The sequence below is a fragment of the Pyrus communis genome, chromosome 8 (genome assembly GCF_041283825.1).
Source record: "Pyrus communis isolate YQ-2024b chromosome 8, ASM4128382v1, whole genome shotgun sequence".
Lineage (NCBI taxonomy): Eukaryota > Viridiplantae > Streptophyta > Magnoliopsida > Rosales > Rosaceae > Pyrus > Pyrus communis.
The window spans coordinates 12,762,769-12,906,323 of NC_142572.1; the positions used below are offsets into that span (position 1 = coordinate 12,762,769).

At 38.4% G+C, this 143,555-nt stretch overlaps 10 protein-coding genes, 1 non-coding gene and 2 pseudogenes across 14 annotated transcripts in view; 4 read left to right on the forward strand and 9 right to left on the reverse strand.

The window, feature by feature from the left end:
* Window positions 1-1,796: 1,796 nt before the first annotated feature.
* Window positions 1,797-15,153, reverse strand: LOC148695118 (uncharacterized). The gene is made up of 3 exons (XM_088698307.1): window positions 15,129-15,153; window positions 3,222-4,042; window positions 1,797-3,149 (listed from the first exon to the last, which is right to left on the reverse strand). The coding sequence occupies exons 1-3, from the start codon at window positions 15,151-15,153 to the stop codon at window positions 1,797-1,799; spliced, it is 2,199 nt and encodes a 732-aa protein (XP_088554433.1).
* A 15,104-nt stretch (window positions 15,154-30,257) lies between these two features.
* Window positions 30,258-31,973, forward strand: LOC137717908 (putative sugar phosphate/phosphate translocator At5g25400 pseudogene; annotated as a pseudogene). The gene has a single exon (XR_015965707.1). The product of XR_015965707.1 is annotated as a putative sugar phosphate/phosphate translocator At5g25400 pseudogene (transcript).
* An 8,856-nt stretch (window positions 31,974-40,829) lies between these two features.
* On the reverse strand, window positions 40,830-43,121 carry LOC137718679 (pentatricopeptide repeat-containing protein At4g21065). Its single transcript, XM_088698536.1, has 2 exons — window positions 41,115-43,121; window positions 40,830-40,914 (listed from the first exon to the last, which is right to left on the reverse strand). The coding sequence occupies exon 1, from the start codon at window positions 43,013-43,015 to the stop codon at window positions 41,228-41,230; it is 1,788 nt and encodes a 595-aa protein (XP_088554662.1). The 5' UTR covers window positions 43,016-43,121; the 3' UTR covers window positions 40,830-40,914; window positions 41,115-41,227.
* LOC137717949 (AFG1-like ATPase family protein) lies at window positions 43,088-48,119 on the forward strand. 2 transcript variants are annotated; one of them, XM_068457460.2, is made up of 14 exons: window positions 43,088-43,413; window positions 43,504-43,640; window positions 43,739-43,881; window positions 43,983-44,128; window positions 44,215-44,294; window positions 44,449-44,706; window positions 45,098-45,208; window positions 45,473-45,601; window positions 45,922-46,043; window positions 46,121-46,190; window positions 46,303-46,395; window positions 46,799-46,926; window positions 47,460-47,601; window positions 47,799-48,119. In XM_068457460.2, exons 1-14 carry the CDS (start codon window positions 43,278-43,280, stop codon window positions 47,931-47,933), a joined length of 1,830 nt encoding a protein of 609 aa, XP_068313561.2. In that variant the 5' UTR covers window positions 43,088-43,277; the 3' UTR covers window positions 47,934-48,119. The 2 variants fall into 2 exon arrangements, with proteins under 2 accessions (XP_068313561.2, XP_068313559.2); XM_068457458.2 differs by having other exon boundaries at window positions 43,201-43,419.
* A 5,416-nt stretch (window positions 48,120-53,535) lies between these two features.
* LOC137716755 (EG45-like domain containing protein) lies at window positions 53,536-54,441 on the reverse strand. Its single transcript, XM_068456134.2, has 3 exons — window positions 54,281-54,441; window positions 53,832-54,114; window positions 53,536-53,736 (listed from the first exon to the last, which is right to left on the reverse strand). Exons 1-3 carry the CDS (start codon window positions 54,414-54,416, stop codon window positions 53,730-53,732), a joined length of 426 nt encoding a protein of 141 aa, XP_068312235.1. The 5' UTR covers window positions 54,417-54,441; the 3' UTR covers window positions 53,536-53,729.
* A 1,163-nt stretch (window positions 54,442-55,604) lies between these two features.
* LOC148695119 (signal recognition particle RNA) lies at window positions 55,605-55,909 on the reverse strand. Its single transcript, XR_015965820.1, has one exon.
* A 1,214-nt stretch (window positions 55,910-57,123) lies between these two features.
* LOC148695120 (signal recognition particle RNA) lies at window positions 57,124-57,252 on the reverse strand (annotated as a pseudogene).
* Window positions 57,253-62,196: 4,944 nt separating this feature from the next.
* LOC137717818 (adenine nucleotide transporter BT1, chloroplastic/mitochondrial-like) lies at window positions 62,197-65,363 on the forward strand. Its single transcript, XM_068457304.2, has 3 exons — window positions 62,197-63,260; window positions 64,408-64,569; window positions 64,650-65,363. The coding sequence occupies exons 1-3, from the start codon at window positions 62,712-62,714 to the stop codon at window positions 65,118-65,120; spliced, it is 1,182 nt and encodes a 393-aa protein (XP_068313405.2). The 5' UTR covers window positions 62,197-62,711; the 3' UTR covers window positions 65,121-65,363.
* Window positions 65,364-65,700: 337 nt separating this feature from the next.
* LOC137717819 (uncharacterized protein At2g34160) lies at window positions 65,701-67,794 on the reverse strand. The gene is made up of 5 exons (XM_068457305.2): window positions 67,535-67,794; window positions 67,330-67,378; window positions 67,052-67,114; window positions 66,887-66,951; window positions 65,701-66,164 (listed from the first exon to the last, which is right to left on the reverse strand). Exons 1-5 carry the CDS (start codon window positions 67,661-67,663, stop codon window positions 66,066-66,068), a joined length of 405 nt encoding a protein of 134 aa, XP_068313406.1. The 5' UTR covers window positions 67,664-67,794; the 3' UTR covers window positions 65,701-66,065.
* A 1,041-nt stretch (window positions 67,795-68,835) lies between these two features.
* On the reverse strand, window positions 68,836-76,203 carry LOC137717229 (cellulose synthase A catalytic subunit 1 [UDP-forming]). The gene is made up of 14 exons (XM_068456520.2): window positions 75,848-76,203; window positions 74,764-74,959; window positions 74,484-74,665; window positions 74,105-74,186; window positions 73,832-74,018; window positions 73,430-73,696; window positions 72,991-73,336; window positions 72,328-72,465; window positions 72,113-72,238; window positions 71,358-71,570; window positions 70,984-71,248; window positions 70,498-70,694; window positions 70,042-70,392; window positions 68,836-69,807 (listed from the first exon to the last, which is right to left on the reverse strand). Exons 1-14 carry the CDS (start codon window positions 75,926-75,928, stop codon window positions 69,220-69,222), a joined length of 3,219 nt encoding a protein of 1,072 aa, XP_068312621.2. The 5' UTR covers window positions 75,929-76,203; the 3' UTR covers window positions 68,836-69,219.
* A 13,926-nt stretch (window positions 76,204-90,129) lies between these two features.
* LOC137718295 (transcription factor HY5) lies at window positions 90,130-93,088 on the reverse strand. Its single transcript, XM_068457813.2, has 4 exons — window positions 92,815-93,088; window positions 92,123-92,303; window positions 91,866-92,022; window positions 90,130-90,662 (listed from the first exon to the last, which is right to left on the reverse strand). The coding sequence occupies exons 1-4, from the start codon at window positions 92,909-92,911 to the stop codon at window positions 90,603-90,605; spliced, it is 495 nt and encodes a 164-aa protein (XP_068313914.2). The 5' UTR covers window positions 92,912-93,088; the 3' UTR covers window positions 90,130-90,602.
* Window positions 93,089-96,167: 3,079 nt separating this feature from the next.
* Window positions 96,168-97,693, reverse strand: LOC137716823 (protein OVEREXPRESSOR OF CATIONIC PEROXIDASE 3). Its single transcript, XM_068456193.2, has 3 exons — window positions 97,358-97,693; window positions 96,959-97,273; window positions 96,168-96,645 (listed from the first exon to the last, which is right to left on the reverse strand). The coding sequence occupies exons 1-3, from the start codon at window positions 97,553-97,555 to the stop codon at window positions 96,259-96,261; spliced, it is 900 nt and encodes a 299-aa protein (XP_068312294.2). The 5' UTR covers window positions 97,556-97,693; the 3' UTR covers window positions 96,168-96,258.
* A 42,953-nt stretch (window positions 97,694-140,646) lies between these two features.
* The window catches only part of LOC137717046 (UPF0481 protein At3g47200-like), an 8,581-nt gene continuing 5,672 nt past the window's right edge, over window positions 140,647-143,555 (forward strand). Inside the window, exon 1 of one of the 2 annotated variants that reach the window (XM_088698278.1) lies at window positions 140,647-140,874. In XM_088698278.1, coding sequence (XP_088554404.1) covers window positions 140,776-140,874 — 99 coding nt within the window. In that variant the 5' untranslated portion in view covers window positions 140,647-140,775. The remainder of the gene's footprint in view (window positions 140,875-143,555) is intronic. The other variant, XM_088698277.1, reaches the window with a different exon arrangement.

Here is a 143,555-nt window from a genome sequence, read left to right on the forward strand (position 1 = left end):
GGGGTCGCGGGTCGAAAACTGTCGAGGTGGTCACCGCGGTGGCAAGGACGAAGAAGCTGGTGCCCAAGAAGGGGACCCTTGTCACCAAGCGGTCGGTCCCTGCCAAACGCCCCCACCAAGAGACTGAGCCGGCAGAAAAGACCCCTCGCCCTTCTAAACGCGTCAAGAAGTTGGCGAAGAAGGGCGATCGGGAAATTCATGTCGTCCCCAGTGACACTACTGGGACGCCTGCTCCTGCCGGCTCTCCAACTGTGCCGGCTACCCCGGCATCTCCAACCCCGAATCCTACAGCCGTCTCCCCGGCCGATCCAATCGTCGCACCTACTCCAGCTTCGGAGCCGGTCGTGGTACCTGAGGTGGGGAAGTCGACTGCGCCTGCCGAAGCACCCTTGTCTCCAACGGTCGTTTTGGAGGTATAATTCTGCTTCCACTTGCTTCTTTAGGTTTCTGGTCGTAACGCTAAATATTCTCTTTTTGTTCAGGATGTCGAGAGCGAGAGCGACGAGGTCCCGCTGCAGCGCCGTCGTCGACCAGTTAGCTCTCCTCCCGTCCATCCTCCTCCGGTTGTCGAGGTGACTGTTCGACCGCGTTCTCCTGCGGCGGATCGTGGCAAGAGACCGATGGCCGATCCTGAGGCTACGGCCGAATCGCCGATCCATCCGCAGGATGAAGATCCCCCCATTCCTCCACAGGAAGTCTCTTCGGCCTTCGTGAGTCTCGCTTTTTATTGTGCTGATTTTTTTTTGTGTGGCACATGTTTTTAAAAGATTATTAAATGTCAGGTGCCCGAACATTCATATCACCGGCAATTTTATGCGCCGAGGGGCGTTGTCTATATTTCATGGCCGCCATCGTGGCCATCTAATGTAGATGACCTCCATCGGCCGCGTGAATTGCGTAGCGGTCTAAGGCACTGGGCTCGGCCATTAAGTTCCCTGGGTTCGAGCAATGACCCAGAGGGCATGGCCGAAGTCTCCTCTCGGCAGGTCTAAAACACTTTCCTTTTTTTTTTTTTTTATGCATTATATCACGACGTCTTCTTTCTTTCTCAAAGTTTTCCTTTTACGTGCAGCCGTCGTGGGAAGTGGAGCTTGACGCTTTTCTTCAGAGCACGACAGGTGAGGCCGGCTCCTCTGCAGCTCCGGCCGAATCGGCGGGAGCCACGCCAGCCGAAGTCTTCGTGAAGCTGCACGAAGTCTTGTCTCTGACTGCCTCCCAAGCTCTCCGGTGCAAGGGCCTTGATTCTGTTGGAGAGTGTCTCAATGACCTCGCCAGTGGCGGTCACCTGAGCCCGGAGGGTATCTCATTCCTTACCGATCTCCTGGAGCGGACTCGGCAACACTTTCTCATCTTCGAGCGAGCCTTACAAGCCGAGGATGATTTGAAGGTGGCCAAGGTCGCGCATGAGGCTGGTCGAGTAGAGATGGAGGCTTTCAAGGCAAAGAAAGCAAAGCTGACCGAGTTTGATCTCCAGATTTCTGACCTCCAGCGTCAGATTTCTGACCTTCAACGCCAAAGGTCGGCTGCTGCTTCCGAGCTTGAGAAGGATTTTGAGGCTAACAAGGCTCGGTTGACGGCCTTCGCTGCCGGCGCACGGCGTATCCAGCAACTGCAGTGCAACAAGAAGACGCGGCAGGCTGAGATAATTTTGAGCGAGGCGAAGTGGCTGGAGCTGAAAGCTGCCCTTGAGACTTTCCTCCCTTCGACCCCTTAGGAATTTAATCATTGTATTTGTTCTCTTGTAATGAATCTTTTGTTATCAATACAATGGTTATTTTGCTATCAGTACAATGGTCTTACTCTTGCATTTCCCATGTAATTGGGTAGTACTTCTTTAAAAACTTTCCATTAATCGGCAATTTATGAACTGAACCCGTCCGATCTCTTAGATGATATGCCCCCTTGCCGAGCACTTTGTGAACGATGAATGGCCCTTCCCAATTCGGCGACCACTTACCAAACCTGGGATCTTTAATCCCAACGGGCAACACAGTTTGCCAAACCAATTCTCCTTCGCCGAACGTTTTTTGTCTTACACGCTGATTATACGCTCGCTCGGCAATTTTCTTTTGTGCTATTAACAAGTTAACTGCATCGATTCGACTTTCTTCTAAGTCTTCTAACTCTTGTCGCATCGCTTGACTATATTCAATACTGTACAAATCACTCTGCTCGATTATTCGCAACGAACTTATACTCAATTCGACCGGTAACACGGCGTCGTGTCCATAAGTTAACGCGTAAGGAGTGGTTCCAGTGGCCGACCGGGGTGAAGTTCGGTATGCCCATAATGCTTCACTTAACTTCAAATGCCACAAACCAGGTTTCTCTTTTACCATTTTTTCAAGGATGCCGATCAACACTTTGTTGCTTGCCTCGGCCTGTCCGTTTGCCTGTGGGTAGTAAGGCGTAGATTGCTCGAGTCGGATATTCAATCTTGCCGCGTATTCCCTAAACCTATCGGCCGTAAAAATAGTGCCATTATCAGTTATGATCGTTTCTGGCACGCCGAATCTGGTCACAATATTTTCCTCTACGAAGTTGCATACCTCTTTAGCCGTTAATTCGGCGTATGACCTTGCCTCGACCCACTTAGTGAAATAGTCAGTTGCTACAATTATCCATGCGTGTTTCGCTGCCCCCGATGATGGCGTAATTTTGCCAATTACATCCATTGCCCAACCCCTGAACGGCCATGGCTTAGTAACCGAGTGTAGCAATTCGGCCGGGGCTCTCTGAACGGGTCCATGAATCTGGCATGATACGCATCTCCGCGCATATTCGATGCAATCCTTTAATATATTGGGCCAAAAATAACCATGTCGTCGGAGCAACCAACGCATCTTTCGTCCAGATTGGTGCGCTCCGCAAATTCCTTCATGTACCTCGGCCATTACTTGGGCAGCTTCGTGTGGGCCGAGGCACAATAGTAGTAAACCATCTTCGCCCTTGCGATATAATTCATTTTGATACGACACGTAATTCGTCGCGAGCACCTTCGTTCTTCGGTCGTGTTTCCCATTGGGGTTATTGAGGTACCGTAACATCGTCTTTCTCCAATCATCTGGTTCTACTTCGACGGCGCATACTTCTATGGGATCTCCTCGTTCTAACAGGGATGGGAGCGACATCACCCTTGTCCGTACTACGTGCGTGCGTTGGAGAGTTTGCTGATTAATCAAAACGGGGTACGAGCGTTGACCCGTGTTCGCAATTTCCATAATTTGACTTAGTTTGCCCCCCATGAGTTGTGCTCCGGAGGCGATCTGGGCGAGTTCGTCGGCGTCAGTATTGTGGATACGTGAAATGTGTTCAAATGTGATTTGGTCGAACGACTCGGCCAGGTAAGTGGCGACCATGTGATAGGGAGCTAAAGTACAACTCATGCAACGAAACACGCCGTTCAGTTGGTTAATCACAAGTTCAGAATCACCAAGGACGAGAACGCGGGGGGCCCGTAGATCGTGTAAAACATGGAGGCCGATAATGAGGGCTTCATACTCGGCCTGATTATTGGTGCAGCTGAAATCTAACTTGAGAGAAAAACACCATCGGCAGTGGTCAGGCGACTGAATTGCGATGCCGACACCTGCCGAGGTCGAAGTACTGGAACCATCAAAATGCATAGTCCAATGGTTATCGCGTGTGGTGACGAAACCGATGTCGACCTCGCCCCCCTCAAGACCATAAGGGGATGGGTGTTGTGCCAGGAAGTCGGCGAGGGCTTGCCCCTTGACGGCCTTTTGGGGTACATACTGAAGGCTGAACTCGGATAAGGCGAGTGTCCATTTCCCAATTCGGCCTTTGACCATAGGCCGAGTCAGCATGTAACGAATTACGTCGGTTTGTGCGATGACGTGCGTAACTGTGGGGAGCATGTAATGCCGAAGCTTGGATGCGGCGAAAAACAACGCTAAGCAAAGTTTTTCGACAGGGGAATAATTAAGTTCTGGTGAATTCAGGTGGCGGCTAAGGTAAAAGATAGCTTGTTCGCGGCCGACGTTGTTATCTTGTGCGAGTAGGCACCCAATGGATTCAACAGCTGCCGAAATGTACAATTTGAGGGGTTTGTTGTGACAAGGTGGAATGAGCACAGGTGGGGTGGAAAGGGCCACCTTGATTTGCGTAAATGCAGCTTGATGCTCTTCGCGCCATTCAAATCGGTCGGTCTCCTTCAGTTTAAGGAGTGTAGAGAATGCTTTCATTTTACCGGCCGAATTGGCGATGAAACGACGGAGGAAATTGATCTGCCCGAGTAACGACTGAAGCTGCTTCTTTGTCGTCGGCGGTGGGGCGCTAATGATGGCGCGGGCTTTATTTTCGTCGACCTCGATGCCGCGATGGTGCACCAAAAATCCTAAGAAATTACCGGCCGAAACACCGAAAGCACACTTGGCCGGGTTCATCTTGAGGTTGTTTTTGCGCATGCGAAGGAACACTTGCCTCAGGTCGTCAAGGTGTGTTTGACGACGTTTGGATTTTACGACCACATCATCGATATAAACTTCGACGATTGTACCGATTAAGTCATGGAAGATCATATTCATGGCTCGTTGGTATGTGGCGCCGGCATTCTTGAGGCCGAAAGGCATGACTACCCATTCGTAAGTACCAAGTGCCCCCGGGCAACGGAAAGCCGTCTTGTGGACGTCAGCTTCGGCGATGAAAATCTAGTTATAACCCGCATGACCGTCCATAAAAGATAGCAGTTCATGATTAGCTGCGGCATCAATTAATAAATCTGAGATCGGCATTGTATATTCATCCTTGGGAGTAGCCAGATTTAGATTACGGAAATCGATGCAAATGCGAAGGGCACCGTTTTTCTTTAATACGGGGACGATATTGGCCAACCATTCGACATACCGAGCGGTCCGAATAAACCCGGCTTTTAGAAGCCGAACTAATTCTTCCTTAATGCCGAGTTGTACTTCGTTTGAAAATCGACGAGGAGGCTGTCGAAAAGGCTTACACTCCTCCTTGATGCGTAGCTCATGCTCTACAAGGTTTCGGTCGAGGCCTGGCATTTCATGATAACTCCACGCAAAGCAATCTTTAAATTCGTGGAGTAGTTTATGGAGTTCGACCTTCATGGACGGTGGGAGTAACGCACTAATAAACAATGTTCGAGGATCCTCGGCCGTGCCGACGTTCACTTCCTCTAACGGGTCCTTGACTTGAGGTCGATGGTCTTCGAGTTCGGCCGGCGCAGCCTGAACTTTATCGAAAGATAGAACGGGGCCATTATCTGCTTCGGCCAGAAATTCGATTAAATTGACGCCAGAATGTGGTTGCTTGGTAATGGCGTACCAATGGGCCAGCAGACGTTCCATTGTAGATGAAACCGCGGCCTGACGCCGTTCTTGTGTGGTGTGCTCAATCATCGGCATTGATGACCAAGTTCGCCAAGCCAAGTCTCGCCGAATCCTGTTGGACAGTCTCGGCGCCGACCTCAATCACTTTTTGTACTGAAATTCTCGTCGGCCGTCCATCCTCGTTAAGGCCTTGGAGGGTGATGTAGCCGACGTGATCATCATAATAGCGAGCCTGAATCATGTTGGTTTCAAATGGTTGGTTATCGGCTGGGTGAACTATGACCGATTTGCCATCCCAAAAGATGAGGACTTGGTATAATGATGAAGGAATGCAGCTGGTTTGGTGGATCCAGTCGCGGCCAAGTAATGCGTTATAATCCGTCTTGGAATCAATGACAAAGAATGCCGTCATGTGTTGACGACCGGCAATGCTAACTTCCAACGGGAGCACTCCTTTGGTCTGAGATTTGTCACCAACAAAGCTGCTCATAGTGATCCCTGACGGAATGAGTTCATTATCAGAACGGCGTAAAGCCTTCATGACGGATATTGGCATAATGTTGACTGTGGCTCCACAGTCGACAAATACTTTAGAAATGGGAAATCCTTCGATGTGAGCCGTGACATACAACGGTTTTAGGTGTTGGAGATTAACCGAGGAGGAGCGGGGAAATAGCTCGGCCAAAGCTGCTTTGAGGTTATCTCCACTCTGGTTTTCTCGATCGTCGTCATTTGCGACGAAGTCTACTTGTGTGGCTTCCTCGGCAACTACATCCCCGTCCAAGAAGCTTGACTGGTGGGTACGTGGTTGGAATTCAGCTGGTAGAACGTGTACCATACTAATCTCCATATGTTCGAGGACCGAGGGGCCCATGGGGTCATGGTCGTCGTCTTCCGGAGAACTATCCTCTGTAGCAGTCGTTGGAAAATCCTCGATCAAACTTTTGAGTTCCTCGGTAAGAGCCGGTATCCGAGACGTGGGAACCAAATCGAGTGCGGGTGAGCCATTTCCTTCGGCGATGTGGACTGCCGAAGATTTTCGTTGGTCCTTTGTTACACGGGCTCGTTCTTCATATGCAATACGGGCGTTCCTTGTGTCTAAATAGGTATCCAATCGTGCTATCCGTTTTTCCTCGTCGGCCGTGAGGCCGAAGAGCGATACAGCCGAGAAGACTTCGAAATGATAGCGTAAATGCTGAAGGTCTTCGAGCGAAAAGGGTAATTCGGCGGCGTCGATATCTGTATAAGGATCGACCTCAAAACCAAGGACCCGAGCCTCCCGTATATGTTGAAACCTAGCTTTAATGGCTGGATCAGAAGTTTTCTGGATAATTTGCTCGGCATCAGGGCAAGTTAGCGCTAAGTCGAGGGCTTCCTGACATGCCTTGGGGAGGCCGTACAAGTCATTTGCGGAGTATTTCTTATGAAATTCTCGCATGTATTCCAAGGATGCACCGAGGAACGGAGGGTGTAAGTTGCGCCGTATTTTGATAAGCGGCTCGCGCGGTGGTAACGGAGAAAGTTTCCTTTCGGCCTCTTGTGTAAAGTACTCTAGACGAGCTCTCGTTTCCCCAGGCCGGAGAAGGATCTTAATACGTTTCTCAGCCTCCTCAATGGTGGTTTCGAAACCAGCCTCCGCTACTTTCTTCCCTTCGGCTAACTCGGTCATGATAGTCGGGGTTGGCCGTTCGCTACTATCTTCCACGGCCTTTTTTGGTTGCCATTGATTGGCCGGGCTGGCCTGCGCTTCTTGTCGCCGAGCTATGCAATCTATCCGTTGACGACGACGTTTTTGGGATTTGGACAGTGCCGTATACAAACCAGTCAGAGAATTGTAACTGTACCAGCGTTGATCCGATGTCCTTGGTGGTTTGAAAGTTTTGCGATCGGCTGGTGAGGCCGAACTATTAGCATTGCGCGAGTAATAATCCTCATTGTAGAAAGGTGCGTCGAAATCCAGACGCCGCCTGACCGAGGTCTGGTCTTTCGGCCGTACTTGTGGGCCGAGTCGATCAAACACTTGATGTCGTGGACTTAACCCTGTCGACGATGTTGTAGGGGCCGCGGGTGGTGTTGAAGATGTCTTCCTCCCAGGCTCAACTGGTGTTTTACAGTGGTCACATAACACCTTTGATCCATGAGCCTCGTCGGAACTTGACCTTGTCATAGGCTCATCGGCGGGTGGCCTCGATTGTTCCGCTGGTGGTGCATTCGAAAAGATATCGAGCTGTAGTCTTGTGCGACCATTCCGTTTATGGACATGTTGCACCGGTACGTATCCGGCCTTCCCTTTGTTTTTAGGAAGGTGAGCATCCACCATACCAATCGTCGTCGAAGGGAAAGGATTAACATCGACCGCCATCTTTTCCGGAAATTTCAACTTTCCTTTTTCGATCCAGCTTTGAATTGTGTCCCGGAACACAACACAATTATTGGTTGCATGCTTATTAGAATTATGATACTTGCAGTATATCTTTCCTTTTAATTCGTCGGCCTTAGGGATAGTATGTCCTGGCCGAAGCTTGATGATCTTTGCTGCCAATAACTGATCGAAAATTGCATCAGCTTTGGTGATATCAAAAGTGTATACTTTTGATAACTTGCCCGTTTCCTCGGCGGTCAAACGGGTTTTGGCGTCTTTGGTATTTACTTGCGCCAAAGCCTTGCAAACATAAGGTTTGTCTATTATTATCTCGGCCGCGTCCACACTAACATACTGAGGGTCTTCACTTTCGGCCGATGCATAGCTCACCGTGAGGTTCTTATACAACGTCCCCCGGGATGGTGACTTCGATATCTTTTCTTCTCGGAGCAGATAATCATATTGCTCGACATGTTGAGCAAGTTCGTACATATCCCGAATATTTGCCCCCAGAAACTTCTTTTTGTACTCCACGTCTAATCCGTTAAGGGCGATCCTGACGAACTCCACTTCGGGGAGTGGTACTCGGCACCAATTCCTGGCCGACTTAAACCTTGTTAAGTACTCCATTGGAGACTCGTCGGATGCTTGAGCCATCCTGGCCAAGGATGATACGGATATCTCCATCCCTGGCCGATAGAATTGTTCATGGAATTTTTCGACCAACTCTTCCCAACTCTGCACAGAATTGGGTGGAAGATTAATGTACCAGGCGAAAGCTGAACCTGTCAGTGAAAAATTAAACAAACGTAGTTTGTAGAAGTCGCTATTGACGTCTCCACACTGCGCTGTGAACCGAGCCACATGTTCTAATGAGGATAAAGACGACTCCCCGGCAAAGAGGCTGAAATCGGGGATCTTAAATCCTCGTGGGTATTCAAACCTTTCCACATAAGCTGGGTACGGGTGAATGAATTTTGGAAACTTCGGCCCTTTTTTTAGGGCCGAATCAATCATTCTCTGGACTTCGGTCACGTTTATGGAGGCGACTTCTTCTCCCTGGCTTGGTCCCTCAGCTCTATTCCCTGGTCCTCTTCTTTCTAAGGGGACTGGTTGTGGCCGAGCGGACCCTCTCTCGGCTGGTATGGGCACATTCGTCGGGAGCTGCCGCGGTTGGCCGACCTGGCCATCTTCGAAAGCTTTACTGACTAGTAGTTCAAGCATTCTGGTCTGTGTATCGCTATTACTACGTATTGCGTCTAGCAAATCATTCATCTTCTGACCAATCGACTGCTCGACCTGACGATATTGTTCATCCAGTCGTCTCCGAAGGAATGTCCTAGTTGGTGGATCGGAACCTTCTCCACCATCGTCATCACAATCTTCTACAATCCCTTCCATGAACATTCCAGCTGTTTGATTCGGGACTGTGGGGTTGTAAGGTTGTCCGCCGAGACAGACTTCATTCTCCCGGCGTGTTATACTAGTGGCCTCGGGCGGCGCAATTATGATCGGATTTTTTGTAGAATGCAAATCCTGCCCAAGGCCTTGCACTGGCAAGTCAGTTGTTGACTTTCCCATGGTTGTTTTCTGCTTCGTAGACCGTGTCTCAATGGTCATGAACTCCGAAGGTTTAGCACAATGGTCCCACTGGGCGTGCCAAAATGTTGATCCTAAAAATTACAAAACCTACGTGGCGCGCAGGCCGAGTAACTAATAAGCTAACTACGTCCTTCGGTCGAATGCGGGGCGTGCCAACTCGTCGGCCGAGCCTGGCCGAGGAGTAAAATTTGTTGATGTAGCTTTGAGCGCGTTGCTGACTTCTTTAACTTGCGATTGCGACCGAGGAAGGAACACTCTCGGTCTCTGGGTTCTACAGCCTGAAGACAAGGCTGCTAATTCTGCGGAGTTCACAAATCGTCCGAGCCCGATTCGGTCACTGTGATTATATTCGTGAGAGTATAAGCACGTCGAATCGAGACCAAGGTGTATGGGCACAGGTACTCGAACGTGATATATGTCTTGATGGTAAACGTAGTTCGGCCGTCGGAGTGCCGAACCCTGAAACTCACCTGTGAGTATCCAATCATAAAACCACTCGGCGACCAGTACGCCGAGCAATGTAATTCGTAACACCTAACTATGCCGAGAAAGCTTAGTAAGGTGACCTCTGCCAACAAAGGTTCGAAAACCTTTCTCGACCGAGACTTGGATAGATAATCGGTCGACCTCGACGCAGTGCTGTTTATCCAAACTGAAGATGCTTCTTGGTCGGCTGATTCTGCGGCAGCAGTGCTGTTTATCCAAACTGAAGGTGCTCGCCGGTTGCTTCCACAGTGCTGTTTATCCAAACTGAAGGTGTGTCGGCAGGAAAAAGAAAAGGAAAAAATCTCAAGGTGATTGAGAGGTTTTGCGCAGGGCAATTGTATGCTCAGTTGAAGGTCCTTTTCTGTTGCATGATTTCTTGTATTTATAGTGCCCCATTCCCTGAAACCGACTCTGATTTGGATTGGGAGTCCTTGTCCCAATTCGCCTCTTCCTCGAACAAACCTACTCCTACTGGGATTCTGAATTTTCCTTTTTTCGGGACTTCATTCCTTGCTGGTCGAGAATCCTAGTTGCACCAGGACTTCCTCGACCTTTCTATTTATCTGGACTACTTCTGATAGGATTTGGCCGACCCTGCCAGCTGGCCCGGGCCTTATTATTCGGCCCATATTACTTGTCATCACCTTGGGCCGAGCGCATCCTGCTACTCGGCCCAGCAATAATAATTTGGGTCCAAACAGGTACATATCCAACTCTTAATAAAGTTGCTAAGGATGTGTTGGCCCTTCCTAGTAACACCATTGCTAGTGAGAATGTCTTTAGTCTAGGTGGGAGAGTTGTTGATCCTTTTAGAGCTTCCTTAACACCTAAAACGGTTAAGGCTTTAGTGTGTACTAGTGATTGGCTTAGAGGAAATGAATTTTGTTTCTACAAGGAGCCTACACTCGACGAATTCAAATTCTACAAGGAACTTGAACACTTAGAAAAAAGTAAGTAAATGATTTAATTTCCTCTTTTATTTTCTTAGTATTTATTATCTATTTCTATAATTCAATCTAAATGATTTGTCGTTTATTGTTTTAGACACGACTAATTTGGGAGGTGAGGAGAATACAACACAAGGAAATGAAATGCCACCTCCACTTCCTCGACCACCTCAAGTTGAAGTTCAACAACGTCAAAATCAATCACTACCTCCACGAGCACCCATTTTAAGGGGAAGGGCTCAACCATCAACATCAAGGGGAATAATACCAACAAGAAGGGAACCATAACCATCAACAAGATCAAGGGGCCGAAGTGACCAAAGAGGCCAACAATTTTCATAAACTTTAAGCTTTTCTTTTTTTTTTGCTTTTGCATTAGTGGCTCAACATACATTGCACAAACGCACATATAACATATTTGTATGTATGACAAATTGGTATTAACGAAATTGAGCTGACAATTTCAATATAAAAGGCTAAATTTTAGCCCAAAAGCCCAATATGTCAAGTTTCAGCCCAATAGCTCAAAAGCCCAAAATCAAAATTTAATCCCGATTTGTCCCAAAATCCAGAAACTATTTCGGGATTCCTAAAATTTGGGATTCCCAAAAATTTGGTTTGTAATCGATCTTGAAATTAGAATTCTCAAAAATTTTGGTTTAAGAATCGGGATATGGTTTTTGGTTCGGTATCTCATACTGAACCAGCCCTAATAACGTGTCCTTATATTTACCATTACTTTAGTAAACACATGAACGGAAATCATTGCTTATTTCTTACAAATCAATTCCTTGTAAGTAAACATACTGTAACTTCTTACAAATACAATCAAATAAATAATTAAAGAACATAACAATAGAGTCTGGTAATTGATCAGCTTTTAAGTCGTTGTAATACTTTTAACTTTATGATGTAGGACATTTCTTCATATATTCACAATTGCTATTAGCACTCTAAAAAATTCAGTATACAAAGTGTAATTTCTCCTTATGTCTTCACATCTTCACAATTGTTATGAGTCTAAGTTAACTTTTTTTACAGTATCAACAACAACTCCCTATATTTTATTACATATTTAACTTATAACCCAAAATTCTAACCCAAGAATACTACTATTTATTCTCCCTTGCATAACACACATTTCCAAAGTCTAATTAATTAATCTCTGCAACTTTCTTTAGCGTATCTTTTACTTTCATTTGTTCTAACGTACAAAATTTTAGATTTGTTTAAGTGATGGCTGTCTGGTCAGTTCTACGTTAACTTCGACAAGCACTAATTAAGTCTATAAACCATACTTAAGATTCTTAATTAGAAAGCCATTACTAGTACATTCGCGTTGCTTCTTTGAAAATCTCTACCCTAAAAACTCATCAAAGAGCAATAGTTATCATATAATTTTGTAGCAATTGATATTTCACGATCAATAGCCTTATTGACACGCCCCGATCCTGATATTCACCAAACACCAGGGTAGGCACGTACTGGCCGACACCCGAATGTGACGAAGCCATATTAGGATGCATAAGAAATAATAAATATAGACAATACTTATACATTTAAATACAATGATTATGCAATTATGGAACGTGTTCAGAACATACAGCTAATCCAGGACACTAGAAAGGAATAACAAAAAATTGAACGAAGAAAGGGATGGTCTACACCGAGAGGACTCGAATATGCCGATGCGGGAGTACCTTGACACCGAGATTGTATACCTCGATTCTAAGTCCTGAGGGGGCTCAAAACAAAACATGAGTGGACCAAGTTGATAAATAAGTAATACTAACATAATTATTTAACAACGTACTAACCCCCAAAATTTCTGAAAACTCATATCGCATGATAAGTAATAGGTTTTCCAAAATGCCTAACATGCCATAAAACCTTTTAATAAAACATATATCATATATAGTGTGCTAAATAATGGTATCCCAAAGGCAGGTCATTCGCCCGTAGGCAGATCATACGCCCGTAGGCAAAACATATGCCTGTAGGCAGAACATAGTGACCACTAAATAAGCACAAAAATCATTGAACATAATATTTCCAAATATAAGTACATATATCTCAACAGAGCTCAATAGCTCAAACATCATATCTTAAAACATCTTCATGGTATATAGTCATCCATCATATATACCATAAAGATCGTAAATTCGATAAAGCATGAAATATCATAAAGCGTAAAACCAATTTACTCATAAACATTTCATAAAACATAACCATTAAATCATGCTTTTCATGCATGCATTTCTAATAGGAAAATATGCAATTTAGAAGGGGTCCACTCACCTTACTCCGTCGTCCAGAGCCGCGCAAACTAGAGAAGACGGAAACGCCACTGACAAACGCACCTTGCACGACGGCTAATTCGTTTTGGTTTGGTTGGAAAACAACTCGAAAGCCTTAGAGGGTGTCAGAAACTGGGTAAACTTTCTCGACGGCTAACTCGTCGTGGTTTGGTCAAAAAATGGCTCGAAGGCCGTCAGATTTCACGGTGCCCCGTTCTCGGTTTGATCCGGCATTTCGTCTGAGGTTCCTAGCCTCGAGTAGGTGTGGAGAAGGGTGAGGTGATGGTGGTGGTCTCTGTGTGTGTGGGTGTTGCTCAGAGGGAGGGAGAGAATAATAGAGAGAGATGAGAGAGATAGTTGTGAGGTTTTTTTGGGGGGAAAGACACGAGGAGAGGGAGAGGAGAAGAGGGAGTGGGCCAGGGGACCAAAACCAAAAGAGTGGGTCCCATTGGCACACCAAATAAGACCAAAAAACCAAAAAAAAAAAAACCATGACAAAATATCTCCCAACGAAAATGAAATTACATACTTGCCCTCGATGTTTCTTAAAATCCGATACGGGTCATTACTCTTATTAGCTCTGCTATGTTTAAAAGTACTTCTGCATTAAGCACTTTTATTATAACTGTATTAGAAAAATTATTCAGAAAGACACAAATAATTCACACATATTTGCTCGACGATTAATAATCCTAAATTGAGAATAACTTAATAACTAAGAAGCACTAGGGATCGATCCGTATCACAAAATTGGTTAGATGTCAAAATCCAGGTTCGAGTTTTCAAATGAAATAATGGGAGAAAGAATACAAGAGTTTTGGTGGGCAGCTAATCATTAGGAAATTATGGTCAATTAACTAATTGAACAATCTCTGATTTTGTCATGCATCCATGAACATTTCAGTTTCAGCTTCATCTAATACATTCTTAATATTATCTACTTCAAAAAATAATAATAATAATAATAATAATAATAATAATGAACTCTACTTATAATATCTTAACATTTGAAAATGTGATTATTTCAATACTTCAACCCAATGCTACACTATTAGTCAGTTTGGGATTGTTGTGCTTTAAATAAAAATTACTTCTGATGTGCTTTAAGAATAATCAATTGTAAAATAAAGCATGATCATTAGATATTGTAGTTTTGAAAGTGTTCTGAGTATGAAAAGTAGTGTGAAGTTTTTTGTAAATTTGAATGTAAAAGTGATATCGTTATATATAATGACAATAATGGATATGCTAATGAGGTTGTTGGTGAGGATGATAGCAACAGGGTAGTAGTGGTGGTGTTGGTGGCGGATGTGGTGGGGGCATAGCGGTGGTGCTAATAGTTTGTGGTGGTCGGGGTGTAAGGGTAATAATGGTGGTAGAGGTGGTGGGATCAATGGTGGTAGCAGTTGTGGCTATGGTGGTGGTGGTGGCGCCAATGATGGTGGTTGCAGTTGTGGTGTAAAGTTGGTGTTTGTAGTGGTAGGTTGTGGCGTTCACTTTGTTCTCCAAGAGATAGATTGTGTATAGAAGGATAAACAATGTAATTTTCAAAAACTAATGAGGGTATTACAAGAATTGATGATATGCATTAAAGTCTCAACTCCCCCTTTTTTTTTTTTTAACAAACTATAGTAGCTACACTAAAGGGATGGGAGAGTGGGTTTCCCATATGATGTAGTTTAACTTTTCCTTTGACAAGAAACAAACCTAAGACCTCTTACTTACAACTGAAGAAAAATATCATTAAATCGTAGTACTAAGTGGCTCATCTCCTCTTTTTATAAAAGTAGCTTTTAAAAGCAACATACAGTCTAATTTTAAAATCTATCTTCAGAAGGTAATGACTTTAAAATAAGCAGAATATTCCATTTTTACCGAACACTTTTTTATTGAGTAACTTTAAAATGAAGCAGTTTTTTGTGGAAAAAAAATCCAATACCAAATGGGTCCGATATTTCCCTCTAACCACCAAGTCAAATTTTATATATACACAATAAAACAGCCCACATATTGTCTACTTCCACCAAATTATGGCTTTCCGAACATTCATCAACCAAAAATAAGAGGAAACAATGAATTGATTAGTTAGTAAGTTTATGAACATCGTATTTCAACTTACCTGTAAATTGGGCAACTAAAGCCATGTCCGCAATGCATGTACCAATTGTCTTTTGACATGTTTTTTTAAAGTATACTTCCATTACATGCAGCTCCAATGAGCATCAAATTGCTTTAAAGATTATTTGAAAATAGGAACCAATGTCTTGTCTTGTACTTTGAACCAAAATTCCGACTTTCTCCCAACTGCAACAACGATTGTGATAGCTGATACTAAACCCATGCCTTGTACTAAAATATCAATTCCCATTTTCTTGTGTTCTTTTGGGGTATAATTATTGTTGTAGCACCATTATGGTGGGATTATTGTATGCAACTTTTCACCCACACTCAATTCTTCCTAGCATGTATACGATAATTGTTCTAAAAAAATTAATGAGCAAAAGCTAGATAAGACAATGTATATGATGAAAAATACATTTATAGATAATTATATTGTGTTTATCTCTTTCATCAGGTGACATGTAATAAATATGATGAATGAGGCCTTGAAGGGAAAGGACTCCTATATTTTTGTTTTTTTTTAAAAAAAAGGGATTAGTTATAAAACTCATACCACATCGAATTTCAATGGTCCGAATTGTTTATTTTTCAAGTTTCACCTCTTAGATCATCTACAAAATACTAGCCAAATTGAAAATATTTGAGACATCTAATTGAGTTCAAATAAATTAACGAACACTTTATCTATAAGAAAAAGTGAAATTTCATTGTGATAATTCAATAAGCAAATTATTTCAAATTGAATTGAATATTTGTAAGGATGATCTATGAATTGAAAAATTTATGAATCCACTCAAACCTTAACTTTTTACCCTTACATAAAATGACCAAACTAGGTCAAACACTATGTAATCCAAGACCTAGAAAGAAAGGTATGTCTATATATTGTTAAACAGATGCTCATATTTTTTACTTCTAGTGAGCTGAGATTAGAGTTTTTCATCACTGTTACGCTCATCTAATCATTGTATTTGGCCCTTGTTTTATAATTAAAATGCCCACAAAACTCAACTCGGAAGACTCAAAACCGTCTAATATGTTGGACTTAATCTCATAAGTTAAACAACATTATGTATTTATCACTAGTACTATACTTTAGTATTATTTTTCTTCATTTGTAAGCAAGAAGTCTTAACTTTGACTGTAACATCTCACATCGCCCAAGGGAGTGATCCTTAAATGTATATTCACATCCCTACCTAGCACAAGGCTTTTTGGGAGCTCACTGGCTTTGGGTTCCGTAGGAACTCCGAAGTTAAGTGAGAAGGGGGCTAGAGCAATCCCATGATGGGTGACCCACTGGGAAGTTGCTCGTGAGTTCTCAAAAACAAAACCGTGAGGGAATGGTAAGCCCAAAGCGGACAATATCGTGCTACGGTGGTGGAGCAGGCCCGGGAAGTGATCCGCCCCGGGCCGGGATGTGACAATTTGGTATCAGAGCCTAACCCTGGCCACGTGTGTGCCGACGAGGACGTCGAACCCCTAAGGGAGGTGGATTGTAACATCCGACATCGCCCAGGGGAGTGATCCTTAAATGTATATTCTCATCCCTACCTAGCACGAGACCTTTTGGGAGCTCACTGGCTTCGTGTTCCGTAGGAACTCCGAAGTTAAGCAAGAAGGGGGCTAGAGCAATTCCATAATGGGTGACCCACTGGGAAGTTGCTCATGAGTTTCCAAAAATAAAACCGTGAGGGAATGGTAAGGCCAAAGCGGACAATATCGTGCTACGGTGGTGGAGCGGGCTCGGGAAGTGATCCGCCCCAGGCCGGGATGTAACATTGACTCTCAAATACGATGAATTTGATACCAAATTATGACCAAGTCATTGTGTGGTTTATTGTACATAAAAAAACACACTACATTATGCATTCAATTTTGTTAAGAATGTTCTATTGGTTACCAAGTGATCAAAAAATGTATGGTCACTTACTTTTGGATTTGATATTAGAGTAAAAAATAAATTAGTATGCAAATGTTGTAATCACAGCTCATGATATCAATTCAATATGAGTGACCATTCTTAATCACTGGAGTGACCATTCTTAATCACTGGAGTGACCAAAAAATGAAGTTCTCAATTTTGTTGGTTGGCACTTTTTTTCAAAATTTGATAGAAAATACAAATTTTATTTGTCTTTTATTTTATGTGGGGTAGGTAGAAGAATAAAGGGAATTTTAACGAAAAATTTCTAGTACTGTTCATTTTAACAAAAAAATCATATTTTTATACGAAAAAGTCAATCATGGTACTATTCATTTTACCCTTTATTTTATTCTTATCTTTAAAATTCAAAATTTTCAAGTATTTTCCATTAGTTTTCCTCAGAATAAATGCGACAAATCTTCAATGAGGCATATGTCCCCTCCCATTATTTGGGAATTTTCTCATCGACAACCCTGAAAAAAGGAAAATAAAAAAAAATGAAAACGAAGGCCCATTCCAGAAAGCCAACCGACCAAAATTAAAGAAGAACCGAAGCGGCTTGTACATTGAATTGAATACTGAGTTCACGTGGCGTAGATCGTCAACGTGCAGGACCACCTGACGATTCACTCGACTGTACACTACTTGTGCTGCTTCCTTAAATCCGGATCCATGCTCCCTTTGTTAAGTTCAGAATTCATTCCGCAGACTCGGCATCAGTTTGTTTTTCAGTTTTTAGTTTTGGGAGGGCGTTCTTTTTTTGTTTTTGGTTTTGTTTTTTTATTTTTTATTTTATTTTTTATGTCAAATGATAGATTGATAGGTTAAAGAACCAACAAAGTATAAATATACATCATGATACAAAGCAACACTCCTCTCCATTATCGATAGAGAGCCACTTGCTTGGGAGGGCATTTAATTGTGTGCACGGGAAATTTTGATGTGATTTTTTTTTATAATCAAAATATGATTTTAGAAAGAAAAAAAATGATTTTGGCTTTTGAAATTTAAATTTCTTACTTAAACCTAACATGAATTAGTTTTTTTACTAACACTGACACACCCCGACCGGAGTCGAGGTATGTTGGCCGTCATCCGAAGGTGACGTAACAAAAAGTGTAAGTGATATAAGAATGTGAATAAATTAAAACCGTAACAATAACTTAATTAAACTACTAAAGTGAGTGCGCAGTAGTGGGTAGAACCTATAAACTACAAATGTTTAGAGCATAGATAAGATAATGGTAAAGCAATCAAACTAGAGAAGTACTTATTACATAACTGGGATAAGTTCCTAAGTTTAAAAATTGGAGATATGTCAGAATCGCCGGCTAATCCTCGCACGCCACGGAGTAATTCAGCTATCTAGGACTTGAAGGGGCGAAAAATAAAAGGATGAGTGGGCACAAAAATAAAGATTTGTAAAATCCATTTATTTTCTGAAAATACTAACCCCTTACTGTAAAACAAGTATAATTTTCAGAAAATCATACTATGTATAAGTACGAAATCAAATGCATGCCAACAGTAAATCCAGAAGTATGCCACAGCACAATAACTCAACAACAATATAAATATAATCATGTGCTCAACAATCTATACAAGCACGCAAGTCGGAGTCGCCTAATGTGACCTGTACGACTGCACCTATTGCTCATCAATCTATGCTAGCATACAAGTCGGAGTCACCTAATGCGACCTGTACGACGGGACTAAGTGTAATAATATACGCTCTAGTGCTACAATCATGTGAAGACTAGCACTATTTGATGTCACATATGAGTCGGAATTGCCTATTGCAATATGTACAACATGACTAGCACCTACTTGGATCCAAGGCAAGCATGCAGTGCTGATGTGAACAACACGTGAAAGACTAGCTTGGCCCTGGGCTGAGTACTAACACATGGGTGTAGGAATGATGAGCAGACTATATGAATATAAGCATGCCATAATGATTCAACAATTCCAAACATAATAAACTTACCTGAACTTACCTGCGCATCCCATAGGGGTTATTTTAGCATTTCACAACCGTATAACATTGATGAGCAAGTAAAACGTATATGAATATGCCATGACAACATATAAATCTCAACCACATAACAGTATTTTTAGAATTAAATAAATCATGGCATAATATGCATAAACCAACTTAAAAGCATTTGTGGAAACTATACAATATATATATATGAAAACAAAATGCCCACTCATTGATATGTCGATAGATCGTAGCCCCCTAACCTCGCTTGCCCTCGTACGTCCTCAGGGTAAGTCTTCCCTATATGCGAAACAACTAATAATAATAAGTTAATAAGAACATACACTAAAAGCTAGGAATAACTCCTCATAGCTTGCTCAAACAGAAGGTTTGAACATACGAAAATCTTCTACTTGAAGTCATGGACCCGCACATGTCAACCACTAGCCGGCTGGAAGTCGGACGCGCCGTCACGTGCCGCCCAACCAACGGCCACACGTGCAGGCACGCGCCTGGCAAAATCTGATAGAAGACATGAATATTCTGTTAGAGTTGACGAAATATTTCATTAAACAGTTAACGGAACCTGATTATGTTACCTAACACCGTTAGAATATTCCGTCAAGTCTGAGGGAATATTCATCATCTTCTCCGATGGGTCACTGTAGTTCGCCTTCTGGTTTCGCCGAAATTTGGAAATTTTCGTCGATTTTTGGAAAATGTTTAAAACCTTGTAACTTTGTCATTTCTCAACCATTTTCCATGAAATTTATATGGATTTGAAGCTTGTGACAAGGAGAACAAAATAGTAGCTTTCAAAAAGTCCAAAAGGTAGACGGAAGATGACTAAAAAAGCCTCGAAAGTCTCGGCCTAGTTTTCGACTCTTCGAAACCGTGTGTTTTGACTTTGTCACCACTCCAAACTTAGCCTAGGGACTCTAGGGAGTTGTGTGGATGCTTCCATAATCTTCAAAACTTCATAACTTGGCCGGGATCACATCGAAGCTAAGTCGTCCAAGTCGGAACTTCTGAGTCAACGAGTCAAAACTTGTCCATTTGAGAATAGGTTGGTATGGCTAGGTTCGTGGGCTCGAGAGGAGTATGATGGAGATGTTTGCAGCCTCGATTCGTGAAGTTTGATGCGTGTTCTTGAGTGTTGCAAAGATGAAGAAGCTTGGGCGAGGAGAGAGAGAAGGAAGGTGAGTTTTGATTGGTTGCAATAATGAAGGAAGCAAAATAATTGGTGGTGAGGTGTAAGGCACGGATCCGGTTTTAAAGAAGACAAAGGATAGGATTTTGTATAGATGAAATCATAAGAAATCTACCGTACCTTGTAAAAAACAGTGTTTTTGACACTGAACAATTTAACGCACACTTGTAACGACAAGTACAATTTAATTACGATAATGGGAAAATTAATTTAAAGCTGCATAATTATATCCACGTCACTTTGGCAATAAGGGCATAAATGTCAATTTACACACTCAGGGAGAAATTACATAGAAAATTAGGGACGGGTCGTCACAAACACTTAGTGATTAGGATTCACCTAAGTAAATTTTTTATAAAGTTTGATTTTACACAATTTGTTTTTTTTTTTTTTAACAAACGATATTATCTACACTAAAGGGTGAGGGAGTGAGCTAAACTTCACAATGGGTTAGTAATAATGTGGTTCAAATTTGCCTTTGGCGAGAATCGAACATAAGATCTCTCACTTATAAGTGAAGAGGAATATCATTAGACCATAGTACTAAGTGACAATTGTATTTTTAGATGTCTAATATACTCCTCATTACTTATTTTGTGATCTACTATTAATTATATGAATATTATATAAATAACAGTCATGAAATATTTTTCAAACTATGCAAAGTGAAACAGAGAATTAATGATTTTGAAAAAAATATAGGAAAATGTATAAGAGCAAGTTCAGTGGAGATGTCAAAAAAAAAAAATGTCAAATATAAGTTAGAATGCCAATGTAGTAAAGATAAATTTCCTTTTGCTTCAATCCATATATATTTTTTCTTATTTAATTAATATTTGTAAGACTCACTTGTAAAATAAATAATCAAGCCTAATTCTTCATTATTTATGAGTGGTAACCCACATGGATTCCGATATAGACATTTAGGTATACCAATTTATTACAGTACACTTATGTATTTACATATGTTTCTTATGTTTCACTATTTATTTATTTTTGAAATTTTTTTATTTAGGTACATTTATAAAGTTATAATTGGAGGAATTTAAATAAAGTTAACAAATGAAAATGTGTACTTTAATAAATTTAATTATTTAATGAAAAATATTAAATATTATACACATTAAAGTACAATTATAATAAATACGTAATCTAGCACCATGTTTTAATATGAAAATGTGTATATTAATAAATTTAATTATTTAATATGTTTCTTATGAATATGTGGTAAATGAATATGAATATGAATATGAAATAAAGTACACATCAAAGGATTATAATACATAATCTAACATTATGTTTAGATTAAATTTTTTGTATTTTTAAATGATTAAAGTTCAAAAACTCCTATATATATGTTGCAGTCATATTTAGAATAAAAATGTGATTATGTAAATCCTAGTGCATTTAGGAATATCTTTGAATATTCCATTTAGTAGTTAATATCCTATTAGAGTTGTAATCCTAAAAGGGTAAGGATTTAACATATTCTACTACTATAAATAAATGCACAATGGGGTGATATAACACACAATTCACAATTAAATCTCTCTCTTTTCTCTCTTATTGCCCTCGGCCTCCCTCTCTCTATTTCCTTAGAATAGTTTAATCAAATAGGCCTACAAAAAAAAAATATATATATATATATATATATATATATATATATATATATATTCTTCAAATCTTTTGATTTTGGACATGCTTTCTTTTTAAATAGCAATATAATTACACGAATAGGTGATAAAATAACCAGTATCGAACTCATCATTCAAGAGATTTGAGCCTAAGATTTCTCACTTATAAATGCAGAGGAATATCACTAGATCGTAGTACTAAATGATTTTTTTTAATGAATTTGATAGGTAGGAGAGTAGGCTAACATTCACAATAAGCTAGCCATAATAATTTTATTCAAATTCGTTTTGACGAGAATTAAACTCAAGATATCTGAATCAAAAGTAAGAAAAATGCCACTAACCTGCAATATTAAGTGACAACATTAAATGCCACATAGTATTATGGTCTAGTAGTTTTCATCTTCACTTGCAAGTGAGAAGTCTTAAGTTCGATTATCGCTAAAGGCCAAATTTGAACCACATTATTGCTAGCCCATTGTTAGGGTAATCCCACCCCTCCTCCTTAGTGTAGATAAATAATATCAATTGTTAAAAAAATGACAACATTAAATGATTTTTAGAATGCATTTATTATTATTATTTGATACAATATATTTACATTAAAGTGAGGGAGAATACGTTAGTATTGAATTCGTCATTTATGATATTCGAATTTGATAGATCTCACTTGACACACCCCGACCGAGATCGGAGCGTGCTGGCCGTCACGCAAAGGTGACGTAGCCATGTGCACGTGCGGAAGCTAATAAAGTAGTAATATAAAAGTACGAATAATTAAAAACTAGCATACAAAGTACTAGAATAAGTGCTAGTAAGTGAGATACAATTTCAGAGCAGGTCTATAGCAGTCCAAATAAAACGACAACAGTAGTACGCCCGAAGGCGACCCTACAATGTGGAGTGTCTGTCAGAACACCGGAAAGCCCTCAAGGGAAACCACCGCAACGGCTAAGCAACTAGAACCTGGAGGGGCGCAAAACAAAAGCGTGAGTGGGCAAAAACAAAGCTCTTTGAAAACCATTTAACAAAAATACATTATAACCCCTCGCCGTAAAACCTGTATACTTCCCAGAAAATAAACATAAAAACGTATGTATAAACATGCCAACATGCTCAAGGGTATGCCAACCATGCTCAATATATGCCATGCCAAAACCTCATAATGAATGTAAGTGCCCAGGTATAAATCATATCAATAGCATAACATCTGGCAGCCGGAGTCACCTAACGTGACCTGTACGGCTGCATCTAGAGCTCAAATCTCAACTCTATAACTGAACCTGCCCACGAGTCGGAACCACTCAAGGTGGTCTTTATGACAGGCCTGGGTGTAACATATATATACGCTCTAGTGCTACGATCACGTGAAGGCTGTGCGAATAATCGCGGGTCACCTACGAGTCGGAACCACCTAATGTGGTCTGTACGACAGGCCTATGCACCTAACTTGGATCCAAGCTGAGCGTGTGGTGCGGGAGGTGAACATCACGTGAAGGACTGTGCCCTACTCTGGGCGGGAGCACTAACACCGGGGGTGCAGGTTATGAGCTCTCTAAGTCTCTCAAACTACTGCTGAAAGTAAATATGAATACCACTTACCTGGCACTTACCTGTGCGTCCACAGCACCCAATATGCATATATATGTATGCCACTATTAATGCGTGCAATGATGCATAAACGATAATAATAACATGCATGGCATAAGGCAAATAACCCTTTTTAAATCAATTTCTGGGAATATAAATGTATATAGGTATATACGGAAAACAAAAGCCCACTCACTGGTATGTAGAAGGGTCGTAGCCCCCCTGCCTCGCGTGTGCACGTTCGTCCTCGGGGTACGTGTCACCTAGATGCGAAACAACTATAAAAACGTTAACTTTAAAGCACATAACCAACTTCTCGTAATAACTTCTCATACATTGCTCAAAATGGACAAATGAATATACCAACGTGCTCTACACAACCTCAGGATCACAACCATATTTTTAAAATAATTTTTGGACCCCGCACGCGCCCCCACGCGCCTGAATAGGCACGGACCTACGCGCCCCCCACGCGCGGCCACGTGCCATGCACACTGACGGCGTCAACTGACGCCGTCAGGAATATTCCGTTAAACTGACGGAATATTCCGTTAAACTTAACTGACGCCGTCAACTGCCGTTAGGAATATTCCGTTAAACTTAACGGAATATTCCCCTTTCTTCTCCGGCGAGACTCCGGCGCCGGCGACGGCGCCGGAAAACTGGGAAAATTTCCAACCGTGATTTCTCACTCGTTTCTCAACCGTTTTTCATGATTCAAACGCCAAAATGAAGCTTAGGACTAGTAGAACAACGTTAGACCACTTTTACAAGCTAAAACTCACTAGATCATACCTGCAACAACAATCCAAGTTCGGCCAACTTTGGACAGGACGATCCCGACGTCCAAACTCGTCCAACGAACCACTCCGAGGTTCCTTGGAACCTCACAAACACATCTACAAGCTTAGAAATTCCAAAAACAAGCTAGATTAAATTTGCATGAACAGTACTCAAAACGGACATCGTCGAATCGACGTGAAAACGATGTGTTTCTCACCTGAAAATGATATGGTTGTGTTCCTCTCGACCTCACGAGCTCAAATGTGTCCTTGGTTTCCTCGATCTGCTACTGTTTGAGGGGTATGTGTGTTGGTCCGTACGTTTTAGGAAGAAGAAGAAGGATAGAGGACTCGGGGGAGAGGGAGAAGACAGAAGGAGAGAGAGAAGGATAGTGTCTGTGTGTGTGTGGGAGTGTGTGAGGTTCCAAACACATGCCACAACACACCAAACAACCAAAACGTGACGAAAGCACACTAGGGGTAAAATTGTAATTTCATACGTACGTTTCGATATTTCCGGAACGGGATGTCACATCACTTACAAGTGAAAATTTATATGACAAAACCATAGTTTGGATCACATTAATTTTAAGTGTAATTAAAACATTCAACAATTGAAACGTGCTGTTGAAAAGTCGTTTGATATTCTTTTACAAAACTGCTTTTCTTTTTATTTTTTTTGTTTTGGAAAAGAGATCCTCTCTTTTTGGATCAAGTGATCCGACCCTTAAAAATTTGATTCAACGGCTAAAAACAAGGACCCCTGTAAAAGTTATAATAACTTTAGCCGTTTCATCAAATTTCAAGGGTTCGGATCACTTGATCCGGTGGCTTTGGTGGAAGAGATCCGGAAAGAATCCCTTTCCTTTGTTTTGGACATTTGATTTTCATTAGATATTTTTCTAATCGAATATTAAATCATTTGTTTAAACAATCGATAATATTTACCCTAACAGGATGGGGGAATTGACTAACTCTCGCAATGGGCTAACAATAATGTAGTTCAAATTCATCTTTGACGAGAATCGAACCTAAGACCTCTCACTTACAAGTGAAGAAGATTATCACTAGATTATAGTACTAAATGACGAATATTAAATAATTACTTATGTCAAAGTAATCCATTTATAATATTTTGTTGGTCCCGTAACTTTTCTTTATTTTCTGTACCATGCTACTCTACCATATACCAAACTTGTTTGGCAATTTTTTAATGTCCAATAGCATTTACTATGAACTTTTTGAAAACTATAAGTGGTGGGTCGCCCAATTAGGTCTTTTTTCTTTTAACTCATGGTGTCTTAAATTAAACCTTTAACCTTTTATTATTGGTGCAGTTTAGGTAGTAATAAAGTTTGCAACAAATAATAAAATTACAAATAAAACCTTTTTCTTACACCATAATGAAAAATATCCTTTTTTCATTGTGATTTATAGTAAAAATGGACCCAGGAGGTGGAGGGCTCACCAATGTTCCTAGTTACCGAGAAAATTAAGATGACGAGGATGAAGCTCAATAACTGGGCTCGTAGTAATGTAAGGGTGAGACCAAAAGCAATTAGAGAGGTGGAGGATATGCTTACGAGTTTGTTGGGACAACCATTCACTAATGAGTCTATTGAGCAGAAAAAGGAGCTAATTGGGAAGTTGAACCGATTGCTTGAACAAGAGGAGCAATTTTGGAGACAACGATTGAAGGAAAATTGGATTAAACTTGGGGATCGCAATACCAAGTATTTTCATCAGAAGGCTAATAGGAGGCAAAAGCGGAACTGTTTATACGGGTTAATGGATGATAATGCTAGTTGGCGTGAGGACCATAAGGGGATGGAGGAGGTTGCGGTGTCTTATTTCACAAAACTTTTTAGTTCAAATGGAGTGGAGAATTTTGACGATATTTTTGTCATATCATGCCTAAGGTGACGGATGAGATGAATTTTTCCTTGACAAGCCCGTTCACAGATGAGGAGATCAAGTGTGTTGTCTTTCAGATGCATCCTACAAAGGCGCTGAGACTGGAGGGTATGTCACCGGGATTCTACCAGAAGCATGAGGGAGTGGTCAACAAAGATGTTTGTAATGGGGTTCGGTCCATGCTCCTATCTAGCCATATTCTATAGAAAATCAATTATACCCATGTTACATTAATTCCCAAAGTCAAAGATGTTACGATGACACAACTTCGCCCTATTAGTTTGTGCAATGTGTTGTACAAAATAGTGGCAAAGGTTCTCACGAATAGGTTGGAGCTTATTCTCCCACAGGTTATTTTTCCTACCCAAAGTGCTTTCGCTCTGGGACGTTTAATCTCGGATAATTATTTGGTAGCTACTGAAGTTGCTTATTATATGCATAACGGTCCTCGGGGTCCAATGGTCTTATGGCATTGAAATGGGACATTAGTAAGGCTTATAATTGTGTGGAATGGAAATTTCTAGAGGCCATGATGCAGAGACTGGGATTTTCTGAAAGGTGGATACATATGGTCATGTGGTGTGTTTCAACGGTGACTTATTCATTTAAATTGAATGGTGACCCGGTGGGTTACGTGTATCCAGAAAGAGGAATACGCCAAAGGATCATCTCTCCCCTTTTTTATTTGCTATGCATGCAGAGGGCCTTTCAGCCCTATTGACAAAGACTAAGTTTGAAGGAGAGTTACAGGGGATCAAAGTTTGTTGAGCTGCTCCTAGTATCCACCACTTGTTTTTTGCCGATGATAGTTTTCTTTTTGCTCGAGGTACCATTAATGAGTGTTAGAGTATTAAATAGGTGTTCGGGACGCATGAGTTGGCCTTTGGACAAGTGGTTAATTTTGAGAAAAGTTGCATTTCCTTATGTATCGTGTGTTCAAGGCTCGGTACTTTCCTACTAAAGATTTCCTTGAAGCTTGGGTAACATTTAATAGTTCACATGTCTAGCGCAGTATTGCTGCCTCGAGACCGGTGCTTCAAAAAGGACTTCAGTAGCAAGTGGGTGATGGGAAGACGGTTCGCATATGGAAAGATAATTGCGTGCCAGGGGAGTCATGCCTTCGGATTTTGACCCTGCCACCCGTACATTGGAATGATGAGGCCACGGTGGAGGGATTGTTGTGGGTGGAACCTAAGCAGTGGAATGTGTGACTGCTAAATGAGATTTTCTCCTAGGAGGAAGTGGAATTAATTCGAGGGATCCCACTTAGCTTACGTAATATTGCCGATAGAAGAGTTTGGCATTATGATCGACATGGGAAGTTTATGGTTCGGAGTGTTTATCATGTTGCTCAGGGGATAATTGCAGTCAGTGGGGAAATGGATGTAGGCTCTCATTCCACTTTTATTAACAATGGGGAGAAGTTATGGAAGAAATTGTGGTCGGCTTGTGTCCCTGGGAAAGTAAAGATTTGTGTATGGCGCGCATGTTTGAATTCTTTGCCTACAAGATTAAATCTTTCTAAGCGGAGAGTGCCAATCAAGGATGGATGTGTAGTGTGTGGATGTCAGGTGGAATCCGTGGACCATGTCCTGCGGGATTGTCAGGCAGCTAGAGCGATGTGGTTTTGAGGCTTGGGCTTACGTGTGGATGATGGGCACGGTGTGAATTTTATGAATTGGTTAGCCAATCTTCATATACAGGGTCATGGATCGGGATTTGATCCATGTTTAATGTTGATCTGGTCACTATGGCAACACTGGAATGAAGTGTTATGGAATGGTAGTCCTCTAAACCCTGTAGAGAATGTGCTTTGAACTGAAGGTTGGTTACAAGAATTCCACAGGTGCCATAATACAGATGCAAAAAAGGGAAGACGTGAGTTATGGAAGTGGAGAAAACCTGAGGAGGGATGGGTCAAGTGCAATTTCGATGGAGCATGGAATCAATGGTAGAACCAGGGTGGGTTTGGAGTGGTGATACATAACTAGTTAGGGGAGTTTCTCAATGTTGTAGCATGTCCCATTGAAAGGACTATGTCTACCTTACATGTGAAGTTTATGGTAGCTAGACAAGCTGTACTGCTGGTCAAAAGGTTATACTCGGGCGAAGTGCAAGTTCAGTTTGAAGGTGATGCGGTTTTGGTATTGATAGCCATGAAGGGCCAAGGAGATGACAACTCTGTTTTTGGTCCCATTATAAATGACTTGCGGTGCCTTCTTATGAAGTGGTCAAGTTCGACGATTAGTCATGCCCAACGAGAAGGAAATTCGGTGGCGCATCGGTTTGCTCGATTAGGGATTACTAGTGACCAGGAGGTGGTATGGTTCGAGGAGCCTCCGGATCTAATTCATGATATTCTTTTTTAGGAAGGATTGTAAGTTTGATTGTTCATTTGAGGATAGGTTTATTGTTGTGCGGGACATTCTTTTCCTTCGATCGGGTTAAAATCCCCAGCAAGATTTTTATCGAGGCCCATTATGCACATTATCCTCAGTTTGTACGAATTCTGATTTGCTTAATGAATATCGTACCTTTGTTTCAAAAAAAGTACACAATTATTTTTATATAAATCATACTGGGGTAGAGAACGAACGTAAGACATGAGCTAAAGTTGGGAATGGGTGAGAGGATTCGAAAGTATTACATGTTATAACCATTGTATTAAAAGTGTGATTGTGTAAATCCGAGATTAGATTTGATATTAGTTATTATTCTCTATTAGGACTTGTATTCTTTAGAGGAGAAGGATTCTTCCCTCCCTTATTACTATTAATAAAGGCATTGTGTAAGAGGAATAATACATCTTCTACACAACCAACATCTCTCACTCTATTCTCTCTTTGATGCCGTGCCTCCCTCTCTCCCTTGTAATAAGCCACAACATTAAATTAATTTAGAGGAGGGGAAGTTGGCATGGTTTGAAACTCAACACCCTATCTACTAGAGTATTGGACACATACTTTTGCAAAGTAATTTTATGTTTGCTGAAAGGATAGCTATAGATAAATACAAAAGGATAAATGTTAAGAATAATAGCAATGATAGAACAAATTTTTTTAATACAACGATATATTTACACTAAGAGGATGTGATAATAAATTGGTTGGGAATTTGCTATTTTCAAAATTCGAACGTAAGACCTCTTACTTACAAGTAAAAGAAAAACCATTAAATCGTATTATTAAGTGGATTTTTTTTTTAAAACAAACGATATTATCTACATTAAAAAAGTGGGAGAGTAGGCTAAGCCTTACAATGAGCTAGTAATAATGTGGTTCAAATTCAATATAAAAGAATATCATTACACCGTAGTACTAAATGGGTTGCAAACTTAAAAACACATCCACATTATGAACAAGAAATATTGACTTTATTATTATAATAACAAGGAGGCTTTTATTTGGGAAAAAGAGACAAGATGCTCAAATTAACAAATCGTAAAGTGTGTAGCATATATATATATATATATATATATATATTTTCGTTTTGTATTTATCATAAGATGCATCACTACAAACAAATAAAACATGTTATGTTAGATTTTATATGACAATATCTTATGTTAGTTTATATATACATGCCACTAATAGATGCAGAAAATCCCATTAGCAGTTGCACTCTATATTATGTTATCTTTAGATTAATGCAACCCTAATAATAATATATATACGTTTCAAAATTTCATATCACCAACCCTCCACCCTCCCAGTCCCACGATAAAAGTACAAATTAAATCCAAATCCCCAAAAATAGTGACTACATCGAATGCATAACTGTACAATAAATAAATAAACATTTTCATATGTATTTTACCATAATGACGAAGAATAATACGTCTATAAACCCTTATGCAATAATTAACAAGTCAACTCAATAACACTCCCGTTTGTAGAAAAAAAAATTGTACATGGATCAAATTAAAAAAATTCTATGTAAGTACAAATAAGTAGATAACAAACAAAAATATAGGATATTTTATTTTTCCCACTTAACAAATCAAAAAATTCGCTACTTAATATTACGAGCCACTAATATTTCTGGTCTTAATATAAATACTCTCGTCTGATACAAATAAAAATCAGGAAATTCAATCTTTTTGAAGGGCCAAATGCCACTTGAACCCCTGGATTCCTTCCCCATCCAACTCCACACCATATAAACCTCGGTATACCCATGAACCCCATCTCATCAAACTGCCACAACAAATACACTCCCAAACTAACATCCAGCTCTCACTCCCTTCTTTTATCACTTTGAATCTGACTTCTTCTTCCTCTTCCTCCTCCTCCTTACCACTCCCCCACCACCCTTCTCTCCCCTTCTTCCCCACCACCACCGGCGCCACCGCAACTTCCCCCACCACCGCCGAAAACCCACCGCAAAAATGGGCAAGGGTGGCTCCCTGAGCGAGAGCGTGATAAAAAAGATCCTCCTCTCCTACACCTATGTCGCCATCTGGATCTTCCTCTCCTTCAGCGTCATCGTCTACAACAAATACATCCTCGACAGGAAGATGTACAACTGGCCCTTCCCCATCTCCCTCACCATGATCCACATGTCCTTCTGCGCCTCCCTCGCCTTTCTCCTCGTCCGCGTCTTCCGCCTCGTCGAGCCCGTCACCATGTCCCGCGACCTCTACCTCTCCTCCGTTGTCCCCATCGGCGCCCTCTACTCCCTCTCCCTCTGGCTTTCCAACTCCGCCTACATTTACCTCTCCGTCTCCTTCATCCAGATGCTCAAGGCCCTCATGCCCGTCGCTGTCTACTCCATCGGCGTCTCCTTCAAAAAAGAGTCCTTCAAGACCGACACCATGGTGAACATGATCTCCATCTCCATCGGCGTCGCCATCGCCGCCTACGGCGAGGCCCGATTCGACACCTGGGGCGTCTTCCTCCAGCTCGGCGCCGTCGCATTCGAGGCCACCCGCCTTGTCTTGATCCAGATCCTCCTCACATCCAAAGGCATTACCCTTAACCCCATCACATCTCTCTACTATGTCGCGCCTTGCTGCTTGGCTTTCCTCTTCGTCCCCTGGATCTTCGTCGAGTACCCGGTTCTGCGTGATTCGTCGAGCTTCCATTTCGATTTCTTGATTTTTGGGACCAATTCTATCTGCGCATTTGCTCTGAATCTCGCCGTGTTCTTGCTCGTCGGAAAGACCTCGGCGCTGACGATGAATGTGGCCGGAGTGGTTAAAGACTGGCTCCTGATCGCCTTTTCGTGGTCCGTGATCAAGGACACCGTGACCCCGATCAATCTGTTCGGCTACGGCCTGGCGTTTTTGGGCGTTGCCTACTACAACCACTCCAAATTGCAGGCTCTGAAGGCCAAGGAGGCGCAGAAGAAGACGGCGCAGCACGACGAGGAGGCCAGCAGGCTCATGGAGGAGAGGGAAGGGGAAGGAATTGGGAAGAGGAACGAATCCCATAATTGATTCTTTCCAATTGCTCGGATTTGATCCAGAGACGCATCTGATTTGAGCTAGATTACGGTAATAAGAACAAAATGGGAATGTAGGTGGTGGAAGAGCTTAAAATGGGTTCGATTCGGAGGCAGACGAAATTCGGTTTCCTTCTCCTTCTTGAAGATGAAGAAAGAATTCGGGTTTTCGGTACGTTGTTCTAGATTTCGGGTTTCTTCTGATTAGCAATATTTAGTAATGTTTAAGGGGTTTGAGATTCTGCAACTGTTGCTTCTACTGCCAAATCATGTATGTTGGTAGACTAAGAATCTCAGATGCCTTGTTTTTTTTATTTAGCTTTAATGCCTATTTTTTCATATTCATTATCTTTTCAGTCTCAATGGGTTGTTGTGGATGAATACCACATCGTAATGTTGATCACATTTTGGTTTCTTGGATGTTGGGATACAGAGTATAGTATACACCGGGGTTTTTGGCCGTTGGATCCTTTATCGCACATCCATCCGTACTTTTATTCGATGCATACCATACGGCAGAGAAAAGAGTTTGTCAGTGCACTTTGAAAATGTCACATTTATCTTGTCACACTAGTTATGGCAATTGGGGTCCTGTGGGTATATGAGTTACTAAGTTAGGTAAGAGCTAGAAAATGTGTCCCAAGCTGCCATCCTCAGTTTGCGCAGTAATTAAACTAAGTCATCTTAAACCTTATTAGTACTTAAACGCCTGACCGGTTTTACGCTCTCAGTGCAATCCGATCCACCAACCCTAGATTGAAATAGACCAGGACAGCGTAGATTCGGGTTATCTTCTTACCAGGCGGGTTTGCTTGTTCTTTGTGTTCTACCTTGCTTGAACACCTGAAGCTTGAATCTTTTCTGTGGAGTCTGAAGAACTTTGTATTAGGGTGTCGTTCAAAAACACCTTGTCGAAATGGTGACTTGAAATCGTGTAAGCGATTATTTTCTGTTGATAGAAACATTGAATGGCAGAAATCACCGAATTTCTGTTTGTAGTTCGTTATGGTTGAAATATCTGTCTCAAAATGTTTGATCTCTATCTTTTAGCATCAGTGAAGTCCTAACTGCAATTAGTGAGGTTAAGTTTTGGATTTGGAAACTTTAGGTGTTTTGATGTTTTCAAACTATTGTTTGATCTCTATCTTTTAGCATGAAATATCTGTCTCAAACTATTGTTTGATGTTTTCAAATTTAACCTTTGAATTTGAATCAATTATTGCAATTGTAGAGATGGACAAAAAAAAGGGCTAAGAGGGGGTGGCCAACCTGATGCCTTTTCAGCCAAATAATAGTCTAATGGTCTCCACAGAATTATAATCTAGTCATCGGTTGGAAATGAGTTTTTGGACAAACCAGACTATTTTTTACTTTTGGACTTTTAGCCACTCCATTCGAGATGACCTATGTAAGATCTCACATCGCCCATGGGAGTGATCCTTATATGTATATTTTCATCCCTACCTAGCACGAGGTTTTTTGGGAGCTCATTGACTTCGGGTTCGCGCGAGAGCAATTCCAGGATGGGTGACCTATTAGATAGTTCTCGTCTGAGTTCTCAGAAACAAAACCGTGAGTGCGTGGTCGGGGCCCAAAACAGACAATATCGTGCTACGGTGGAGTCGAGCTTAGGATGTGGTGGGGACCTGGGTCAGGATGTGACAACCTAAGTGTGATAGTACTAAGAAATTAAAGATGGAAAACAAAAAGAGAAATTATAAGTAGATTTTTTCAAAACTCTTTATAAATTTTTTGTCACCTCATATTTTAACTTTAATTTATGTGTCAATATAATAAAATATTGTGCTACATTTCTTAAACCAAAAAAAATATAGTTTTAAAGACATTAAATATCTTGTTATTTGTGTAAAAACATTTAGTAAGGATCTTGCCGGATTCTCTTTGTGAGGATCCTTGGGATCCTCAAATCACATATGTTCATCGTATATTGTACGGTCAGAAATTATTGTAAATTCTTTTATTTAAAATTGAATATAAACAGTACCTGATGAAAATTGACCGTACAATATACGATGAATGAATGTGATTGAAAAATCCCTAAAATCCACAAAAAAGATCTCTAAAATTCACAAAGAGAATTTGGTTAGGATCCTCACTCCGCGTCATTTGGTGTGAGACGTTGTCAACCAACAATATGTACATGCGGGGCTGTCTGTTTTGTCATCTACCAACTCTGCCAAGTGGGGACAAAGAAATTATAGCATGTATACTTCTACTGGTATTGGATGGTACAACGCTTATTTTTTTCCCTTGCACTTCACTGGATGGAAATTCAACGTGAATAGGTGCATTGTTTGTGCCAATTTAGGGTTTGAAGATGACTTCTACCCATAAGCGATTTTGGTAAAAACGTCACATTTATCTTGTCACACTAGTTATGGCAATTGGGGTCCTGTGGGTATATGAGTTACTAAGTTAGGTAAGAGCTAGAAAATGTGTCCCAAGCTGCCCATCCTCAGTTTGCGCAGTAATTAAACTAAGTCATCTTAAACCTTATTAGTACGTAAACGCCTGACCGGTTCTACGCTCTCAGTGCAATCCGATCCACCAACCCTAGATCGAAATAGACTAGGACAGCGTAGATTCGGGTTATCTTCTTACCAGGCGGGTTTGCTTGTTCTTTGTGTTGTACCTTGCTTAAACACCTGAAGCTTGAATCTTTTCTGTGGAGTCTGAAGAACTTCGTATCAGGGTGTCATTCAAAGACATCTTGTCCAAATGGTGACTTGAAATCGTCGAAGCGATTATTTTTTGTTGATAGAAACATTGAATGGCAGAAATCACCGAATTTCTGTTCATAGTTCGTTATGGTTGAAACATCTGTCGCAAAATGTTTGATCTCTATCTTTTAGCATCAGTGAAGTCCCAACTGCAATTAGTGAGGTTAGTTTTGGATTTGGAAACTTTAGATGTTTTCAGTACAACACTCTTTACCTCCTCTTTCAGACATAGCAATTATTTCTGGTACATTGTCATCTATTGTAGTCCAAAACATCCCACCTTTTTTTGTACGAACAAGTAAAGTTGCTTCCTTGTGGTAAACTAACGCGTAAAAATGCCGTTGCTGAGGTAAAATAATTGGAGCCTCCTATTAAGTCTTAATCCATTAACAATTAGAGCCTCCTACTTCGATCCCAAAAATGGACGCGAACCCCTGAACTTCTGACACGACACGAGGTTGTGCAATGTTGTTATGGTTTAGCAGAAGGGGTTAAGGACTCCACATCCTTTTTCCGGGGATTCTAGGAATATTCACATTTTAGTCGTTCATCGTACATCGTATGATCAGTTTTCGTCATGTACTATTTGGTTTAATTTTAAATTAAAAAAAATGTCAAATAATTTCTGACTTCACAATGTAAATGACTAAAATGTAAGAATCCGTAGGATTCCCACAATTTGAATCCGAATAGAATCCAAATCCTAGCAGAAGAGTCCTTTTTGGCTTTTAAAGAGTTGATCCATTGCTTATTTATGGAATAGAGCAGTTTTTCGATATCAACATATAGTTAAACAAACAAAAGGAATGCTAGTAACCTTTGCAAGTCTTTTCACATTTTCAAATGACATGTGTTATTTGTTTGCCAAAAAAAAGGGGATCCTTAAGGCTTTTAGCTAGAAATTAACAAAAATGCTATCATTTGTATCATTTCTTTAATAAAGATGAGACCTACATACGTTAGCAATATTTACATCTATTAGAGAGATGGTACAAATAATGGTATAAGTAGATGATAAGGCCATCTCCAACCGAAAGAGTTAAACATAGTTCCGTCCAGAATTATAGTCCTACAAAAAATTATTTTTGTATGAATAGTGTCATGACATGCACATATATCATCTTCAACCGAAGGGGCTAAACATAGCCCCCTCAATAATTCGTTTGTTTTAAGTTTATACTTTAAATTTATTGATTAATTTAGTTAAACTACTGTTTGATGTTTTTAAATATAATTGTTGAATTTGAATCAATTATTGCAACTGTAGAGCTGGACAAAAAAAAAAAAGGGCTAAGAGGGGGCTGCATTTGGCCAACCTGATGCCCCTTCGGCCAAATAATAATCTAGTGGTCTCCATAGAATTATAGTCTAGCCATCGGTTGGAAATGAGTTTTTGGACAAATCAAACCATTTTTTGACTTTTGGACCTTTAGCTATCTTCATTGGAGATGGCCCAAGTGTAATACTACTAAGAAATTAAAGATGGAAAACAACAAGAGAAATTATAAGTAGATTTTGTTCAAAACAGGATTCTCTATGAATTTTTTACCACCTTATATTTTAACTTTAATTTTTATGTCAATGTTGTAAAATATTGTGCTACATTTCTCAAATAAAAAATATATTGTTTTAGAGACATTAAATATTATGTTGTTTGTGTAAAAAAAATGATACGCGTAATTTGGTGTGAGACGTTGTCAACTAACAATATGTACGTAAGGGGCTGTCTGTTTTGCCACCTATCAACTTGGGGACAAAGACAAATTATAATATTTGGTACAATGCATTTTTTTCCCTGGAGGCAAATTGTCTGCCCTCCTGTTTGGGTGCACTTTTCATTCTCTTCTATTTTGTGCAGTCATGGTTAAGCCACGTCAACATTTTATATTGATATTTTTATAGAGATAATAAGACAAAAAGCAATAGGAATATAAAATGTTGACGTGACTTAACTGTGACCGTACAAATAGGAGGGGATAGGAAGGGCACCCAAACAAAAGAGCAAACAATCTGCCTCCTTTTTCCCTTGCACTTCACTGGCTGCAAATTCAGCATGAATAGGCGCATTGTTTGTACTAATTTAGGGTTTGGAGATGACTTCTGCCCATAAACGATTTTGGTGAAAACGCTTCTATAAGAAACAAATTGAAATTTTTATTACAAATGCAGGTACTTTTCAATGAATATGTATGAATGTGTATTTCAACTCCAATTTTAACATGGTATCAAACTAAAATGAATACGTTAATCTCATACCCTGATAGTTTAAATATCATTTCCCGACTACAAAATATTACTTTGTATTCCCAAAAATGTAACATTGACAAGCATATACTTAAAAATTGTGTTAGATGCTTACAACAATACAAATGAGGTAAGGTGTCACGTCTTGAGCACTATTATAATTTTGGAATGCCGCCTTCATTCGGCCAGTTATTTGAACTTTGTAGGGCAACGATTTGTGATTAAAAATTGTAGGGCCAAATGGGTAATTGAATGAACACAATATCAATACAAAGTAAGGAATCGGGCCTTGTGGATCCCAACATTTCTATATGTTGTCCCTTGGGCCCATCATGGTCATAAGGCCCATTAAGCCACTTTTCTCTAGAGGCTCAAGAACAAATTCCCACTTCCTCATTCCTCAGTGTTATTATTAGATGAATTGTTAAGAAATAGAGTTACTTAGTATTACCGTGTAGTAATATTCTTCTTCATTTTTAAGTGAAAGGCCTTAGGTTCACCATCTTAGTGTAGATACTATCATTTGTTAAAAAAAAAAAATTGAAACTTCAAAGCGATTCTATCTGCCTATCTGATGCATGATAGGGATTGTGTTGTTTTATTATTGTCAGGGAAAGTGTATTTCCTTAAAGAGACTAAACGAACTGCCATACACCTAATTATCTATCACATGTCATTTCACTATTGTTGTTTTTTTTACTGTTATTGCTGAAGTCGACTTTTTGACATCTCTTTTGAAGATATTTTGATTCACATGGCGTATGCTATCCGGGAATTGTGTAGATACTGCACTCAGAGAAAAGGGGAGGCAAATCTTCACGTGTACTTTTGAACATCTCTTTTGAAGATATTTTGATTCACGTGTACTTCTATGTACGTATGCACACTTTCATTCCTCAGTGTTATTATTATATGAAGGGTAATACTAGAGAGACTAAATTTGTTGACAAAGTTAGCAAACTAAATTATGTATCACCAATATGACTGAGCACGTTAATCAATGCTTAATTAATAATTCAATAATTAAGTTACATGTCATTTAGTTTACAAAATTTTGTCTACAAATTTAATCTCCCTAGCATTACCCTTATATGAATTGCTAAGAAATAAGATTGAAACTGCAGAGTGATTCTATCAGCCTATCAGGTGCATCATGGGGATTACTACTGTTTTATTATTGTAAGGGAAAGTGTATTTCATTAAACAGTCTAAATGAACGGACCATACACCTAATTATCTGTCACGTGTCATTTCACTAATGTTGTCTATTTTTTTACTATTATTGTTGATGTTGACTTTTTGACATCTTCTTCGAAAATGTTCTGATTCACACGGTGTATGCTATCGGGAACTGTGTAGATATTGCACCCAGAGGAAGGGAGAGACAAGCTATCCAGCTCCTCTTTCATCAGAGTTTCTAAAGGAACATAGTTGGCTTTTGAAGCACCTGGATTAACTTCTTCCATTAATTTCCTGTTGATGATTGGAGGCAGGCAGCTCACTGGTCACTCACAATTAACAAATTGATTGTCTTTGATTTGTATTACATACCAAGATTTGATATGAACAATCACCTTCTTTTGTCTCATCAAAATGGATATAGTTTTATTACCTCCAAGGTACCAACAACCCTAACCCACACATCTTCCACTTTCTACCTCATCCAGTTATGGACATCGAAATATAAAACTATTCGACATAATAAATAAATCTCATTAATTAATAAATCAACAAGCTTATCTCCATTGACAACCTTTTACACGGTCTCAATCTCCAATAATGAAACTTAGGTCATCCCCAGTCAAGAGTTATAGGGCACATTTAGTCCTAAAATTGACAAAATCAGTCACCAGCCAAAAGGCTAAAGAAAATCAGGCTAAAAGAACCAGACTAAGTTTGGCCTCGCAACAAGCAACATGTAGCCCAGGGCAGGTTAAGTTCGGCTCCAAAAACTAATAAAATATGTCGTGCGATAAAATATTTGCAATGAATATGATAAAAAGTTGTGACTAGTCATACAATGACTACATATATAGGAGGCCCTTAAGGGAAGGAATCCCCTTCTCTTTTTTTGCGGGATCCACTTCATATCGGACTTCAACGATCCAAACCATCTATCTTTTAAGTCTAGATTCATAAATCATCCTTGCAAAAATTCAATTCAACCCAAAACCATTTGTCTATTTAATTATCACAATGAAATTTCATTGTCTCAATTTCTTTGAACTCAATTAGATTTCTCAAATATTTCCGATTGACTAGTATTTTGTAAGGATGATCTACGAGGTGCAATTTGAAAAATAGACGATTCAGATCATTAGAGTTCGATATGATGTGGACCTTGCAACTAATCTCATTTTTTAAAATATATATATCGTGATTCAGTGCTTAATTGTATCTAGCCTAATTATAATGGCATGCATACTTTTGCTGTGCGTTTTATGAATTTACATGAACTTTTGAGTCTTCAACTAATGGTTGTACAAGGTTGTGCTAAAGATATTGTCAGTACAGATTTGTTCTCCTAGACTCCAATAGAAACTGTTGGTCATCCACCGTAGATCTTAATCCAACAATTGGTTCTCATTTAACTTTTTGTTATACTTTTTTCTGCATCGATGCATTAAGATCTAAGGTGAGTGACCACCATTTTCTTGGTCACTACAGTCTAGGAGAACATGACGATATCAATATATTAAACAAACAATAGTATGCACGTGAACATATCAAAATTCTCATGTGATGAACTCTCTACCAACTGGCAAGATACTCGTCAAAATTCATCCAACAATTTGGGGCCTGTTTTATATCCTGTTAAAAAAAAAAAAAAATTGTGTAAAAAAGGACAGTAAAAAATTGTAAAGTGGCCATTTTCAAACCCTATGCTCATTCAGTTAGTATAGATTAATGTAGGGCTGAAAACACGATCATCCTCGAAGTATATCTGTCTCCGATTTTTATCAATTTAAGCTTCCTAATTCCTTTTTGTAAGAAAATGATATCTAATTGATTTGTTATTTTATTCAAGAGGCAGAGCCACAAACTTATAGTTACAAACGCATCCTAATATGGTTCCTACGATCAAGCTAAATCATTCACAAATAAGGAAAGAAGTCATTTACAATATTGACAGAATCAACATTCCATTCTAAGCTCGATCTCCTTCAACACTTCTATCGAGCTTAATGATGCAAATCGAACATTAATGAGTTCTAACATGCAACCTCAAGATTTCCTCGTCGAAAACGAGTGAAGTAATCCAGTACCAAAAAGAAAAGAATGAAACCAACAAAACAAGCAGTGGAATTATTACTTCAAATGTTCACTCAATACACACAGCCAACTTTCACAGAAAAACTAAAGAGCTATTACTCTTCGACGTACAATACGCGTGTACTTCTATGTACGTCCGCGGGTACATACACAAATTACTCGGCGTCTCAATACAGATTGCTCTCTCAAAGACTAGACAGAGAGAGTTGATCAAAACGAAACAAGACTAGACACAGAGAAGGAGAGACTTACTGCTGATTGATTAAGTAATAGAAATGACAGAGCACACGGTTTGCATGATAGTGAAGATGATTACAAGATTTGATATGACCACCGCATAAAATATGACCGAAAACTATCTTTCGATCATTACATTCCAACATGTGCTACGACCACAAGGATCATTACAGCTGATCACTGTTCACTCACGGTCAACAAACTATCTTTCGTTCATTACATTCCAAGATTTGATATGACCGAAAACTAAAAAAATAAGTAAATAAACAATTACCAAAAAAGAAAAGAATTTGAAACCACTGCATTTCAATCCAACGGCTAATTCTAGAGGCCTTGCCATGAGTTATGAGTAGTAAATGTCTTCTGCATAACCATATGTGAAAATTTATAGACGTTTTTAATTTTAGGTAAATGATTTCCTCATATTACTTTTCTTCTTTTGCACGAGAAATAATCAGCGGGACAAACAGGGTGAAATCACTTCCCTTATTTTTTTGGTAGGCAAGACGGAGACTGTTTCTTAATAGGTTGAGATTCACATCTGGTCGTATACATCCATATCCCTAGATCGTATTCGTCAATCAAAACATATAACCACCAAACATGTGAGACTAAAAGCTTCAAGCAATGGATATGTGGAAACATAAAACAAAACAAGCAATTATGATTTAAAATAAATAAAAGAAGAAAAAAAAATCGAGGAGATGGATTTGCACCTGCTATGACTAGAAAAGCTGAATGCAGATTGTATGCTCCTCCGCTAGTTGTAGTACAAGTTCTCTCAATAATACATACCACAATGGTGAGCTCTGTCCAGAAAAGGCTTAGATTTCCAAACATAAAAGATAAACAAGTTTTAAAAGTTAAGTCACTCGGAGCTTGATTTTATGCATCAGCTTTTTAGTGAAGCAAAAGGTGATCCAATAGTACATAAAATAAACAAAACAATCCCTTACAGCTAATTAGATGTTAAAACTTCACTTAATAAAGCAAAATGATGGAGCTATACCAACAGCAAGTTGTTTTGTGGCTGTGATCAATTTTGGGGCCACTCTTTGTAAGGAATTTTCATTGTAAAATATGCTTATAAGCTCCCATTTGGAACCATTTCTGATATGCTTGTCACCAGAAATCTCTACAAGAACACATACCATCCTTGAAATGGTGAAACCTGTTTCTATCCCTCACCACTATTTCTCGATTATAAACTTTAGAGATGAACTTAGTAGCAGAGTGGCAATCATCGCAAACTCGTAAGTTCTTCACTATTTGAATAGGAGTTCCTGGAGGCGTATTCAGGAGGGCAAAGGCAATGGCTAACTTTTCACTATGCCTATTCAAAGCATCCTCTTTATCTTCTTCATCGATATCTAGCAAGACCTCTGATGTAGTGGGCACGTATCCAGCTTTCTTCATCTTCCTCCCCATCTCCTCTACCATCTCGTAAATCTCTTTGGATTGTCTATGCGATTTATCTCCAGCCACAAATTCGTAAATTTCATGGTCTAGCTCGATCATAGTGCTCCCAGGGATCTTTTTCATCCCCTTCTTGTCCATCGCCTCTCTAATCTTGGTTTTCTTGTCCCAATGGTTCATTTTTGCATAAATGTTGGAAAGCAGGACATAGTTTGACTCCTGCATAGGTTCACTCCTGATTAACTGCTTGGTGATACTCTCTCCAAGCTTGAGTTCACCATGTGCACGACAAGCACTGATCAGGGTTCGCATGACTATAGGGTTTGGCTTAATCGGCATCTTTTGGATAAACGCCAAGGCTTCTTTGACACATCCGGCCCTGCAAAACATATCCACCATGCATCCATAGTGTTCTATCTTAGGTACAATTTGAAACTTTTCTTCCATTGAACTGAAGTACCTCTTACCCCTTTCAACTAGCCCGGAATGACTACACGCAGAAAGCAACCCTAAGAAAGCAACATCATCGGGTGCTACCCCAGTCCCAATCATTTCCTCAAACAAAGCAATGGCTTCCATTCCACGGCCGTGCATTGCCAGACCATCAATCACAGAAGTCCAAGAAACAATTGTTCTCCCACTCATGTTTCTAAACAATTTCAAAGCTTTATCCACATTCCCGCACTTCGCAAACATGTCGATGAGCGCATTACAAAGCTCCACAGATTTATGAATCCCTTCTTTCTCAATGTAAGACTCAACCCACTTCCCAAGCTCAAGTGCACCTAAATCCGAACATGCAGACAGAACGGAGACCATAGTTATCTCATCCGGCTGAACTCCCGCCATCTGCATTTCCCTAAACAACTCAACTGAATCCGTCGACCACCCCACACGCACATACCCACCAATCATCGCGCTCCATGAAACAGAGTCCAACTTGGGCATTTCATCAAATACCTTCCGGGCAAACTCAATCCCTCCTCCACAACAACAATACATATGAACCATAGTGTTACAAACATGAACATCGTGATCAAACCCGAATTTCACCACCGGCCCATGAACCGACTTCCCCAAATTCAAGTCCCCAATTCCTGCACAGGCCTTGAGGACAAAAGGGTAGGTGAATTTATTAGGCAAAACAGAACCTTGGACCATAACATTGTAAAAGCACAAAGCTTTATGCTTTTCATGGCTGGTCTGCGCGTAAGCTCTAATTACAGTATTGAAGAGGAACGAATCGTAAAGATGCGTATCGGCATCGCCGGAGAAGAGGAAGGAGGAGGCGTAGTCGATGGCTTTAAGGTCGGAGGCCGTGGAGGCGAACTTGGTGAGCACTAGCGGATTGTTTCGGAGCCCCGACTTCAAAACGTGGGCGTGGATCTGGGAGAGCTTTGAAACGGCGTCGCACGCTTGGAGGAGCGCCAAGCAGCTCTGCTCTGCTTCTCTTCTGTTGGCGGTAAAAATGGCGGTCTTGACGAGCCTTTGCATTTCAAAAGCTCCCAACGGTTAACGGTAAGTCAAAAACATAAAAGCAAAAGCAGGATTTAACAAAACGACAATGGAGTCCTTGTCGTTCGGGATCCTCCCGCACTTTCCGCTTTTCCACGTGGCTGGTGGAATTTGTGGCCACGTCACGTCGTCGTCTACCTCTCGACTTACTGGTACGCTTATGTTTCGTTTACAGTTTGTGAGAAATCAATAACGCCACTCCGGAGTTTGATAATTCCAATCCAAGTAGCTGGGTGGAAGAATGAGAAAAGCGTCGTCGATCTCAGCGCGTTTGTTTCTAGGGTTTGTTCGAGGCCAAACAACCTCCAAGCTCCGGTGCTTCAATGCGGTGCGTTTTCACTGTGATCGAGCCCAACCTTCCTCTATTAAGCCTCCAGGTCCAGGTTCCCCCCTCTCTCTCTCTCTCTCTAGAATTTCAATTCTAATTTCTCCCTCTAGAAATTCAACTGGAATCCTTGTGCTTTCAGGGCCACTAACGCAGTACAAGAGCCTGGTCGAGGAAGGGAAGCTGCAGCATGATCCGAAGCAAGAGACGGTGGCGTTTCAATTGGAGGAGTTGCTCGGGAGATTGGAGCAGTACGAGAGAGAAATGGAGGATTATCATGTGAAAAAATCATTAATTTTCAGCTCCTACATTTGAATTCAAAGTTGGAGATTTGAGAATTGGTCGGAGAACTTTGAAATTTTCTTCACATTTTGCAGGAAAAGCTTGCGATTTGGGAGAGGCGGAGAGAGGACGAGCGGCGGAAGCTGTTAATGGAGGAAGCTGAGAGCCAGCAGAAAGATGATGTATGGACATCAGTCACCAACCAGCGCAATAAGTTTGTGCAGAGATGGCTGTCCCGGTAAGGCGTAGGCATACCATTGCTTGTCGAAAAAGCTTAGAGATTTTCGGTTTCTTTTTACTGTTTTCTGAATGTCAATGTTGTGATTCTGTTCGGCTTAGGAAGAAACCTGATAAAGCAGAACCCGGAGTGGGGAAATGGGTTTCGTATCTTAATCGAGAGAGGAAGTTAGATTCACGTGTTGGTCGCCGCCCAACCGCTCCTCCGGCTCCCAAGGGACTGTATATTTACGGCAATGTTGGAAGTGGTATGTTGCTGTGTTTTTTGTATATGTGTATTATCTGTAAAGCAAATGTGTGCCAGCTTGAATCGAAATTCGGTACTTCTATTCAGGAAAGACGATGCTTATGGACATGTTTTTTAGTGCCACTGAAGGAATAGTTAAGCATCGAAAGAGATATCACTTTCACGAGGTGAGCTTTTGAGTGTGATTCGACAAATTTTGGATGACATTAACTGATCATACCCATTTTATTTTGAACCGTACATCCTTGAAATATGTGGATCATCTTCTTTCCAAGTTGGCCTTGAGAATGCAAGTTAATCTTTTAACATCTTTACTTGCAGGCAATGTTAAAGATTAACGAACAAATGCACCAGATTTGGAAAAGCCAAGTGGAGGAAAAGTCTTTGCATTCAAGCCTTTCCAATTGGGTAATGAATCTTCCCTTTGATTCGAGGGTGAAGGAGTGGGTCGCTGCAGAAGACAGATATAAGCAAGAGGTTCAGATGAAAAACATCCTTCCAGCTGTAGCAGATAAGCTGCTCATAGACCGGCAGGCAAATCAAAAGGGTGGTAGCATTCTCTGTTTTGACGAAATACAGGTCAGATTAATGTGGACTAACAGATTTAATTGGGGACACATGTATGACTTGTAACCTATTACCAATTAAATAGAGCTAGTATTTGCTGTCTCAAATCAAGCTTGAAGGATCCTAGTCCATAGCTTATAATGCCTTTAATGCCTTACCGAAATGATCGTAAAATTCCTAATGGATCAGTCAGTCAAGATTTAATGTTTTTAGGTCTTTCTGTTTTGTCCTTCATTTTTTTCTAATCGGAAGGTTGAATTAAACTTGTTAAGTTAAATAGGATTAACTTGGCATTCATGTATTGATAATGATTCCGTATTTTCTACAACACGTTTGGGGAAAACCTAGCTTAAATGTTCTGCTGCTCATCTTGTGACTTGGAATTTCTTTCTTTCTATTTCAGACTGTTGATGTATTTGCTATTGTGGCCTTATCTGGAATTGTTAGCAGATTGTTAAGTACCGGAACTGTTTTTGTTGCCACCAGTAATCGAGCGCCAACAGACTTAAATCAGGTGCACATGTGTGCTTTTTTAATACTGTGATAAACCATCCATATTCCCTGCCAATTTATTTCTCTCGATAATCCTTTGGCATTGTGCCTATTCATGTAACTTCATGGGTAAGGAGTGATGAAGATGGCCTAAAATCAATACTTTGTCAACGATCTTTGAATTATTTAGCAACTTGATTGTTATGTTGATAAGAAGTTTTCATCCTTTTTTCTTGGACCAACATTTCGCTACGTTTTTCTTTTGAAACAAAAATTTCTTATGCAGGATGGTATGCAGCGGGAGATCTTCCAAAAGTTTGTTCGCAAACTGAACGAGCACTGTGAGACTGTTCTCATTGGAAGTGAGATTGATTATCGTCGTGTTATAGCTCAAAGTCAAAGATCTGCAGACCAGGTAAAGCATGAAGCATTTTCTTTTTTGGCAAATACATGTGAAATATTACTTCTATTTCGTTGCACTCGTCGACAACAGCTTCATATATGAGTGCTGTAAGTCATGGCTATTTTCCGGTCATTCTTTAGTTGTTCTTCATGTATATGATGGTCATGCTTCACTGACTCATCAGTCTATTCACAATTCTGTATCTTGTTTTTGTAAATTATAGAAGCGGAGTTCCTACTCTTTGCATTTTGGAGTAGTTGTTTCTATCTAGAAGTTTGAAATGGCATATAGAAAATACTGTCGTGTAAAACTTTACTATCTTAAACATACAGGTTCACTACTTGTGGCCCTCAGACAGCATTGCTATGGAGAAATTTGAGAAGAAGTGGCATGAAGTCACAAACCAAACAGGGGGACAGATCGCCTCGGATACTATTCGAGTGATGTTCGGGAGGTACTTCTAAAATTTGAAATAACAATTTATTTGTCATAATCCATTATGTAATTAAAGACACCTGGTTCCTAAATCAGAACACTGGATGTTCCCGAATGCTCTAATGGAGTGGCACGGTTCACATTTGATTATCTCTGTGGTCGGCCGGTATTACTCTTGCCTTTGTCTGTGTTTGCGATTTTTGTGTTATATCTTACATCCATTTTCTATTTCTGATGATTGTTTTATATTTTCTCTCTGCTTTTGTTATTGAATTTAGGTAGGTGCAGCTGATTATATTGCAGTTGCAGAAAATTATCACACTATATTTATATCTGACATTCCAATGATGAGTATGCGTATCCGTGATAAGGTACTACTCAACTTCTCTAGTTTTTTGTTTGGCATGTTTCATGTTCGGGTTCCATATAAGTTGGTTAAGCTTCATCGGACAATAAGGACTAAAACATTGTATGCAAAGTGGGTTTAGTTATATCTGGTAATGTGAGTCGGGGGGAACTTTCCACCGCTTTGAACATATATCTGCAGTTATTCAGGTTAATGCTTGAAAAAAAGAAACAGAAAATGAAAGCATTAAGTAGTCATCATGTCCCAATCCTGTCAATGATAACTGGATTGACATGCATGCATATGTAATGTACGAGATAAATACAAACATCCAAATGTCTCAAAAACTATATCTCACATTTAATTTTAGTTCAAATGAGTATACATTTGACATAAACTAAAGTGTTTTTTTTCTTCCAATTTTTCAGGCACGGCGGTTTATTACCCTCATTGATGAATTATACAATCATCATTGCCGTCTATTTTGTTCTGCAGCATCTTCTATTGATGAATTATTTCAAGGAACTGAAGAGGGCACTCTTTTTGATCTGGAGAGGTGAGTGTCCGTTTTTGTTCATTTCTTATTAATTTTATATCAAGAAATCTCAGGGCTTTGAGATTCATCATTCTGGGTCAGGACTTACCGCTCATTGCTTTGTTTCTGACTTGTATTCCTTTCGCATATGTTTTGCACTATGATGCACAGATACTTCTGTTTGGTCCCGTATCCCATATCCGATACTTGATCGGATACAATACTTGCCCGATACTCTCGGATAGGTTTTGCATATCCTCAAGTAGATGCATGTAAAAATTACTTTCTCCTGCTTGCACACACAATTTATTGCATTTGTGCAAATTTATCAGCGGTTGGGGAAACTGTCATCAAAATATCAGCTCAGTTTTAAGAGTGCAACGTGCAGGAAATATCAATTGACTTGGATATGTTCTTGAAAGATTCTTGTACTGTCAAGGGCTTAAGGAGATACATTTGCTTAATAGTACAAGCAATTCTGATTGAATGGTTCTTTTAGTATTGTTATGGTTGTCAATATTTCAGTCTAAACATGTGTACTTTCTTGCTTTCAGTTTCCAGTTTGAAACAGAGACAGAAGGTTCAAAGCTTCGTCGCGATGTTTTAGCAGAAGGTAATGTTAGTTCAGGAGGTGCCCCAACTGGTATAATATCCATGCTATCTGGTCAAGAAGAGATGTTTGCTTTCCGCAGAGCAGTAAGTGGTTCTTTGTTTCTCCAGACCACTTTGTTTCTGATTTCGTTCTTTGGCCCTCGGAACAGTTTAGGCGGTCCAATGACAGCAATGAGTTAATGTAGAAACTTCAGGGCTTTTATTTTCTCTGGTTTTTCTTGTGGTTTCTGGCCAGACAGATTCATCTTCCAATATTCTGAATGGATGATCCGTATGTGTAGGTGTCGCGCTTGATTGAAATGCAGACACCCGTATATTTGGAGGGAGTCCACGGTCTTCATCCGTATTTCCAGAAACAACGCCGAGGATTTGAAAGTATATCTTCACGAAACATACAGCCGCAGTTGTCATATTAAGCAGCAGAATTGTTGTACCAATGTTACTCCTTCCTGTCCATTTATAATTTTCCATTCATTTGTATCTCCTTACGGTATGAACCGAGGAGAAAATCCAAAGAAGTCTGAACTTGCCATTACTTGACAATTAACACACAATGTCAAGGTTGTGAGTGTATTTTAATAAAGAAATTTGGTATTTCAGTCGTTCTTTCTTGTCTGCAATTTCCAGCACGACGGCCGTTGTCACTTATGTGAAGTCCAGACTGTAGTGTTTGACTTTCCTTATCAATATTGTAAATAGTACTTCACATGCTCTAGTTAGTTTTAAGACAGTCATTATGTGATCATACTGCTGGAAATAATCAATCAATCGTTTGGTTTTTCTCCTCAAAGGTTTGTTCATGCGTATGCATTTCATATTTAATTTTCCAGTCCATTCTGTCTAGTTGTGTTGTCTCATCAGAATTGATCACTGCTTTCACGCGAATTAGGCACACACTTGAAGACATCCCATATGAGCCAACCGACACATTTTTTCCGAGAATGAATTTTCCACCCTAGATATGTAAAGATTGCTTTTGCTCTTGATGCGTGTCTTTGGGTTCTCTTTGTTTGAAACATGCATGCCTTCCTTAAAAGAGATCCTAGGGTTCATTTGCTCTTTGGTTAAAAAGTCTAGATTTTTTAAGATTGCATTAAAAAGTTTTAAGCTTCCTCTTGTGTTCTTCACTTGAAACCTTATCTGCCAAACTGATTTCCATGCATAAAATTCCCCATCATTGAGAAATAGATTTGCACTATTTTCATGGTCCCTTAAGTTTCAAATCTTCATTTAAACCTAGTTTTTAGATTCACATTGATTTCTTCCTTCAACTATTTGACTAGAGAAACTAATTGATCTTTTGTATCCAGATTTCACATTATCATCATCATAATATCATTTGCATTGATCGTGTTGGTCTCGGTGCCACAAGAAGAAGAGTTCAAGGTTAGAGCTGCCTCCTAGTGAAGACTAAAGACATATCCATCATGTGCAAAGTAAGGTTGCACAATGGTAAAATTGCTCCTTAGATTAGATCTAGGAAACGAGCTTGATGTGATAAGTTGTATGAACCTTATTTCCACTAGCAGATTGGACTCGGTAGAGTCCCCATTTTTTAATCCAGAGGTGGGTTTTTCCAGGCAAAAACTTCGTGTGTTGTTGATTGTTTTTCTTGTTCACATATCTTGTTCATTTGCGTGTGATATATGATTTCTATGGCTTGCAAATATATTTATGTTTATGACTAAGTTTATCAGAGTTACCATGAGCATTGAACTAGACTTTAGTTAATTTGGATCACTTCAGTAATCTAAGTTAACTGATTAATTCGTTTTTGGTTAACTAGTAAATCTGAACTTAGTATATTGGTGTCGTTGACTAGTCAGTCTAGCATATATTGATTTTTAATTATAGGATATTCTGCCTAGTACCAATTTCAACATAATTTTATGAGGAGACAATTTGTACGTGAAGGGGAACGGTGCGTATGACATTTTTGGAGTGACAATTACAACACAGTGTCATACAAATCTTCAAAACATAAATAAACTAACGAAACAAGGACATGGGTTCTGAAATGATTCATTGCAACTAAGTTTGAATCCTCTTAGATTAGTGTTAAAACTATATATTGTCTCTATAAAACATAAAAAAAAATATATATATATATATATATATATATATATGTTGTCATTAATTACAAAATATTTTGTAGGTTATCATCATTTGGTACATTTTAGGTTATCTTGGGAAAATTACAAGAAAATTGAAATTTTCTTCTAAGAAACACGTAGACAATTAGGTTGAGGCTTGAGTATCTCACTTTCTTTAAGGAGATTCAAGCACACTGTGGCTTGATAAAATTTCACAAACCAGTGCATAGTATATCTCTTGACTTGTTCTCTCTAGAATACAACCACCCAACTGAATCATCATGTGACCACTAGTGGAGCCAATGCGGGGGCATTGGGCTCCCTTGACCCTAATAACTTTGTGAACGAAACCATTTAAAAAAAATTTTTACCCCTATAATAGCACTGTAGTTGTAACATCCCACATCATCCAGGGTAGTGATCCTTAAATGTATATTGACATCCCTACCTAACACGAGGCTTTTTGGGAGCTCACTGGCTTCGGGTTCCGTAGGAACTCCGAAGTTAAGCGAGAAGGGGGCTAGAGCAATCCCATGATGGGTGACCCACTGGGAAGTTGCTCGTGAGTTCCCAAAAACAAAACCGTGAGGGAATGGTAAGCCCAAAGCGGACAATATCGTGCTACGGTGGTGGAGCGGGCCCGGGAAGTGATCCGCCCCGGTCCGGGATGTGACAGTAGTAGCAGTGCTGCAACATCACCCGCAACATAAAGTTGCTATTGTAAGTATTCTTGGTTGTGTGGGCCACAATGGCCAGCAAATATTGACCCAAGTTGGCTCACCCAACATGGAATATGTGAGCCCACATGTGACCCAAGTGGTGTACTTGCTAGTGAAATTAGTATTGATTTAGGGAATTGTTATTAGCACTCCAAAAATCTCATTCTACACTCCAAACTTTCTATATTATGAAAGAAAAATACACTTGTAAGGAGTGTAGAATGAGATTTTTGGAGTGCCAATAACACTTCACTTAATTTAATTGTTGCTCCTGTTTTAGTTGAAATAGCATTTTCGGTAGTGAGAATTGTGAAGAATCCACTTCGTAATAGGATGGATGATCAATGATTGAATGATATTTTGGTTGTGTACATTGAGAAAGAGGTATTTGATTTTATTGATAATGATGTTGTAATACGACATTTCCAAAATATGAGAACACGTCGTGGATAATTATAAATGAAAGTATGATAGATTTTTTAAAGCTATTTTTTGACCCCATTCCATTGTCTTAAATTCCTGACTCCACCATTACGTGTGACTCAAACTTATCTGCACAAAAAAGAAAGAGTCCAAAACTCCATCATAAGAACATTATTCTATGACCAATAAATAAAAGATGAAAAGATAGAGGAATGAAGAATAATAGTTATGGAGGAAATTTGGACAATTTTCAATTGCACATTGTTTTCATTTTAACCATAAGTAGATGAGAAAAAGAAATTTCGTTTTGCTTTGTCACTCTTGAGTTGGCATCATCTTTGACTCTTTGACCTCGCAGTTTATAAGAAAATTAATAAATAAATAAATAAATTATTTATTAGGATTCTTATAACTACGAAGAGATGATTGATCCTCAGTTATGAGATAACTACCATGCCACTTTGCTTTCGAAGTCGATAAGACATTTTCCATGTTTTTAATTGCTGAATCATGATTCTCTGAGTATGATGCCTTCATGTTAATCTCAATTATTTAATAGGATATAATGATTTGTCTCCATTATTTAATTGTTTGGCGGCTCGATGAGTAATATATTTTGAATAATGCTATACTTATTATCTATTTATATCATTATTTATATTTTATCTTAAATAAAGGTACGACTTACTAACTTGCGTAGATTTCATTTTTATTAGACAGATGATTCAAATGATGATACAAATATATGGTACGAACAACATTTTTTTTATATACTTTAGCAACTAAACTACAATCTATAGTAATATTTTTCTTCATTAATAAATAAAAGATCTCATATTCGACTGACGTAGATGAAAATAGCATATTATATTTGTGATGAATTCAATAATTAGTAGCTGACCTATTGCAACAATCTGGCTCAATCCTCTCTCCACTTATAATAGAATATCCCTCTTCAGATCAATACCAAACTTACAAGGTGAAGAAAGAAGATTTCCCACTACCTTGTTTAAGTAGGAGATAATCAAGCAATTGAGATTTTTGGGTTGCACAAGGGCGGCATAGCGGAAAGACAAACAAAACATGTAATTTGCGCTTCACTTTAAATTAGGCTCTTCTTCATATCCTTATTATTTATCTAAAACATTTTATCATTCATTGCATTCTTGATTAGAAAGGGGAAAAATAAATCTCTTATTTTCATAAATCTAATCTAATGCATCTCAAATTCATATTGTTGTAAATAAAACCTTATTAAGGTACTATAGGAATTCCTCGTTTCAATTTTGTCTTGACCTCAGTTTGCATTGGGACTACGATGCTACTAACTAAACCAAATCATACTATTATACATAAATGAACGAATACAAATACGATAAACAATTTATTTGAAGTTCTTCAAAAAAATAGAAAAAAAATTTCAATTTATTTAAAGAAGCACAACTTTCTATCCCTAAGTACAACAGGTTTGGCCCTAAACTCAACCCAACACGAGCAAGGAGGGGCATGTTTGGGAGTTGGGATTGTGTGAAAGAAAATCTTGTATATGTTGGCGTAAGTCAATATTATAGGGATTCCATGTATATATACTATAGAGATTTAATGTATGTTGATATGAGTTAATGTACCAAGAATAGGAATTCAATGTTCTCATACTAAGGATTCAATTGTACGTGACATTCTTGTACTTTGATATATATTTTCTCCTTGAGAGAAGAATACAACACAACAATTTAAACCGTAAAACTCTTGAACGGTTTTACACTTTTATATGTATATTATCGAATACATTCAGTACGAGTACATAGTCTTTCGAATCTTGCGAAAGTACATAATTAATTAATTCAAGCATTGGTGAAAAAGTAGCATGCATCTAAAGTTCATGATTAGTGGTCATATACCAGAAGAAGAGATGTAAAAAATAATTTGTAAGTTGATGAGATCGATTAGTTCTTAGTTGCAATAGTGGACATGATAATGCACTACACATCAGCCCACTCATCACTTATGATACAGTTGTTGAGTTCTAATAAAACGCGTAGCTAGTTGGAAAGGCTACAAAACCATGCACGTTCCGTTTTGTTCACGACCATTAGTTGTTTTTATCTCTTGACTCAGTGGAGGTTCCATTTCGATAAGGTGCAGCTGGCTAAAATAGATAGATCCCACTCATGGCTCAAAGTGGAGACAAATACTTTCAAGGGATGTTACTGTTGTTGTATTTCAAGTTAATTGTATTATTTATATAAAAAAAAAAATTATAACACATGATAATATGTGATTGACTTGAAATATATTACCGTGATAACTCACTTGTATGTACGAAGGAAAGTCAATACTGCATAATGACTATAATGGGTAAGTCGGATAGGCATTGTTGATTAGGTGCTAAATGAAACGTGTTTAAGGGCTACAAAACAATTGAGTAGAACATAACTAGACATCCAACTCAAAATTAATTGAAAAAAAAAAAAGAGTATTTCCCATTACATTAATAATGATGAACATAGCAATATAATATATGTGCATGCACTATGAGGTAATTAGATTTTGCATCTGCAGACTGTAGTCTAGTCTCATTTCCAAATGCAAAGGCTCGGAAACATCTCTATCATAATTGAGGGCCGAAAAAAAAGAGAGGAGTACGCGTGAGGAGAAGTGTTGTTATCATTTTCTTATTTATAAGCAAATTAAAAGAACTAAAATTTACATTATGATCAGTAAATGTGAAAGAAGTAATGTTCTTTTTGATTTTATTGGCATGTAGATGTGTGCTTCTTGGATAAAAAAAAACTCTGCGTGTCATTTTATTGAAGACTAGTGTAGTACAAATTAAGAAAATGTAGTATCATATTAATTATTATTACAATGCTTCTCGATATCATTATAAACCTGAGACCAACATGAACTACAAAGTCAATATAATTGATGATATTCTCAGCTGTAATTGGTCATCATATATCTGGTTCAGCTGATTTCATATCCTGTAGATCAAACGATCGACATATTAGTATATATGTAGATATAAGGAAAATAATAGTAGAACTATAAAAGAATGCAAAATTATATAGATATTTACTGGACATATTCGACGTTGATTCTTGTAGAAGGAGAGTGTGAGATGGCTGCAAAAGCATCAGTTGACATGGCTACGGTAGAAGGGCAGGTTGAATCTCGACAAAGATCAACCACCTTCACGTCCACAGTAGCACCACCCTTGCAGGGCTTATTACGTCCACTCAGGCACCTCAGTCTATACCGCCTTCCGCACGCAGCACCATTGTCCCACAACCCTTCACTCACCGCCACAAACAGATTCCCCGGAGGGAACTGGTCTTGCCTACTTCCAAAGCACTTTGTAGCTGCACCACAATTACAATATGGCATTGAAAAATATTAACTAATATATATATATATATGAATGTATATGTAGTTCTCTAATTCATAATTTCTGACGACATAATATATTAAACATCTTTACATATTCATTGTATAAGCATATAGAGAGAAGAATATGTTGTTGCTCACGTATGTAAGGAGGACCGTAAGACGTTGCTGTGCCGATATCACCAGAAACAAGCCTTAGTTCTCTGCATAATAAGCTTAACACTATTGACATGAATAAGAGCCTCATGTTCACAACATAGTTAGAAAATATATGCATTTGTTTAGGGGCAAGACTATATATATAATGGCATTGGGGCTCCTCTCTCTCTCTCTCTCTCTCTCTCTCTCTCTTTCTAGATCTCAAAAAGTTTAACTACTTTTTAAAAATCTTCGGCTAAGGATGAGAATCATGTACATAATTGGAAATTCAAGTCAAAGAGTTTAATGTCTTATAGATGCGAGAAAGATACATGCACCCGTTAGAATTCCAGTAATGACATTAACATCCCGAGAGTGCATGTAGTCCTTATTGTTCTTTTGGAGATGAGCCTTTTAAAGTTGTTGTCATGGGGTTGTTTCAGAAAAGGGTATTAATTACCGAAGAAAATATGAGCTAATTAAGTGCGAAGTCTCATCACTTCGAGTAAAAAAATGACATAAAAGTAATGAGAAGCTGTTTTTTTAGAAGGAAAAAACGCGTGAGAAGTTGAGACGCACTTTACAAATTTACATTTTGCTTTTGCGAATGCCGATATTAATCGGTGGAAAAGCAAATTGTGGCTGTAAACGCAAATTGCATCATTAATTCGTGATTGTTATCTTTACCTGCCAAAATTTTGCACTTCATGACAAATTGGATATTTTATTTCCTACCTTGGTTGACTAAGCACCGCAAATGAACGTGATAGAATGTTCCTTTAAGAATTGCTTAGAAATCAAATGACCAAGCCCGCTAATTAAGGCAGCCTATCAAACTTTCTTTTTTAATTAACAAAACAATATTTTAAACTATAATTTACGAGAAAACAAACTCAAACTTGAGTGCAACGGAGCGAGCCCATTAACTTAACTTTGATCTAACAAACATCTGCCAATGATAGGTTATGCAGCTTGGAATTAAAAATGTCAAAAGTAGTAGGTATACAAGTTTAATTGTCCAATTCGAATCTCTTCCGACCAATTCAAATCCCTTACTCGTTAAAAAAAACATCTGTCAATGATAATTTATATAGCTTGGAATTCAACAATGTCAAAAGTAGTAGTTATAAAAATTATATCATACCATTGGACAAGTAGAAATTGTCCAATTCGAATCTCTTACCATTCGAATCCCTTACTCGCTAAAAAAGCAAAAAACAAAAAATAAAAAGATAAGAACCATAAAAAATAGGTTTTTGAATCCCTTACTCGCTAAAAAAGCAAAAAACAAAAAATAAAAAGATAAGAACCATAAAAAATAGGTTAAAAAAATGTTGGTCCAATCAGTTCATACTAGCGGGCCATGTTGGCTCCGAGTGGCACCAACCCGTTATCCTTCCACTGCCAAGAGCGGGAGGTGGTCGTTGCTCTGTGAAGCCAGCCTTCCGCGGTGTCCTCCGCTCTAGGAACCGTGAAGCATGAGCCTTCGCCCAAACTCCACGGCACAACTCCTGGCTTGGAACGGGCGGGTTAGAATAGAGCCACGACAGAGCCGACCCGATGAGACCGAACCAACGTTCCAACACTTTGATGTCCCCACTCGGGTTACAAGCTTGTGTTAATAAGCTCGACGATGCCTTCGCTTTGCGCAAGTTTTATAAAGTGCTGTATTTAGCTGCTGATGGTCGATGTGGGACTAATTGTAGTTGGTGCTTCCCTCTTGACTTGCTCTTCCCTATTTGGAAGCTTAAAACTATGGCCATATCAAAATCAAAAATTGAGAGAAATTACGGGAGTTAAGGTCTACCTTGTTGTAGAGAAACATTCAAATAAGAAAAAATTGAGAGTTTGAAGCCTCTCCATCTTCCACCGTCACACTCCCTATGAAAGTTAATACTTCCTCCCCCGGCCTTGTTTGATTGCCTCATTCTTTTCTCATCACATTCTCACACGAACACCATTTTATTTATTTTTATTTTCTGTAAAGTTCCGAGTGATGAGTGATATATCGTGAATAAAGTTCCAGCAAGAACTAAAAGAAATGAGATTACTTGAAGCGTTTTCCAAAAAAATAATCACCATTAGACCAGCCTGGTATTCTAGATGATATGGACACGACAAGGAAAACAAGTTGAGAGATAAAAAGTGCAACTGGCACTAACTAGCAGGGCTGAAACAACCCGGTATACCGGTGAGAATGTCCCTCAATGTTCCGGTTTGCATCCAAGTTTGTGCAGGCCTTTGAAGCTCTTTAATTCTAGATTTGAGGTAATATGTTTTCATCTGTTTAATTCATGATGAAGGGAGGAGGAGTTGCTTCCTATTCCAAAGCTCCTGCACCACCCAAAACGCGTGCAGCTGCTTCAGTTTACTCATGTTGGCACCCTGATCCTAAGCTTGTAAAGTGCCTTGGAGCTTACCACACTGCTTCTGCAACTTGTTACCATGAGATTTGCGTATCTTACTGGACACGAAAAGTCGCCATTCAACAAGACTGCTGCAAGGCCATTGTCGAAATGGAAGATGATTGCGGAAATGATATGTTTTCAGCGAGTTTAACTACTTGTTCCAAGCTTTGTTGCAGCACAATTGCTCCAGCAAAGCTTCGCCGGCACGGCCAAAATCAGCAGGACCATCACCACCAAAGCATAAATAAGTACTAAATAGCTCAAATAAATTACTTTTTTTTTTAAATTTTATTTTCCCTTAATGGTTGTTATCGCTTACGATTTTCTACGGTCGGTATATATTACTGTATATGCCACACAAGCAAATATAAAAGACGTTGGTCCAATTGGGCCAGTCTAGCGGGCCATGGTGGATCCAGATGGCACCGACCCGTTATCCCTCCACTGCTGAGAGGGGGAGGTGATCGTTGCTCTGTGAAACCAGCCTTACGCGGTGCCCTCCGCTCTAGGAACCGTGAAGCATGAGCCTTCGCCCAAACCCCGTGGCCCAACTCCCAGCTTGAAATGTTTATGCTTTGTGCAAGGTATATAAAGCTGTATGTACAACTACTGATGGTCAATGTGGGAGTTCTCCCATGACTTGCTCTTCCCTATATGGAAGCTCAAAACTGCGGCCATATCTAAATAAATTTGTAGTCTTAAATACTAATTTTTGAATATAAGGTTTATATTGCTGTGGATAAACATTAAAATAAGAAAAAAATCGAGATTCAAAGCTTCTCTCTGACCATCAAACTCCCTGTGAAAAAACTCAAAACGATAAGTGGTGTTCAAATGATTTTGAAGTTAATGCTTCCTTCCCCAGCCCTTGTTTGATAGTATCATTTTTTTCTCATCATAATCTCACAGAGACACCTTTTTGTTTCCTTTTAGGTTTTGTAAAGTTTCAAGTTATGAGTGAAATATATGGATTAAAGTTCCGGCGAGAACAGAAAAAAATGAGCGTGCTCAAAAGCGTTGCAGAAAAAATTTGCATTGGATCTACCTGGTATTATAGATGAAGGACACAATAACGAAAGCAAGTAGAAGAGAAAAATGCAACAGCCGGCAGGGCTGAAACTATACCTGGCGTTCCGGTAAGAATGGGGATACGCTCCCCACCATTGGATTTAACTTTAATGAAATTATGTGGTTGAGATTGTATGGCCTGTGTTTTAATCTCAACCACACAATTTCATTAAAACCAATCTAACGGTAGGGAGCGTGTCCCCATTTTTTTGAAAAAATGGAGATCCCTCCCCTTAAGCAATCTATTCGTCTGTATTCCAAGTTGCATCCAAGTTTGTTCAGGCCCTTGAACTGGATAAATAGACACTAGGGATGTGGTGTAGGTCTCAGCTTCTATTCTAACTTAAGATAAAAGCACCTATAGAAACAAAATAGATAGAATAGAAACAAAAGTTTGGTTAGATTCTTCAGGTTTGTAAAACATTTGCTTTTGTTATATGATTCGGCCACACCAATTTTCGGGCTTCGTGACGTCGAGCCGTATTGGGCAGCCACAAATAACCAAGCTAGGTTCAGCACTTCAATAAATACATAACCAGAGCACCTGACTAACAAAGCCAGTAATTCAACACCGTAGCATCCTTTTGTTTATTTTATGGTTGCATCTAACTCTTAGGTTAGACTATCTATGTACAACCCTTAAGTTAGATTGCCTATATACCCTAAGACGGGATCAAGTCATTCGTAATTTTCCGTTTTGTTAAGCTCCAAAAGTGTTGTATTCACGATGGCTTTCAAGACTTCTCATGATATTAACTAGCAGCAAACATTAAGTTCTAGACAATTCCCAATGCAGAGTGATGCTACAAATGTCATTTCATCTTTTACATACATCGCAATGCTTTCTACCAACAATTCCACAATTAGCAACAATTAACAATTCAATGATCCAGAGCGGTACAATATTAACATCTAACAACATTGATCAGCCAATACGATCAAATGTCACCTCACAAAATTAATCGGTCCAATCTCCATAAAGATCTACCTCATTTCCTTACCTGGGTTCCAAAACAATGACGTTGTAATCTCATTACAAACACAAGAATCCACCTTAAGCAACTGTATTCACAAGAATCTAGGATTCTAAACCAACTCAACGGAACCAAATAGGAAGTGGGATTCCGAACCAACTCAATGCATCTGGTCCCCCAATGCAGATTAACTAGCAGGATCATAGGCATCTATTTAATAGTGTAGTTCTCGAATGTAAATTAACCAGGCACGATCAACTCAAACAAGTAACCAAGTAGGCAATGACCCCTTAACCAAGTGTAGTCACCCCTCGAATGCATATGGTTACCCACCCCCCCCCCCCCCCCCAAATGCAGATTAACCAGGTGGGACTATAGGCAATCGTCCAATAGTTTGATCCATCATACATCATACATCATGCAAAATACATCACCCACGAGATTTTCATTGCAATAACATACCCAGTTCATCACACACAATATATCATACGTCATACGTTATACATCATAACCAATTAACTAGTCACATAATATACGATTTCTACTAAATGGTCTTCGACTCATTTCCTCACACTAACAATTGTGCATATCATTTATCTCATCTAGGAGTTGAATAAACCTGTAAATCCCAGTAAGGTGCCACTCACACGCAAACTGAGGTCTGATACCCCAGGTGGCCTGTTAACCAAAATAGGCCCACTAAGATCTATCGTATCTCTAGTAATGCTAACTTCAATTCTTAAGAATACTTCATAACATGTTGACCACAAGTCAACTCTTAGTTAACATGGTCAATGGTAGGGTCACAGCACTACGTAACCCAAATCCGAAAGATCAACAAATTAGATTTTTGATCCGCAAATTTCTAAGGTCGTCACGTCACTCCACAACAACATACTACAATTTCAAGACGAACGAGGGCCCTTTACGAAACAAGGGTCAAACGATGAAATCTTATTGGATGGACATTAAAATTGAGTTTAGGGCATCAAAATTAGCTTAGGAAAACAAAGTTAGCCCATCTGGCCCATGCGACGTTGCATGCGGTGGTGGGCTGGTTAACCCTAGCAAGAATCCAGCCAAATCCAAAGCATGCTCAAAATACACAAAAACTTAGCAAACAACAAGGAGAGTAAGTTTTATACCTGGGCTAGAGCCTAGTTGTGGTTTGAAGGCAGTGAAAATCGCGCGCCACCGTCCAACGTCCAATAGATGATCCAAGACATGGGATTTGAAGTTGGTGTCAAGGTGAGTCCAACCTAGGTGGTGGTGACCATCACCGCTAAGAGAAATTGCTGGAAAGTGGTGAGAAACCGACGGCTGTCGAGGAAAAACTCAGCATGACCCATTATGAACGGAGGCCCAGCAGAGTCAACTTTTCAGTGGGTTGTGATCAGGAGGCCGAGGACTATAGTTTGGTGGTGGTGGTGGTGGTGGTGGTGGTGGTGGTGACAATTGATTCGCCGAAAAAAGATGTGAATCCACATCGAAAACTTTTTGCTCAACTGGGTCGTGTTGTCGGGTTGAGTCAATACACACGGATCAGCTTTCCAAAACAAGAAAAATTAAACTTTGAAAGGTCTGATTAATGAGTAATTACGAAAAATTAAACTTTGTAACTAACTACAATTTTAAATTAACGAAAAATAAAATTGGATTATCTATAAAGCGATTAATTATTTATATGCTCTCTTTATTAATTGCAATCTTATTGTGCCTCTTAAACTTTATTTGTTTTGTTGGGAACCCAAATCGCTGCTGAATCAATTTTTATTTTTTATTAATTACTTAATTCCCTCAACTTGTGTCTCACTTTTCTCCTTTGATTAATTATGTCAAAAAAAATCCGAACTGTTTTATGAAAGGATCACGGTCAAATAATTTGATTCAAATCGTGTGATCACGCATTTTGATTAACTAAGTGATGAGAACCAAACAGTTCAACATCGGTTTAGTTCTACTAGTTCATCGGACAATCTAAGGAGGAGGCTATGACATGTTGGTTTTGCAACGGGAATGTGAGATTCGCATTCAAAATTTTAGATATGAGAAATTCTTAATCTAAGTAAATCTGAAATCAATTCACAATAGTCCTAGTCAATTGTGGTAACCATCTAAGTGGGGAAGAGCTTACATGAAATGAGGACATCAAGGTGACAGTGTCGCAAACTAGTCATGTTACGTCATGTTTAAAACTTAAAACATGTTGTGTTGTGTTATTGGTCTACAATGTCACCGTGTCCTCTTGAGGTTGTTGGTAAGTCCTCTGGAGTGAATGGGATGATGTGGCTGGTAGGGAGGGATATGAAACTAATATCTCATGGGACTGCTTCTTAAAGGGCTGGAATTACTTTCTAACGACCAAAATAGATTCTGACTACAATTGGTATAAAAAAAAAATGTAGACGCTTTCGACTATTTACCCTCATAAACCTTTGAAAGGGCTGGAATTGCTTTTGAATGGGATATGAAACTAATATGGACAATAAGTGAACCATTTAATAGGATAATATCGTTATTTTCAGCATTTAGATGAGTCATGTGTAAATCAAATAGGACGGTGAGAATGTAGTTGACGATTTGTAAAGATTTAGAGAATAATTGACCAAAATAAAAAGTCATAATAAATCGGACGAAATTCTCAAAAAATTAAAAGCGGTTAATGATCATAATAGTGTTTTCTAAAATACACATGCTAAATGCCTTTTCAAGATGCACTTTTGAGTGATTCAAAAAAAAAAAAAAAAACACTTCTTGTAAGACCAACTCCAACCCTTGGAGCAAGTCTCAAATTTTCCCTTCTATTCCACCCACCCCCCCCCCCCCCCCCCCCCCCCCCCCAAAATTTCATTTTTCATTCCAATCCTTGTTCTAAAATGGGGTTAAGTATTAGAAATAAAAAAATAAAAAAAGCCAAATTCCGGCCAAGATTTAGGCCAAAGTTAGTGGGCTGGCCCATTTATGCGAGTGGGAAACCAGCAATTAGAGATCACTTTCCCAACTGATGCGCCATACTCTCCCAACTCTCCAGGGACTGCAAGGTGGCGACCCCATCCACGTGGGTTGTGTCGTCCACTTGTTGGCAATAAAGTTGAGCCCAACAGCTCCTTTTGTGATCAACTGCTCACATTCAAATGGTCTTTAGTTATCCAACAGTCCACATTTAATTTAGTTAATGTTTTTGTTTTATATTCATTTTTTAATAATCTGGGGCTAAAAATTTAGGTTTTAAAGTTTGGAGCAGAAAAATTGTTTATGAATTTTAACCCAAAGATTGGAGAAAATCTAATAAATTTCAACCTTTTCTTTTTTTTTTTCTTTTTTTCTTTTCTTTTTTTCTTTGAATGGAAACACTTATGGCCAAAATTAACGGTTTAAAAGCCAAGCATTTGTGAAAGAAAAAAACTAAAAAAAGAAAAAGAAAATGAAGAAACGTATTCAAATCCTCGAGCGACCGAAACGCAACCTTTGCTTACACAAGTGACAAAGGATTCTGTCTTTGGGGAGGGTTCAGTGGCACGAGTAGCTTTGTACGTTACTCACCTGGATACAAAACCTGACTCCCTCTTCCCCTTCCCCTTCCCCCACCTCAACAGCCACCACCACGACCCCCACCACCAAACCACAGAATAAGAGAGAGGGAGCTGCGACTGCGTGTGGGAGACAAGCAGACAGAATCCAGTTCCCACCTACCTCTCCTCTCTCCTCTTAGGTTTTCTCTTCCTCTTTTACTCTTCCCCCTTTCGTTTTCATCGCCTCCTTCCCGAATCAAAACAAAACCCAATTCTGTATCCACCCAATTTATTTCCTTCTTCGCTGTTGTTCCTCGTACGCATCTATTAAAATGGATTCTTCGGTTACCCATTTGCCCAAAATCGAATCTTTGCCTCTCAAGCACTGTGAATCCGCTTGAAACCGTAGCCAAAAATGCTTTTGTCTGCCACTAAATCTTAGAAGAAAGCGTTTTGCTTTAGGTTTTGAACAATGGGTAGGAAACAAATTCAAGTTTCCCATGATAAGATTGATGGGTTTCTAACTGTTTGCAATTTGGGAAATTTGGGATTTCAATGGAGTCCCCAAGAGGGGGGTTACCATCCCGGAGGCTTATTTGCAAGCGTTAGCCAAGTGGGGGTGGGGTTTGGGGTCTCGCCGGACCCTCCCAATCCACGCAGTGATGGCGAGGCCGTGAAGCTTCCGTATGCCGAGCAGTACATGAAGTATGTGGAGGGGATTAAAAATTTTGGGGTTGGGGAAGAGAAAGGGGTGGTGAAGAATAAGAAGGGTGGTCTCAAATTGAAGATTAAGATTGCAAACCCTTCACTGAGGAGACTAATAAGTGGTGCAGTAGCCGGGGCAGTTTCGCGCACGGCTGTGGCGCCCTTGGAGACGATAAGGACGCATTTGATGGTTGGGAGTAGTGGGCATTCTACTACCGAGGTGTTCAATAATATAATGAAGACTGATGGGTGGAAGGGGTTGTTTAGAGGAAATCTAGTCAATGTGATTCGGGTTGCACCGAGCAAGGCGATAGAGGTATGAAGATTTCTTTCGTATCAACTTGTTTTGGGTTATGGTGGATTAAGGCATGTCTGATATCTTCGACTTGCTGCATATTTACTTTTTTGTGCTTAGCTTGTCATATTGGTGATGTTACTATGGTTAGTGATTTGACTTGTTCTTTTTTAGATGTAGTATGGCCTCTGTTGGTTGTTAGCATTGCATGTAAATTAATTTTGCCCTTTGTTTGTTGAAACTAGGAGTAAGTCAAGTTTCATACTTTTTCATGTGGTATTTTGTTTCTCTGAACATATCAAGTGCGTCCAATACGAATTAAGCTGTCTGTGAAATTTATAATTGAGAACATTTCTGATTTAATCCGAAAAGCTTGGTCTTTGGCTTCCACAAGGTATCATGATGCTTTTCTATGGGATTACAGGTCTGTTTTCAGCTTTTTTCCTTCACTGGGATGTATATGCAACAATCTTAGTTAAAGTGCCTTGCACCTATGAGTCAGCCCATGCTTATATTGCTAGATCATATGGTTTGGAACCTGCCAATCCTTTGGTATGATGCTGCTTTTAGTTGCACATGGTAGTGCTTTTTCATTCTAGTCAAATGATCTGCAAGGTACGGTAAACTACCTTATGCAGAACCTCAAGGAGGAACCTTGTGTGAATTGGAGAAATTGAATTCGTGGTATGGTGTTCTGCATTAGTCATTGTATGGAAAATGCTGCTGCAAATTGTTGATTTAACGTGCTAATCAGTTCTCCATTTAGTTCTTTTTTTAGTTATATCATCTTCGATCATTGAGGAGAAGCACTATAATGTTAAAGGAGATGGCCCATCTAGCTTCTGTTTAATACAGAAAAGATGAAGCTTGCTTCATGCAGAAAGCAACTTCCTTTTGATGTACCGTGTTTGAACTGGCCTAGTCTGTTTTTTGTGTGGCCAAGAAAACATTTGTTTATAGTGTATACAAACAGATAAAGAGATTTAAGGCACCTGTCCAGTTTAGCTGTTGTATTGTATTGGTGTGTACATGTTATGTTAACTCAAAGTTGGCAAGAAAATCAGTTGGAAGTTCCCTGCATGAATATGATATTCGTTACAAAGATTTGAAGGATTTCAAATCTGCAGGTTTAATTGGTTTTGTGTGTGCTACCTTTCTCTATTTGCAGCTGTTTGCTTATGATACGGTTAACAAGCAACTGCAACCAAAACCTGGAGAGCAGCCCAAACTTCCAATTCCTGCCTCATTAATTGCAGGTGCTTGTGCTGGAGTGAGCTCGACAATTTGCACATACCCTCTTGAGTTACTTAAGACGCGGCTAACCATTCAGGTATTGTAAGGACTAGCACGAGTGTGTGCCTATCTCAAGTATGGCTGTTGCATCACATAATAATGTTGTTATATCTGCAGAGAGGCGTTTATGATGGCCTTTTGGATGCATTCTTAAAAATAGTGCGAGAAGAGGGACCGGGAGAGCTTTACAGAGGTCTTGCCCCTAGTCTTATTGGAGTAATTCCATATGCTGCCACCAATTACTTTGCTTATGATACATTACGGAAAGCCTATCGCAAGTTTCTCAAACAGGAGAAGATTGGAAACATTGAAACCCTTTTAATTGGATCAGCAGCCGGTGCTATTTCTAGTACTGCAACTTTCCCACTTGAAGTGGCACGCAAACAGATGCAGGTAGGAGCCCTCGGTGGGAGGCAGTATACGAATGTGCTTCACGCCCTCGCCAGTATACTTGAGCATGAGGGGGTTCAGGGTTTATACAAAGGGCTAGGGCCGAGCTGCATGAAGTTGGTGCCTGCAGCAGGGATTTCGTTCATGTGCTACGAAGCATGCAAGAGGATACTGGTAGAAGGAGAAGAGGAAGAATAGAATACTTTCATGAGATATAAATGACCTTACATGTTGGTTGCAGCAGAGAGGAAAGATATGGGAGAACCCATCTTCTGAACGGGTTTACTTGCCCATTTTCTTTTTGATTGCTGGATTTTTTTTTTTTTTTTTTTTTTTTTAGTTCCTTTACATTTTGCAACTCAATTGAGGGAGCCTTGTTTTTCCTGAGGTTAGACTTGATGTTTTTGAGGATTAATTTAAATGGCATTTGGCTTAGTATTTTGTCTTGATGTGTCATAAGCGAAACAACAATTTGCATGAAACGAATCCATCACCATGTGGATCTCAGTTCAAGTAAGTCCTCCGAATGCGGCTGCAGCTCCAAAGGTATACACATTGTACACATGCATTTCTTTGTCGGGCGCCTTATTTATTGCCTTGGAGGTTTTGCTACCAATTCCCTTTGCTATCATGTCCTTGCATAATGTTCACGTTGCCCTAATATTGTTTAGGGATGTACACTGCCCAAAAGCCACTTGCACGTTACTAATTGGGTTGTTTGTGACAAGAAATTATTGTGTGGTACAAAAACACCTTGAAGCATAAGCCCGTCATCTACTTATATTGTAACACGTCAATTGATTATATCATTTGATTTAGTTCACGATAATAGCGTGTTATCAGTGCATTACATTGAAATTGCGAAAGCTAAATTAATTCCATGCTCCGGCAGAAAGAAGCAATAAATTCATAACATCCTAACACACATGTTAGCTTAGCTAATTAACCTAGGAATAAATTTTAATCTTTTGGTAGCAGAGATAACGCTTTTCTACAACAATCCCTAAAAGAAATTTTATCGCAGTAAAACAAAATGCCACAAGAGAGACGAATCTAGGAACAAAAGTCAAGACATCCACTGGTTTTAAAGAAACCTACTAGTGCATGCACCAAGCTAGATATCAGAAACAACACATTTCAACTCTACTCATACTCAATGCCTTCCTCAGCCGCAGCAGCTGCATCAGCATCAGCAGCCATTATCTCGTCGAACTTCTCTGACTTTTCAAGCAGTATTTCGATCTAAATAACAAAGAAAATCATATGATACCATCATCAATCTCCAAGATAAAGGTACAGTAATAAATTACTTAACTAAAGTAATGTAATGCATTGTAATGCCCAAAATAAATCGTTATATCATCCAAGTTATGAGAAAATTAAAGGGTCGAGTGAGCAAACCAGCCCTGAAACTTATAACTAAATTGAAAAACAACCCTGTAGAATCAACCCTGGTTAAACAAGCACTTGAACAAAAAGACAACCAAAACAAATACTTATGGTCCAACAAAATTAAACCCCCATTTTGCTTGCAAGTTCTAACAATTCAACTAAATTGGATAGGCTATCTAGACAGTCCGATTATTTGGTGCCAGCACTTAAGTGTTCAAGTATAGAAGCACCTATAAATTACTCAAACACCATGACCCACAAAAAATGGGTTGACCATCATGCAGACAAGTAATTGTATAGATTTAGAAACAAGCAAACTTTGAAAAGCACGTGCCTCATTTTCGTCAATGAGCACTTCTTGACTAATATGAACCCCATTTTCATTTAAACAATGATGATGTACGTTCCCATAGACCTTGCTAAGATCTAAGAAAGATTTGTTGTTAACATCAAATAATGTTTCATGGACCCTGAATTTTGGTGCATTATGTCCCCATTCTGCCGACTTAGGTTAATGAAATGCCAATGCAGATACCAGAAAGTTTCAAAGCTAATACAAGATTAAAATGTACCTTTGCCTTTTGAATGGGCCGCCCTCCTGCATCTTCCCTCATGTCAATTGTAGAAGTCATGATTCCTGTATATATTGCATACAACAGCAAGTTAAAACATATATGAGTAACAATTCCCACAAAATAAAAAATAAAAAAAGTATCGAAAAGGCGCAAGAATCATACTCTTCTCCAAAGCCAATCCATTGTTCTTCAGAATCTCAGCAATGGTAACAACTGTGGCAATAGCTGTAGATATATAAAACAAATCGTGAAGCCATAGTAGTTAGTACAAAAAAGATACAAAGCCTTCACCTCAATTATACCGAACATATTCAACAATTGACATAACAAGCCAATGCCCAGGCAGCAGTACGATTCTACTCCATAACCACACTCGCGGCAGGAGAATAATCACTCGTGACAGGAGAAAAAATACCAGGCTAAGGTGAAGAAAACAATACCCATTCCAAGAGCGGAGAGCTCCACCTCATTGTTGTGCTGCATGTACCTCTGCAAATCCAAATATCAAACCACTGAATCATTCAAAACACAAACACAGTAGCTTTTGGTTTTGTAAATAATGGGGTTTCTCAAAAGGAAAAATCCCATAAAATCGATACCAAAACAGACGAAAAAGGAGAAAGGTGCACGTTTGGTTTTTGTTACCTTGGCGAGATTGACGTAGAAGAAGAGGGGCTTTTTGGTGTTGGAGACTTGGATGCGATTCTTCTTCTTGTTGTTGTATGATGCGTCTGTAATTCGCAAGTTGTTCACCCCTTCTGCGAGACCCTCCATGGCTTCTTCCTTCTTGGTCGGTCCTGCTGAGAAAGAAAAGAAAACCCTAATTTGGTCTCAACGGTGTCTCCGAATTCTCTCTGGAGTCAAGTCCCAATCAATAAACCCTCGACTCGCTGGTGGCTTTTGAGGCTTCGGCAAGTCAATACGGTGTCGTATTATACATAATTGGTTTGAGTAAATGACATTTTTACCCTCCCAATTTCTTACTTTTAATAATAAAGGCGATTTTCCACTTTGAACTAATTATTAATCTAATTGCACAATGGGATGTGTTATCCACACACAAATTTGGATGTATGTGGATATCATACCCTTGCACAACGAAATATTCAAATTTGGATGCATAAGAAGATCATATTTAGATTGGAATTTATTGTGTTTGCAAGTTTGAGGTGTTCTTCAACACACAGTCCAATCTACTGCAATCAAGTAAAACTGAATCCAATTTGGGTGAAGAAAATAGGAAAACTAATGAAAAGAGTTCGAAAACTATAAGATAGTACCATGATTGATTTTTTAGTGTAAAAATATGATTTTTCGTTAAAGTGAACAGTACCGCGAACTTTTCGTTAAAGTTCCCAAAAATTGAAACTCATCGATTAGGATGTTCATGACACAATGCATTTTTGTGAACTACATTTATCCTTGGAAAAGAATCATATCAAATTTTATTTTTTTTTCTTTTTTTTTTCTAGCTATTTTAATGATGGTAATATGGTATGACCGAGAAAAACTAGAGTAAGGCAACCCAATCAATCAGCTAGTGAAATCACTCTCAACAAGCAGTGAATTCATGTGCAATGGAAGTTGTCACATTGTATTGAATAGTACTCGCTTGGATCCGTTCGTCCAACCATATTATCAGGTTGTACTACCAAAGTTTTTCTTCATGCTTCACCATATTATCATTCATGTGAACATATTGCATAAAAAATGGGCTCCAAGTAAGTGTAGATGTAAGATCATAGAAAATGTGCTCAATAAATAAAAAGAAAACTAATGAAAATAACTTGAAAACTTTAAGTTTTAATAATAAGGACAAAATAAAAGGTAAAGTAAATAGTACCAGAATTGACTTTTTAGTGTAAAAATGTAGTTTTTCGTTAAAGTGAAGAGTACCGTAGGCTTTTTGTTAAAACTCCCATAAATAAACCTAGTAACAGAGGCAATTTGTTTAATGAAAGAATCTGTATTTCAATTGTAGTAACAATGCTTGCATACATCGAACAAAACAAAGTTTGTCCTAAAAATACAGACCGAAGTAATGAAATAAATAGCTTCAACCATAACAATAATAGTGCACATCAATGACCAAGATCATTAAAGTTCAAGAAAACAGATTTCAATAGCAAACAATAAATACTCGACAACAGGGCAACAAAACCGATACACAAGGCGTTCTCTCATTGTTCTTCCACCCGACTCCCTTCTGGACGTGGAGACCATACGTACAAGTTCAGTAGACGAATTTACCTGATTTCTTTTATATCGTATATACACACAGATGGCGTGGAGAGAGTTGCCGGTTCCACAAAAACAGTCTTTGAAACGAACTAACAGTTGATGCCACATTGACCGTTTGTTGCAGCGTTTGTTTTGTCTGAAGTGAAGGGGTCGATGCGCACCCATAGCAAGGAAAATATTGAAGCAAGAAGGATAGACCACACGATGACGATTGTCGGGGTACGATTTTGCCGACCCAACAGACCCTTCAAGAATGGATACAGATGTGCTACCACCCATAAGGCGAAAAACAGTTTGCCAAAAAGTGGACCCCAAGATTGGTAACCGCTATTTATAGCATATGAAACACCGGCCACAATACCTATCATGTTCACAAGAAGAACCGTGGTTGGAGGGATGAGAAGTGATGTCCATTTGAACACGTAGAGCTCGGCAAAATCCCCATCCTCATCAGATGACTTTGACGTGACAGTGAAGTTGGTATCAATCCCAGCAAGAACTTTCAGGAGACCTTGGAAGACAGCGAATAGATGAGCTGATGTTCCACCAATGATCCAGAACTGTTCGTTTCTCCACCAGTCATCAATACTGACTCCACTCCACCTTAGCTCAAGAATACCGGTTGCAATAATGGAAACAAAGAGCAGAATGAACCACATGCTAGCGAAGTTACTTATCTGCATTAACAATTAAACATTCAACAAATTTAGTGACTGCCCAGAATGATAATCTAGAGTGTGAAAAGCCTAAAGAAAGGTCCCATGACGGTGCTGTTGAGAATGAATCCCACATTGATGGGACGAACCTTACACACTTTAAGGAATCATGTTAATGAATTCTTTCAAAAGTTGCAGAATTAGTGTATTTTTTTTGTTTGTTTTGAGTAAGAACGACGCAGAACCAGTACTTACCTCAGGAATGATAAACTTTTCTGTGAGCAGGCAAAAGGCAGGAAGCAAACAGTAGGCAATCAGTGGTATGGATGTGAGAGGGTAAACGATGGTATTGATGTATGCAAGTCTCTCCAAAAGCTTCAACTTCCCATTGTAGCCATACCATATGGGACAATGCCTGCTGAGCAGAATTTCAATGGAACCCAAGGCCCATCGAAGAACTTGGTTCAAACGATCAGAAAGATTGATCGGAGCAGAACCCTTAAATGCTGGGCGGGGAGGCATGCAATAGACTGATATCCAGCCACGAGCATGCATCTTAAACCCAGTTAAAATATCTTCAGTCACAGAGCCATAGATCCATCCAATCTGGTGATAAAACAAAATGTCAATTATTGTGAATTTAAAATCACAAATTCATTCATTAAGTATTTTCAGAATAAGGGGGGCTAGGACCTATATTGCTATACTGACCTCTTTTCCCCATTCACTCTTGTCTTCATATCCACAGCTAATAACATGTATAGCTTCCTTCAAAAGAGTTGCAGGATTGGTTGTAGGTGGAATGCCTCCTTGTTCCATGAAGGTGGCTGCAATAAAAACTGGTGATTGACCAAAACGCTTCTCTAAGCTCTTCTGAGACATAAGAAGAGTCCTCTCATCATCATAACCTGCAGAAGATGAAGTTATCTCAGTCAATTTTGCAAAGCATGGATGCATCAAACATCATTTTGGTTTTCTGTTAATTTTGGTCAATAACACTCCGAATGATTTTTTATTTTTTCTTTTTAAGGTTTGTCAAATGAGCAAAATTGTTAAAAGCTTCCTTGTTACATGTGATGCGATCATGCGATCATGCGATGGACGCACTTTCATGAATAACTTACAACATTAATGTACGTGGCAAGATATTTGGAGAAAAGAACTTACAAAAAAAAAAAAGATAATGTAAGAATCTACCTTCAACACCCTCCTCAATGTCTTCCATATTGAAAATGGGAATGGTGGATTCCGTTCTTTTGACCGCCCTCTTCTTGTCAATATACTTCTTATTGCTAGTCTTGTTCTTCTTTCTTGAACCACAACAACTCTTGACAATAATGTTTGGCTGCAAATCTTCCTCGGTCAAAACCGGATCGTACCCATACAGAGCTTGTCTGTTGAAACAGCAACCAGTTCCCACATAGACTGGACCCTGGATGCCATCCAGCCCTTTCAAGTTGATCTGCAAGGAAGACAAAATAAGAATATATTTTCCAGAGTGTATCCATACTGTCACATAAGAGTGATATTAGTAATTGACTAATTGGTGGTTAAAATCAAGTAGCACATACATCAAAGAAGACAATGTTCCGATTGGCATATCTATCGTGCAAATCAATGCCATCAAATCGCTGAGGGAACTGGACATAGCAGGTCTTCTTCCCATAAGCTGGGTCCATCATGAAACACATGGCTTCCTTAAGAGCTTTACTGTTATTGAAGTAGTGATCACAATCAACGTTCAAAAGATATGCACCGTTTGTCAGGACGGCTGAAACTCGAATCTACATGGCATATGGTGAACCAAGTTAGAAAAGCAAAATGGTTTTGGTACCGACTTCAATTCAACAGGGAACAATCTTATCTTACAAAACTTGTTTAAAAGATGACATTTTGTACCATAAAATGTGTCATGGTGTAGTTGGCCAAGGAAACATTGAGGGTTCTAACCGGTCAAGGAAATTTTGAGGATCCTAATTGGCAAAGAAAATAATGAGGATCTTACTAGGCTAAAGAAACATTGAGGGTTCTAACTGGTCCAGGAAATTTTGAGGATCCTAATTAGCAAAGAAAAATATTGAGGATCTTACTTGGCCAAAGAAATATTGAGGGTTCTAACTGGTCAAGGAAATTTTGAGGATCCTAATTGGCAAAGAAAACATTGAGGACCTTACTTGGCCAAAGAAATATTAGGGTTCTAACTATTTAGAATTTGTCCAGCTTTAGCAGAAATGTTGACAAATATAGTTCCAAACAAGTCAAACCACTGAACATTACTGCTAAGAAAAGAACAATTATATTTTAATCAATTTGAGGGGAAACAAACCAATGCATTCATTGCTCCAGCTTTCTTGTGATGTTGGAATCCAGGTCGCTTCTCACGAGAAACATAAACAAGTCGAGGCAGTTCATTGCCATCGGTATCAAGGCCACCGCTGTGGCCTAAGAAGACCTGTTCTTCCACATGATGGAAAACTAAATTAGCATGAAAGCCAGAAGAGGAGGCAGAAACCCAAAAGCACTAGATAAAAATGCAAGTACCTGGATCATTCCTGGATGGTCTCTAGGGTTGTTCCCAGGCCATGGAGTCCCATCCTGCATTGTCCAACCTTCTTCAGGCATCTTCTGTGCCTTGGCAACTAGGGCATTGATCCGAACCTTGAATTCTTCATACTCTCTCTGTGGGCAAAACCAATATGCATTTAGACTCTCTTCATAGTGCTACATATGTATGTAAGTTTACCACAATCTGCTTTCTAAACATCCCTTAACTCTCCTAGGTATAATCAGTCTTACGATTTCAAATTTTAAAATATTTGAACAGATTGCAGAAATAACTACTAAAGCATAACACTGTTTTTCATTTTCCTTGTGCGCACTTGCGTCAAACTCAAGTTTTGATAACAAAGAAATTGATAATCCGGAGTCTACCTATCAAAATATTGAAGTAATCGTCTTGTTTGAATGATAAATAATGCAAACTATAGAGGTGATCAATTGATGTTTTAAAGCCGAAAACCAGATAGGGATTTACATTGCTTTAAAAGTAATGCACCACTAAAACGATGAATTATGTTATTTAAAGTAGGCAAGATTTGCAAAGAATTGAAATAATCCTCCTGTTTGAAATGGTCATGAAGAAATAATCATTTATTAACTTCTTTTTAGAAACCCATGCAACATATTGGACTTGCATTCACTCACCTTCATTGCTCTACGCTCTTTTACGAAAGAAGGCTGTATCTTGTCTTTTAAGTAATCAATCTTTTGGGCAAAATAAAACTCAGGGGCTCTAGGTTCAATGTTGTGTTTCTTGCAAAAAGGTACCCACTTCCTAGCAAACTCCGCAGTTTCAGAAAGGGATTCAAATGTTAGCATTGCTGACCCATCATCAGACACATAGCAAGAGACTTTGTCCACTGGGTAATCCACAGAAAGTATGGACAAAACAGTGTTAGCCGTAACCAGAGGAGGCTCTTTCATGGGATCCACTGTACTGACAAACACATCTATGGGGGCTAACTGGGATGGCTCCCCATCACGATCATACCTGCATGGTGGAAACTATGTTAAGGCAAATAAAAATGATAATGAAACAAATTTTAAAACCTCAACAACTATAGATTGTGTGAAGTTGGCCAACCTCAGTGTGAGCCTATCAAGATAGGTCTCACGGTTAATGGGAAACCATTTCGGAAACTGATCCAGAAGCCAGGATAAAGCAAACCAAATCTCACAGATGACTGATGTTAACCATAATGGGTATGCATCTTTCACTGGGTGAGTTGCACGGTATTGCAAGAAGAAACCCAGAATAATTAGCCGGAGTATGATCACAACACGGTAAGGTGTCAAATGGGATGAAGAAATAGGCACGATGCGACTCAAAGGTTGTCTAGCATCATCAGCCCTGAGATGAAGACAAAAGAAAAAGTACAATGTTGTTATCAAGGAAATTTACATCATATGAAACACTTCTAATTCCCGTTCTCTATAATGCGAAGGCAAAATGCTTTCTAAGTAAAGTTTTACTCAAGAAGCTCACATTTGGAGTTCTTCACCATTTGAACCAGTGCCTTCCATGTCCCCCTTTCCTTCAGCGTATCTACTAGTCATCTGCATCATATTTTTGTCCTGTTTGAGTTTCCAGCCTTCAACCCTTTCTTTCCAGTCAACATTTCCTAGCCCATAAGAATTCAAGTCCTTTGACGGGTCTACTATTCTCACTGGAACTGTAAAAATAAATTGCAGAATTAAATAACTATTCAAACAAACCATTTGTCAGAGGAAATTTTGTATGAATGTAATTAATTTGTACCTGGCTGTCGTGGATCCAAAGGACCTGATGTAGTTCGCACAGACTGGTTGTCCGGTGTGGCACAAGGAATCTCACCAGACACCTAATGAAATTATGAGCATGAGTGCAAAACAAAGATTAACAAGATGCACAACCATACAAGACTTGCAAAATAGCTGTAGTTACAAGCAGTAATTTCAGCTAAAGATAGAAATACCCCAAGTGATATAGAGGAGCTAGGAACACTTCCGTTCACAGATTTACTTGTAGTATCAAATTAAAAGAAGAGCTAGAGAATCAATCAGCTCATCTCCATGAACATGAGAGTTTTGAATTTTTAATTTTCAATCTTTTAGTGATAAATGAGAGATATGAAGAAGTTCCATTGCTAATCACTTACCGACTGCCCATTAGTTAAAAGGGGAATCGGCTGTTGAGATTCATGTCTCGAGGAAGATGAGAGATCAGCATCTTCTCCTTGCCACTGGCGCCTGGCATTGCTAGTTCCTTGTGTATAATTGAACTCATTCTCCAGATCATCAATGTCATCCTCATCGTCATCTCCATCCACTCGAGGACTCCCTAAAGGACATCAGTTTTTGTTAAATTCATTGCAAGAGTTATATCTATAAGTCAAAACAGTAGGAATTCTATTCACATAATGAGAAAAGCAAGTGAACCTTTGTGCCTTTTATATCTAGTCTTGCACTGTGGGCAAGCCTGGTTTCCATCTTTCCTCTCATACTCATAACAAGGTCGACAGACTGGAAAGGCACACTCATTGCAGGCAACAAAGACATCACCAGTGGCTGTAAGTCCAACAGTATCACCACAGATCTGACATATCTGCCCGTTCAGATTCTTTACGGGTTTGGACTGCATTACATATGACAAAGTACAAAGTCGTTAAAAGGCAATTCATTAAAAGTAGCAAGGAATCTGATACTTTTGCGGATATTTCAAGCTTTTAGCAAATAAAGAGGTTCTGTTTTAAAAGCAATATGTTGAAATAATGAAACTCAAGAATGCACACAATTACCATGATCAAAGTCTAAACCATCAATAATATAGAATTTCATTTCAAGAAATGTTAAATTAATATAAGTTAAACTCACATTGTAATGTAAACCACGAAGCACAACAAGCAGTTCAGCTCAAAGCTCAGTTGAGTTATGAAAACAGATCTCGGGGATGATGTGTTATCAAGCTGACATTTCATTGGGGGAGTTTCGTTTAGTGGTTTTGAGCTTAATTCAACCGCGATTTTGCAATCACCGAGAATAGAGGTTGAAGCATCATAATCTTAGATTGATTGTCGAAAAATAAGATAACCATCAAACTACAAAACAATCCTTACAAAGCTAATAGTAAATAGATTGGATTGTCAACAAGTGTCGGCAAATCCAGCTACAAACATCAAAGATCAGACATTTCTAAGATCTGATTAAAATTACATTTACCATTCCCTAATTATTCAGAAAGCAAACAATTTTCAACAAAAAATCAAAGCTTCGACTAATCTAAACTCAAATCCCCAACTTTAGCTGCAATATCCCCCTCCCCCTAGTCTCAATCACTCAAAATCCAATTCCAAAACCTACCCACTTCCGATTCAGTAAAAAAAACACCCACAAAAATTCACTGAAAACTAAGTCCCACCAGATCCACACACTACACAAAAGCCAAAACCCACAAAAACCCACATTCCAAACAACATAAGTAATCAAAAATATCGAAATGGGTAACTCCATAAACAAAAATTACCGAGCTATCAGAATCGTGGCGAATCCGAACGAGCTCGTTCCTCTTGTAAGAGCCGGCCACCAGTCCCGCATTGGCTTCCATGGCAGCTGCCGCGCTCAATGCTTAAGCTTTGTTGGGATTTCGATTCAGTGGTCTGGGGATATCAGAAAGGAGGGAGATCTGTGTCGGCAAAAGAAGCTGTGAAATTCGTCGCCCGTTCACTACGACATCTCTGATCTCTCTCTACTCATGACAGCTTTGCTTTTCTCTTTGCTTGTCATTTTATCACTATATTTTCTGTATTTTTTTTATTTATTTCTTTTTACCGGATCGACCGGTTGCCGCTGTCATAACACAACACCCAGCTTGCTGATGCCTTTTTTCTTGTATTCACGTGTTTGTTTATTTATTTATTATTTGAGTGGAATTATTTCTTCTTCTTTTTTATCCTCGATTAGACCAACTCTAATGGTGGGTTAAAAGCAAAATTACCGTTCAAAATTTCCCTTCAATTCCACTCCAACCCAAGGGGAAATTTTGAGTTAAATGCTAAATGCTAAACCAATGCCAAATTCCTCCCGAAATTTAGCTCAGAAATCGAAGTGGACTCTACCCAATATTTATCGGAATTTAAATTTTTTTAGATTAAAATGTTCATAAAATTAATTTAGATAGTCTACATATTTAATTTTTTTTTTAAATTTAATTTAACAAAAAAAATAGCCTAAGTTCATTCTTTAATAATTATGGGCTAAAATTTTAGGATAGAACGGTTGGAGTGAAAAAACTGTTTTGGGCTAAAAACTAAATTTTTCGGGTTAAAATATTTGACTTTTAGCCCGATCATTGGAGATGGTCTTAGGAGTTTTTTTTTTTTTTTTTTGATGGTCCGAGTTAAATATAAATGATATTTTTGCACCTACCATTTGACATAGCATTTTAGTCTTACGTCATATGTCCTTTTATTTTCTACTATGTTATAATTCAGTTTCGAAGTTAGTGATTCAAATTGACAATTTTTTTTTTTTTTTTGGGTAAAAATTCAAATTGACAATTTAACAATGAAGTACGTCACATTTTATTGTTTTTATATTGTATTTAGTTTTATCGTATCAATCGTACTAATATCAAAATGTATTTTTATTTTTGGTTTATCTTTATACATAATATTATGCATTTTTTTTGTTTGGAATTAGTAAATTCACGTGGGTTTACTACTGACTTTTTGATTTTATCTACTTGGTGGCTGCAATCAGAGAGGGTTTCATTTTTGGCTGATGGAGTCTTCCTTCCTTCCATCTCTAAGGCATTGTTTAGCTTGATTTATGATAGTCATTGGGGTCGATGGCTCGTGCTGATCGGAAGGTGCTATGGCAGCTGTTGTTGTAGAAGGATATGATTTTCTTTTTCTATCAGTTTGTTTCTGTTTGTGAGCCTAATCTTTTGGTTGGGCTCTTGGTGTTTTGTTTTGCAAGCCCGCGTTTTCTTTGTGTATTTCTTTGGGGGCCTCTGCTATGTGAATTTCATTTCGGTTGGTAATAAAATTAGCCCTTGTAGCAAAAAAAATAAAAAAAACATGTATAATACATGAATTCTATGTTGTGGTACTTTATTTAAAAATCACATATACTATACACATATTTATGTAGTTTTAACGTTTGAAAATTTCAGCTCTCATTCCTTCACTATTGCTTGTACAAAAGAAATTATATAAGTTTCATGTAGATTCTCAATATTTTTGTTGGCATTCATTTCAATGCTTTTAGTTAGAGGGTAATTACCATGAATTGAATTCTATTAAATCCTTATAACAACTAAAAACTAGTAAATAAAATCTTACATTATCTAAAAGCATGACATAGTAAACATGGACTATCTCTGTTTTTTTTTTTTTTTTTTTAGAACTTTAACGAAAAGCTTCTGGTACTGTTTACTTTAACGAAAAACCACAATTTTACACTAAAAAAATCATTCATGGTATTATTCACTTTACTCTTTATTTTGTCCGTATAATCAAAACTCAAAGTTTTCAAACCTTTTTCATTAGTTTTCCTTCTTCTTTTTTTCCCTTCTATGTAACACCAACACAATGACAGTAACTCCATCATCAATAGTCAATAGGATTATAGTAAATAGGTGTATAATAGTGTACAGTGGCGGATTCAAGAAATATTATGGAGGTCAGTAAGAATAACTTGCACAACGCACAAATTTTTTTGGATGGAGTAGCATGCAAATTGGCATTTCATCAAGCCTTAATTGGTAGGCTTGAGGTCATTTGTCAATTCATATTGCAAGCCTATTGATAGATGCCAACAACTTTCGAGCGAATATGTCGACTGATGTCAATAGTGCGAGCATGTTGGCAGATGCCAACATATTCCGAGTGAGCCTTATGGGCAGATGCTACTTACAAAGGCATGATGGCAATTTGTCGAGCAGTTAAAGGACGACTTTCAAGAGAATTTAAGATTTTCAAAGTACAACACCCAACTCTTTTATGAAAGATGTCTAAGCTTGAGAGGCGTAGGTTGACCCACCTAGAACTAAGGTGGATCCATCCTTGATCGTATTCGCTTTTGAATAATTGTATTGTGGTTTCTTTTGGCGAAAAGGTAATTACTATTTACACAAACAATTTCACAAAACCTTGTTAATTTGGATGGTGGTTGAGAAATAATAAGATTATTACATCAAGAGATGCGACTAGTTATAACAGCATTCCAAATTATTTTTGTTTATTTAAAAATGATGTCATTGTAATAATGCAACGTAACAGCAAGCATGCAATTGTTTATAAAAATTCCAAATTGAGCTGCTTTGTTGACTTCAAAATGTTACGTCCAATTGAACAGGGACACGTGTACGCTACCGGTCGGGTGGTCTCTATCAACGTTTGTTGTGTATTTTTCTAGTCTTAATTTTTTGTAATTTATTATTTGCTGGTACCAGGCTGTAGTGGGAGGAGGAGTACAAGTGGCTGTTGTCGGTGGCTTAATTCCTCCCCCTTTGTACACTGGCTCGTTCGCCTCCGACGTCGGATTTTTTTTGCAATCTTACCCCTCGCCGGAGTAAAAGTAAATCTTCTTCAACGAGAACTGGAAACCCTTACATCAAACGGCTCAAGGTCCAAGCTCAATAGGACATGGGAGAAACGGAAAAGTATGTGTAAGAGCTTCATCACAACCGACCTCGGTTTAAAACTACTTTTAGTGATCATATATTGTATTTTATGCAATCAATTTTCCAACGTAGAATTTATATATTCTTCAACACGCTTATTCATGTGGGACTAGTATATAGTGGCCTAGTTGGCCACAAATCATTCAAGTGCATAGCAATACAAAGCAGTAAATCAACCGCTCAAATATATCGTGCCAAGATTTCAGAGAATCATGTCAACTATGTATTACAATATACTGATATTACTTCCAAAGTGCGTTTTACTGCCTACAAAAAAACATGTCGTTATGAATGAAATCAATCATTATATATTGTATTTTAATCTTTTCACTTTTTCAACTTGAGATTCTTGTATTCTTCAGTATGTAACTACTAACTAGATTTTCAATTTTTAACGACACAAGATATTTTTAAAAGATACTAAACTTTGCATAAAACTTGTAATTTAAATGGTTAAAATTGTTTACCATGCACCCGGGATTCTCTTTCGAATCTCCTCTTCCTCAATATCATTTGTGTAACAATTTACTAAATTTTAATTCTTAGATGAGCCTAGCAATTGAGCCTCACAATGCTACGGGTTTTAAAACCATATAAAATATGTATACGATAGACAATACTATTTACATACATGTGGAAATCTATTTACAATCCTATTTACAATAAGGAACAAAATAGTTGTCCAAGGGTAGAATGTTTTGCAAGTTTAGAGCAACGTTGAACTGCTCATTGTACAAAATATTCTATGACACATATGTTGAACTGCTCATTGTACAAAATATTCTATGATACATCCCAACTCGGAATATCCACTTGGATTTCGAATCAAGTTGTGTTGGTCAACACCAAAAAGGTTACGAAGCCAATAGTGTAGTGATGTGGAAAATATGAATAAATTTAAACCTAAAAGTGACTAAATGCAAAACTGCGCATGTGATATCAGAGCATAAGTAAAGTACATTAAAATTAGAATAAAAATTATACCATCTAAGATAATCTCCTAAACCAACATTTGCCAAGAATCCTCGTCAACATGAAAGCTTTGTCACTAAAACTTGAATGGATGAAAAATAAGGGTGAGTGGGCCTAAAATAAAACTTTGTAAAATCTTTTTGAAAACGTAATAACCCCTTATTGAAAAACAAGTATAGTTTCCAAACATAATATACTACTGTTTGGACCCAATTTTACACAATTGGCCCGAGTAATCAAGACCGTTGATTGAACAGAGTTTTAGATCGTTGAATGACAAAGTGGTTGAAATGATTTTTAATTATTATTGAGAAATAATATTGTGATTTTAATCATGATGCTATCTCTTAGTAATATATATTAAATTATTTGAACCTAATATTTGTCTAAATCCCAATTGATTTGAATGATGGTGGAATATGGGGATATGCACGACGTCAGATAATGAAGCATGTAGTACAGTTCAAACTGATTTGGGATGTCTAGCAGTGGACGTTTAGATTGAAACAGCTTGGAGTGGAGATCAGCATATAGGATTTGATGATCTCCAAAAGGAAAATCATGGTCTTGGATAATGATGAGATAAGGTCATCTCCAATCGAAGGTTGGCCAGAGGGCTCGTTTTAGCCCTCTGGCCCTCCAAGATATTAATATTTTAATGAACAGTACAGAGCCAAGCATAATTTATTATTTAAATTTAAAAACTACAACAACTTAAATTTAAAAACTACAACTTAAATTTAAAAACTACAAATTAAATTCAAAAAAAAAAAAATTGAATCCAACGATAACTAGTCGTTGTATTTGAAATTTTGGCCTACCATTACTGTCGGATATAACTGATAGGAATAAGTATAATGCTGTCAAATATAATCGACAGCAATAATGACAAATCCATACCACCCCGGGGCTAGCTGGCTGGCTGGATTGGGTTAGTCTGTTGGCCCATTGGCCTTTTTTTGTCTAGTGAGGCCCACGAGCCCTTTGGCCTAACCCTCGGTTGGAGACGGTTTTCGGGCTATTTTCGGTCCTCTGGACCCTTCGGTTGAAGATGACCTAAGGAACCTAGGTAGGCTAGGCCTTTTTGCATGGTGATGTATCTTGTCAGATGAGTTTAAAGGCTATTAATGGAGTTTTGATTATGAGATAAGAAGCCTAGGTGGGCTAGGCTTTTGATGAGATGCGATAAGCCTAGATAGGCTTTTATTTTGTTTGCAAAGTCACGAACAGTAATCTAAAGGATATGCCTTGGCCTCTGACACGGATCAATTTCAGTTCCACAAGTTAAAGTTGTAGTTGGACTTTACAAAATTATTTGGTTTTGCCAAGCAGAATATATGAATGCTATAAATACAGGGTGCGTTGTAACAAATGAGGTCTCTCCAATTCAACACACAAATTGCCTTGCTCAAAGCTTCTCAACAACCTTTGAGATTTTATCCCTTTCCCCTTTCTTCCCGCTAACACATCTTCAGTTTGGACAAACAACACTGTGGTCGTAGAATCAGCCGACCAAAGAGCACATTCAGTTTGGATAAACAGCACTTCTTCGAGACCAACTGATTATATATCCAAGTCTCGGTCAAGAAGGATTTTCGAGTCCATATTATTATAGGTCATCTTATCAACCTTCTCGGCGAAATGAGGTGTTACAGGTTACTAAGCTTAGCACATTAAATGCCAAGTTTTTTTTTATGATTGGATATTCACAAGTTAGTTTTAGAGTTCAGCATTCCGACGACCAAACCACATTTACCATCAAAACATACATCTCTTTCGAGTATTTGTGTCCATATAGTCTGGTGCCAGATCGACGTGCTTATACTCTCACGAATATAATCACTGTGACCAAACCCAACACTGACAATTCGTGAACTTCGCAAGACTAGTAGCTTTGTCTTCAGGCTCTAGAACCCAAAGACTGAGATGTGTTCCTTCCTCAACCGCAATCGCATGATCAAAAAGTCAGCAACGCGCTCAACGCAACATATTTTACTCCCCGGTTGAGCTTGGGCATTGAGTTGGCACGCCCTGTACCTAACCAAAGGACATAGTTAGCTTATTAGTTACTCGGCATGCGCGCCACGTAGGCTTAGGCTTGGTAATTTTTAGGTTCAACAACTACATATAGTAAGAAAATACTTACCGCAAACAGTAATATCTTGAAATTTTCTAGTCGACATAATACTATTCATGGCCATAAATATAACTAAGGCATCTCGTAGGATTATAATGATCTCATAATTCTCATCATTACGACATTTCTTATAAACGTTAAATTAATTATGGCAACACATAGAAAATGCATTATTAATATATATATGGTAAATTACATAAAACTACTTCAACTATGTGTTGAACTATAATCTCATACCTCATGTTTTAAAAATGACAATGTCATAACTCATTTTACGAATTTGTTGCAATGTCATACCTCTGTCAGTTTGTCTGTTAATTTTATTATTAAATGTTGACATGGCTTGAGGCAGGGCCCACTCCCTAGCCAAGTGGATAAAAATATTAATAAATTAAAGATAAATTATTTTAATATTTTTATTTAAAAACATGTAGGACCCACCCCTATAATTCACGGAGTCAGAAAAAACTCACAAACTCATCGTCTTCTACTTCTCACTCTTCTATCAGATTATGAAGCCCTGCAAATTCACCTTCGAGAAACGAAACCCTAGATTCCCCATCACTTTCCCGAGAAAATTTTCAGGAAAAGATTGAATCTTTCTCAGTCCAAAAGTCCTAAATCTCTCATTTCCGCATCCAATTTTATCCGAATTCCACATTTCCCATTAAACCCTAGATCCCAAATTCAAGTAATTCAATTGGGTGATGGGTAAGGTTCTCATAGAAACCTCCAGGCCCTCATCGTCTTTGTCTTCCCCAGCCTCCCACCACCACCGCGTCGACGTCGAACACCAAGAACGTCAACGGGACCCACCATTTCAAGATCAATGGATATTCGATGTCCAAGGGGATTGAGATTGAGAAGTACATAGCTCTGATATGTTTAATGTGGGTGGGTTTCTGTGGGCCATCTATTTCTACCCGGATGGCAAAAGGTTTGAGGACAATGTCGTCTACGTCTCGATGTTCATCGCGCTTACGAACGAAGGAACCGATGTGAGAACGCTATTAGAATTGATGCTTTTGGATCAGAGCAAGAACGATAGGCATAAGGTGCATAGCCATTTCAGGATAGAGATCTTATGTGTGAGAGAGATAGGAGAGAGAGATGAGAGAGATCGGATGTAAGGGAGGGGGAAAGAGAAGGGGTGGGTCCCACATGTTTTTAGATAAAAATATTAAAATAATTTATCTTTAATTTATTAATATTTTTATCCACTTGGCTAGGGAGTGAGCCTCGCCTTAAGCCATGTCAGCATTTAACATAAAAATTAACAGATAAACTGACGGAGGTATGGCATTGCAACAAATTCGTAAGATGGGATATGACATTGTCATTTTAAAAAAATGAGGTATGAGATTGTAGTTCAAACCATAGTTGAGGTAGTTTTATGTCATATATATATATGTATGTATGTATGTTTATATATATATATATATATATATATATATGGAAACTAAATCAATATCTATATAATATTTAAAAGAAAAGACCCACTCACAATTACTTACAAAATTACATCTGTTCAAGATAGGAAAATCGGAGTCTCCGATAGCAATCGTACCTAAGCATAATATTGGAACCCATTAGTAAAGCTCAATTAAAATGTTTGAATTTGGAAAAATGGACGACGAATTCGGAATCAGCGCGTCGAAATACCCAGGCCACCCAGACAAATTTCATAAAAAGTCAATGGCCAGCCTAAGAAGTCAACTGAACCGCCCAGGCGATCAACTACGTTAAAACTTTGGAATTTAACTAAATGAATGCCAATAGGGACTCGGGGCATCAAAATTAGCCTATAAGGATTTCCGAGAAATTTTTTGGAAAAGTCAACAGAAGTCAACTAACGATCAACTGTTAAAGTTAACAGAATATTCCATCGCTGGACAAAATATTTCGTTAAAACTAACGGCAGGTTAACCGAATATACCTGGGGAATATTCTCTCCAAATTCTGAAATGGACCCTGTTCGGATTTGATGGATTCGGGTCGAATTCGGGTTAGGGTTATCGAGTCAGTTTGTGGATCCTAGTTTGGATTTGGTTCTAGTTTATGGGTCAGGTCGACCCGATCCCAATCGCGGGTCCGTTCACCTGTTTTTGGGGATTTTGGCCGGAAAATTTCCCGAGCTCCGATTTGGGTTCAAATCTTAACCATTTTCAACAATCTTTATGTCAAATTGAAGCTAAGGGAAAAGAGAACAAGGATTTACCAACACGAGCCTAGTCGTGGCCGAGAAGTGGCCAAAAAAAGCTTGCAAACTCACGGGCCCATCGCCTGAGAGTTGGGTCAAGTTCCAGGGGTGTTTCTTGCACTAATTGTCACCAAAAATCATGTGTAAGCTCGAAAATGGAACGTTAAAATGACAAGAAGTGGTGCGAGTCCTTACTGAGGTCGGGAAAGAAAAGGAATTGTCGGTTTTCTCTTCGATGTTCTTGTGTAGCGAGCACAAAGGGAAAAAGAGTGTTGAGAGTTTGAGATGAAAAAGAAGAGGGAAGTGCAGGATCGGTGGTGATGGCTGGTAGTGGTGGAGTTCGCTGAAGTGGGGATTTGATGATATCAAGGTCTCTGCGTTTGCAGAAAAAGAGAGCTGAGAGAGATGAGAGGGAGAAGATATGAGGGAAAGTGTTTGAGAGTCCTTGAAAATGTGGAAAAGAAGATGACACGCGAAAGAGAGGGAGAGGATGAGTGAGGTGTGGGCCCCATAGGGCCATAAAAAAAATCCCACCAGAAATTATTAAAATAATCAAGGACCAAAACTCTAAAATGCAAGATTACTAAAGTACCTACACATTCGTAGTTTCGCAAAATTTTAACCATAACTGCGATTTCGATACCGCTTGCGCCCATATGTTTGTAGCAATGAGTACTACACGACTATAGTAAATATAGTAGCTCATACGCGTCATGAAATAATGGTCAACAAAAGTCAACAATCTCGCCTCTAGGGGTATTTTCGTCAATTCACTCTTTGAGAAATAAAATATTGTAAAATAAGAGATGAGTCTAACATTCTAGGTACATATATACCAAAGTAGTAGAACTTCCTTCTTCACTAATCAACGCTTCGTAACTTTCCTTCTTCTTTTTCCCCTTGTTTAATCATTCACAATGATCTTTTCCATGTCCCTCTTGCCAGCCCATTGTTTCCTTGTAAGATCTCCTTACCTTCCCACTATGCCAAAGGATTTGTAGGACTCCAAAAACTAAAACCAAAGCTTTTAGCTCATTAACTCCATTGAACCAAATTAAATTTAATTAGAAAACATAAAATTAAGAAACTTCTATTATTGTAGTGCTATTATGTTCAAACGGGGGTTATTATATTTGAATGATTTTGACGAGATAAAACTGGTCCACTCACGCTTTGTTTTGTCAACCCCTTCAGGACGTAGCGAGAATAAGGAGAACACCTGTGGTGACGAGTTGGCTTGGCAATGAGGCTTTCATCCTCTCGACTTTGGGTGATGCTTCATTTACTGCAATTTTATTTTGTCTATGCTAATTGCATGATCGTACTTTGGATTATGCATATCACTGCACTTTTATATGTTTACTGTTGTGTGAAACTTCTAACTGCTCTAACTTGATGTGATAATTTTTGTATCCCAAGTGGGGAGGTTGTTAAGTGAACTTGGTGCAGCTTTGGATTTCTTAATAAAATGAACGCTTTGGTTCAAATCACTTTACATCATTATTACTTTACTATGGCTTTGCTACTGTTCGATGGGGTCATATGGTCTATTTAGTGACGGCCAGCACATTACGAGCTCGTAACTTGTGTTATTGGGTGGGGGTGTGTCAGTTGTGAACTAGATTATTACGTACATTTATCATTCTACTTGTAAAAAATTTATTAGCTAGTTATTTTACTGAGGTTCATAATTTTACTGGCGCTTGTAGTTCTAGTGGGAGAGAGCATTTATTTGACATCCAGTACTAGGACTTAAATTTCTCTCCCTTTCTTGTGTCCTTGTCAAGAAAGAATAAATAAATGAATTATAACAAAATTCTCTTTTATTCTTGCCTTTGTCCAATGTGAGATTCTTGGGTAGGGGTTTTCGTGTCATATCAACTTTCTAAGATCCACAAGAGGATATTCTTACTTTTCTCGCATTCAGGTTCATAAGAATGTGTTCGTGTGCTAGACCTGAATGCAAGGACTCTCCTTGTGTATATTTTGGGAAGACGAATGATATGGCACCAAATGGTGATTTGGGGTTAAAGTGGATTCCCTTATTAGTAATACCCATGAACAAGTCAGACCATTTTACAGAAATGAGAAAACCCGAGAGAAAAAGTTGCACCCTTTTCACACAATCAAAAATTTCAAGGGAAAGTAAATAGCAAACCATTCACCAGCTGTCATAAACTATAGCATTCATTTTGAAGAACAATACTTGGCTATTCAAAGATGAGTAGGAATTCCTACCAAAATTTCTTAAAATTATTCATTGTCAATTTATAGAACTTCGTGTTTATAATTAGAACCGTTCATATTATAAATCACTCTATAAATATTACCTCTACAAAAAATCAATTAAAAACTAAGGTCGTTTAGTCATCAAACTATTTAAAAACAAATGAACGGAATTGGTAAAAGCATTACGAACCATCTATGTATTTGCTACAATAGATTCACTAAACGATCTTAATTTTAATTTATTTTTTGCAAAGATAATCTTTATAGTGTGATTCATAGTATGAACGGTTCTGATCATAAGCATAAAATTTTGTGATTAAAACACTAAGAGTTTTGAGTAGGAGTTCCTACTCATCTTTGAGTAACTAAGTATTGTTCTTTTTTTTCTTCTCTTTAATACACGTAAATATTGAAGAGAAGAAATTTGAACTCGAGACCTCGAATGCACACACATGCCTTTCACTTGTCAATTCTGTTTAAAACGTTGTGAAATTAAAATTATTGTCCTCGAATTGCAGAATTTAGTAAACGACATGAGTTAAGCCACAACAATTGAACAATGTAAAACTTCATAAAAACAAAATTAACCAAAATCATGCTTTCCCCAATAAGTAAAGATAGTTAATGTATGTACCATTTTATATACGATATTTCACGCTATCGGTTGGGGAAATTGGATAAATCACATAATAAAGCAGCTGTAATAATTTAGTATCAAACTCATCATTTTTTATGAGAAACTATTTTAAAAATTCTAACACGAATTGTGCAACTTTCATATTGACCACCAAAAAAGTGAAAGCTAAACCCATAATAATATTGGATCCTTCCCTATTCCTTGTTTTGTCGTCTCCTACTATGTACAGTAATAATGCAAAGGCATACACAGCAGAGAGTATGATTCTCTTCCCTCCCACCCCTTTCTATTTAAACGATTACGATTAAGTCACGTTAACATTTTGTTTTGAAGTTTTTATGTAGAGAAAAGACAAAAAGAAGAGTGTGAAAGGAGGAGAGGGAGGGATAGTAATAGGAGGGGAGAGAATCCTACTCCACGCAGCAGCTGTTATGTTGAAAAGCCGGTATTTAAGTAAAATCAAATCGTAAACTTCATGTCATTTGGCTACAAAAGAGGAGAATCCTCTGGCCAAATTTAACATAAAAAGTAAACTAGTTGCAACCTAATCTAAATACACATGGTTATTGCTAAGCGCTTCATCATCATTGTCATTAACTTTTGCTCTTCAATGTACAAGCTCAATCCTCTCTCTGTGTTTCCATTTTGAAAAGCTCATCAAACTGTATAATGTTGTTGAATTGTATTGATGTCGAGCCATTTGAGCTTCGCAACTGACTCAAGTTAACATGGCCCTTCAGAGTATGCAACTCCCGAAGCTTGCAACCAAAACGAAAAGTCTTTTAGGCCATCTCTAACCGAAAGGTTCAGAGGGCTAGAAGACCGAAAATAGCTCGAAAACCGTCTCCAACCGAGGATTAGGCTAAAGGGCTCATGGGCTTTAATCAAAATTTAGTATTGAGAAAATTTTTATAAAAAAATTTAGAATTGAGATGATTATATCATAAGAATATAACTTGTTTATGAGCTTTAATCAAAAAGGAAAATTCGAATAAAAATTTAAGTTCATAACTCAAAACTATTACCATGAGATTATCCTTTCAACATAATTGAATCTTCTTCTAAATTGGATAGACCCTGTTTTATATGAACTAATAAAAAAAGGAATTAGCTTTTATATGATGAAACAAAAGACTAATTATAAGGTTTGTAGACATTGTTTTATATAAACTCAACGAAAAAGGAATAAAAGAAAAAAAGAATTAGTTTTTATATCGTAGAACAAAAGGGGTTTAACAAAAAGGGTTTGTAAAAAAAAAAAAACTAGAAGGATCTTGACGTGAACGAATTTCGACCCCATGACCTCAGGGTTCTGTCAAACTCCACTTACCACTACAGTGCTAGCTGACGTCAGGTTACTGTTGCATTTGAATTTTTTTTTTCCAGATAAAATTAAAAAAAAAAAATAATTCTAATTTATATCTAAGCCATATACACCATTTCTCACATAATTTTCACCATTTCATACTATCTTAGTTTATTTTATTTCAATTCTTTACATTCTATATTAATTCAATTAAAATAATAAATTACGTAACCATATTAGTTCAATTAAAATAATAAATCAAAATAAGGTAGTTTAATTTAAGTAAACATATTAATTCAATTAAAATAACAAATTATGTTTGACCTATAATTCTTTAGCTCCCTCAGTTGGAGATGGCAATAAATATGGTTGACACTGTTTATTAAAATATTTATTTCTTGGAGGGTCAAAGGGTTTCATTAAAATATTTATATCTTGGAGGGCTATAGGGCTAAAGGGAGCCCTTTGACCCTTCTTCAATTGGAGATGGCTTTATTTGGCCAAAGAGGCATCAGGCTGGCCAAATGTAGCCTTCCTCTTAACCTTTTTTTTTTCTTCTGGAGCTCAGCTCATCAGTTGCAATAATTGATTCAAATTTAACGTCTAGATTTGAAAACATTACAATGTAGTTTAATTAAATTAAGTAATAAATTTAAAGTATAAACTTAAAACTAATGAGCTAAGCTATGTTTAGCCCCTCCGGTTGGAGATGGTATATGAGTTTGGCCTGATACTGTTCATTTAAAAGTAATATTTTGCAGGACTATAATTCTGGACGGAGCTATATTTAGCTCTTTCGGTTGGAAGTGACCTAAATAGGGGCAAAATCAACACTACAATGTGGTTATGAACATAGTGTATTTTGTGTTTTAGTATATATTGAATTTAAATTTAGATTCACCCATGGTAAAACATCAAAACTTCTATATTAAGGTTGAATAGACTAGGAACACCTCTTAAGAAACAAAATAATTTTTCTTTGATTAGGGGGCATTAATAATTTTCCTTTAATTAAGGGTTGAAAGCCCTATCAAAGTTTTGATAAGGCCAATACCATACAATGTACCATCCTCTCGTACGTATTCTTTTTGTTTGACGATTTTTTACATTTCTTATGAAAGAAGCACATGTTATTTCAAATTTCATAGAAGACGAGTTCAATATCAATTTTATTCCCTCACCATTTAATATAAGGTTTTTATTTTAATAACCAAAATGGTGTTTGAGATTTGTTTTTTTAAACCAAAATGATTTCTGAGATTTGTCTAACTCCTCACTTTAGTTCTTGAAATTTGAAATCAATAGAAATAGTTTTTAAGATTGTCCACCATCAATCATTTTGATTATTCAGTGAAAAATTATGTTAAATAAGATTATCGTAATTTCATAACCAATAGGCCAAAATAATTTGACAACAATTACGGACATTTTTGTCATTTTATCTTTGTTTTATAGAAATTTTTCACAAAATGACCAAAATGATTGATTATAGACAAACTCAAAAACCAATTCTATTAATTTCAAATCTCGTGAACCAAAGTGAAGAGTTATGCAAATCTCAAAATCAATTTAACTAAAAAACCTTTATATAAATATATCCGTTGCTCATAATTTTTTTTTATTTTATAAAAAAAAGTAATTTTTCTTTATGTTTACCATTCCATTTGAAGATGGGAATATGATCCCCCATAAAACTTAAGTACATTTGGACAAAAAATAATTAGAGACAACTCCACTAATAACCCCATTACATTTTGACGAAGGCTAAAACCACTACCATTTTCATTAGCTCTGTGCTTATCCATCTCATGAAACACCTTTCTTGGACTTAACAGTCTTTACACCTCTGCTACTACCCACCATACCCACTGCTGTCGACGCAATTGGCTCAAAACCTGCACCATATCGCCGACAGAAAAGAACAAGAAGTACTAGTGAAGATTACTTATAGGAAATCCAATCCAAGATTAAGCATGCCTAAGTTCTTTCAAGTTGTATCGCCTCCACTTTTGCACTCGCAACGTCTTATGAACACTCCGATCTCACGCCATGTCCTACGAGGATCAATCCGCATTTGCACTACCATCTGCTCCTCTCCATGTCCTACGAGGATCAATCTGCATTTGCACTACCATCTGCTCCTCTCCGGCTTGCCGTTGTGTTCTTCAATATCTGCAACAAATACCGGTAAGTAAATGCCACATTACACCAAACTCGAAGTGAATTAAATAAAATGGAATATAAAAATGTTAGCATATATAACCTCTGTCTAGTAAACAATCAAGACTTTCAGTAAAAGCATAAGCCTAGTGGCAGTTCTAGAATTGTTTCGAACTCTGTCAAGGTTTTCGAAGGACAAACACTTTCCAATCATGCAAAGAAGTTAGGTATTACTCAGTATTTTCCAATTCAAACAATGATTAGGCGTAAAATCTGGGACTCATACTGATGTTCAAGCCGCCTAAACTTTGAAAATTGGCATGTGTATAGCTTATGAATTGGTTTGACATGCGACAAGGATGTCGCGGGCAACAAACTACATCACAACTTTAGATGGCAAAAAGAGTACCATTTGGCTCTAAGCACGGGAACATTACTCCCGCCCCAACATGGTATAACATGCAAAAAAACGAATTTCTGATATCTTTTACTGCAAGTAAAATCACATATTAACTATGAATTACCATTGTAACCTACACGAAACACATTAACTGGGATAATTTTCAAGCCACTAGTCAGCGGACACCATCACATTTATAATTCTATTATACAAAGTTCCAAGACTTCTGCAACTTTTTTGATTATCAAGCAAAGAAGTAATGGATTGGTGAGGTTGACCCCATAGCCCCTACCCTAATACCCAATTCACTACACTTTCCACTTTTGATATGAAGTGATAAGATGATACCCAGAAGGCCCCTCCTCAACAGAATTGTACATTTATCCCATCAAAATCATCTTTCCTAGAATACCCCTAAACCCAAATCTTTCATCTGTCACATATTAACAAATTCTCACTAATGATTCTATGTTGATTGGAAACTAAGATCTGTACGCACCTAGCATCACTAGCTTTAAGCAATGGAATCAAATTCATGGAGTTGGCTACAATACTTACAAGTACTAGTACAATCGCCATCTAACGATAAGATATGTTGTCCAAAGAGCATATATGGCCGTCAGATGATGATAGTATTAAGTACTTAAGTATCGTAGCGAGTCTCGCTAGTTTTGAAGGAATTGGATTATTGGATGGGGGTGGTATACTAAGTCCTGGTTTTGTGAAATTGGGTGCCTCCTCACCCGATTATGGATTAGTAAACATGCCATAAAACACCGATATCATAACGATATATGGGGAATGATATAACATACATGTCTAAGCATCTGATTCTCATTCTGCAAAGTGGAAAGCCTCTCATCAAGCTCAGAATTCTTCTGCTCCAATTCTTTGACTCTCACTTCCAAATCATTCAAATATGCCTTCTTCCTCTCCCTTGCTTGCTGTGCTGAAACTCTGTTCCTCAACAACCTGTTATTTTTGCACCCACAAAATTACACAAATTCACCAAAATACCAATAAAAAGGGCAGAACAGTAAAATAATCCAGAAAGAAGTGCATCTGAACCTACCTCTTCAGCCGCTTGCTTTCCTTGTCTGCTGGATTTCTTCCTCTCTTTCTCTGACTCTCACCAGCCGTTTGGACCTGGTCTGGACCGGCCAACGAACCGTTTTCCCGGGCGGAAGCCGACCCTCCTGCCGATTCGCCGCCGATTTCCGGCACTCTTCCGATCTCCTCGTCGCTTTCCATGCCTAAAATTTAGACAAATCGAAATATAATTTTTGAACCCAATAAAAGAACAAAAGCATAAACAAATATACAAAGTCAGCTCCTTTTTGTCTTAAACAATGCAACAGGACAGAGTTTTCCCGGATCAAAAATCCATTTCCCGGGAAACAAACAACGACCCAGTTTAGAAAATTGTCGATTCTACAAAACCAGATGAGAAAATTCGAAGTCCTTCCGATTTGCAAAGATAAACAGTCGACCACGAACAAAATAAGCTGTACTTATTGAACAAAGCTTTCTCCTTTTTATCTGAGACAACGTAAAAATAGAAGACTTTTCATCCAAAAAGAGCATTTTCCCGGGAAATAACAACAACCCAACTGAGCAAATCCTGGATTTTACAAGACCCAGGTGGGAAATCTCGAAATTCTTCTGATTAAAAAACAAGTACACAAATTTAAACAAACAAAGCTATACTTTCTGGAAAAGAAACTTGAAAAAACTACATAAAAAGTTGAAAAATCAAAGTCAAACCTTCTTTAACTTCAAGATGGAATGCAGAGCTCGAAGACCTTTCGCTGCTGGAAGGCAGAGAGCTCGCAGCGAGGGAGCTCGTCGCCTGCTCTTGCATTTCTATCTGCTAAATCCAATCAAACAGAGAGAGAGAGAGAGAAATAAAACCGAATTTTCTGCCGGAACAAAATTAAAAGAGCGGGATATTAGCGTTTGAGTGAGTAAGTAACAGAGGGGAGAGGATTAGCAGCCTTCAAAGGCTGCGCAGATCTGAGGGCTGTGGGAGTGTGAGCGTGGAGGGTTTTGAGCCATGAGGGGTGGAAGTAATCAAAGGTTTGGAGGGAGGGAGCGTGGAGGTTTAAAGACCGTTGGATTGGGGTTTGATCGGACGGGTTTTGTGGAGGGTTGGGAGGGAGGTGCGGTGAACTGGGACAGTGTGGGACCACATTGTGTGCTGGATGGAAAGTGCATGTATTTCTTGATAACGGGGAAGCATCGAGAGGGTTAGTTTGCCATGGAATTTTGTACCACTTTCCTCATTTTTAGAGTTGGTTTGGTATTACTGTGCTCTGAAAAAAAATTGTTTTTATTGTACTGTGAGAATAAGCTTATTTTTACTGCTTCACTTTTTCATCTTCTTTTCATCCAAAATTGTGAAAATAAACTATTTTTAAGTGTTTACCAAATACCTTTTTGAGCTTAGTTTTTTTTTTATACCCACTTTTTATAAAAGCACTTCAGTACTAAGCCAGTACTTAGTATGATGTCTATAACTTGCTAATTTTTATTGACTTTTGATGTTTTTAGCTGATAAGTTTAATTGATTGTGGTCACGAGCAGGATGAACACTTTTTCATAATTTCTCTGGGTCTAAAAGAAAAGGATAACTACAGTTTGATACCCGTTATTCCTTTAAAAAAAAAATCTCTATTGACCTTATAATTTTGTTAATGTGACTATTGCCTAACTGCATAAATTTTGGATATAGACTACCAACTATTAGTCCAATAGTAATTTCAAAATTGTTATTGGAGTTTGATTTCACAGCGGAGTTTAACGTCTTTTCTTACAAATCAGTTTGCAGGGACAAATTATATACATATGTGCTCGAGCAACATGTATGCTGGATTAAGATAGTTGTTACGATGTATGTGCACATTATTGAGCACATACAAGTTATATCCGCCTCAAAAGAAATAAATGGTCACTATCAGACCAGTGCTAATAAAGTGGGCTAACGAGCACGTTGAGCACAGACAAGTTATATCCATGGGCTCGGACAACTTGTATACCGAATGAAGATGGTCGATATGATTCGAGTACGTATTATCGAGTCGTAGAATACAAAGCTACCTTATTTCTTTGGATGAATGGTAGATTATTCCTTGTCAATCACGTACGAATTGCGATCAAGATCTTTTGAGAGTTGTGGAGGGAAAGGACTTGAAGATGGCCCAATAACAGTTAGGATTGACAACTCTGCAAATTCGTGATTTTTGAACCATGAGTTTCCCTTTTGATTTTAGAACATAAATCTACTGTCATAGAAAAGACATTAGAAATCTCTAAATATCCCCTTTGAAGATACCAACTTGAGATGTTAGGTTCCAGGTTGCCTTCCTAATTTACAACAATGTAACCTCATTTTTGGGGTCTTAGATGCAACCGTTGGATCACAACTATAAGGAACAAAGACAAAGAAAATGCGGTTTAGGTACTACGATCTAGTACTTCTTTTATTCATCTGTAAGTGAAAAGTCTTATGGATGTCAAATTTGTTACCAAATTAAACAATATGACTAGATTGTTCTCTGTGTCCTTAATAATAAAGAAATTTGTTTACAAGTCTCTTTTTGAGAAAAAAAAAGGAATTTTTGTCAAAGAATTTTTAGTCGGACTCCCACCAAATTATTATGACTAGTAATTTTGTGGTTATCTAAAATCTATTACCTCCTTGTTTATGTCGCGTTGTATTCAAAAAAGAAAAATACATTCACAATCAACTTTATCCATGGATTACACTAACAATAGTGCAAATTTAGACATACGTATATATAAATGACATATTATTGAATTTAACAGTTTAATATGCATTGAAGAATCCAACTAAAATAAACGAATAGATGTAATTCATGTATACTATACGTAGACGTATCGTCATAAACATTGATGTATGCGAGATCTCTACGAATGGATGCTATCACTCGAAGGTCGACTGATATTTGAGGTGGACCCAAAGAAACTTTACCAAACCTTGTATAAAATCCTTCATGACATGAACGAATGGTTTCTTGCAATTTATCAACACATATATATTTCGACCCTTTTTTGGCTAAATACTTCGTCTTTTTCTTCCAAATCGTAAGCAAATGGAGATGGGCTTCTACCACCATGTCCTCACCACAAGCAGGGGTTGTCGATTTCCTGAAAAGAGCACGAACAATAGTATGGCTGCGGGGAAGAATTGCTTTTGGAAGAATGTGGGTTCTTGGTAGGGACAGAATGGCTGCGGGGGCTTATCGTCCCATATCAACCCTGACGAGCCTTGCCTCCTAAATGTGGAGGCCGACCTTGCTGATGTTGCCATGGCCTCTGTCAATAGGTCGACAAATTGTGATGATTTTTGGGTTCTGGTGTGTGCAGCAATTGTGATAATACCGACCTAGATGATTAGGCTGTTTTATATAAGAGAGGACGAGAAGATTCCAAAGAGAGAAGCAAGGCCATCTCAAACTGAAAGGGCTATGTTTAACCCCTGTCTACATTATATTCCTGGAAGAAATTATTTTTTAACGAACAATATTAGACCATATTATATACAATCTCCAACCGAATGAGGTGTTTTTTCACTCCCTCAATAATGTATTATTTTAAGTTTGTTGTTTAATTTTATTTGTTAATTGAATTAAACTATCATATTAAAATAAGATTTCCAAACATATTTTGAAATACAACACCTTAAATAATATTAAAAATACAACTTAAATACTAGAGATTACAACAACTTAAATATTAAAAGAGTGTTTGCTGTAAATAAAATGTGAAGAATTGAAATAAAATAAGGTAAGATAGTATAAAAGGTGAAAATGATGTGAGAACTAGTATAGGAATAGCTTAGGTATTTGAAAAAAAATAATTAGAAATTTTAATTATTTTTTCAAATTTTGTCTTATAAAAAAAAAAAAATCACAATCCAATAGCTAGCTAATGTCAGTTAGCAAGTGAGTTCCTGACAGCTTGGGCCCCTTAAATTGGCTCACTAGCTATGTTTGCCTAGCTCGCTGGCCATTTAGCCGGATTTTAGCCCTATGGGTCCCAAATTTTTTTGGCCCAGGCTTCCATTAGAGACAAATTTTGTATCAAAACAAGCTATGTTTCAACTTATAATCCTTTGGCCAGCCCAGTTGGAGATGGCCAGAGCTGGCTCAAGAGAATATCACGCTTTCGGTTAGTCTAATCTTATGCTTAAAGTTGTTGCTTATACTGTGTGGGTGTAAACAAATTCTGTTTGTCTTTTAGTGTAAGATCAAAGTTGTCTTTTCTATAAACGCCTTCAAGGGTTTCAACCTGTGCTTTCTTCAGTCTCTTTTGAGCAGAAAACTGTTGTTGTCTGGCATGAAAGGGCACCTTCACTGTACTTTCAAGCTCTACAGAATCTGAAGTCGTTTCCACCACGGTTTCTCCGGTTGTTTCCACAACAGTTTCTACAGACTTCGATTGGGACACAGACACCACTGTCGCAGGTTCAACAGGCAAAGCAGCACACATCATCAAAAGAGTTGGAGGGGGCTCACGAAGCAATTCGAGAACAACAGCCCTGTCAAGACAAAGCTCGGATGCAAGAGTTTTTATCTGCAACAAAACGAAGAAGCGAAAATTGAAATTGATTATAGTAGTATATTTGCCAGCATAACGAAAAACCCCCAAATATCGGGAAGCAAATTTTCACGAACGCCAAACAGGAGTTTACACAAATAGGAGCAGACATATAATCTCCACATTTCCCCGGCCTCGTTAGAAATCGAAAACTTATTTCGAATTTAAGAATCACTATCAAGCAGGAAATGAAGCATCCAATATCTTCAATTTCGTCTTCAGGACGGTAAATGATTTCAAAGATTCATCAATACAAAACCCAAATTCAAAGAGAAACCGAAACACTTACGCTTGTTTTGCGCCGACCAACTTTCAAAGCAGCAGCCAATCTCCGCATCTGCCAAGTCTTCAGCTTCAGCGGAGTTTCCTCTTCCTCTTCCTCCTCCTCCTCCTCCTCATCGTTATCATCATCACCGTCAATTCCCAGTGCCTCTGCCACTTCCTGCTCGAGCTTAGCAAGCTCTTCTTCCGTTAAATCCTCGTCGTCAAATGACGCGTCGTCATTCTTGAGATCCTCCTCCAGCAACCTAAACAGCGCATCAATCGCATCCTCATCCACATCCTCCTCCTCCACCTCCCTTACTTCCTTATTCCCCAAACTTATCTACATTTCACCGCAATTCAAAAGCACAATTTCAGCAAAAAAAAAACAGGAACTTTTTGACCAAGCTCATTTCTTAGTTCTTACCTTCTTTATCTTCGTTTTGGAGGGCGCCACTTCGGCGCCGTGGTTCCGGCGGCGAGCCAAGGCGATGGTGGACGAGAACCGAGTCGGGAAGTGACGTGGCGGAACAAGATTGGTGGGTGACCGTTCGTGGCGGGAAGAAGACGGTAACGGTAGAAAGTGAAGCCCCTTGGGCGTGTCGAGCGCGGAAGCGAAAGCCATTTTTCTACGGGAATGTTTTCCGTCAACCGGTGCCGTTTCAAAGGTCGCAGAATCGCACCGCTTCCAGCTCAAACACCGATGAATAAAAAAGGCGGCGCCTTTCTGCCTCTTGGTTCAGGTTTATCTACTTATTTCCAGTGTCAGTGTAAAGCGTCTAAACCATCTATAAAAAGAAATATCAAATTATAAATAATAGTTGATGTGACAATGAAGGTTTTATATTAAATTTTATACTCTTTTAACCGAATTATCAAATATTTTTTATTATTTAAATAAAGTTTTAAATGGTTTGTAATTATTAAAAAAATGTTGAAATAAAATTTTTATTGGTTAAAACATTAGTGAAGTAAGGGACTCACCATTAAAATGAATTAAAAATAAATTTGACAGTGATATCAAATTTAACTCCAAATCACAAAGTCTTTAAATCCAATCAGCAAATAACACTTCGGTTGGAGAGACTTTTGATGTTAAATATGCACAGTAGTTTAGACTTTGTGATTTGGAGTCAAATTTGGGAGATGTCAAAATGGAATGCCATTGTGTATATTTAACATCAAAAGTCTCTTAAACCGAAATGTTATTTACTAATTGAATTTGAAGATTTTGTGATTTGGAGTCAAATTTGACATTAATGTCAAATTTATTTTTAATTCATTTTAATGGTCTGTCTTTTATTCCACTAACATTTCAACCAATAAAAAATTTGTTTAATAATTACAATCATTTAAAATTCAATTTTAATAATAAAATAATATTTGACAATTCAATTGAAGAAGTACAAAAATTGACATAAGGATTCAGATTGCTGCATTAGCCATCAATTATAATTTGACTCTTATAACTTCATATCTCATTTGAAGATGGTCTAAAGCGTATTCAAACGACCGTGGTTCGCACCGTTTCGTGCTAAAGCTTCAATATGCTAGGGCTAATTATAATTTTTGGGTTAATTACACTAACACCCCATGAGGTTTTTTCTGTTTTCACAAAAACCCCTTATGATTGGTAAATATAACTAATACCCCTTGAGGTTTTAATTCACTTTTACATAACCCTTCTAAAAACGTATATATCCTTGTAGTTAATTACTTAAAATAAAAAATCTTTATAAATAAATAGAAAAAGAAATCAAATTAAAAAGAATCACATTAAACATTAAAAATGGCCAAATTGTAGAATTCTACTTGGCTTTGAATTCTGGGATGCGTGTGTTGGGTTTTTGGTTTTGGTATTTGACTATTGGTGGCTTCCTTCAATATTTTCAAGTTTCATAATTATTTTCTTTATATTTTTTTGGTCTGATTCACACTCTCTTTGCGAGAATGGAAGTAGAAGGAAGAAGAACATATACTACGACAACGAAAAATTCTCCTAATAATGTTTATAATTTACCGGAAACAAAGATCTCATTTGATCAGTTTTAATTCTCAGAAATAAAAAAGTCCACCAACATACATAACAAAAAACAATCGGAATTGCAAAGACAGGTGTTTTCCACTCTGATATGACGGCAGTTGCAGTGGCTGGCGAGGGAAATCTTGCACGATAAAGAACAACAGGTTGAAGGGTGTATTAATATAAAAATGGTATGGGCATTGGGTTTGCGGGTTTTCTTCACTAAACGAGGGTGATTCTGATCCGATCGTGGGCAAGGAACAATGGATAATCTGGCTGACTGTCGTGCAAACATGTTAGGCTGCGATCGGTTTGTGCAGCATCGTTGTTGGGTTTTTGGAATGTTCTTGCGATCCATTTGTGGTGATGACTTAAGGATGGGGACTAGATCCTTTGAAAAGAATGCCGATCTTGAAGCATCTCATAAGTAGATGGTTTCATAGGGTTTCTTTTGTTTTATTTAATGGCGTCCCTCCGAAGCAAGCGTGCTGCTCATGCTTTCATGTAATTTTATTTAATTTAACATTTTTTTAGACTTATTTATTTATTTATGTAACATCCCACATCGCCCAGGGGAGTGATCCTTATATGTATATTCCCATCTCTACCTAGCACGAGGCTTTTTGGGAGTTCACTGGCTTCGGGTTCCGTAGGAACTCCGAAGTTAAGCGAGAAGGGGACTAGAGCAATCCCATGATGGGTGACCCACTGGGAAGTTGCTCGTGAGTTCCCAAAAACAAAACCGTGAGGGAATGGTAAGCCCAAAGCGGACAATATCGTGCTACGGTAGGGTGACCCACTGGGAAGTTGCTCGTGAGTTCCCAAAAACAAAACCGTGAGGGAATGGTAAGCCCAAAGCGGACAATATCGTGCTACGGTAGTGGAGTCGGGCCCGGGAAGTGGTCCCGCCCGGGCCGGGATGTGACAATTTGGTATCAGAGCCTAACCCTGGTCGTGGTGTGCCGACGAGGACGTTGGACCCTTAAGGGGGGGGTGGATTGTAACATCCCACATCGCCCAGGGGAGTGATCCTTATATGTATATTCCCATCTCTACCTAGCACGAGGCCTTTTGGGAGCTCACTGGCTTCGGGTTCCGTAGGAACTCCGAAGTTAAGCGAGAAGGGGACTAGAGCAATCCCATGATGGGTGACCCACTGGGAAGTTGCTTGTGAGTTCCCAAAAACAAAACCGTGAGGGAATGGTAAGCCCAAAGCGGACAATATCGTGCTACGGTAGTGGAGTTGGGCCCGGGAAGTGATATCGCCCGGGCCGGGATGTGACAATTTATAAATATTTTTTTAAGTAATTAATTACAAGGGTATATCTATCTTTAAAGAGGTTATGTGAAAGTGAATTAAAACATCATGGGTTGTTAGTGATATTTCTTAAACGTGAGAGATTTTTGTGTAAACACGAAAAACCTCAGGGTGTGTTAGTGTAATTAACCCAACCTTTGTCACTCCTCTAAGAGCAACTGTACCCCTAAAAACCCCATAGTCAACAATCAATTCAATCCACCCAAATAAATAGTTATTGACTGCAAAGAATAGTAACTATTCAAGTGCATCTCCACTCCTAAATTGAATTGCCTAGTCAATTCGTGTAAAAATTTCATTATTTTTTTAAACTAATAAAAAATAATTTTATTTTTAATTTCGGATAGGATTTTTAACTAATCTTGTCATGCTACATATCATTATTTGAAAGTACAATTTTTTTTTTGGATAGATTTCAATGTAGAATTTTAACCAATTTCATAGTGCCACATGTCATGATTCTGTAAGAATTTTATGGATAGATTTCTGATAAGATTTTGAACCAATCCCGTCACGTCATGTGTTACAATCTGTTGAGAATCCTTTAAATAGATTTTGATAAGATTTTCAACCAATTACTTAGTGCCATGTGGCATTATCTACAACCTCACCATTTTTTTGTCCATATAAACCTTATCCATCCTAATTCATACACCAAACTCAAACTAGCTCAAAATCCTTCTTCATAGTTTATAAATCCTGAGTTTTTACAATGTCTTCTTCAAATGGATTGTATAAAATCAATGTGCAAGAGAAAAAATTATTTGAGGAACACGAAGAATTGTTCAATATCGAGGATGGTGCAGATGAGGCATTCGTAATGAAAGATGAAGATGATGATGAACTTAGAAGGCAGAGAGCCGTACATTCCCATCATATCATGCAAGCTATTAGTCAGATCTCTAAACCTAGGTGTGCCACAAACTTGGATAGAAAGAGGGAATGACGATGTAATGATTTCTTGGAAGATTATTTTATCCCCAACAGTGTATTCCTTGATCATGTTTTTAGACGTCGTTTTAGAATGCAATGAAGTTTGTTTAATAAAATCTTGATTGCTGTTTGTAGCTATAATGCATACTTTGTGCAAAAAAAAGGGATACTTTTCATGTTATAGGTCTCCGTCCTGAACAAAAAATTAATGCTGCCTTATGGATGCTTGCATATGGAGCATCTGCAGATCAAGTGGATGAGATTACAAGGATGGGAAAATCAATTGTTCTAGAGTCCCTGATAAGGTTTTGTTCTGCAATAGAAGCCATTTACACTAATGAGTACCTTTAGAAACCCACGACAATGGACCTGCGAAGGCTTCTGAAGAAGGGTGAGATGCGAAGCATTCCTGGGATGATTGGAAGCATTGACTGTATGCACTGGACCTGGAAAACTGCCCAGGTGTGTGGCAAGGAGCTTATGGCAATAGAAAATGAGCCAAAAGTATCATTTTGGAAGCGGTGGCTTCAATTGATACATGAATTTGGCATGCTTTTTTCGGTGTTCCAGGAGCTCAAAATGACCTCAATTTCCTTGCCCAATCTCCAGTGTTCGATGAGGTGCTACAAGGAAAAGCGCTGAAAGTCACATATTGGGTCAATGGAACTATGTACAACAGAGCATACTACTTAGCAGATGACATTTACCCAAGGTGTACATCATTGGTCAAAACAGTGCCATGTCCACAAGTGAAAAGGAAAAACACTTTGCAAGATGTCAAGAGGGATGTAAGAAGGATGTGGAGCATTATTTTGGTATCCTGCAAACTCGTTGGGTGATTGTCAGGGATGCTGCCAGATTATTTGAGGTCGAGGTGCTTCGATCCATCATGATGACGTATATCATTCTCCACAACATGATTGTGGAAGATGAGTATGATTATGATGCCATTGATGAATACAAACCGGACACGATCAACAATTCCAGAACACGTATATATTGTGCTTATGACTGCATTGATGATCTCATGCAACACGAGCTATTGGAAATGGATGGGCGTTAGAATCAATTAGTCATTGAACAATACACTTCAATGCAACGACCATATATGCACTTAAGCCACCAAAGTGACTTGATTGAGCACTTGTGCTATTGAAACACGGTGAAGAAACTTAAAATGAGTTTGTGGTTGAAGAATAAAGTTCTTAGTTTATTTGGTGTGTTTTTGTAATTTTATTTGGTGTGTTTTTTAAAGTTTATCTGGTGTGTTTTTTTTTTTTTTTTTTTTTTTTTTTTTTTTTTTTTTTTTAAGTTTATTTGGTGTGTTTTGTAGTTTTATTTTGTTTCAATAAACATACTCTTAGTTTAAATAAAGTACCCAATTTAATAAACAAGAAATTACATAAAGTACTAAAAATAAATAAAAAATTACATAAAGTACTAAAAATAAATAAGAAATTACATAAAGTACTAAAAATAAATATGAAATTAAATAAAGTACTAAAAATAAATACGAAAGTACATAAAGTACTAAAAATAAATAAGAAATCACATAAAGTTTGTGTAGCTAGGATATGTGGTGCTAAGATCTTCGTTGCTAGGATTTGTGTAGCTAGGACCCCCTCCACTTGTTATCTTGTTTCTTGCATGCCTCATTTGCACCATGTCCTCTTTTTCCGATGTCCAAAAATACTTAGAATCCGAGATATTCCTTCTAGAGGCTTGTTCATAGTGTCACAATCTTGTTGAGTCATCCTTTCTTCTCTAAGCATTTCCCTTTCTTAATTAAGTAGTTGTCTTTGTCTCTCATTAGCCGCATCACGTCTCTCAGTAGCTACTAAGATTGCTTGCATGGTCACAGCTTTTGCCTCATTTCTAGCCCTGCCTCGCGCCAAGTTCATTTCACCTTGGCGAGCAAGTTCGTCCATAAATCTTGTATAGTCACTCTTGGAAGAACTCTTTTTTTTTCTTTGCTGCCTTTTTGCCTTAAGGCCTTAGGGACTGATGAGTCGATTCTGGCACTGCTTCAAGCATCCCTTCCTGCACTTCAAATGAGTCGCATTCCTGTTGGCCCGAGTCTGCTTCTGGCATAAAGTGTAGAGTGATGCCGTGCATGACAACTTTTGGACCAGTTGGCACAATTTTGTATCTAGGGTAATCTTTGACAACATTCCAACATTCCCAACAATTAAATGTTTTTGTTGTTCGCATTGTACCAAGCTTGTGCTTGAAGTGTCTATACAATGCAGTTGAAGACAATTTTATAATCAAGGTAATTAATGTGGGATAAGACAATATTATAAAAATGTGGGTGTAAATTAGGTTCTAAAAGACGCTAAGTGCTAGTCAGGCAACATGCTGGGGCCTAGCGCTTAGACGGCTAGGTGGGGCCTAAGCGAGCACCTAGGCGGACCAAGTTTACCTAAGTAAATCTATTATATTTCGTGTAAATAAGTGTTTGTTTATACTTAAAATGTATATAATTTCATCATAAACTACAAAATAGAATAACATATATATTATAATGTATTGAAACATAATGAAAACATGGGGAACAAACATATAATGTGTGTTCATTTAAGTATTCAACAAGTCTCTTAAAATTTATTGAAAAAATAAAATGCAAAATAAAAGTTATCTATTTTCTGTTTAAGTGAGTTGCAACCTAGGCGGGTGCCTAGAAGGGTTTGGAAGGGCTAGGTGGGTGCCTAGGCGGGCGCCTCAGCGGGCCTAGGTGCCATTTCTTAATTTTGAAACGCCTAAGCATTAATCGGGGAGTTGACCAGCCGCCTAGCGCCTAGGCGGCGTTAGGTGGGGATTTTTAGAACAGTGAGTGTAATACAAATAAATAAATAAAAATATTGTCACCTGATATGCTAAACTTTTGCCACTACTCAGATTATTGGCAGCTTGAGAGATGACATTTTCCCAACAAGTAAGCGATTGGTTGAGTTTTTTCCAACGACCTTAAAGATCTTGACAACTTCTTGAGTTTTTTCCAAGCTTCTTACAAAACGATATAGTAATTTTCTTTCGCAAATGCATCTCATTACCCATAATTGGGTCATGAGTAGCATGAACCTAGCATTCACACAATGTAACATCTTCAATGACCGTCCAATTAGCCATTTTTTTTGCACACAAAAGTATATGAAAACTTTGGTTGAAAGTGTTGAAAATATTTAAATGTTGTGTAAAGTGGAAGATGATAGTTAGATATATTTATAGAAAAAAAGAAAAGAAAATTTTGTTTTATTTTTTGTGTATCTTTAAACAATTTTTATTAACTTAATTAATTTGGACATTTGGATTTCAAAAACATAGAAATGTAACAACCCAAAACTGGACACGTGGCTAAAGGTAAGATTTCTGACATTTTCTTTATTATTATAGTTTTTTGGTTGAAAAACCTGGACCGTTGATTTGGAAATCAAACGGTGTAGATTTTGCCATGTCACTAGCCGTTAGATTTCAAATTCAAAATTTTTTGACCGTTGGAAATCCAACGGTCTAGAAAACTAGCCGTTGGAAGTCCAACGGACATCGTTGCGCCATGTGGCCAAAGTCCCACGTCCCCTTAGTGTGTTTGTAGCGCAGGCCTGCCCCTTTGCGTGCTGTTGGGACCGCGCGCAACATGATGTTAGATGGGCTGGTTACTGGGTTAGCAGATGGGCCGATTACTGGGTTAGTCAAGTCTAGGCTGGGTAGATGGTTGGCCTCGACCAAAGCCCAACTAATTGGATGGGGTGGAGGGGGAAAATGGGTTGTTGCCCAGCTGATTTGTGGAAGGGTGGACTTGTTCTAAGTTTGGACAAAAGTATGCCAAAATACAGGGCGGTACACCACACATTATTATATAAACATACGCAAATTTTATCTTGTCAGTGTTTCTCACTTGCATAATGACATGTGGTGCATCAATACGTGTTTCAAACACACTTAAAAATCTCTCCCAAGTTACCACCATCACGAGTCTACGTTGCATCTGTTGAAAGATTGTATGTTTGCTACATGCGTGTGGTTATCGTCTCCACTGGGCATCCTTCTTCGTGGACGCCATCCATCTTCTCCACTTGCTTGGGTTATGGATGGATGTTATCGATGATAGGAGCCTTGGGTTTTTGATATTTTTCTCATGGTTTGCTGGTCTATCTGGGGTGCTCGTAACACAAAACTATGGTCAGGTTCCTGTGACTCTCCTATTGTTACTGCTGCTAGGAGTCTCCATTGGTGTTAGGAATTTATCTCCCTCCCCACGTGGACAAGAGAATAGGCGGCTATGGCAGGGTTGTTCACAACGATTGGGGCTGTTTTGTAGCGGCAAAATGTGGTTATTTCTTGAACGTTTTATCTCCTCTTCAGGCGGAAGCTTTGGCCTTCTGCTAACATCTGGTTTGGGCATTAGTTAGGGGTTTCGAAACATCATTGTTGAGTCAGATACTCTCTAGATTGTGGAAGCTTTGAAGGATCATTCCCCCATTCTGTCCTTAATTCGTCAGGTTGTCGAGGATATCAAGGCTCTTCCTTCCTCAATCACTGGAGCTTTATCCACCCACGCTCTGCGCCAAACCAATGGAGTTGCTCACCGCCTTGCCCATGTCGGTGTTACTTCTAGTCAATCAAGTGAATGGTTGGTTTCCCCCCTCTAAGAGTAATCGTTAATTTACTTGTTAAGGACATCGTATCACCTTTATTGGCTTTTGTAACACCATTGAAGCTTATCAATCTCTGCTACTTCATTTCAAAATAAAAAAAATAAAAAATTCTCTCCCAAGTTTGGGGAAAATTTGCAATTCTCACATTGCACATTTATAAATAGTATCAATTTATGTTTTTCGTCTATTAATCTCTTTGATTGTTTGTTAAATTAATAACTATTAGATTTAAACAGTTTATGATCTGATAAATAAACCACACTATTTATGTCAAACTATACCATTAGTTGGTACTTCCAGATACACATCACAAATGTGATAAAGGTGGCAAAATTTTATATTGTCAATTTTTGTCTATGTAGTGCAAAAGTGGCTTCTACATTATCTGAAAATCGAGCCAACACCTGCCCCATCATACTTAGCGAAAGATGAGATGGTCAGATTGTAAAAATACAGGGTATGATTATAAATGCTACAATTCACTTAGTAATAGTGTTTAAATATCGATATCTTTGGAATATTAATATGAAAATTTGTGGAAATATAGATGGATATATCAAAAGCGATATCGGTTGCTTTTGACGGTACAGATGCATACCCAAAAATAATTCTAACTCTAAAATCACAGATTACGTGTGCCTGGTGAATGGCCCGAACGAATCTCCAAATCTATTACTGAGAAGTCTGAAAACATAACGTAGCTGAAAGTCTGAATTTCATCAAATAGTTGATGTGCCAAAATTTTCCAAACCATTCCTACACTAGAAATAACAACTTGACACAGAACAGATTGAAAATCAATCATCACGGAAGCAAACAATATCAAAAGAAAACGTGAAAAAGAAACGAATCGACCACCAACTTGCATATTCTCTATCGAAATTTCTACAACGGTACAGACAAATTTGACGAATATTTTTTATTTTTTGATTTCTCGAAATCTCACCAATATAAGGTGAAGTGTAGATTTTAAAGAGATTAAAGTTAGCTAGTTATATTGTGTAGTTGTTAAAATAGTTTGTTATATTAGATAGGGGCTGTAGATATCGAAATTGCGGTGAAATAAATGTTGACCAATAATTAAAATTTCAACGCTTACGTATCACATAAATTTTACATGTAGCAGGTGATTCAATGAAAAAATCAAAATAAATCAGAAAAGTCATCAAATATGACATGTGTCAACACCTGGCAGAAATGATTTATTTTTTCTGAATATTATATTCAAAATTAGGCCTTGAAAAAGTCTATAAATAGAAGCCAATTTCATTCATTTCACTTCACCAATTCACATCACACCAAAACTTTGAAGCTTTGAAACTTTAAAGCTCTCAAGCAAATCCCGAAGGATCAAGAAAGCCCTATTCGTTCTTCGTCAAAGCCCCGACGGCCCTTGAAGAACTTTTACCAATTCAAGATCAAGCCCCGACGACACTTGAAGGAAGTGTTCATCATTCATCATCCGTTCATCCTAAGACCAAGCCCCGACGGCCCTTTGGATCAACAACATCAACAAATCCGCACAACTGTTCATCCCTAGACCAAGCCTTGACGGCCCTTTGGATCAACAACCCATCAACAAATCCATACATTACAAAGATAGAATCAAAGGATCAAATTGTAAAAGAGATTGTAACCCCAAAATCAATACAAAATATTATTTTGTACACGTGTTCTTGTTTCATTCATTGCAGGAATTTCCATGTTCACAAATTTGGCACGCCCAGTGGGACTATCTCTACCTCTCATCTCTATCTTCAAATTCGCAAAAAGCACAAATGGCATCAAGAAAGGATCAAGTTGTTCACGCAATCAAAGCGAAGAACAAGAACATCCTCGCCGCAAGTGGTGATATTTCGGGCATCACAACCCAAAGCAAGGCAAGAGCTCTTTTTGCTGTGGCTTCCGTGCCTACATTAACTCTGTTAAAGGAACAAGAGCACCTGACGCATGAGCCTGTGATCACCCTAGCCTAGCTAAGGGTGCTAAGAGAGGAGAGCCCGAGGAAATACTCAGAGTCCCTACTCTCTGATGTTAACTCGAGTGGCAACATAACCATGTAAGTCATGACCACCGGAGTAACTTTAATCGAGGAGCAGCTAGCTTAAATGAATGAAGCAATCACAAAGCTTACATGGACTGTGGAGGAGAAAGACTTGCAAATCGCTGGACTCGTCAACCAACTGGATGCGCAGCTAGACGTGAAAGTCGACCCAAAGGTTGGTCCATTAAAGAAAGAAGTCGACGAAGAAGAGGAGCCTCAAGTGGAGAAAGTTGAAGAGAAGCTGAAGCCAGACCAAGCAACGGCGTTCATGGGATCTCTCTCTATCCAGCAGCTACAAGAGATGATTGCAAGCACCATCAAGATGCAGTACGAAGGAAGCTCACATGACTCCGTACTGTACTCAAAGCCCTACTCTAAGAAGATTGACGCTTTGAAGATGCCAAAGGGGTTATCAACCGCCAAAATTCATGCAGTTCGATGAAAAGGGAAACCCAAAGCAACATGTCACCCATTTCATTGAAACTTGCAACAATGCTGGGAGACTACCTCGTCAAATAGTTCGTGCGCTCGCTGAAAGGTAACGCTTTTGATTGGTACACCGACCTCGAGCCCGAGTCTATCAACAGTTGGGATCAACTAGAAAGGGAATTCCTCAACCGCTTCTACAGCACTCGCCGCATTGTAAGCATGCTGGAGCTGACCAATACTAAACAGTGGAAGGATGAACCTGTCATCGACTACATCAATAGATGTCATTCCTTAAGTTTGGATTGCAAAGATCGGCTTTTTGAAACCTCCGCCATTGAGATGTGCGTTCAAGGCATGCACTGGGTGTTACATTACATCCTCCAAGGCATAAAACCGAGAACATTTAAGGAGCTGGCAACTGTTCCCACGACATGGAGCTGAGTATCGCCAATCACAGGAAGAAGGAGCTGATTACTAACTTCAAGAAGGATAAGGTGTTCGCCCCAAATGTAGACAATACTGGGAAGAAGCCCGCCAAGGAAGCTTTTACTATTAACACTACCCCCCATCAAGACCTCCTCCGCTCCCATTAAGATCCCCTCCAAGAACAAAGTAAATGAGATAAAGAAAGGTGAGCCTTTTCACACCCAAGACAGGTACAAAAGCACCTTGAAGGAACTAGAGCAGAAAACGTACACTTTTCCTGACTCTGACATGGTTGCAGTGCTAGACGACTTACTGGAAAAGAAGGTGATCAAGCTAGCCGAACGCAAACGCCCTGAAGAGATGAATCGCGTAAACGATCTTAGGTACTAAAAGTACCATCATATTGTGAGCCATCCTATTGGCAAGTGCTTCATCCTCAAAGAACTCATCATGAAGCTAGCACAACAAGGGCAAATCGAGCTCGACCTTGAAGACACGGCCGCAACGCATACTACTACGATTGCGTTTGGATCGTTCAATCTCGTGCTTCTCCAAGTGACACTTGACCGTTCCCGTTAATGCTTAAGCGGTACAACACCTTTTGCACAACCATCATTGGGGGCAAGCGACCAAGATGCACATACCGATGATGAAGAATGATGGACATTGGTGACCTACAAAAAGACAAGGAAGCCAAAACCACAAGCCATATAGCCAAATGTGGAACAAAGAGGAAATCACCACCGCCATAACAATAGGAAGCCTAAAAGAAACATAAGGATTGATAAGCCAACATATGCTGGGTAACCTAGGGAGCAAGAGCCACGCATTCCCGTCTCCTTGCACGAGTATTTCCCGAAGGACTTTTTCCAACAGTGCACTACCGTCGCCTATCACATGGTTAAAGTAGAAATGGAAGAGCCCTCAAAAGGTAAAGCTATCGCCACTGAGGGAGAAAAGACCCTTACACCTGAAAAAGGTTTGCCAACACACTTTAGCATCGAGGAAACGCTACGATTGCCAAAGAAGCTGCGAAGAGCACTAGCAGCAGTCTTGGCAAGTCCCAGCGACCACGAAGTGCAAGAAATAACAACGAAAGCTTGAAGCTTCAGCCACATGAATGTACCACATGTTGTGTCGCTTATGACGCAATCAACTTCACTGACGAAGACTTACTGCTGGGATCAAAGCCTCACAACCGTGCTTTCTTAGTCTCGGGTACGTAAGGGAGCACAAAGTCAACTACATGCTTGTAGATGGTGGGTCGGCCATAAACATCATGCCAAAGTCCACAATGGTCACAATCAGCATCAAGGTGGATGAATTGTCCCTAAGCTGTCTACTGATCCAGGGTTTTAACCAAGGAGGACAAAGGGCGATGAGTATGATCCAAGTGAAGATAACCATTGGTGAACTTAAATTAAGCATGATATTCCACGTGATTGATGCAAGAACTTCTTATAGCTTGCTCCTAGGAAGGCCTTGGATCCACGGGAATGGAGTAGTGCCATCCACCCTCCACCAATGTTTAAAATTCTACTGAAAAGGAGTAAAGGTGATCCAAGGTGATACCAAGCTATTCACCAAAGCCGAATAACACTTTGCAGACGCTAAGTTCTACATGGATGAAGACATGGTCCCCGAAGCTCTTCCAGAAGATATCAAATCCACGTGTAAAACAACACCTAAAAAGCAAGAACGGCAAGCCATGCCAAGAAGCAAGAAGGGCAAGCCCTGACATCTTCAAGCAAAAACGATGACGAGCCTGCTAAACTTGCAATAACTAAAAGGAGTAGAACGCCTTCAAAAGGACCGAACACACCCATATTCCGATACATCCCGATGTCAAGAAGAAAGAACGGTCAATCCTCGTTCGAAACTGGAGTAAGAAAAACTGATACACAGTGGTACAATGATAATGTGAAGTTGCTCAAGACGAATGCGGTTTTGCCTCTGACACAGCTAGGTGATGCTAAGGTTGCAAGACTACCACAAGGCTTCATAAAAGGTTTGCCAAATGGGGTGGAATCGAGCTTTTTTCCAACCAAGAGGACTGAGGAAGGTTTTGATCCAAACGCCTATAAACTCATGTTGAAGGTTGGGTACAACTTTGCTTCCTTTTCGAATCCTGGAAAGAAGGTTTCAAACATCGTCAACGACAAAGAATGTAACCTTAACAAGACTCAAAAGAAGTTGAATGAGCATGGTTACGGAGTTGACAACAACAAAGCTAAACTTGGCTTTACACCAAATGCACCTGTGATGATTTCAAACAAAGGGAAAAATGATAGCGCTCAATACCTCAGCGTGAGCATTGAACGAGATCAAGAAGAGCCCAAACCCGCCATTTGGACGTCAGTCTTTGATAAGATGAATCGTTCAAGACCCAGAATTTCAGTGTTTAATCGCATTGGTGGTCAAGACCGAACCTCTGTCTTCAAGAGGCTTAACGCGCCAACATCCCAAAGCTTTGTTTTCGAAAGGTTGTCAAAACCTAAGAAACAAAGCAACACAACTAGCTCTCCTCCTTTGTCATCAGCTTCGGTAAAACTTGAAGATAATAAGAAGCCTTCTAGAAAGAGGGAGATAACGCCAAAGGAAGAAAAACTCGACGGGCTAGCAGAAAAAGGCGATGTTCGAACTTTATTCCTTCAAGGATGAAGCGTCAAGCAATCTTAAAGGTTGACACAAATGGACCACTGAAAGTAAGAAGGCGCACCATCATCCACACCGGACAATCTTCATGCCAACAAGCTCGAGAGGACAACACTGAAGAGGAGATCCAAGATGTCTTCCATATCATGATCCAAGAAGGCAAAGAAGATGAAATCCTTGAGGAAGATGTCACTGCTGCACCACCACATCTCGAAGATGGGGGGCAAGCCATGGTTGATGATCTTAAAGAACTCAAGTTAGGCATAAGCGAGAAACCAAAACCTATCCTCGTAAGTGCATTATTAAGTGCGGACGAGATAGAGGAGTATTACCAGCTGCTATTAGAGTACAAAGACAGCTTTGCTTGGACCTACAAAGAAATGCCTGGCCTTAACCTTATCATCGATGTGCATCATCTTGCAGTCAAGCCTGGCCGCGACCGATAAAGCAAACTGAAAGACACTATCGATCTGAGCTCAGCCCAAAAATCGAGGCCGAGATTGACAAGCTAATCGAAGCAGGCTTTATTCGAGAGGTGCAATACCCCAAGTAAATCTCCAACACGTCATTGTCCTTAAGAAATTTGGACAAATATGTGTTTATGTAGACTTCCGGGACCTCAACGATGCTTGCCTAAATGACGACTTCCCCTTGCCAATCATCGAAATCATGGTGGACGCAACCACTGGCGATGAGGCATTGTCATTCATAGATGGCTCTTCTGGATACAATTAAATTCGCATGGCCCTCGAAGATGAGGAACTAACAGCCTTTCGCACTCCAAAGGTATCTACTGTTACAAGGTGATGCCTTTTGGTCTGAAGAATGCTGGAGCTACATATCAACACGCAATGCAGAAGATCTTCAATGACATGCTACACAAAAACGTAGAATGTTATGTAGATGATGTGGTGGTTAAGACAAACACTACTACAAATTTTAACATACATAACGCAGTTTATGCATCATGTTAAAAGTTTAATGATGCAATGGTTTAGCATCATCTCTGTGGGTGTCATTAAAGATATTTTTATGACGTTGAAAAAGTGTCATGTATTTTTAAGGACGCCTAAAAAGCGTCATTGAGTTAAGAACTTGCGTCATCTATTACCATTTAAGACGCGAAATAAGTGTCATAAATAGATGAATGAGCGACATGGTATGCTAAACATGACATACGCACAGTGTCATGTATAGCTGCTAGAGACGCCTAACAAGCGTTATTGAATTAAAAAAGCGTGTCATCTATTTCAGTTTGAGATGCGGAATATCTATCATAAACATAGGAATAAGTGTCATGGTATACTAATTATGACATATGTAAACCATGATGTACTATAGCACTGAACCATTTGCAGTGCCATTGAATATTAGCAACGACACAAAAAAGTGTCACAAGCCGTTTAATACATGTCCTGAAATATGTTTGATGACATATATAATGTATTTTTAATTTGAAAGCAAGACCTACATAATTCATCCAGAAAGCAAGATATTTACCTTAAATAAACTAGTATTGCTTCATAAATTTGAAAACACAAGTATTACAAAAAACAATCTCACAATCAACACATTTAATAAAATGTGTAGAGATTTCCTACTAAAATAAAACCACTTAATTTAAAATTTCACAAGCTAGCTAGTCTAGTGTTTTATCTATTACGATGACGACAAAAATTAATTTAGTCATTAACTAATAGGAAGGCGATAATACTTCGAAAAAAAACACCGTTAGCTGTAAATTAATTTGCCTAAACTATAAATTACCTACAAAGAACATAATCTGCACACTTTCCACACATGTAACCATAACCCACTGCTCCTAAGGTAGCTGCTAGCATTATTAGTGATGTCATATTACCTGAAAAGGAAAACAAGAATTTCAATGAAAAAAAAACAGAGAACCACTTCAAAATTGTTTCTTTCGTATTATGAACTGCATAACGCATAAACAAATAGTAGTGAGATACCAATATAGCAACTTGAACCCAAAATAAAGGGCATGGCCATGCATAATTAAGTTTTTATACACAATAGGAAGAAAACACAAAGCAACTGAAGAATTTATTAGAAACACAGAGAGAAAAGTGAGATACCAATTTGGCTATTGTTCCCGTTCACAAAAATCGTTCCCTAGCTTTTCGACGAGCCAATTTGCCCGGTCTCAGTTGTCACTCGGCTAATCTAAAATATAATCAAACAGGAAACTTCATACCCATACGAACAAATTCGACACAACAAAACAACATTCCATACTAACTTACACCAATTTCCACAATACCACTGTTGTGAGGGAATCATAGTCACCATCTACGTGTTCCCCATATCCATTCAACAATGACTGCCACCAAACTATAAACAAACGCAAAAATCCATCAAATCTTCAGCAACCAAATATGAACTCCCAACTAAACAAACAAAACTACTGAACCAATCAAACCCCTCTTCCTCAACACCAATCCATTCCTCTTCTTTCAAAGCATGGAAGTTAAGTCCTAAATCTGACAGCAAGGAAGAAGCTACATAAAAATGACATAAGTTAGAAAGATGCGACTATAGTATGGTTCCACTTCTTCAGTTATCTTGGATTTCGAATGCATATAATATGTATCAAATGTATTGAATAATCTACTGCTATCCTTAAATTCATTTTCCACTTATTTCAGAATTGAAGGCTATAGATTTATAATTTCAAAGAACTCATCCAATAAATGTCTTCTCACAATTATATTTAATACCCAATCTTACTGGATTGAGGTGCTATCGTGTTTAGAGTCTACACTCTAGAGTTGATACAAAAACACATGATGGAGAACCATAAAACATGAATGAAAGACCATAAGGGGAAATACATGCAATCATAAAAGAACCAACATACTGATAGCATCAAAATCAAAGTTAATCACTACTAATCAAACTCATTATATCTTGCAAAAGCAAGACATGAGTTTTTCTGACTTCCAATAAATTGAACAATAACGATAAAAAATCCACAATTGACTTGGTTGATAATGAAAGGACCCTCCCAAGTGGGACTGCACTTCCCAAAGCCTCTAATTTAAGCTCCCAAAGGCAGAATTGCTTTCCAAACTAGCTCTCATTCCTTGAAGGTTTTCAATTTTACCTTCTGATGTGATATAAAATAGCACACAAATTAAACCCTCTTTTTGACAATTGTAGTATGGATAAGTAGGGATCATTCTAGGCCGGAGATTAGGAGGGATTGCTAATCTACTCAAATTAGACTCAAATACACTAAACTAGACTCAAAAACAGAAAATTAGACTCTACTAACAAAAAACAAACTAGAATGACTCAAAACAGCACAAAACAAGCAAATTGACTCAAAATAGAAACTAAGAGTGATTTTGGACGAATTCTAACTTAACTTTGACTCAAAAACTAAAAGAAATAAATCTAAACAAGTTCTAACTAAGTAAACACGAAATGTTAAAGGGGGGGGGGATTGGTTTTGATGAATTTAAAACTTAAACAAACAAACTTGCAGAAATTAAATAAATTGATACAAATTTGGGTGAATTGATGCGTGATAGGCTAGCTAGAGGGTCATTCTCCACACATGACACATATGCATACAAATCGATTTCCAATTATTATTCCAATAAATCATGTATGACCATGCCCCAAGTTAATCGTGAACTGCACAAATTAACCATCAAATTTCCCTACTTCATTGAATTGGACTCAGCGACGCAATCAAATTATTCTTATCAAGTTCCCTATATGAACAACATGATAAAGATACATACCAAAGATCATTAAGTTCTATGGAAATCATAAGCATTAACATGTCATTCGTAACTATGAAAAACATGATACTCTTGCCAGGAATTTACTTAACACGATCGTGACCAGCGACCTCCACTACTTGCAAATATAAGTTCATAACGATTAGGTGAAAATCCCTTATATTTTAGCATCAAATTCATGCATGCAAACTAAGTAGGCCTCCTTAATCAACATACAAGAATAAGTTATCAATCAAGCAGTTAAGCAAATCACATTCACGTTTTACGAAACAATAATTGGATGAAATCAATTCATATCACATATATGTTCATGGCTTTGAATTCTCCTCTAGCCAAAACGAGTTTAGCTCCTCATGTTCGCACTTAAACAAAGATAACTTATATTAAACATTGAAAACAAAAGATTGAATACACCTAGAAACGCTCTAACAATCCAAACTTGAATGGCAGGCACGGCTCTAAGGGTCTCCTATCCTTTCTCCTTGCAAGACTATGGCACAAGGGTGTTTGTGTATGAAATTGGGTTCTTGTGTGTTGTGGATAGGTGGTGTGAAATTATGGTGTGAGATGGATGGTGATGTTCTTTTTCTTTTGGTGCAGCAGGAAATATATATTTTTAGGGAGAAAGGCAAGGTCTTAATTAATTAATTTGGGAAAGATTTGCACTCCAAATCCTCAAGGAAAAAGGGTAAATAAATGTCAGAATCCAAGAGGAAAAGGGAAAGGGATATACGGCAGCATCCTAGAAAGAAAGGGGGAATGGGTATTCTAGAAGGAAAGGTGCGGCTCCCTTTAGGAATGGGATTAGGCCTTCTAGAATCATTTATTTAAATGTCCTAAAGTGAAATTGATTCTTCCTTGAAGTTGGAACTTAAGTAGGAAAAGATTAGGAAACCTAAGACAAAATAAGGTAACTTGGATAACGCTTCCTTCTTTTTAACTGATTCCTTATCTTCCAAGTCTTGAATTAATTTCTTCAACTCTTTAGCACATTCCTAGCCCTTCTTGAACTTCAAATTCGTCCATCCATCTTGCTGCAAGCATGTGCTAACTATTTGAAGCCCAAAGCTGCTTTAAAATGCTCCAAATTGCCTTTTCTTGCCACATTAGCCAATTGAACCTACAAACACACGAAAATAGCTTAAATCACTATAATAAATAAAACTAACTCACTAAATACAAGGAAATAGGCTAACAAAGTCGCATAAATATGCTCCTATCAAAGTCCCCCACACTTAGCTTTTTCTAGTCCCCGAGCAAAACAAAACAAACAAAACAAAATCTAGACCTTCCAACATTTGCCTCGGGGATTTCCAACAAAACATGACATATTAAAAATCAGTACTCCCATAGATTTTAGGTCTCTTTACACTTGTGCAAACACTTAACCGCAGTCACCACTCACTAGCTCGCATTTAATCAATTAAAACAACATTTTGAATGTAGTAACATGCCTTAGAGAATTCCCTCAATTCCTCACCGGATATACTCTCTATTTTCACACAGATTTTCTGACTACACTCCATATACTAAGTATATGTGAGAAGATTGATGTAAACATGTAGACTAGCACTCACATATGTTATAACAAAGAAAGCATTTTCTGGAATTATTAATATGAACATGTATATGATCTCATGAACGGAATGCCACTACTTAGAAGCGAGAACCAGGGATTCCATATGCTCATACCAATTTCAAACTCCACATATTGAAACGCATAACAATCAAGATAGAAGTCTAAGGGTTGTAATGGGGCTAAGGTATTGGCTAACAAAGAAAGGTTAAGGATAAACAAAGGTTCTTAAAGCAATAGTAAGCAAAGTAATGAAATAAACACTTATAATTCACTTTTGAATGCAGAAATCAACTTTGAACACCCATGGGAGATTCACATAATACTTAGGGCTAGATTCAAACTTTTGGACCCTTTCTTCAACAACCAATACTTGTGAGTTCATTCTCATTTATTTTTGAACTCTTTTCCTTTCTTTTTCTTTCTTTTTCACTTTTTTTTTTTTTTGGTTAGATTTCAGATTTCCAATGAAAAACCTTCCCCCACACTTGTTTTTCTGCATAATGTTGGTCAAAAGGAATTCCCTCTAAGTCATGCTCCACTATTCTTTAAGAACAAGGGTATGGATAGTCCTATTCTAGGCTAGGTAAGGATAATGTGGCTAACAAAGAAAATAGGCTAAATAAGGCTCAAAGGGGTTAAACCTACAATACAAATGCAAAGGGTAAGGCTTTTTGGCTCTGGTTTAACTAAACAACTTCATCTTATTGTATGTTATGCACTCAATTTTATGCTTTGAATGAAATGAGCATGAGTTCTAGTATTTGGAACTATAATGATGAAAACGCATTCTAAGCAGCAACCAAGCAAAGAAACAATGAGATCATGCAACAACTTTAGAAAACAAGAAATCACAGATTAGCAACTCTCTAAGTAAAGTTTAGGCTCAAGTCTCTCAGGGTTGTAGCGTTAGTTTGAGTTCCTTCCTTTAAGCATGTTACAAAAACTGATTTTTTTTCCTTTGTGATTACATGTGAATTTGTAAATGACAACTACAACTAAGCATAAACCAAAGAGCAAATCAAACTTCCATCCATGTTTGTAACTTTCTTTAACAGTCATGCAATTAAAAACCAAATCGTCATCATTGTGTTGGAAGGTACCCTAAGACACAAACAAACAAACAAAAACGACTCTAAAGACGACTTTTTTTGGGTTTTTCAAAGCTTTTTCGAAATTATTTTCAAAATTTTTGGATTTCCCTTTCAAAACACTTCAAAACATAGTAAAAATACTTAAAAACAGTGAGTAACAACTTTAGAAGTGATAGGTGATAAAATCTGACAAAATTCATAAAAAACACTGTGTTTACCCCCCACAATTAAATCAAACATTATCCTCAATGTTTCAAACATAGACTCACACAACAAACCAAATAACACAACTAACAAGCATGACATGTATGGCAAAGTAAAAGCAATAAGGGGTGGAGTTAAGGAACACAAATCTGGTTGTGGATTGTTGGAGATTCCTAGGTTTTCTTTATTTGAATGCATGGGTTGCCTCCTAAGAAGCGCTTGCTTTAATGTCTTTCAGCCGGACGATACCTCATTTTAAGCTTTATTAGTGCCCACGGCATAGAGGGGTACATCCTCCACGACATGCTCCTCAAAATACTTATAATAAGGCTCAATGAATGGAAAGGGATAGTGATCATCCCTGTTTGTGGCGTTGAGCTTCCTAAAGTCAATGTAAACTCTCTCACTACCTTGGATTCAATTGGGTACTTGCACCAAAGAAGGTAACAACCTATTAGTTGAAATGGGAATTGGAATTGGGATTGGAGACTTACCAATATATTGTGACGAAGGCTGAAAAGTAGCAACACTGTCAACAACTTCACTAGGGATGCTCTCGGCCAGATTGGGTGTTTTGAGGGCAGTGGGGTGTTCCTTGTCCTCCACTCCAATTCCCTCTTCGATGGTGGTTCAAAATACATCCTTCTTGATAAGTGCTGAACGTTCATGCCCTATATCTTTATTCAAATCAATTGCTAAACAAGGATGAATATCATTAGGATTCTTAACAGATCAGAAACATTGAATTTAATTATATCACCACCAAACTCCATTGTTAATGCCCCCTTGGCCACATCAATCTTGGTTTGGGCTGTTTTCATGAATGGTCTTCCAAGTAGGATCGGCAATGGTGGAGAATGGGCCAAATCCTCCATTTCAAGCACATAGAAATCAGCTGGAAAGATTAAATGATTAACTTGCACTAAAACATCTTCCAAAACTCCTTTCGGATATGCATTAGAATGATCGGCTAATTGAATAATAACCCCATCATTTTTCAGCTCTCCTAAGTTCATAGATGCATAAATAGAGTAAGACATGACATTAATGGATGCACCTAGGTCAAGCATAGCATGTTCAAACCTTGTATTACCAATTACACAAGGGATAATGAAACTATCTGGATCTTTGCATTTGGGAGGCAATTTCCTTTGTAACATTGCAGAGACATTTTCACTTACATGTACCCCTTCTTTCTCCCGAATTCGTTTCTTTGTTGTACAAAGCTTCTTAAAAAACTTGGCATATTTCGGAATTTGCTTTAGTGCATCAAGAAGCGGGATATTGACTTGCACTTTCCTAAATGTCTCTAGAATGTCTTTTTCATTCTCTTCGTTCCTAGATTGTATAAACCTACCAAGGAAAGGCACATTTGGTGGAATAGGGTTAGAAACAATTGAATTTGAACTTACCTTACATGTGTTGGATGGCTTAGGGGCCTTAAGTGGCTGTGGCAAGGGTTGTTCTACCCTTGCCGTGGCCTTGCCTTTTTCCTCCTCCTCTTGCATCAGCTTTTCGTCCTCCTTTTGGCTTGATTTGGATGGTTGTGGATTAGTTCTAACCTCCTTGCCACTTCTCAAAGTGATGACGTTGGAGGTTTCAAATCCTCCTCTTGGATTCACAATGGTTGAACTAGGTAGTTTGCCTTGTTTTCTAAACTGTCCCATAAATTCCGCCATCTGCCTTATTTGCTTTTCCAATTCATCCACCTCTTTAGCTTTATTTTGCATCTCTTTGGTTTGATTTTGTACTCTCTGCATCAAAGAGGTGAGTAATTGAATAACTTTATCATTATCCAAAGACATACCTGAATTTGGTTGAACCGGGGGTGGTTGAGGTTGCATTGGTGTGAATGGCCTTTGAAATATCCCAGGGGGTGGCTGCCGAAATCCTCCTTGTTGTTGAGGTTGTTGAGGCTCCTTCCACTTAATGTTTGGGTGATCTCTCCATCCCGAATTGTAAGTGTTGGCGTATGAATCATGCCTTGGTTAATTTTGGCCTTGAAAGCCCATGAAATTGACACTTTCCCATCCCCCATTCTCTATCAATTGAGGGCATTGCTCATTGGAATGTCCTTGCATAGTGCACACGCCACAAACACTTGCTCTTTACACTTTAGATCCATCAACAACCTGTGACACAAGAACAGTGAGGTTAGCTAATTGAGATTGAATTTCAGAAATTGCACTTACCTCATTCACTTGTTGTTGTTGCCGTGGGGGGTCTCTTTGTCCAACTCCCTCGTATTGTTGTGCATTCAAGGCTCGATTTGCAATTAAGGTTTTGGCATCAATTGGTGTTTTGTCAACCAAAGCACCTCTTGCCGAGATATCTAACATTTGTCTCTCAATTGGAAGAAGTCTTTCGTAGAAATATTGAATTAGAAGCTCTTCTTTCATTTGATGTTAAAGGCATGATGCAACTAGAGTCTTGAAACACTCATAATATACTGGAAAGGATTCTCCTTGGTTTTGTTGAATTCCACTAATCATTTTCCTCAGAAGAATCACTCTTGAAGTTGGGAAAAATTTCTCTAAGAATGCTCTCTTCATGCTTTCCCAAGAGGTGATGATTCCAACCAATCCTTAGCTTTTTCCAAAAGAGAGAATGGAAAAGCTTTCATCTTCAAAATGTTGCCATCCACATTGATTGGGGTCATGCTTGAACATACCACTTCGAATTCCTTCAAGTGCTTGTTTAGATCTTCCATGGACAGCCCATGGTATTTGGGAATATGATGCAGCAAGCTAGACTTCAATTCGAACTCATCAGTCTTGTCTTAAGCTGCCTTACGATATTGAATGCATAGGGGTACAACATTGTCCAATCCCGAGGCTGAAAGTTCCTTGATTGTTCGATTATCCGCATCCATGATTTGTTCTTCCTCTTCTTTTTCTTCTTCTTTTTCGTCAAACTCAGATTCAGAGCTAGAACTAGGTGGATTAGGTTCTGGCTCTTTCCTCTTTCTTCTCAAAATTTGCTCAAAATCGTCGTCAAACTCCAAGATATGTACACGAACAGGTTGAGAACTTCGAGTCATAAACTAGTACTTAACAACAACAAAACAAAACAAAAATTAGAAACTAAAACTAAAAGACACGACAGAAACAAAGGGGGATTAGCAATTTTGCTAATCCCTGGCAACGGCGCCAAAAATTTGATGTGATATAAAATAGCACACAAATTAAACCCTTTTTTTGACAATTGTAGTATGGATAAGTAGGGATCGTTCTAGGCCAGGGATTAGGAGGGATTGCTAATCTACTCAAATTAGACTCAAATACATTAAACTAGACTCAAAAACAGAAAACTAGACTCTAATAACTCAAAACAAACTAGAATGACTCAAAACAACACAAAACAAGCAAATTGACTCAAAACAGAAACTAAGAGTGATTTTGGACGAATTCTAACTTAACTTTGACTCAAAACACTAAAAGAAATAAATCTAAACAAGTTCTAACTAAGTAAACACGAAATATTAAAGCGGGGGGGGGGGGGGGGGGGGCGGGATTGGTTTTGACAAATTTAAAACTTGAACAAACAAACTTGCAGCAATTAAATAAATTGATACGAATTTGGGTGAATTGATGGGTGATAGGCTAGTTAGAGGGTCATTTTCCACACATGACACATATGCATACAAATCGATTTCCAATTATTATTCCAATAAACTATGTATGACAATGCCCCAAGTTAATTGTGAACTGCATAAATTAACCATCAGATTTCCCTAATTTCATTGAATTGGACTCAGCGACGCAATCAAATTATTCTTATCAAGTTCCCTATATGAACATCATGATAGAGATACATATCAAAGATCATTAAGTTCTATGGAAATCATAAGCATTGACATGGCGTTCGTAACTATGAAAAACATGATACTCTTGCCAGGAATTTACTTAACACGATCGTGACCAGCGACCTCCACTACTTGCAAATATAAGTTCATAACGATTAGGTGAAAATCCCTTATATTTTAGCATCAAATTCATGCATGCAAACTAAGTAGGCCTCCTTAATCAACATACAAGAATAAGTTATCAATCAAGCAGTTAAGCAAATCACATTCACGTTTTACGAAACAATAATTGGATGAAATCAATTCATATCACATATATGTTCATGGCTTTGAATTCTCCTCTAGCCAAAACGAGTTTAGCTCCTCATGTTCGCACTTAAACAAAGATAACTTATATTAAACATTGAAAACAAAAGATTGAATACACCTAGAAACGCTCCAACAATCCAAACTTGAATGGCAGGCACGGCTCTAAGGGTCTCCTATCCTTTCTCCTTGCAAGACTATGGCACAAGGGTGTTTGTGTATGAAATTGGGTTCTTGTGTGTTGTGGATAGGTGGTGTGAAATTATGGTGTGAGATGGATGGTGATGTTCTTTTTCTTTTGGTGCGGCAGGAAGTTTATATTTTTAGGGAGAAAGGCAAGGTCTTAATTAATTAATATGGAAAAGATTTGCACTCCAAATCCTCAAGGAAAAAGGGTAAATAAATGCTAGAATCCAAGAGGAAAAGAGAAAAGGGATATGCGGCAGCTTCCTAAAAAGAAAGGGGGAATGGGTATTCTAGAAGGAAAGGTGCGGCTCCCTTTAGGAATGGGATTAGGCCTTTTAGAATCATTTATTTAAATGTCCTAATGTGAAATTGATTCTTCCTTGAAGCTGGAACTTAAGTAGGAAAAGATTAGGAAAGCTAAGACAAAATAAGGTAACTTGGATTATGTTTCATTCTTTGTAGTTGATTCCTTGTCTTCCAAGTCTTGAATTAATTTCTTCAACTCTTTAGCACATTCCTAGCCTTTCTTGAACTTCAAATTCGTCCATCCATCTTGCTCCATGCATGTGCTAACCATTCTAAGCCAAAAGCTGCTCTAAAGTGCTCCAAATTGCCTTTTTCTTGCCACATTAGCCAATTGAACCTACAATCACATGAAAATAGCTTAAATCACTATAATAAATAGAAACTAACTCACTAAATACAAGGAAATAGGCTAACAAAGTCGCATAAATATGCTCCTATCACCTTCTTGTTGTATGCTTGGGCAACAACTCTCTTCCCCTTTTGATGTTTATCTAGAGCTTCAATTCGGCTTACATTGAGGTTTTCAACTCCTTGACATATAGCCTGAATATATTCCTCACTGTGCAACCCGAAGGTTAATGCATAAGGAGTTGTTCCAGTTCCTACCTTCTTAGAGGTTTTGTAAGCCCACAAAGTGTCTCCTAGCTTCTCATGCCACTTCTCTGGACTATCTACCACCATTCCTTTAATAATGTTGACCAAGACCTTGTTGTTGGCTTCTGCTTGACCATTTGACTGGGGGTAGTAAGGATTAGATCGAATCATCTTTATCTTGAACTTACTTGCAAACTTCTCTACTTCCGAGACAATTGTTTTAGGCACCCCAAATCTATGTAAGATTTTGGTTTCAATGAACTTCTTGACTACAGTTAAAGTAATGGTCTTTACAGCTGAAGCTTCCACCCACTTGGTGAAGTAATCTGTTGCCACGATTATGAATGTGTGTCCTTTATTAGAAACTGGATAAATTTGCCCGATGAAGTCCATTGCCCACCCTCTAAAGGGCCAAGGCTTGACCACGGGGTTTAAGGGTATTGAGGGCACATGCTGGAGCGGTCCATGTCTTTGGGATTCTTCACACCCTCGGGCATAAGCTTTGCTATCTTTCTCCGTCTCGGGCTAGAAATAGCCATATCGTCTAAGCAACCATCTCATCTTAGTTCTAGCCTAATGTGCACCCACAGATTCCTTCATGTACTTTGGCCATTACCCTCATTGATTCTTCTTGGCCTAAGCACTTCAGCAACAGTCCATCTGGAGTCTTCCTTAGTAGATTTCCCTCCCACAAAACATACTTAGTTGCTTGTCATCTATTCTTCTTACTTGTGGGGAAGGATGAACCTTTCAAATACTAAACAATAAGTGTCATCCAATCCTTTATCTCTATTTCCTGAGTCAACACATCTAGGCTAAATCCCTTTTCAAAGATAGAAGGGAGATTTATTCTCTGAATTTCTATATCCCTTTTAAACTTCTTTTCTTGGATTTGTGCTCCAGAAGCCAATTATGCCATCTCATTAGCAAGTGCGTTTGACTTTCTAGGGATATGGCTAACTGATATTTTAGTGCCCCAATAGCTCAATAGTTGTGTAGATGCCAAATAGTAACTTGCCATTGTGATGTGTCTGCACTTGTACTCCCCATTTAGTTGATTGATTACCAAGTTTGAATCACCAAACACTTTAACTTTAGTTGCCCCCAACTCTATCAAGATGTCTAGGTCAATTATCAATGCTTCATACTCTGCCTGATTGTTGGTAGTCTCTTGACAATCCAGGAGGAATGAATAACAATGGTGAGTACCCTTGGGATCAATGATGACAATCGCAGCTCCAACGACATTTTGAGTACAAGAATCATCAAAGTACAGTTTCCAAGGAGTGATCCAGAGACTAGTTATTCTTTTTATCTCTTGTTGGATCTATTATTCTCTACCCAAGAAGACTTTGCTTGATGGGATCCACACACTTGCTACCTCCAGAGTTCCTGGGATGTTGATAATCTCATTTTGAGATTCTTGGTGCTCGACTAAGAAGTCTGCAATTGCTTGTCCTTTTATCGCTTTTTGAGGCACATATTGAAAGCTGAACTCTGATAGTGCTAGAATCCACTTTCCAATTCGCCCAGTTAGCATTGGTTTTGACAGTTGTACTTGATCACATCTGTCTTGGCAATGATATGGATGTGGCAAGGCAACATGTAATGCCTTAGCTTGCATGCAGTGAAGTATAGAGCCAAGCATAACCTCTCCATTGATGTATATCTTGTCTCTACCTTAGTAAGGATTCTATTGAGGTAGTATATTGCTTGTTCCTTTCTTCCTTCATTATTTTAGGCTAGCAAGCTTTCCATTGACTTTTTAGAGGCAAAAATATAAAGTTTTAAAGGCTTCCCCCTTTTAGGTGGCATGAGCACTGATGGAGAGGTTAAGTAAGCCTTTATTATGTGAAAAGTTTCTTGATGTGGTGAGCCCCACTCAAAATCTTCTTTGTCTTTCAATCTGAACAAATGAGTTAGCGGCTGAATCTTACCCGCCAAGTTAGTAATGAATCTCCTTAAAAAGTTGATATTTCCTAACAACCTTTGTAGTTGTACTTTATTGGTGAGAGGAGGTGTTTCCATTATTGCTCGAGCTTTGTTCTTGTCAAGCTCCACCCCTTCTTGATGAACAAGGAATCCCAAAAAGTTGCCCGACCTTACCCCAAAAGCACATTTCTTTGGATTCATTTTTAGCTTATGGATCCTCTTTCTTGTTAAGGCTTGTGTGAGGTGTTCCAAGTGCTGTTCTTCAGTTTTGGACTTCACCATGATGTCATCAATGTATACTTCCATGTTATGGCCGGTCAAGTATGAAGAATGGCATTCATCACTTTTTGATAGGTTGCACCAGCATTTTAAGCCCGAATAGCATTACTAAATATTCATATGCTTCAACATGACCTGGGCACCTAAAAGCTATTTTATATATATCTTCTTTAGCCATTTTTATCTGATTATAACCGGCATTCCCATCCATGAAAGATAGGACTTTGTGTTTGGCAACTACATCTATGGATAAGTTAGCCATGGGCATGGGATATTCATCTTTAGGCGTGGCTCCATTAATGTTTCTATAGTCAACGCAACATCGAACTACATTAGTTATAGCTTTTAATATAGGTACAATGTTGGCCAACCACTCGACATATTTGGTTGGCCTAATAAATCCAACCTTTACCAACCTCTCAATCTCTTCCTTGACTGTTTCCTCGATCTCTTTTGACATCCTCTATGGTGCTTGCTTCACAGGTTTATATCCCTCTTTAATAGGCATTATGTGTTATACTACGGTTGAAACTAAACTTGGCATCTCAGTGTAATGCCAAGTAAAACAATCTTTGAACTCGTGCAAAAGGCTGACTATCTTTGCTCGATCTTCCATTTCTAGCATGCCACTGATTTGTATAGGCCTTGGATCTTCCTTAGTCCCCAAATTAATGGTCTCCAAAGGGTCTTGCACTTCTGGTGGTGACATGTCAGGTTTTGCACACAAAAATTCGATTAACTTTGGACTATCGAGCAAGTTTTGTGGCCTATCCAGGTCATATATACATTCAGCCATTTGTATGGTCGTTTCCAACTTCTTCTCAAATAACTCTTCTTCACCTCTGTTCTGGCTACTTGAAGCTTCTTCCTTTTGTTCGTCGGCCAAGCTCTCCCTTTCTTGTTTTCTCTTTCTCTTATACACCAACAGTCTTTTGATTAAGGACTTGACTGCAACTACTTGGTCCTTTCCTCTTTGTTCTGACATTATTGGTGCTGGGGAGTTAGGACAATATGGGGCCTATCCTATTCTTCCTTGGTGAGGAATAATCTTTTTTCCAGAAGTTTTTGGGTTGTCACCTTAGTCGGGCGGCCGTTCTCATTAGCTCTTAGCCACTGGAGGATTCCAATACTAGGATTATAAAAGCTGGCTTCTACAACATTAGCTGTGGGAATGAATAGTCGTGACTCGACCTCCATCATTTCCTAAAATCTTGGTCTCATAGCTTCTTTGTCGCGGTAAACTGCTACTTGTTGATGCAAGTGGAAGGCACAAAGAGACTCTGATGAATCCAATCTCAACCTAGTAGAGCTCCATAAGTGGAAGTGATGTCCACCACAAAAAAGGGTAGCATGAATTGCTTGGAACCCAAGTCAACTTCTAGGAGCAATATCCTATGATTTTTGGTGATGGCTTTGGAGAAACTGGACACTGTTAGATCTGTGGGGACGAGATCCTCCTCACTTCTACACACTTTTTTCTTCTGCTTATAAGGTAATACATTGACCGCAGCTCCTCCATCAATCAAAAGCCTCTTGAAGGGCATTTTTTCCAGATGAGCAGTTACATAAATAGGCTTAAGATGGTTGGCTAGTGTCAAACTTAGGTGACTGAAGACCATTATGCCTGTGTATACTCTCTTCAGCTCATTTTTTTGTGAGTTCGGGCCAACCTGCTATGCCTAACTCCTCTTTTCCTGCTTCTTCAACACTAACATGTGCCATCATAGGTTTTGTTGCCAAGTAATCACCCTCAATTGTGGCAGGTTGTTCAGACTCAGCATAGAACATGGCAGATAAAACAAATGTCATGTTTACGTGGAAGTTGCTAGGTCTAGGTAAGTCCTCATTCTTGCTTCCAATGTGGTCCATGAATTTATCTAACCAGGCCTGTGCTTCATTTAGAAATATCAGCTTGGGTAGTGCTTCCTCTTGAGTTATGCCAAAGTTTGGCATTTGTTTCGAAACTTCACAAAGAGTATCAACCAACAATGGTGAGGGTATCCCCCTTTTAGGCGAGATGGTTGCAAAACAAATTGGCTATGGGCTTCACCTTGGTGTTGGCATCGTTACCATGTCCTCTTAAGCTCTTCTCAAGATTCTATACTTCCCAGGATGAGGGCTTTGCGGCACATGATCTCCTTCCCCTTCAGCCTTGCTATTAGCCTTTTCTACCTCATTTTTAGTTCTCCAATGGAGTTGATTTCTTCCTCCATCGCGTATTTTCTCAAACTTTACATTCTAACAGGTTTATAAGGCAACAGGGACTTTTAGTGAGTTCATGTGGGCTTTGTGCTACCTCTGGACTCTCCTAATCATAGAAGCTCCCATTTTTTTGACAAGCTTCCCATCTTTTCCAACCACATACCATTTCTGCCTGAGTCGGGCATGATTTTTCTTCATGATTAGATTGGTTATCCTTTCCTTTATTCTGACATCTCCACCGACATAGCTTGGCTGGGGTGGCCTCATGTCCACTTATCTTAGTATTTTGGCTTCTCTGTCTTCCCCTTCTTCAGAGGCTTCATAATTTCGAAATACCTCTGACAAGCCATTTGGTTGAGAATCTCCTCCCAACCATTGGAAAACATTTCTAGACGTCTCTTTCTCAACTGCCAGCATGATGCTTTCGAGAGCTTCTTGCTCATCTTTCTCCTTTATTTTGATTAATTCTTGATCAATAATAGCTCATGCTGCTAGGACTTCCAACTCACATTCATACTACACAACACCAACCTTTTAACTATGGCTGCTTTGGGCTTCTCGGGCAACTTGATAGTTCCTTTTGTCGATCTATCAACTTGCCTCATTTCTGCCTTTACTTCCCAGGTGGCTTTCCCTTTCCCTTTCTCAGCCCAAGTCAAGTTGCTCATGTTGATTAGGGCCTCTAGGAAAAGATTTATGTTAATCATCATATTAGCTTGGGGTTTCTCTAACAGCAAATTTCCCTTGACCATGAGGTCTTGTATCTAATCTCTTAATTGGACACAATTGGCTATGGAGTGATTGCAAGTATAATGCAGCTTGCAATACTTCTTCATTCTCAATTCTTCTGGTTTAGGCAGTTTTTTAGTGCTGTCGAGCACGATCACTGTTGCCCGAACCAACTCTTCATAGATCTTAGAGGCTTTGGTCAAATCGAAAGAGTAACTCTGGTATTTGGGGGGCTTCATGGAGACAAATCCACCATCATTCATCACCATTTTTTGATCTTTGACGGGTTAGACTAACCCTTTCACTATTAAAGGTTTGAAGAGGGTAGTCATCTCCGCCGCGCACATGTCTATCCTTTCTCTTTTATGGCCATCACTTTCTTTTGGCTTTGCTTCTTCAAACTCTACTTGGTGAATGATAACTTTACTTTTGTAGAATGAAGACACCTTAGATGAATGTTTTACTTGCTGTTCTTCAAGCAACAACTTCTCATACTTTGTGGCAGCAATCACTAATTCTTGCAACTCATTAAATTGTACATCATAAAACTTATTCCTTAAAGGCAGCCTCAAAGCCTTCTGAGCAATGGATATGAGTTGCGGATGATTGATAGGGAATTGGCACCTTATTCTTGTCCTTCTGAACCTCATCATGAAGTCCTATATAGACTCATGCTCATGCTACTTCACTTCTACTAAGTCATTGATGGATATCTCGAGCTTAATCCTATAGAACTACTCATGGAAAGCCATCTCCATTTGCCCCCAGTTAACAATAGAATTAGGAGGTAACAGAGAATACCATTGAGATGAATTCCCAAACAATCTTAACTTATAATGAGGATTGTCCTTAAATGCCACAAAATGGTTGAAGAACTTGAAGATGTGATCTTTAGAGGATATACTGCTATCCTTTCCACTAAAAGCACAAAAAGCAGGCATCTTGAAGTTAAGTGGAAAAGGGTTCTGCTCATCAATATACTCCGGGTATGGCTTCTGGTAGATGATCTTGAATAGCAAGCGGCTTGGGGTTGAGCATTCTGGGCCACCATTCTCCTTAAGTCGGCTAGCTCATCTTTAAGCTGCTGGTCAGCTGTATTGTTGTATAAGGTATGTGGGGTTTCCCACTTTGGGCTGCGATCATTGCCCGAGGAAGTCTCATTCCTTGGTTCGGGCTTTCTCCACTTGGCATCCCTTCCTTTACTGGCCAATGGTGAGGGCCTATAAGGAGAAAACTTGTTTGCCTTGGTAGGCTCTCATTTTCCATTGGATTCCCTGATCAACTGGGGCATCCCATACTTTGTTCTTTCTTTCTCATTTTGCCCCCTACTACCTAGTGAAAATAATAGAGGGTCGGGCAACTCTACTTCTAGGATCTCCTCCAACACTGGCTGACTGGCTCCAAATCTTTCCTTGTTTTTTCCTTTATCCCTTTTTTCTTTAAGCAAAGGAAATAGGGGGATAACTGGTTTTTTCTCAGGACTAGCCCCTCTCATCACTTCCCTGGCATGACCATTTCTTGGAGTAGAGTACTCTAGATCTAATCTTCTTTGCAAACTCCCTGTTAAAGAACAGAGTCTGGTTACTACTCCTCCGGTTTCAAGAGTGAGACTTTCCATAGTTTTCAGTATTTGCATCATAATGGCTTGCAAATCTTTATTGGTCAGCTTCCTTCCTGACTTCTCGGATGAGGTTAGGCTTCACATAATAGCTGATCTTTGTGAGATGGGGAAATCTTCTGGCTGCTTTGTTATGCTTGATTTTGGTAGATTGGGGTGGCTCGTTGATAGGAGCATATTTAGGCGACTTACTTAGCTTGTTTTCGTGCATCTATGTTGTTAATTCATAATTGTTTTAGTAGTTTAAGCCATTTTCGTGTGTTTTTAGGTTCATATGGCTAAGGAAGCAAAAAGATGCATTTTGGAGCAAAATTGGGCTTGGAATGGATAGCATATGCTTGGAGCCAAAGTGTTGGACGAATTTGAAAGCCTTGTATGCACTTTGGACATAAAACAAAGGGCCTAGCCCAATCAAACAATCCTTTGAGCCATGCAAAACCTCTAGCCCAATCAACAACCCTTAGCCACATGCATTCACATGCATCACAACCCCAAAACCATCAAGAAACACCATTCACACACACATGCACTTAATCCTTCATCATTACACCACCTTCTCCATCTTTATTCCACATGCATTCATCATAATTCACCCTAGCTACCACCATTCACACACACATGCACTTATTCTTTCATCATTGCACCACCATTCACACACACATGCACTTACTCTTTCATCATTGCACCACCAATTCAACACATGCATTTCCACCTTCCTACTTCATCATTTCATCCACATGCACTCTCAATCATAACAACCACATTCACTCTTAAACAATCACCCACATATTCTCCCATTCCCCCTATAAAAACCCATGCATTCATACACAAAAATCACATCTCATTTTCATACACAACACATCACAAACACATCCAATCTTCCCTCATTGCCGTGAGCTACCATTCCCTTATAATCCAAACACCACTCCTCATCCATTTCCATAATTCCCCAATCCATTCAACACACCAACAACATCCCTTAGACCTTGTGCTACGACGAAGAGGAAGATAAGAGGGCCTAAACGTTCATACAATTCAAGTTTGAGTTGTTGGAATGTTTAGGTGTTTCTTTGATTCTCTTTGTTTTGTACCATGAGGAACTTCCTCTCGGCTTCATTCCATTAGATACACTCTCCCATTTCTTAAAGGATTTCGACATCAGTTTTGCTTCAAGGGTTCTTTCTTCTTAATCCTATGTTCACTCATGTTATATATTTTTATGTCAAACCTTTTGTAAACATGAAGTGTAACTAATCTCTCTCTAGGGATTCGATGTAGCCTTGCAAGATTGCCATGTAGTTAATTCGGAATTCTCATTTAATCTATCTATTTCTTGTTTCATTCTCCTTTTTAATTGTGACTTAGTGTGTTGATTTTAATGCTTGATCATCATTTGAATTAACCACAGGTTGTTTAGCCAAGATTAAAGCACACATCATGCATAATCTTGGTAGATATGTGAATGAATGAAGGGAATGTTTTGCAAACATCCTGCCGAGTGTTCCCTTTGGTTTTGTGAAAGTTTCTTGTGCACTACATAGTCTTGATTAGGAACCAAAGTTGCACATCACAATTAGGCTCATGATTAGAGACATTTGATCAAATCCACACATCATATGGCTGATCATATCTAAGTGAAACAAACCCAAGAAATAAGTAGAGGGATGAGTATAATCTGACTTAACAAGCATGGACTTGGCTTAGCAATGGTGAAATCGAATCTCTAGCTTCATCTCCATTTGTGCTATCTCTTTTTATTAGCTGTTGATTCATTCATTTTGTGTTTACTTCATTTCCTTAAGCTTTAATTTACAATCTGTCATTTAGTTTAATCAAAACCTAAATCCCCCTTTACCTTATTGTTCAATTTAGTTAGAAATCAATTTAGTTTATGTTTTAAAGCATTTTGAGTCTTTGGTTTGTCTTAGTGTTTTAAAGTTTAGTTTTGCATTCTTTGAGTCTAGTATAGTGTTTTAGATTGTGTTTTTAACGTTTTTGAGTCAAATCCAAGTGATTAACAATCCCTCCTAATCCCCGGTCCAGAACGATCCCTACTTACATACTTACTACAATTGTCAAAAAGAGGGTTTAATTTGTGTGCGTATAATTCTCGCATCAAATTTTGGCGCCGTTGCCGGGGATTAGAAAATTTGCTAATCCCTTGGATTGTTTTATTTTCGTTTGATCTTTTTATTTTATTCCAGATTCTTAATCTTGTTTTGTTTCTTGTTTTAGGTACTAGTTTATGACTTGGAGTTTTCATCCGATTCGTGAACATATCCTGGAGTGATTAGGTTCTTCGTCCGGCTGCAAGACGTAAAAGAAAACGCTACTTGGGAGGCAACCCAATGCACTGAATAAAGCAAAGCATGTTCATAATAAAAAAAAAAAAAAAAAAAAAAATATATATATATAGAATAAAAATAAACATGGCAAAAAGATGGAGCCTTCACAAAGGATGTTTACGTGAAGCCCCACTACGAGGCGTCGGAGCAGAAGGCGTCGGATCAGAAGGCGTCGGAGCAGAAGGCATCGAAGCAGGAGGCATCGAAGCGGGAGGCATCGGAGCTAGAGCATTCCAGGCCTCAATACTTGGCTAAACGCTGGATGACCCAGGAAAAAGGTGCCTCTGGAGATAAGCCGCAAGCCTTTGACGGTCACTGTGAATTCGACCCTCAGATTCTTGCAGCTCATCAAGCTTCCTCTTCATGCCCGACGAATAGTTATTTGTAAGCACATGCAAACTTCTATTCTCGTACTTAAGCTGCTGGATCTCTTGCTTAAGACTTTCCACCTCTGCCATCAATGATTCCACCTGACGGGAGCGGGCAAGCAGGCGTTGGCCCATGTTGGACACAGAACTCGCACACTGAACACTAAGTGCGAGGGACTCTTGAACGGCCAACTCATCGGACCGTCCTGACAGCAGCCTACTATCTTTTAGAGTGAGGAGGTTCCTAGCTACTATTGTAGCTGTTGTGGCGTCCTGCATCACGGAGTCTTCACCTGTAAGAAGACCGTTAGAAGATAAGAAAGAAGGGCGCCATACGTTACCTTGACGCGGCGCGCCCGTATCACTGCTAAGGCTCAATTCCAAGCTAAGGTTCGATGGGTTTGCCATTTTTCAAAAGTGTTCAAAGAGAAGGGATGGAGTTAAATTTCAAAGGGCCAGAGTCGATTTTCAAGAATGGGAAATCTTCAGAGTGTGTTTGTTGGTGGTGATCGATACCTCTATAAAAAGCCAAGGTGACGCGTCCACCGATTCAAAAAGCCGGAATTTCCGGCGTAATTTTGGCGACGTTTTCTCGGCTTTTCAGAAGACGTGTTCAACTTTGTCAAAAGATTTCTTCTTTTCAGAAAACACGTGGAGGCCATCATCGCAACTACACATCGTTAGCCGACAAGCGCAAAGTCCGGCGACGCTTTCTCTGCTTTTCAGAAAACGCGTGCAGCTTTGTCAAAAGGAGCCGCATCCGCACTACTACGTGTCGTTCAGAAAGCAAAGGGGCGCCTGCTCAGAAATCGAAGTGGCGTCGTTCAGAAATCGAAGAGGCGCCTGCTATTTCAAAAAGCCGAATTTGCGGGATCAAAACGTTTGTCGACAATGGTAAAAGAACAGTACCACCACTTGATATTATCTCTATATATGTCGACCTTCGTCTTTTATGGCAAGGCAGACCTGAAGAAAATGCCCAACTCTTCCTCACCTCTAAGGGCGCACTCCCAGTAAATCCTTTCCAAATACTCAATTCTTTCTTCTTCCCCAAAGATGATACCAGATGCCTGGAGTACAGATGACCCAGGAGGAAACGGCGGATTGAAGTGTGCTGAGTCATTCACCGCTTCGTCAAAAGCAAAGGTATCTCATATCATCAAGGTCAAAAGCAAAAGTATCTCATATCATGCTCTTTCCCTGTCTTTTTCTTAGTCCTTGTTCTTACTCGCATGGCAAAGTAAAAGAAGCAATCAGCCGGCACTTGGAGTCAGTCTTCTGTTCTGGGGCCAACTGCCTGGAATCTATTCCTGATTGCTTACCTAGCGTTGCTCTCGAGTAGTCATCTTCAACGGTTGATACACTTCCAGAGAAGGGACCACTTCTGCAAAGGGGAGTAAGTAAGGCAAGTGAAAGTAGGGCATTGAAGCATGTAGAGACAAGCAATGCTGAGCTATCCTCTAACCCTCTTCAATACGAATTGGAGAGATTGAACAAAGAAACAGATAAAAGGAGGAAGCTCAGACCTTCGGGGGAGACCAAAAGATTCCTGCTGCCCAGTTCAAGAGTAGCACAAAGGAAAATCAACGAGTTGGAGGAGACCAAAAGAATCCTCCAGCCCAGTTCAAGAGTAAGCCTGTGGAATCACAAAGATCAATGCCTCAATGCAATTACCAAGGAGAAGATGGAATTTACACTCTATAACCAGATTTGCGTCCCTAAACTCTTCTCTTTGTTAGTTACATTCTGCCATGTTTAGTATGTTTAGTGCTGTTTGTGTGTTTACTTATGTTTTGTGTGAATCTATGCTTAAAACATTGAGGACAATGTTTGATTTAAGTGTGGGGGGGGGGGGGGGGGTAACTAAGTTTGTTGATGCAAATTAGTTTGTTGATGCAAATTCGTTGAATTTTATCACCCATAACTTCAAGTGTTGTTCCTTGCTGTTTTAAATGTTTTTAAGTTGTGTTTTAGAATGTTTTGTTTTTATAACTCCGAAAATCACATAAAAATTTGAAAAACATGTTTTAAAAAGCCTAAAAAGAGTGTTTTGAGTCGTTTTTGTGTGTTTATGTCTTAGGGTACCTTCCAACACAATGACATGGATTTGGTTTGTAATTGCATGACGGTTAAAAAAAAGTTATAAACATAGAGAAAAGTTTGATTTACTCTTGGTATATGCTTGGTTATGGTTATAATGTATGACTTCACATGCAATCATAAAAGAAAAATTCGTTTTTGTAACATGCTTGAAGGAAGGAACTCAAACAAACGCTACAACCCTGTGAGACTTGAGCCTAAATGTTCTTTGGAGAGTTATATTCTGTGATTCTTTGTTTTCTAAAGTTGTTGCATGATCTCATTATTCCTTGCTTGGTTGCTACTTAGAATGCAATTGTATCATGATAGAACTAAATGCTAGAACTTATATCCATTTCATTCAAAGCATGACATTGAATTGCATAACATATATCAAGATAAAGTTGTGTAGTTGCCACCATAGCCAAATAGCCTTACTTCCCATATTTCGTATTTGTTGTAAGTTTTAACCCCTTTGAGCCTTGTTTAGCCTATGTTCTTTGTTAACCCATGTTATCCTTACCTAGCCTAGAATAGGACCATCCATGCCTTTGTTCTTAAAGCATAGTAAGCATGGCGGAAAATGAATTCCTTTTTGATTAATATGTTGCAGAAAATAAGTGTGGGGGAAGGATTATTGATGAGAGTTGTTGTGCCATAGGCACGGCTAAAAAAAAAAAAAAAAAAAAAAAAAAGAGAAGAAAAAAAATTGAAAGAAAAAAAAAATTGAAAAAAAAAAATGAAAAAGAAAAGAAAAATAAGAGTTGTTTGAATTTCTCCTATTAGTCTAAAAGTTGTTTTCCGCGCTCTGAAGGGAATTCTAAGTGCCTAATTCAATACTTTGCTCACTATTGCTTTAAGAATGTTTGTTTATCCTTCACCTTTCATTGTTAACCAGTACCCTAGCCCCGTTACACCCCTTTGACTTCTATCTTGATCGTTATGTGTTCAATAATGTGTTAACCAGTACCCTAGCCCCGTTACACCCCTTTCATGTTTACATCAATCTCTCACATATAACTAGTGTAGGGTGTGTAGTCAGAAAATCTGTGTGAAAATAGAGTGCATTCTAGTAAGGAATTGAGTAAATTCTCTAAAGCATGTTACTACATTTGAAATGTGTTTTAATTGCTTAATTGTGAACTAGTATGTGGTGACTATGATTAAGAATGTACTTAAGTGTAAAGATGGCTAAAATCTGTGAGAATAATGATTTTTAACTTGTCATGTGCATTGGAAATCCCTAAGACGGTTGTTGGAAGGTTTAGGTTGTGTTTTACTTGTTTAGTGTCGTTTTGTTTATTTGTTATTATTTTGTTTTGCTCGAGGACTAGCAAAAGCTAAGTGTGGGGGAATTTGATAGGAGCATATTTAGGCGACTTACTTAGCTTGTTTTCGTGCATCTATGTTGTTAATTCATAATTGTTTTAGTAGTTTAAGCCATTTTCGTGTGTTTTTAGGTTCATATGGCTAAGGAAGCAAAAAGATGCATTTTGGAGCATTTTGGAGAAAAATTGGGCTTGGAATGGATAGCATATGCTTGGAGCCAAAGTGTTGGATGAATTTGAAAGCCTTGTATGCACTTTGGACATAAAACAAAGGGCCTAGCCCAATCAAACAATCCTTTGAGCCATGCAAAACCTCTAGCCCAATCAACAACCCTTAGCCACATGCATTCACATGCATCACAACCCCAAAACCATCAAGAAACACCATTCACACACACATGCACTTAATCCTTCATCATTACACCACCTTCTCCATCTTTATTCCACATGCATTCATCATAATTCACCCTAGCTACCACCATTCACACACACATGCACTTATTCTTTCATCATTGCACCACCATTCACACACACATGCACTTACTCTTTCATCATTGCACCACCATTCACACACACATGCACTTACTCTTTCATCATTGCACCACCAATTCAACACATGCATTTCCACCTTCCTACTTCATCATTTCATCCACATGCACTCTCAATCATAACAACCACATTCACTCTTAAACAATCACCCACATATTCTCCCATTCCCCCTATAAAAACCCATGCATTCATACACAAAAATCACATCTCATTTTCATACACAACACATCACAAACACATCCAATCTTCCCTCATTGCCGTGAGCTACCATTCCCTTATAATCCAAACACCACTCCTCATCCATTTCCATAATTCCCCAATCCATTCAACACACCAACAACATCCCTTAGACCTTGTGCTACGACGAAGAGGAAGATAAGAGGGCCTAAACGTTCATACAATTCAAGTTTGAGTTGTTGGAATGTTTAGGTGTTTCTTTGATTCTCTTTGTTTTGTACCATGAGGAACTTCCTCTCGGCTTCATTCCATTAGATACACTCTCCCATTTCTTAAAGGATTTCGACATCAGTTTTGCTTCAAGGGTTCTTTCTTCTTAATCCTATGTTCACTCATGTTATATATTTTTATGTCAAACCTTTTGTAAACATGAAGTGTAACTAATCTCTCTCTAGGGATTCGATGTAGCCTTGCAAGATTGCCATGTAGTTAATTCGGAATTCTCATTTAATCTATCTATTTCTTGTTTCATTCTCCTTTTTAATTGTGACTTAGTGTGTTGATTTTAATGCTTGATCATCATTTGAATTAACCACAGGTTGTTTAGCCAAGATTAAAGCACACATCATGCATAATCTTGGTAGATATGTGAATGAATGAAGGGAATGTTTTGCAAACATCCTGCCGAGTGTTCCCTTTGGTTTTGTGAAAGTTTCTTGTGCACTACATAGTCTTGATTAGGAACCAAAGTTGCACATCACAATTAGGCTCATGATTAGAGACATTTGATCAAATCCACACATCATATGGCTGATCATATCTAAGTGAAACAAACCCAAGAAATAAGTAGAGGGATGAGTATAATCTGACTTAACAAGCATGGACTTGGCTTAGCAATGGTGAAATCGAATCTCTAGCTTCATCTCCATTTGTGCTATCTCTTTTTATTAGCTGTTGATTCATTCATTTTGTGTTTACTTCATTTCCTTAAGCTTTAATTTACAATCTGTCATTTAGTTTAATCAAAACCTAAATCCCCCTTTACCTTATTGTTCAATTTAGTTAGAAATCAATTTAGTTTATGTTTTAAAGCATTTTGAGTCTTTGGTTTTTCTTAGTGTTTTAAAGTTTAGTTTTGCATTCTTTGAGTCTAGTATAGTGTTTTAGATTGTGTTTTTAACGTTTTTGAGTCAAATCCAAGTGATTAACAATCCCTCCTAATCCCCGGTCCAGAACGATCCCTACTTACATACTTACTACAATTGTCAAAAAGAGGGTTTAATTTGTGTGCGTATAATTCTCGCATCACTCGTATTCTGTGTTCCACCTGAAGGTTTTCTCTTTCCTTCTTCTTCTTGGCATACAAGATTAATGATGTCCTACTGGGCATGCCAAAGTCGGACTCTTGCTTGCTGATGTGCTACAAGAAGAGGACAAAGTTAGTTTTGAAAGGTGCCTCTATGGGGCCTTAGGTGTAGGCCGTGAGGTTCACAACCAAAACTAGCTGAGTGCTAGGCGTGCCACTGCAATCTCAATATAGCAGATGTAGAACAAGTGTGTTTAAAGTCGATTACTTGCACCCTAAGTTACTCGAACTTCTTGTTATCAAAAGATTGTCGTGGATGGGTTAAGTCCACATTAAGTTCTTTTTCTTACCTTGTAAACAAGGACTTTTAATTCATAGTCTTGTATGTTCGAATGAAGGGAGTCTAGATCCCCTTAAGTCATTTACTTGGTTCTTGGTTGATTTTAATGATAACATATCCATTAAACTAACTAGATCCACATGTAAATGGAACTTTTATAATAGGAAAACTGATGGACATGACTTGAATACATGCTAGAGAATACATTAAGCAATAGATCTATTAATTCAGAAAGCAAACAAAGAACCTCGGGCAAGATTTCACCTTGTTTGGCAAGGTTGAACTTCTTGCAATCACTTCTCTTTGAGATTATAGGGGTTTATGCACTAAAAAAGGGATGGATGGTAAACAAGTTTACCCAAGGGAATCGATACTACGCCATTGAGGGAGGTAGCAGAGCTTAAAACTAGACAAAAGATGGCTTTTGTAGGGAATTATCCTAAAAAGGACTGAGATCTGGGCTGATTACAACTTTTAAATGTAAATCTGGTTTGAGAGCAGAGTTTGTATGTTTGTTTGTTTGATTGGTTGAGTGTCCTTGTCTCCGGGGCCTCTTTCTCCTTTTATAGGCCAATTAGCCCGACTGTTGCAATTTTGTTCTTGCCGAAAAGCACTTGGAGGGTAGTGAGTCATCAGCTTTTTACTTGTATTGCCACTAAAAAGTGTTCTTTGGCTGGTAGTAACTTAGTCCCCCTCACATGTCATTTAAATCATAGGCACATGGTCTATGCATTAATGGGGAAGCGCCAATTTGTCTCTAGACCTGGTGCTGGGCTTCGAGCAAGTCTTCTTCTAATTGGCATCTCTGGGCTTTCTTTCACTTGTAGGCCCAATATTCAAATATTAACCCAAACAAAACCATTTGATGGTTTCGATGGTTTCAAGAAATAAGAATGAAGAAAGAAGAAACCATGATGGTTTCAAGAAATAAGAACCAAGATGGCAGACAATGAGACAAAGAAAGAATAAAAAATGGAAAAGGTAGTGAAGAAATGTTATTGGTCGGAGGAACAACTTGGTGGGTTGATTAAAAAATATATATATATATATATATGTATGTGTGTGTGTGTATCATTTTGGGATTCCTGAAAAAAGGACAATGTGAAACCGATTCTCGTACCAAACAGATTAGTACCAAAATTTTTGGGATTTTTGGTTTCGGATTTTTGCGGTTTGAGATCGGAATTTTTTGGGTGTGGTTCGGGATTTTTGGGATTTTTTTTCCAACCCTACTCACTTGTGATCTTATGTGTGCTAGCTCTTTATCTATACCTTCTCTCTCTCTCCTTTCCTTATCTTGTCTCTCAGTCTCTCCCTTCTGTCTCTTTCATCCCTACCCAATCTGTCTTTCCTATTTCCTTCTCCTATCTCTCCTTTTTCTCCCTCATCTACCTTTCCTCCATCCTTCTCTTTGGATCGCTTGGTTTGTCCAATGAATTGAATAGTAATTTTTAAATCCAAAGGGAGTTGTTGTAGGATATTTTTATCTTCTATTTAATTATTAAAATTTAAAGACAATTTTGAATCTCATACCAAACAAATTTTTGAATCTTAAAAAAAATTATTTTTAAAAAAATGTTATAAAGAAATGTTTTAAAAATTATAAAACGTTTTGAATATGATAGTAAATAGGCCCTTAAGGACTGATTGTAACTGTGCAATTGTTACGAAGAAACCTTCCAGCTTGAGTATGCAAACTGAACCAAATCCCCCAATAGTGGGTTTTGTTAAAGCCGGAACAAATCAAGCGCTGTAGTAACTTGATTGCAGTTTAGGTGTGAAATTGATCAAAGTCGGACTGTTTGTATACGCGTACTCTTCATATGTGATATAATATATCTATATATATATATATATATATATATTTTAATATATGAATGTTGTCTGTGTGAAATTGGTCAAAGTCGGACAGTATGTACGCGTACTCTTCATATATGATATGATATATTAATAATTATGAATGTTGTCTTTGTATAGACATTACTTGCTTCGTAGTTAACAGGAAAATGGTGACTTTAAACTTTCCATTCAACACACTAACAAACAAATTTCTAACAATAATAAAATGAATAAGATAATCTGAAATCTTAAAAAGGAAGTTGTAGGGAAAAATAGATAGTGGGTTCATACAATCTGCTTATCGTCAGGATAATCTTGAAGAAAAACCATGTAACGTACCATCGTCATTGAGCTTGAAATAGCAAGGAAGCTTTGATTTGACCTAACTCCCTACGGCAACTCCCTTTTATATAAATTAAATAGCTCCATCATGTTATATATATTGAGAGAAAATAAACTTCCGTTTCATGTCTACCAGAGGAGAAACGCGTCTGCATTGAGCTTTTCTACACATCTCTACCAGATCAAGGTGCGAATTCACTTTTTTTTCTTCTAGTTTTTCAGTTTTCAATTTATAATCTCAGATATGGACATGTCTAGTTCTTAAAGCTATTAGCTTCTGAATTATGTTCCAAGGCAAAGTGGGATCCATTTGGAATTGAGCGATAGAAGGGAATTAATGTTCTAATTTTATGATTTCTTCCAGTATTGCAAGCTTACGTTTATCATTCTTTCAGAATTTGCGTTGTTAGAAGCTCACTAATATTATTATAGCTCCGTGTTCAATATAGTTAATGCAGGTCATATAGTTTTGATGCAGCGGAATATACGAATAATCTAAACCAGCTGCAAAACTCAAATTCGAGAAGACAAACTGAAATTCATTAGTAATCCGAAATTCACACAAAAATTAATTGTAAATAAGTCAGGAGTTTAAATGATACTATGAATAAAAGATTACATAATACAAGAATTCGTACGTAGGCTTAAATAAAAAACATAAAACCCTAATTCGTAGGAAACACTAGAGGGTTCCGGACAATTTAACTACGTAATTAATTATTCAAATGTCACTTAGTACTACTATCTAAAGGTTTTAGATTTTGAATTTCGTGGATAATAGGTTCGATATCAATTTATTCCCCTACTCTTATTATAACTATATCCTTATATCAACAAACATGCAAAAAATTGATCACCACGAAACCAATCCTAGTCCAAAAGATAAACAAAAATAAAATGATTTAAAAATATCAAACTTTCCTAGAATTTTTAAAGACACTAATTTGTTTATTCCGACTATATTATTCTGCACAATTCGCAGTGGACCAATTGCAATGAGTCTTGTAGGGCTTCTTGTTCTTTTCGAAACTGTATGAATATGGGTCTAAAATTGACACATCAAACCAAAATTATGTTAACTCAAACAACTCAGAATGGCATATATATTACACATTCTACATCAACTAAAGACTCTAGGGTTAATTATACTAATACCCATTGAGGTTTATCATTTTTTCACAAAAATATCTTAGATTTGGAACATTACACTAACACCCCTTGACATTTTAATTCACTTTCACTTCCATCCCTTAAGGACGAAATTACCCTTGTACTTAATTATTTTGAAAATAATAACTTTTACAGATAAATAGGAAAAAAAAAAATATATTAAATTTTTTTAAAAAGAACCCCTAGATGCATATCTTATATTAGCAAACCTCTTCCTCCCTGCCAATTTCTTAGCCAGAACCCACCACCCCCCCCAAATCAACTTGCCTCATTTCTGCCTTCACTTCCAGGTGGCTTTTCCTTTCCCTTTGTCAGCCCAAGTCAAGTTGCTCTTGTTGATTGGGGCCTCTAGGAAAAGATTTGTGTCAATCATCATATTAGCTTGGGGTTTCTCCAACAGCAACTTTCCCTTGACTATGAGGTCTTGTATCTAATCTCTTAATTGGACACAATTGGCTATGGAGTGATTGAAAGTATAATGCAGCTTGCAATACTTCTTCCTTCTTAATTCTTCTGGTTTAGGCAGTTTTTTAGTGCTATCGGGCACGATCACTCTTGCCGGAACCAACTCTTCATAGATCTTGGAGGCTTTGGTCAAATCGAAAGAGTAACTCTGGTATTTGAGGGGCTTCATGGAGACAAATCCACCATCATTCATCACCACTTTTTGATCTTTGACGGGTTGGACTAACCCTTTCACTATTAAAGGTTTGCAGGGGGTAGTCATCTCCGCTGCGCACATGTCCATCCTTTCTCTTTTATGGCCATCACTTTCTTCTGGCTTTGCTTCTTCAAACTCTACTTGGTGAATGACAGCTTTACTTTCATGGCCAATCTGTCTCTCCTATTTCCTTCTCCTATCTCTCCTTTTTCTCTCTCATCTACCTTTCCTCCATCCTTCTCTTTGGATCGCTTGGTTTGTCCAACGAATTGAATAGTAATTTCTAAATCCAAAGGGAGTTGTTGTAGGATATTTTTATCTTCTATTTAATTATTAAAATTTAAAGACAATTTTGAATCTCATACCAAACAAGTTTTTGAATCTTAAAAAAAATTATTTTTAAAAAATGTTATAAAGAAATGTTTTAAAAATTATAAAAAGTTTTGAATATGATACTAAATAGGCCCTTAAGGACTGATTGTAACTGTGCAATTGTTACGAAGAAACCTTTCAGCTTGAGTATGCAAACTGAACCAAATCCCCCAATAGTGGGTTTTGTTAAAGCCGGAACAAATCAAGCGCTGTAGTAACTTGATTGCAGTTTAGGTGTGAAATTGATCAAAGTCGGACTGTTTGTATACGCGTACTCTTCATATGTGATATAATATATCTATATATATATATATATATATATATATATATATATATATTAATATATGAATGTTGTCTGTGTGAAATCGGTCAAAGTCGGACAGTATGTACGCGTACTCTTCACATATGATATGATATATTATTAATTATGAATGTTGTCTTTGTATAGACATTACTTGCTTCGTAGTTAAGAGGAAAATGGTGACTTTAAACTTTCCATTCAACACACTAACAAACAAATTTCTAATAATAATAAAATGAATAAGATAATCTGAAATCTTAAAAAGGAAGTTGTAGGGAAAAATAAATAGTGGGTTCGTACAAACATCTGCTTATCGTCAGGATAATCTTGAAGGAAAACCTTGTAATGTACCATTGCCATTGAG

What these genes read in the sequence shown, in the direction of transcription:
- LOC137718295 (XM_068457813.2), bottom strand. Translation starts at nt 92,911, where the DNA reads ATGCAAGAGCAGGCGACGAGCTCCCTCGCTGCGAGCTCTCTGCCTTCC. An exon ending in GAAAGCAAGCGGCTGAAGAG is followed by an intron (nt 92,023 to 92,122) that starts GTAGGTTCAGAT and finishes CAAAAATAACAG; the next exon opens with GTTGTTGAGGAACAGAGTTT. An exon ending in AGAATCAGATGCTTAGACAT is followed by an intron (nt 90,663 to 91,865) that starts GTATGTTATATC and finishes TATTTGTTGCAG; the next exon opens with ATATTGAAGAACACAACGGC.
- LOC137717229 (XM_068456520.2), bottom strand. Translation starts at nt 75,928, where the DNA reads ATGGAAGCCAATGCGGGACTGGTGGCCGGCTCTTACAAGAGGAACGAG. An exon ending in TAGATATAAAAGGCACAAAG is followed by an intron (nt 74,666 to 74,763) that starts GTTCACTTGCTT and finishes GATGTCCTTTAG; the next exon opens with GGAGTCCTCGAGTGGATGGA. An exon ending in AAAAGTTTATCATTCCTGAG is followed by an intron (nt 69,808 to 70,041) that starts GTAAGTACTGGT and finishes TTGTTAATGCAG; the next exon opens with ATAAGTAACTTCGCTAGCAT.
- LOC137716823 (XM_068456193.2), bottom strand. Translation starts at nt 97,555, where the DNA reads ATGGCTTTCGCTTCCGCGCTCGACACGCCCAAGGGGCTTCACTTTCTA. An exon ending in CCAAAACGAAGATAAAGAAG is followed by an intron (nt 97,274 to 97,357) that starts GTAAGAACTAAG and finishes GGTGAAATGTAG; the next exon opens with ATAAGTTTGGGGAATAAGGA. An exon ending in TTGGTCGGCGCAAAACAAGC is followed by an intron (nt 96,646 to 96,958) that starts GTAAGTGTTTCG and finishes GTTTTGTTGCAG; the next exon opens with ATAAAAACTCTTGCATCCGA.
- LOC137718679 (XM_088698536.1), bottom strand. Translation starts at nt 43,015, where the DNA reads ATGCAAAGGCTCGTCAAGACCGCCATTTTTACCGCCAACAGAAGAGAA.
- LOC137717949 (XM_068457458.2), top strand. Translation starts at nt 43,278, where the DNA reads ATGAGAAAAGCGTCGTCGATCTCAGCGCGTTTGTTTCTAGGGTTTGTT. An exon ending in GTGCAGAGATGGCTGTCCCG is followed by an intron (nt 43,882 to 43,982) that starts GTAAGGCGTAGG and finishes TGTTCGGCTTAG; the next exon opens with GAAGAAACCTGATAAAGCAG. An exon ending in TTACGGCAATGTTGGAAGTG is followed by an intron (nt 44,129 to 44,214) that starts GTATGTTGCTGT and finishes ACTTCTATTCAG; the next exon opens with GAAAGACGATGCTTATGGAC.
- LOC148695118 (XM_088698307.1), bottom strand. Translation starts at nt 15,153, where the DNA reads ATGGCTTTAGTTGCCCAATTTACAG. An exon ending in TTTAGTTGCCCAATTTACAG is followed by an intron (nt 4,043 to 15,128) that starts GTAAGTTGAAAT and finishes ACATTTCGGCAG; the next exon opens with CTGTTGAATCCATTGGGTGC. An exon ending in GGGGCAAACTAAGTCAAATT is followed by an intron (nt 3,150 to 3,221) that starts ATGGAAATTGCG and finishes CAACGCACGCAC; the next exon opens with GTAGTACGGACAAGGGTGAT.
- LOC137716755 (XM_068456134.2), bottom strand. Translation starts at nt 54,416, where the DNA reads ATGCATATATTTTCTAACTATGTTGTGAACATGAGGCTCTTATTCATG. An exon ending in TTACGGTCCTCCTTACATAC is followed by an intron (nt 54,115 to 54,280) that starts GTGAGCAACAAC and finishes ATTGTGGTGCAG; the next exon opens with CTACAAAGTGCTTTGGAAGT.
- LOC137717818 (XM_068457304.2), top strand. Translation starts at nt 62,712, where the DNA reads ATGGGTAGGAAACAAATTCAAGTTTCCCATGATAAGATTGATGGGTTT. An exon ending in CACCGAGCAAGGCGATAGAG is followed by an intron (nt 63,261 to 64,407) that starts GTATGAAGATTT and finishes CTCTATTTGCAG; the next exon opens with CTGTTTGCTTATGATACGGT. An exon ending in AGACGCGGCTAACCATTCAG is followed by an intron (nt 64,570 to 64,649) that starts GTATTGTAAGGA and finishes TTATATCTGCAG; the next exon opens with AGAGGCGTTTATGATGGCCT.
- LOC137717819 (XM_068457305.2), bottom strand. Translation starts at nt 67,663, where the DNA reads ATGGAGGGTCTCGCAGAAGGGGTGAACAACTTGCGAATTACAGACGCA. An exon ending in GCTCTCCGCTCTTGGAATGG is followed by an intron (nt 67,115 to 67,329) that starts GTATTGTTTTCT and finishes ATATATCTACAG; the next exon opens with CTATTGCCACAGTTGTTACC. An exon ending in GGCCCATTCAAAAGGCAAAG is followed by an intron (nt 66,165 to 66,886) that starts GTACATTTTAAT and finishes TTTGTTATTTAG; the next exon opens with ATCGAAATACTGCTTGAAAA.